Below are 124,760 nucleotides of genomic sequence, written 5' to 3'. Positions count from 1 at the left end.
TGGAGTGTATCAAACGTATAATTCATTTCAGGTCACATGTAATACAAAAAAAGCAGGAACTGGAAAAGATTGCAGTCTTTTCCAAGATAAACAATCAAGCATGCTGTCAAAATAAGATGTTATTAACTTTGTGGTATATCTCTTTCTTTCAGATCAGTTTCCATGCCTGAGAGTTAATAAAAGGATTCAAAGAACCAACCCCCCCCCCCATCTCTCACTAAGATACATGAAAAAATGCATTGGAAATAAGGTTTATAAATGGGACCATATGCCATCTGCATTTCTGTGGCTCTGGAATTTGCCTGTTGCAAAGGTTCCTGTGGTAAACTGTTTTCCTGCTCTGCCCAGATCCCACAGTTCAGTGTTCTGCTTACTTTGCCTAGATTCTCAGAGAGAAGAGCACTGTTACCTGCTACAAGATTTGACTATAATGGAGGCCATTGGGCTGTTTCTCCTGCCAGACTTCACAAGGGGCTGGTGGAGAACCTTCTTTCTGCAGCCACAGGGAGGAGGCTAGAACTCTCACATACCTTTCTTAGAGTCAGGAAGAGGTGGAAGGCATAAGGCCATATACTCTGTGCATATCAGACCTACAATTTCTGGCAAGGGTCCTGATTTATTCAATGCAGTAGGGCTATTTTCCTTGGTAAACTGGGAATTGTGCAACATTGTGAAATATTCAGGAAAATACTGAAGTATAGTATTTTTATTGAATTATATGTTAATGCCTCTGTTCCTATCGATTTTAATAGTCAGCAGAAATCTCGCATTTTAACGTCTTTTACACTGCTTTAGAATTTCCAGGTTGCCACATAAATCAGGGGTCCTTCCTATATAGGTTTGTTGTGTCATAAAACCTATAGGGCTTTCATAATGAATGGCATGTTTCTATCCCTCCATCTTTGTTGTCCATTCAGGTGTTCCTGTAACAAGTCAATGTACAAGCTATTTATATAATTTGAGAAGTGGATCCTAAAATTTCTGTTATTTGAACCTCACAATAAGAAATGAGTAGTAATCAGAATTTAATCGTATGATTGATATTTGGCTGAAATATGTATGGATTTTGATCTTGCCATAGGCATTTACCCATCTCTTTCTTCTAAATAGCCACTGTGATAGCCCTTCCTTTGAGATCTGTGCAAGGGGAAGGGGAAGATCAACTGTAATTAAAACTAATTAATTAAGAATAAGATAGTTCTTTTTCACCCTGTCAGTTAGTTTATACAAACTCTTTAACATAATGTTATGTTTAGAAAAGCTTTTAATTCAGAATTGTTCTTGACCATTATTCAAGATGACAAAGAATGGTGTGAGCTCCGGTGTTCCTGCAGACAGTTACTACAGGACGTATCTTTACTCCCACACCTATTTCTACTAATGTAATAGGACTAGACATGAGCGTAAAGACACATAGAGTAATGAACTGTTTATAGAATGAAGCCCAAAGTGAGGAAAGAGTGGCAGCAAATAATTATTTGCTTTAATCTTCCTTTCTATACATAGTGATTAAGTTAATTAAAATTTACAATATAATTCGTAATTTCAAAGCTGAAACTAAGAGCTCATTGAATAAAAAGTACAAGCCTTTTAACATTTCATTAGGGAAGATGAATTTCAAAGTAAATGTGTCAGCAAGATTTTTAGAGAAACCATATAAACACGTAAAACAGCTGGAAGTGAGAAAAACAATATGATATGTTTTCTCTGATTGTTTCAAGTTAGTTTATGCTTACTGGCTTCCTATCCCTGCCATGCAATAAACATGCAGGAACCCCAGTGAAATTGCTGATTTTTTTTTTGTTATGCATTGAGGACAAGTCTTCCCTTCTGTCATGAGCTATCTGCCAGTTTCTCTCTGCCTTGCCTGAATTAGCAGCAAGAATTCTTCTTCTTGTCTCCTAATTCCCCTAAAATAGTCTTGTTTTACCCTAGCACTTTTTTTCCAGTTAGAAGCTGGAAACTCAGAAAAGGCAAAGAAACAAATCTTAAAATGCAAGTTTAGAGCCAGCCAAGCAAAAGTGGGAAGCTGTAGGAAGCCAGTAAAAAAAAAAAAAGAAAAAGAAAGAAAAAATAAAAATAGGCGAAACATGTTAATTGAAGGGAAAACAGACACAGAAAGAGATTGAGGGATAAGGGAAAGGCAGATGCAGATGAAAGGCTTTTTCTGCACCACATGTAGACATACTGGGTTCTCATGCTCATTTAGAAACAAGCCTCTCAAGTTTCCCATCTACATTGTACTGTGCTTTTCTTGCTCCTCAGGAAAAAAAAATATTTTATATAATAATCTGGCACCAAACTCCTTTTGATTAAAAGATGAAGTAACTTGGCATGCTTTCCTCATTTTTGTTTTTCCTCTCTTTTCCTCTCTGCTTTTCTCAGGTTTCATAGTCTTTTTTCAGTCTGTTTTCCCCTGAATTAACTTATCTCCACTTTCGCTCTCCATTTTTCTTCTCTATTCTTTCCTTTTTTTCTTACTGCCCTCCTTACTTTTGCTCCCCATGAGCTTGGTTTTCTCCAGCTCATATTTTCTCTCACCTTTCCTGCTTTTTCTATCTTCCTTGCTGTCCCTCATTCTCCTTTTTCTCTCTCTCCAAGCTCCTTCAGTTTTTTCCTCTCAGGGCCAGAGTGAAGAGATCACCTAGTATGCTCCTCTCTGTAGTTATAGTGATCTCTCTTACTGCCAGGCAAGGAAGCAGGCAAGCACTGGCTTTCTGAAGAAGTGATAGATGGTCATCAGTTAACTGGAAAGAGTGGTTTGAAAAGCTCAGCAACACTCCTAGTCTGTACAAAATATGGTGAAGGCTCTGGGCCTGCTCAGTGCCTTCACCTTTGATGGGCCTGTAGAAAAGCTCATCGTATGCCAAGACAATATCGTTGGTGACATATTGAGTCTGTTGCTTACAGAGCTTGCAGCATTTTTAGTGGCCTCACATGTTCTCAGCCTTTTAGCTTTCTTCTGGATTTGGCAATCCCCTTCCTCTTCAGCAAGGCTCCTTTCATTAATATCTCTGTGAATCTGTAGTAGAGCTTTGAGTGGTCCCAGGCTATGAGATAGGAAGTGAGGGCCATGGCAGCTGCAGCAGAGTAGGAGGCTCTGGCTCTCCTCCTCAAACACCAGCTGGTGAATCCATCCCCTTGGCCCAGCTTCTCATGAGGAGCCAATTTTAAAAGTTTAGACTCCCACTGTCCTTTCAGAGGAGGTTGTGGTTCCCATGAGACTTCCTGTAATATGGTCCAGTGACCTTACTCAGCATTCCCCCTCTAGGGAGAACAGAGCTTCCAGGACAAGCTTCCTTCCGCTGCAGTTCTATGGGATGGCTTTACCGGTCTCAGCACTCCAGTTTTTCCTTCTGCTGCAGGGAAGAGCAGTCTTCAGAAGATCCTCCTGTGCTGAACCCTTACAATACCACAGCTTTCCAAAATTCCTCCTCCAGGCAGGTCATCTGAGAGTTTTCCTCCCTGAGGCTGGGGAGGAGGGGACTGCCATAATTTTCAGTGCCCCAGTTCCCTGTCTCCATCCTCTTAACAGTTGAGAAAAATGACCCTTTCTGCTCCAGCCATTTTTAACAATGTAGTTTTGTAACATGCTGGCTAAGGCCATGTCTACACTACAAAATTGTCAACATAGAGCCAGCCACCGCAGTTATTAAATTGCATGTGTGCACATGCTTGGCTTCTTATGTTAGTGGTGCACATCCTTAGCGGGAGCACTTCATTGTATTGTCAGTGTGGGGCATAGTGGGATGGCTCCTGAAAGCCAGTAACAATGCAGTGTTTACACTGGCACTGTGTTGAACTGACTACATTGACTGACTACGTTGCTCAAAGATCTAGTGTTGCTAAATCAGCACCAAGAAGCACTTATTTTAGCAAGAAACAAATTTAAGTGAAGGCTGCTTATGTTGACATAACGGTGGGGTGTAGCCTGAGCCTCACTGTGTTGTGCCTCTCTCTAGTACCTAGTCTTCAGAGGCTCCTGTAACCAGTGAACAGACTTGCTTCACTACCTCCCATGGTAAAGGCCGTTGACGGTCCTGAGTAGAAAGTTCCTGTAGGGGATGCATCGCTGAACAGACCTGCCTTAGCTTTATGCAAAGCTGCTCTTGCAGAAAATCAACATGCTGCACAGAAAGTGATTATTCTGGATACAACTGACAGCCTGTCTCTGACTGTCCTCTGTGCTAGAGTGTGCTACCCAGCCTTACAGAGGACAGGAGTAGTTCTCGTGATTAAGGGCTGGGATGAGAAATGGTTAATTTCCTCTGGAATTTGTACATTTCTCACGGTGCTGTTGACGTGCGGCTCTGTACGTCTGTCTGATGCACCTGTCATGGGCCGCTGCCAGCTCCCAGGGAGAGAAGACACGTGGGGAGAGGGGTTGGTTTTGGGGTGAGGGTTACGTAGATTCTCCCTCCAGCCCCTGCTTTTGCGGGGTGGGAGGAACGGAAGTGTGTGAGGGTCCGCCTGGAAGGCGCCTGTCCGCCCCTGGCCCGGGGGCAGAGCACTTGTCTGAGCAGCTGACGCAGGGATGTGTTTTCCCTGGTGTGATTTCCGTTTCTCGGAAGTGAAGAGCAGAGCAGCCGGCGACCGAGGGCGGATAGGGGCAGACCCTGCCCTGTCTGCGCTCAGCTCCCCGGCAGAATGGCCCCAGAACTACATTTCCCAGAGTGCCGCGGGCCGGGCCGGTGTGGATCGCGCGCTGGAATTGTCCCCGCCAGGCCCCGGTAGCAGCCGGCGGGGGCGTCCTGTCAGGCGGTGAGGGCGGGCGGGCGCGCCCAGGTTGTTGCTGCTGCCGGGACGCGGCGGCTGCGGGCGGCGGCTCCGGCCATGGACGAGCAGGCGGGGCCCGGCGTTTTCTTCAGCAACAACAACAACAACAACGCGGTGCTGCTGCCGCCGGGCGGGGCCGGGCCGGGGCTGGAGCCGGGGGAGGCCGCCGCGGGGGGCTCCTTGGCGGCGGCCGCCCCGGCCCCGGTGTCCGCGGCCCGGGCTCAGTACAGCGTCCCCGGGATCCTGCATTTCCTGCAGCACGAGTGGGGCCGCTTCGAGGCGGAGCGCGCCGAGTGGGAGGCGGAGCGGGCGGAGCTGCAGGTAACGTCGACCCTCCCCTCCCCTTCTCCCTAGCCCGGCACCGGTGGCCCCGGGGCCTGGGCCCGGCCCGTGACTGTGAGGTCCGGCCGCTGTTTGGGGGAGGCAGAGACGCAGCTTGGAGCCCCTCGGACATCGGCCGTCCCCTCTGGCGCCTGCGCTGCCCCGCATCGCACCCCCCGGGGAAGGGCGGCGCTGGCAGCTCCGCCCCGGCCGCGCAGCGTGTGGGGGGCGTGACACCCGCGTCCCCTCAGCCCGGTGCACGCGGTGACAGGACGCTGAGCCTTATGTGTCCCAGGGCTTGGCAGCCGGGGGCACCCAGGTCACGGTGTTGTCCTCAGTCTCTGTCATGTTCTCTGTCAGTTTCACCTGTGCGTTGGGGCTGTTCTGCAGATCCTTGCTGCGCTGGGGCTTAGGGTGTCTGGTCCCACCCGTCTCTTGTTTCTCCCATTTTATCTTCCCTTGTTTCTTTGAATGGCTCCAGTTTCTTCGTGTCTCTTTCTTAACGTGAAGAGGAGTGATGCCATGTACTCTTCTGCTCTCCCTATGTGTCGAAATCTTTTGTGCTGAGAGAGGCTGAATCTGGGCCCTGTCCATCCTAGAATAACTGGGACCTTTAATTCTCCAGCAGTGGTAGCAATAGTAGGAGGTGTAGTGGAGAAAAGACCTTGGCATCTTTATTTTCTACATTACAATTGTTGTCGTTCCTGACCGAAGATGACACTGACAACAGTTTTATGTCTTGTGAGTATGGCTGTGGCTAAAAAGACTGATGCGAGAGTGCCAATCCTTGCTACATGAAGCGCATAGGTAGCTGGATGCTGAGGAAGAGATTACCATCGATGTCTGCTGCTGGTTACGACTCAGCCTCTGTGCCTCAAGATCGATAGGGTTACCCAATACGAGATTAACCACCATATCATTGACTACTGCTTATATTACTATTGTAATGCTATTGTAGTATTGCCTATACTACACTACAGCTTCTGCTGTTGATGCTTCCCAGAGTAGTTGCATAGTGAAGAAAGCATCCTGATTTTCCTGTCTAGACAAGGCCCAGAGCCTGTTAGCCTTCAGTTGGTCAGAGCAAGTTGCTAGATAGAGAACTCTCATCCTCCCATCCCTTCATAGGCTAAGGAGTTAGAGCTCTAGTCATTCACAAACTATCTAGAGCCACTTCTCGCAGGCCATGTCTACACTAGCGAGCTTACAGCGGCACAGCTATACTAATGCAGCTGTGCCGCTGTAAGATCGCTCATGTAGCTGCTCTATGCCCACGAGCAGCTTTCCCCCCATACAAAATGCTGTCCACACCAGCACTTCTGTTGGTGTAACTTATGTCAGTCTAAGGGGTGTTTTTTCACACCTCTAAGTGACATAGGTTACACTGACAAAAGTGCTAGTGTAGACATAGCCTTAGTTATTAGTATGCTGTAAGAATTGTAATAGGAGAGGGGGTTTTCCAACCATTTACAGGTGAGTTGCAAGAATGAATCTGCTGTAGATCACATCTCTATCTGTGCTCCTAATAACTAACTACTTGGTTCTCAAAGTGACCATGTTTGAGACTAAGAACCTACCACCCATTCCTCTTCTCTAGGTTTCCCTTTTTGTTTTTCGCTTCCTATCCCTTTGTCCTCTTTTCTCTTCATATCCCTTCCCCAGCATGCCACAATGCAGGCTGCTTCCCTGTTTTTTTATAGACAGGAGAATCTCCTGATTTTGTCAAAATCTCTGTTCCTCTGGGATTATCAGGCAGGTCTGCTGAACAGGACTGCAGGTGTGATGTTCTTCTATGGTGATTCCCTTGCACAGGTTTAAAGACGTGCTTGTGAGGACAAGGGAAAGAGAAGAGAAAGATGGATGTGATTGAGTCTGAGCTGAACTGATTGACCTTCACTGCAAAATTTGTAATTTAGTAATTGATTCATTATCTATTTGTGTCTAACAGAAACGTGTTGAATATAACCTCTGTATCTGGACAGATATAATGAGCATCAGGCAGGCCATATGTATAGTGGAATCCCATAAATAAGGTTTGATTTGGGCAAACTTTATTTTGATAATCATATGATATGTATGTATTCACATTACAGTGTGCATCACAAATAAAATGGGCATGAGAGAAAAATGTCCATCTTGCAAGGACCTAATCGTGCTAAACTTTTTACTACTACTACTACTACTTTGCACTTATGTAGCATGCTTCATCAAAGGATCTCAAGATACTTTAAAAAGGTTGGTAAAGATGATTCTCCATTTTGTACACTAGGTGGAAAAACTGAAGTACAGAGGTTAAACTACTTGCTATCTTGTCAACGGCAGAATTGGTAATATAACTAGGGCTGTCAAGTGATTAAAAAAATTAATTGTGTGATTAAACAATAGAATACCATTTATTTAAAGATTGGTGGATGTTTTCTACATTTTCAAATATATTGATTCCATTTTCAACACAGAATAGAAAGTGTGCAGTGCTCACTTTATATTTATTTTTGATTACAAGTATCTGAAGTGTAAAAAACCAAAAATGTAGTATTTTTCAATTCACCTAATACAAGTACTGTAGTGCAATTGCTTTATCATGAAAGTTGAACTTACAAATGTAGACTTATGTATAGAAAATAATTGCATTCAAAAATAAAACAACGTAAAACTTCAGAGCCTGCAAGTCCACTCTGTCTTACTTTTTGTTCAGCCAATCACTCAGACAAACAAGTTTGTTTACATTTGCAGGAGATAATGCTGCCCACTTCTTGTTTACAATGTCACCTGAAAATGAGAACAGACATTCTCGTGGCACTGTTATAGCCAGCGTCGCAAGATATTTACATGCCAGATGCGCTAAAGATTCATATGTCCCTTTATGCTTCAACCACCATTCCAGCGGACATACGTCCATGTGATGATGGGTTCTGATTGATAACAATCCAAAGCAGTGCAGACCAATGCATGTTCATTTTCATTATCTGAGTCAGATGCCACCAGCCGAAGGTTGATTTTCTTTTTTGGTGCTTTGGGTTTTGTAGTTTCTTTATTGGAGTCTTGCTCTTTTAAGATTTTTTGAAAGCATGGTCCATACCTCATCCCTCGTTGATTTTGGAAGGCACTTCAGATCCTTATACTTTGGTTCTAGTGCTGTAGCTATCTTTAGAAATCTCACATTGGTACCTTCTTTGCATTTTGTCAAATCTGCAGTGAAAGTATTCTTAAAATGAACAACATCCAAGACTGCTATAACATGAAATATATGGCAGAATGCGGGTAAAACAGAGCAGGGGACATGAAATTCTTCCCCAAAGAGTTCAATCACAAATTTAATTAACACATATTCTTTTAATAAGCATCATCAGCATGGAAGCATGTCCTCTGGAATGATGGCAGAAGCATGAAGGGGCATACAAATGTTTAGCATATCTGGCACGTAAATACCTTGCAATGCCGACTACAAAGTGCCATGCGAATGCATGTTCTCACTTTCTGGTGACATTGTAAATAAGAGGGTAGCATTATCTCCTGGAAATGTAAACAAACTTGTTTGTCTTAGTGATTGGCTGAACAAGAAGTAGGATCATGTTGACTTGTAGGTTCTGAAGTTTTACACTGTTTTGTTTTTGAGTGCAGTTATGTAACAAAAAAAACTACAGTACTTATATGAGGTGAATTGAAAAATACTATTTCTTATGTTTACAGATATTTTCACAGTGAAAGATAATCAAGAATAATATAAACTTTGATTTCAACTAAAACACAGAATACAATATATATATGTAAATGTAGAAAAATGTCCAAAGTATTTAAAACATTTCAATTGGTATTCTGTTGTTGTATTCTATTAATCGTGATGAATTATTTTTAGTTAATTGCGCTAGTTAACTGCGATTAATCAACAGCCCTAAATATAACCTATTTTTTCTGACTATAAGTTATCTGCTTCATCCCTTGGGCCTGCTGCCTCTGTGCCAAAGCATCTCAATAAGGTTATAATTAGCTTTGATTGGCACTGCCACAAGCTGTAAAAACATTTATCTGCTAGAAAGAGATACTCAAAAAGGTGTGAAATTCTTTGCAACCTTTGTAAAACTCAAAGAAATTATTTCCTATCTGACAATTTACAAATGATTGCTCTCTGATCTGTATTTTGTGCTACTGAGAAATGGCTTTTGGAAATTAATTGATCCACATAGCTGAATTATAAGCAGTGTTAATTAAAACCAAATTCCATTGACTTCTGAAGCCTTCCAGCTGGCCTGTACATACGTACGCGTGTGTGTGTGTGTATATATATATGTATATGTATATGTATATATATGTATATGTGTATGTATATGTATATGTATGTATATGTATGTATATATGGAAATGTTTAATAGAAGTTTGAGGTCATATAATTTATCCTTCTCTGGATGCTAAATTGTTCCATATTATACAATTACTGGTTTTTCATCTAGCCTAGTTTAAATGTTAAATTATCACTTTTCTTGGGATACTGTTTTGTGCTCCTGATAGTACATGATTTTTTTCTCATTTTGCATGGGCTTCTTGTGCTAGTCTGTCTAACTCCTCACATACTATGGTATTTACACCCTTCAGATAGTCCAGGAGTGGCCAACCTGAACCTAAGAGAGAGCCTGAATCTACCAATGTACATTGCCAAAGAGCCACAGCAATACATCAGCAGCCCCCCATCAGCTTGCCTGCTCCCAGCGCCTCCCACCTGCCGACAGCCCCGCCAATCAGTGCTGCCTCCTCCCTCCCCGCACTCCTGATCAGCTTTTTTGTGCCCTGCAGGAGGCTCGGGGTGGGGGAGGAACGAGGGCATGGTAGGCTCAGAGGAGGGGGTGGGGAGTGGGGACAGAGCCTTTGGCAGAGCCAGGGGTTGAGCAGTGAGCACCCCATGGCACATTGGAAAATTGGTGCCCATAGCTCCAGCCCCAGAATCTGTGCCTATACAAGGAGCTACATATTAACTTGTGAAGAGCCGCATGTGGCTCCGGAACCACAGGTTGGCCACCCCTGAGATAGTGTATACTGTTACCATGTTTTCCTTTGCCTTCCCTTCTATAATCATAGCATAGCCAAGTTACGCTTATTTAGGTTTTTTTTAATCTCCTCATAAATCAATTCCACTATGATCCCTGTTCACTTGTGGGTGTATTCTCCAAACTTCATCTGATTTGCTAATACTTCCTTTGTAATGAAATTCCCAGAATTAAATGCAGCATTCCATATCCACTCACACCAAAGTCAAACAGAAAGATTGTTACCTTTCTATTGCATCTGTTCCCTTGCACATCTTTAAAAAAGAAATGCTTGTGGGGACAAAGGAAACAGATAGGACGTGATTCTAAACTGGAGTGATTGACCTTAATTGCAGAATTTGTCATTTAGTAACTGATTCAATATCTATTTGTATCAAGTTAACAGAAACAACTCTTAAAAATAACCCATGTATTTGGCACAGATATAATGTGCGCATTAGGCAAGCGACATACAGTGGAATCCCATAAATAGATTGATTTGGCAAACTTTGTCTTGATATTCGTATGTGTGTATTCATGATTAGGACCCTACCAAATTCATGACCATGAAAAATGTGTCACGAATTGTGAAATCTGGTCTCCCTCAGTGAAATAGGTCTTTTGTGTGCTTTTACCCTGTACTATACAGGTTTTATGGGGGAGACTAGTGTTTCTCAAATTGGGGGTCTTGACCCAAATGAGAATTGCAAGGGGGTCATGGTATTGCCACGCTTACTTCTGTGCTGCTTTCGGAGCTGGGTGACCAGAGAGCGACGGCTGTTGGCCAGGTGCCCAGTTCTGAAGGCAGCATCCCGCCACCAGCAGCACAGAAGTATGATTGGCAATACCATACCATGCCACCCATACTTCTGCACTGCTGCCTTACAAGCTGGGCAGCTAGAGAGTAGGGACTGTGGACCGAGGGCCCAGCTTTGCAGGCAGCAGCACAGAAGTAGAGGTGACAATACAATACCATGCCATCCTCACTTCTGCGCTGCTGCTGTCAACGGCTCTGCCTGCACAGCTGGGCCCCCTGCCAGCAGCTACTGCTCTCCAGCTGCCCAGCTCTAAAGGTAGGGTCACTGCCAGCAGCAGCACAAAAGCACCGCAACCCCACTAGTTGTAACCATCTCACAGCTCCTTTTTGGGTCAGGATCCCTAGAATTACAACATTGTGAAATTTCAGGTTTAAATAGCTGAAATCATGAAATTGATTATTTTAAAAATCCTACGACTGTGAAATTGACCAAAATGGCTCATGAATTTGGTAGGGCCCTATTCATGATACAGTGTACCTCACAAATAAAATATGCATAAGAGAAAAAAATTCCATCTTGCATGATGGGATGTTTTTGCTAATTTCTCATGCTTTCATTTGAGGTTTCTAACATCTTGCATAGCAAACTCGTTTCTAATTTGCTTTTCACCTGTTGGATTTTCTCAGTATTAGTTTTTCCCAAGTTTATCCTTCCCATCAAGAATCCCCCAAAAATGTACTAGCTCACATTTTTCAAGTTCAGTTTTATTTTATGATCTGCCTCATTGTCATCTTTCTTGTGTCATTTCTCTCTTTGCTGGGGTTCTTAACATTGGTACATTAATATCACTTGCAAATTTAATTAATATGCTGTTTCTTCCATCTTCTGATGAAGATGTTCAGTAAGATCAGAACTAACACATTCATGCGTGATGCCAATAATGCATGTCCCCCAATTATATACTTTGCAATTATACTGTTGCCATTTGCTTACAAGTATTTACAGTAGAACCTCAGTTATGAAGACCTCAGGATTGGAGGTTGTTCGTAACTCTGAAATGTTCATAACTCTGAACAAAACATTATGGTTGTTCTTTCAAAAGTTTACAACTGAACATAGACTTAATACAGTTTTGAACTTTACTATGTAAAAGAAGAATGCTGCTTTTAACCATCTTAATTTAAATGAAACAAGCTCCTTACGTTGTCAATATTTTTGAATTTTCCTGTATTTTTTTTTAGTAGTTTACATTTAACACAGTACTGTATTTGTTTTTTGTTTTGTCTCTGCTGCTGCCTGATTGTGTACTTCCGGTTCCAAATATATGGTTGACCAGTCACTTTGTAACTCTAGTGTTCAGAATTCTGGGGTTCTGCTGTAGTGAGTTTTCAGTGCACATGAGTATTCATGTCTGAGCTGATATAAACTAATGCAAAGAGTAAAATGTTGAGAGACACTGTCAAATATTTTGTGAAATTAAGTGTTAATCAGCTTCATTCCCTTCATCTTGTTTTGTTTTTTGATAATATTACAAAATGAAATTTGTGATTATAGCTTATTCTATTATTTTCTAGTTTGGTGATTTATTATTATTGGAAATGGAAGCTAGATTTATAGAGCAGAAATTGACACAATTGCACATCAATTTTTGAAAATCAGTGCTAACTTTTCTTAGATTCTTCTGGGGTAACTCCTCAATTCTCAAAAATAATTATTCATTGTGATTGTGTTTTTACTTAAATTAAATTTTACTTAGATTAGGTTTTTACTATTAAAATTTACACTATTTACAAGAGACAACTCCTTTTTATAAAAAGAAAACAGTCAGACATTTGGGAGTAGTGGAACCTATTAGGGACAGTGCTCTCTTATTAAAAAGAACAGGAGTACTTGTGGCACTTTACAGACTAACAGATTTGTTTCAGCATGAGTTTTTGTGAGCTACAGCTCACTTCTTCGGATGCATAGAATGGAACACACAGACAGGAGATATTTATACATACAGAGAACATGAAAAGGTGGAAGTATGCATACCAAGAGGAAGAGTCTAATCAATTGAGATGAACTATCAGCAGCAGGAGAAAAAAACTTTCGAAGTGATAATGAAGATGACCCATAGAAGGTGTGAGGAGAACTTAACATAGGGAAATAGATTCATTTAGTGTAATGAAGCAAATGCTCACCAGCAACCGCACACCCTACAACATAAGCACTAACCCAGGAACCTATCCTTGCAACAAAGCCCGATGCCAGCTCTGTCCACATATCTATTAAAGTGACCCCATCATAGGACCTAATCACATCAGCCACGCCATCAGGGGCTTGTTCACCTGCACATCTACCAATGTGATATATGCCATCGTGTGCCAGCAATGCCCCGCTGCCATGTACATTGGCCAAACCGGACAGTCTCTTCGTAAAAGAATAAATGAACACAAATCTGACATTAGGAATCATAACATTCAAAAACCAGTGGGAGAACACTTCAGCCTCTCTAACCACTCAGTGACAGACTTGAAGGTGGCAATTTTGCAACAAAAGAACTTCAAAAACAGACTCCAAAGAGAGACTGCTGAACTCGAATTAATATGCAAATTAGATACAATTAACTCAGGCCTAAAAGGAGACTGGGAATGATTGGGTCATTACACTAATTTAATCTATTTCCCTATGTTAAGTTCTCCTCACGCCTTCTATGGGTCATCTTAATTATCACTTCAAAAGTGTTTTTTTTTCTCCTGCTGATCATAACTCATCTCAATTGATTAGACTCTTCCTGTTGGTATGCATAAATATCTCCTGTCTGTGTGTTCCATTCTATGCATCCGAAGAAGCGAGCTGTAGCTCACGAAAGCTCATGCTGAAATAAATTTGTTAGTCTCTATGTTGCCACAAGTACTCCTGTTCTTTTTGCGGATACAGACTAACATGGCTGCTACTCTGAAATCTGCTTTCTTATCGTTTGTCCATAAGTAACCTGTTCTTTGGAAAATGTTAATCAAATAGATAAAGGTGACCAGGTGGACATAATCTACTTGGATTTTCAGAAAGACCATATGTAAGATATTAATGAGTAAAAAACCTAAAAAGATGAGCTTCGTCAGATTAAAATGGTGTGAAGTGGTAACAAACAGCTGGTGTGAAAGGATACTGTTTGAATTGGAGAGAAGTGGTAGAGGCGTATCTTGGAGGTTAGTATTGGGGTCAATGTTCTTGTCTCTAGGGGTTGGGGAGAAACACTGATGGTTGGAATTGTGACAGAGAGAGCTCCTCTCTGTTTCCCTCTTCTGCTATAAAACAGAAGCAGTGTCTAGTGGGTGGTAAGATTGGGCCATCCGAGGCAACTGAGTTACAGTAGTCAGGAGAGGGGGTAGTCAAATGGACGAGCATGGCTATTTATATTTTTGAGAACAGTATTTGTCTTTAAAAAAATAAATAAATTGTACATATACTGTTCCCTGACATTATTTATTTATAAATAAACTACTACAGAATGACAGTCTTTTATTGCAAATATAATTCAGTCAAACTTTGAAAAAGTAAAACTATTAATCTTGAAATGGATAGTGAGTTGATGAAGTTGAATTTATTTAGTTTTTTCAAAAGTGTAAAATTTCAGATGAATTTAAGTAATTTTGGAGTTTGAACATAATAATGGAAGACAAAATTAATATGTGCAGAAATCAGATATTACATAATATAACCCTCTCGCCTCCTCCCCCCAACCAAAACAATAAAAACAAACCCCAAACTTTGGGGAAGGTGATTTGGCAAAAGTCTTGCATAACTCATTGAAGATGTTTGCTGATTAAGAAGCAATTGCTTAAAAAGGCAAATAATGGTTGGGTTTATAGTTTTTTGAAGGATAAAAATATGGAAGATTATGACAATGTCCATTTTTTTAATTTAAGCACAGTGAAGACTAAAGTGCTCCAAAGAAGTTAAAAGAAGATAGAGAATATTGGAAAATGACAAGAGGTTGCAAGAGCTAAATTTATTTAGTCTGGAAAGATGCTAAATGGACCTTAAAGTAATTGAAAAATTATTATCAGTGAAGGGAAATCTGCCAGTTGCAGATCTTGTAATTAGAGCATTCACCTGAAGCAGAGGAGGAAAGGTTATTTTATTACCAGTATGTCATTGGTTTGGTTTTTTTGTTGATCAGTTACCACAAATGAGCACTTACACTCATTAGTAGCCTCATTTAAGACAAGGGACTACTTGTGCAAGTAACTGTTCACCAGTGTGAGTAAGGAGTAAAATGTGCAGGCTTGATTGTTAGGTGCAGAGGAAAATTTAAGAACTAAATCACTTCTGAATATAATTTGAAGGGATTTTCAAGGCCCTTCATATCTCTGCCCCTTATTATATATTCTTTTCTTTTATTGCATCAGTACCCAATAACTGTCCACTTTTCTCATCACCATCTTTGCACCTTCTCCCATGGTTGGGCCCAGGATCTGTTAAGCTTACGATTTAAAGACACGTATGAACCCTTTAATAGTGCAAAATTATGTATTTAGGGAATAACAAGAATCGTTGCTATAAGCTGGGGATTTATCAGTTGGAAGCAACAGAGGATGAGAAAGACCTGGATGTATTGGTTGATCACAGGATTAATAGGAGCTGTCAATGTAATGTGGCTGTAAAAAAGACTAATGCAGTCCTAGATTTCCAGTAGGGACAGGGAAATTTTAGTACCATTATACAAGGCACTGATGAGACCTCATCTGGAATACTGTGTGCAGTACTGGTCTCTCATTAAGAAAGATGAATTCAAACTTGAATGCAGAAGGGCTCCTCGGATGATCTAAGGAACGGAAAACCTACATTATAAGAGGAGACTCAAAGAGCTCTGCTTGCTTAGCCTCACCAAAAGAAGGCTGAGGGGAGATTTGATTGCTCTACATAAATATATCAGAGGGATAAATACCAGGGAGGGAGAAAAGTTATTTAAGTTAAGCACCTATGTGGACACAAGAGCAAATGGATATGAGCCAACCGTCAACAAGTTTAGGCTTGAAATTAGGCAAAGCTTTCTAACCATCAGAGGAATGAAGTTCTGGAAAAGCCTTCCAAGGGAAGCAGTGAGGGCAAAAAACCTAACTGGTTTCAAGACTTAGCTTGATAAGTTTATGGAGGGAATGGTATGACAGGACTGCCTACAATGGCCCAATGGCAACTGCTAGTAGCAAAAATCCCCAGTGTCTGGAGATGGACAGTATATGGGAAGAGCTCTGAGCTACTACAGAGAATTCTTTCCTAGGTATCTGCTTGATGGGTCTTGCCCACATGCCCAGGGTCTAACTGATTGCCATGTATGGGGTCGGGAAGGGATTTTCCCCCAGGTCAGATTGGCAGAGACCAGGAGGTCAGACTAGATCAGGGGTCTCAAACTCAAATGACCACGAGGGCCGCATGAGGGCTAGTTCACTGGCCCGAGGGCCTCATCACTGATACACACACTCCTCGCTGACCCTGGCCCTGCCCCCACTCCACCCCTTCCATGAGGCCCCACCTCTTCCCTGCTCCCATTCCAAGCCCTTCCCTGAAGTCCCCACCCGAGCTCCGCCCCCTCCGTGCCCCCAGAGGGTGTATGAGTGGTGTGGCAGGGGCTCAGGCAGGAAGTTGAGGTGCAGCAGGGGGTTGGGGTGCAGTTTGCTCAGGGTGCAGAAGGGGTGTGGGATGCAGCAGGGGGCTCAGGGCAGGGGGTTAGGGTGTGGGGTGCAGCAGGGGATCAGGGCAGGGAGCTGGGATACAGGAGGGATGTGGGATGTGGCAGGGGGTTTGGGTGCAGCAGGGGGTTGAGGTTCAGGCAGGGGACTCAGAGCAGGAAGTTGGGGTGTGCGGGTGCTCAAGGAAGGGAGTTGAGGAGCTGCAGGGGGTTGGGGTGCAGGCAGGGGGCTCAGGGCAGGGGATTAGGGTGCAGAAGGGGTGTGGGATGCAGACAGGGGGCTCAGGGCAGGGGGTTGAGGTGCAGGCAGGGGGCTCAGGGCAGGGGATTGGGCTGTGCAATGGGTGGGGGATGCAATGGGGGCTCAAAGTATGGAGTTGGGGGATGGGGTGCAGGAGGGCTGCGGGCTGGCAGCAGTGCACACCGAGGCCAGGACAGGCTACTGGCCCCACTCCACTCCAGGAAGTAGCTGGAACCATGTCCCTGCGGCCCCTGGGGGAGGGGGATGCAGGGCTCTGTGCGCTGCTTGCCGCGCCTCCAGAAACCTCCCCCAAAGCTTCCATTGGCCATGGTTCCCCATTCCCAGCCAATGGGAGCTGCGGGGTGGTGGTGCCTAGAAGCCAGGGCAACACATGGACGGAGCCCTCTGCTTCTTCCCCCCTCCCCGGCCGCAGGAACATGATGTTAGCTGCAGGGAGCTGCGCGGGGCTCGGGGGCAATCCTGCAGCTGTAGTTTGCCCACCCCTTGCCTGGAGGTAGGCTGCGGGGGCGGACATGGGCTGCTTGGCGAGCCGCAGGAAATAGCCCCACTGGCCGCGTGTTTGAGATCCCTGGACTAGATGATCACGATGGTCCCTTCTCACCTTGAAGTCTGAGTCTGTTTTTATTGTTCAAACTGTTTCTTACGGAAATGACTCTACAGAGTAATTAACATTGTGAATATGGTTTTGTAGCTTTTTTTAATGTATATTAAGGATCACAAATTTAGTGTCTCCCTGAACTGTTGTACAAGTCATAAATGTTATTTTCAGTGTTGTAAATATTCCTTTAAAATATTGTCAAATTTTCATGATTTTGGTACAGGATGCACTGTTGACTATTATAGACATGCCCATGGAATATATTTTGTACCTTATAAGTAAAGATAAAAACTGATATGTACACTCGGTACATATTTCAAAGTGCTAAGTGTGTATTTGTAGTCTGTGCATTGATACATAAGCTTTTCATTGATATCTTACATACAAAGTCTGTTCTTCTCAGTAGTCATTTTACATTGTCTGCACCAACTGGAGCTATAACATGACACTTGCATTGTGGGATAGATCCTTTTTGCCTATGTCATCTGACCAAGAAATTCTAATTATAGGTAGGCTCCAGAAGCACATATTCATTACATCTCTTTTGAGACTGAAGTTTTATTTACTACTTCTAGGATGGACTGTGTGAAATTCCCAAGACCACAAAATTCTTGTAAATTTCTCTTGCATCTTGATTCAATATTAAAAGCAAACAATATGTGAGTGTCTAGTCTTTAATCTATATGCATGCAGACTTATATGGGAGAGATGAGAAATCAGAAAGCCACCTACTCACATTGTTAGCATAATGACTCAGGCCCTCATGGCCTGTAAGGCTGTCCATTTTATTTTGCCTGTCAATCCTTCATTCCCACCTTTCTCAGTGAGTTCTAGACATCCTTTGGCTTGGAAGGAGGAAAGAAAGATTATGATTGTTTCTATGTTTAAATACTTGTGAGATGCTCAGATACTAAAGTAATCCAATGGAGTTACTTTATCTCCAATATCTAGGCTTCCTAAAAGGTTTTGGATTCTTTCAAAGTGAAAAGATGACTCCTTTTCCATTCTGACATTGTTTCATTAACATAATTACTCAGTGTTTATACATGTGTAGTTTCTTGGGTAGCAAGATAAGTCACTTTCTCCCACCTCAGTCCCTTAATTAAACCCTTAATTACGTGTTCAGATTTAATTCATTGTTGCAAGGACTTGTTTGTTCTTATGTGATTACTGCATTCTATAGGCTTCTATGGGGGTACTCATTTTTTGTGGGGAAAATACATAGTTTGGACTCAAATTCTATTGAATATATCTGCCTTTCCCCTGCACAATGGTTCTCTCCTGCTGACGCTAGGCCATTGTGAGTATGTCTACACAACGTTTTGGAATGAACAGGACTGGGTCAACAAGACTTGGAATAGTGAATCACATTAGTGCTCTAAAAATGCTGTGTAGAAGAAAAAAGTTCAGATTTCATGGCCACAAAATTATTGTTCGGCATTGACAAAATTCTTGGCACTCTGCAGGTCAACAATTAGAGACCCCAAAGTCCTGTTTCTGAAATTTGACATTGGAAAGCACAGAGAAGGATTGAGCTATTAAGGTAGAATGCTTCTAGTCAGTGTATAGTGTGTAATAAGACAGTTATTTTAGCCAAGGTACTATGCATTGGACCTGTGCACTTAAATGATGTTAAAGTACAAGGAAGCATGAGAAGTCTACATTAAAATAGTAATAAATAATAAACAAGAAATGCTACAATTTTTGGATGGGTTTCCTGTAGTAAATACCTAAAAATCAATTAGGTTTGAAATGTTTTAATGTGTTAGTAGTATAGTTTTTTTTTTTTTTTTACAACTATTTATTAGCATTGGTCTAGATCAACTTACACTTCTAATTAGACTTCAAAAATGTTATACAGACAAATTTAGCTTTCATGTGTTTGGTGCCCCCCTCCATCTGTCTCTCTAGTCCATTCACACTGCTCCAATTTTGAGAGTCGTGTATTATGCTGAGGACCAGGAACAATACTCTATATTTCAAAAATATTACAGTTTTTAAAACAGGTCTGTGAGAAGAGTCCCAGTCTAGACTAAAGTTATTTTTTGTTACTAGAATAACCTGTTTCTTGGAGAAGATTTTAGTGTTGATGATGCAACATTTTTAACCGGTAAAGGGGGAAAAGAAGAGAGGAGAGAGAACCTTCTTCATTTTTGGAGGAGGTGAGGAGGACTGAAAATTCTAAGATTTTTGTATGCTTTTTCATATTCTAAATATGTGCTGGATGTGATACAGGACTGAATATTCAGTGATTTAGTCTAGAATAATCTGTTGATCTTTGCTGTTTAAACAGTTTTAGCAAGATTATTCTCAAAACATGGAGGGTTCTTTTTCCAGTCAAGGTCATTGTAGAATTTGGAGTGGGTAAATAATCCAACTGCAAATTAGAAATTAATATTTTTTTTTGCTAGACAGCACCTTCATCTTGCTTCTTGACTGTAACTCACTGTGTCGTTTTGCTTTTCATCAGCTGCTGTAAAATTACAGGACCTGTACTGGGTGTAAACCTAAAACAGGCTGTTGGGAATTTGTTGCAGGCCAGTTGGAGTACTTGGGGGATCATTCTTAACGGACTGAACACAGGAATGGGAGCCAGGGACCTCCAGGTTATAATTCTGATTTGTCCCAATTACCGTTGACCTCAATGTCCTTAACTACTCTCTCCTTCAGTTTTTTTTCCAAAACCTTGCATACTACAGATGTCAAACTAAAAGGCCTATAGTTACTAGGATCACTTTTTTTCCTTTCTTAAAAATAGGAACTATGTTAGCAATTCTCCAGTCATACAGTACAACCCCTGAGTTTACAGATTCATTAAACATTCTTGCTAATGGGCTTGCAGTTTCATGTGCCAGTTCCTTTAATATTCTTGGATGAAGATTATCTGGGCCCCCCGATTTAGTCCCATTAGGCTGTTTGAGTTTGGCTTTTACCTCGGATGTGGTAATATCTACCTGCATATCCTCATTCCCATTTGTCATCCTACCATTATCCCTAAACTCCTCATTAGTCTCATTAAAGATTGAGGCAAAGTATTTGTTTAGATATTGGACCATGCCTAGATTATCCTTAACCTCCACTCCATCCTCAGCTTTTAGCGGTCCCACGTCTTTCTTTGTTTTCTTCTTATTTATATGGCTGTAGAACCTTTTACTATTGGTGTGACTTCTGTGTGTACCTGTCTATGAAATGGGGATAACTACTACTTCACAAACGTATTGCAGAGAGAATTAATTAATGGTTGAACAGCTCTTCAATAAATGAAAAGATTTATATAATTATGGAATATTACTAATAATGGAACATCTCTTTTTAAGTTGGAGCAATTCCAGAAACATCCCTTAAAGCCATATGTGGATGGATGAAATTGATACCAAACATAAATAATTTGTGTGCGTAGAAACTAATAGCCCAAATATAGCTTCCTTGCCTCTTCTTGAATATCCCATATTAAAGGGAAACTCCAGATAGTTTTCTTTTTTGCTCTTCTATGATATCAAGGGATTTGTTAACAGCATCTTTTTTTTTTTTAACTTAAATCTGTGGAGGAGGATGAGAATTTTAGATCCTGTGAATTTTAGAGTTTTTGTTAATATAAAGTTTCATGCAAATTCTAAGCTTTAATTTAAAAAGATATTACATTTTTAATCTTTATGTAGCCATAAAATGCAAGATGATGTGCTGTTGCCCTCCTAATACAACTTTGTAAAAAATATTTTTTTGTAGCAAAATAGTACCAAAAGTGTGACCTTATCCCTGGCCACTCCAGTCAGTTTCAATGTAGTGTGAACTTTAAAGCATATTGGACCATTTTACAATAGCATACAAAAAACTTGACAAAGGTTAGATTGCTGATGTGCTGAGACCACCACTTGTCGTGCTGATTAATACTCTTTCCTTGTACTCTCCGTCCGTGTGTATCTGTCTTATACTCAGGACTGGCGCTAGGGGTTTTAATGCCCTAGGCACATGGCAATTTTGCCGCCCCGTGCCCTGGTCCTGCGGCTCCGGTGTAGCTGCCGCAGTGGTGCCTGCGGAGGGTCCACTGGTCCGCGGCTCTGGTGGAGCTGCCGCAGTGGAGCCTGCGGCAGCTCCACCGGAGCCGTGGGAGCAGCCGACCATCTGCAGGCACGACTGCGCCAGCTCCACCGGAGCCGTGGACCAGTAGACCCTCCGCAGGCACGACTGCAGCAGCGCCACCAAAGCCGTGGACCAGTAGACCCTCCGCAGGCACGACTGCAGCAGCTCCACCGGAGCCGCCTGCTGCCCCCTCCGGCAAAATGCCGCCCACCAATAATCCTGGCACCCTAGGCGATTGCCTAGGCCGCCTAAATGGAAGCGCCGGCTCTGCTTATACTTAGATTGTAAGTTTTCTGGGTCAGCAGCTATCTTTTTGTTCTGCTTGTTCCGTGCCTAGTGCAATTAAATCCTGGTCTGGACTGGATATCCTAGGAACTATGGTAAAACAAATAATAATTAAGCATGACAGTTTTTCCCTCCATTAAAATAAAGGTAAAATGTTCTTGTTCCCTGAGATTTTCATCCTCCTGAACAGCACGGAAGTGCGGGGGATGGGATCATACTCTTGTGGCCTGGAAAGTCTCATCTGTGTACCTGTCTGTCTCCCTTAGTTCCCCCAGTTCAGCCACTCTGATCTTAAAGCCTGTACTCGGTATCTGAGGGCCATGATTTGCTTGCACCTGCCCACAAGGCAGGTAATCATACATGCTGCATTCAGTGCAATAAACTGCATAGCCCCCATTCTGCTGCTGGACTTCTGCCTGCATTATTTTTACTCTTGCAGGGGTTCTGTTTGTTTGTTGAAAGGGTATTTAGCCTAAGTTTAGACTGCTTTTTAGGTGTTTCTGTCTCTCTCATTCCCTCTCTAAGGGTATGTCCACACCCTGACCCACGTAACAATGGTGATACAACTCCCAGCGTGGAAGCAGCTATATTGATGTAACTGTGTTTCCGTCAATGTAGCTAACATACTTCGGGTAGGTGGTGTTCCTACACAAACAGAAAAACCTCTTCTGTCAGTTTATACTACGTTTATGATACGGGTCTATGATGGTGTAGCTATCCTGGTATAGTCACTTTAGTGTAGACACACCTTGACTCCACCTTGAGTCTTCATTGCTGAGCCAGCAGGAACTCAGAGTGCTATGGTAAGAGAGTTCTCCACTCATAGTGAAAGAAGCATTACATGTCTCTGCATCAACCCTTCAGGCCACTTCAGAATTGGTGATGACTAGCCTAGAAGTTTGCTTGACACAGCCCTCCTTGGCTAGAAGGTCAGTTACTGCAAAAACCTGTTTATGGGGCGTGTGTGTGAATCCCTTGAGATTTTGACATGCTTTCTTGGGAGTGGCCAGGGTACAATGCTAACGTTATGACATAGCATGTTCACAACAAAGGTATTCTTTCCTTAATTTACAGTACAGTAAAATAATTTAGATTCAAAATTTGATACACATTAAAACTGTCATATTGGGAAATACATTGTTGCTTCCAAATAATCATCAAAAAAAATCTGGTTGCAGAGGAAATTTAAAGAAAAATCTGATTGTGCATTTGTGAGTGTGAGAGAGAAAACAAAGCAACCTAATCTGGGTTTTCTCAAACTCTTCCATATTATGTACCTCAGATATTGTCTTGTGAACCACTTCCCCTTCAACTTGCAATGCTGCAGATCATCTCCCCTCCCATTTGCAGTCATATCCCTGTGGCAACTTCAGAAAAGTAATATTAAATAAGTACTTTTTTAGATTCCTTTTCCTGCAGTTTAGCAGTTGGATATGAAGAGCCACCAGCACCATAGAGTTACAGGATTTGTGAGTGTATATTGTGGCTGAAAGTAGAAATGAATTTTGTAGGGAGGCACAGACCCTCATCAGTATGGTATGCACGTTAAATAAGGTGTCTTTGATACTAGCAGTGAAACGTTTAAATTTTTGGTAGTGGGGTAGATGTTACAGAATATTTCATATTGCTTCCAGACATTCTGTGAATCTTTCAGTCTTCTAATTGCCTTTTACCATCTTATCTCATTGATCACCTACATTCGGCATTACTCCTTGAAGCATGTTTGTTTACATATTTCACTTGGATATTGGCCATTTATTTTGATCAGAAGGGAAATATAAATTTCTTAGCATAGAGACTTTGATTAAATATGGCATATTTCCATTTGAAGTTGTAGAAATATACAGCAATAAATGTTCTTGACTTGCACCTCGTGATATTTTTATTTCCTATTGTTTTCTCCTGACTGGATGAAGGTGCAGGTAGCTGTCATTGTTAAATAAATATTAAGTAATATTGCGTACAGATACTGTTAAGAAAACATTATAGTTGCATGTTTAAGTATTCAAGTCAGGAAATACCAGTGATAAGACTTGATGTGTAACCTCAATGTTGTCTCTTCTGCATATGCATTAGTGTTTTTTAAATTTAATTTTACTTATGCTTTAAATTTCTCAAGTATAGTATCACATAGCTTTTTTCTGTAAGCTTAGATACATATCTTGCAATAGTTTTTCACTGTACAGTAAGGTGACTTCATTGTAATTGTCTAGTATATATTTATCAATTGAATACAAAAAATTAGGGTCACTAAAGCCTTGGAAATAACAATAATAAAGAATTGGAGATCTTACCGTGTTCCTCCAGTGTACCCTATGAAAATGACCAAATGAGATACTAACATTTCCAGTTTGGGAATTGCACAGAAATATTGTATATTCTGCATGGAAGGATGTTGTAAGAAGTAGGTGGAGGGGCATGAACAAATTATGCCAGAAACTATTAGTCTTAAGAAAGAGAGGCCATAAATTTTTCGTGGTCCCTAAAGTGGGCTTGACTGTTACCGATCAAGTGAATGGGCAGTCACTCTGAAGAATCCTGATAAGCTTCAATGCACGGAAATAAGACTTAAGTTTGCAGCCTTGGCCTGCCTGGTGATTTTCAGGGTCTGTCTTTTCAGGGCTTAGACCTGGGGTAAGCTGCAAAGATCTAAACCCAAGGGCTTGAAAAAACTGAAAGCTGGTCAAAAGCCTATCAACCTTTGTATCATTCTCCTGACCTCTGTTGCTACATCCCATTCTTCATCTCTGTTTTGTGTTTACCACCACAAAGTCTGAGTGGCAGACGTCATTTCTTGATCTTATCTAGTTCAGTCTCTCTTTGGCAGCCTTACACTTCTTGCAGAAGCACTGGACACAGTGATTTAAGAGTCCCATGACTTGATCAAGCTCAAGCTGTTGCAGAACAAGTAGTGTTTTCAGTCAAATATTTAAACAGACTGGAGACTTGAGCTCTTGTTCCCGCAAGCACCCCTTTTACTCCTTGTTTGACAAATCCAGGAGCTATTCAGAAGCCTGGAAACAAGAAAAAGCTACAATATAGTAGTAATTTTACTAACTTGGGCCAGTACTTCTCAAGACATATGGATAGAAACCATCTGCAGAGTCTGTTCTTCAAAACTTTCCTCCAATATACATGCTTCCCTCCTCTCCCCCAACACCAAAATTTCAGGGGACACAATGAAATGAGAAACAATACTTTCCTACATTCCACATCTTTGAATGTGGGCATTCCTCATCAGGATCAGCCACATTCTTCTGTGGGCCTAAGAAGCACTCGAGCCGTTTTCACTCTTTTGCCCTCAATTGGCCAGTCATGTAGTCCACACTTAGAACAAAGAACCAGCTGTCTCTCCTGATATAGAAAACATCAAAAGGCAGTACCTTCATTTTACCTCAATGCTTTCTGCAGCCACTATTTCCCTTTCCCAAAATAAGCAAACAGAAAATAACAAACCTTCTTCTCCCTTTATAGTCCCATTAACCTTTGAAAAGCATCTCTCTCAAAGTTTATTGACCTTCCTTCATCAGATAGGATAACCTCATGCTGTTCTTCCCTTCCTGTCATCTTCCCATCCCCCTTCTGATGTCTATGTAAATTGGGCTTCTGTTGTTTTTTTTGTCACACGTTGTTTAATTTCTTTGGAGACAGGTAGATAGCAGTGATGTTTCCTCCTGCCTGGGAGGGAAACTGTTTCTCTCTGTTTGGTCATAGGCTTTAAAGCATAATATCATTAAATGTATATAATTTCCTCATATATACATTAATCACCAGTGTGTCATTAGCTTTTAAAAAAGACCTCTCTATACACTTCGTATACAATATTACTATATTATAAAAAATGTTGATTCAGTTACTTGATGCCTTGAGGTTCAGCCGCCCTGTCTTTAGTGACCAGTAAAGCTTTGAAATGGATTTTTCTCAGGTTTACCCCTGTAAGTAAAGCTTATTTAAGCTTTGAGGAAGGCAACATAGAGTCTGGTGGTAATGGAAGCTCCATGCTCTTTCTTCCTCCACTGGTGTTTGCTAAAATGCAAATTTTCTGTTTCTGCAATCTCGTGCCTTGTTTGATGACTCTGTTGCTTATATATAAATTGAGGTAAGCCCATATTCTTTTGTTTAATACAGACTGTGCTTATACGTTGCTTGCCAAACACATTGTAAGGATGATTCTAGCACATATTCATAACTTATTGTATACATCCTGTGCATATATCATACAGGAATATTAATGATCAGTGAGTTACTAGTTTTCCAATAATATCTTACATGTCGCCTTTGAGATACCGATTATGACAATAGTGTGTGAGGCGTAGTCAGTATGTCAGGCCTGATCAACTGCTGCCAGAGTAGAGCACCACAAATTGGCCTTTGTGTCATAATCATGATGGGATTAATTTGGAGGAAGAGTTTACCGATCTATAGGCAAAACCCTTCATATTACAGAGTATTAGCCTGCCATCTTGCTTGATTCTCCTCCCTGAAAAAATATGGCAGGAGCTTCAGCAGCTTATTCACGAGGATATAAATATGGCCTGACATTGGGTATGGGCAGCCTAGGATATGGGTTAAACTGTGGTCAGGGCTAGTACCGTGGAGTGGATGCCTGTAAATATGCTTGGCTTCAAACATCTAAGTTAGACTTAGAGTTTAAGTTCAGAAGGGACCATTATGATCATCTAGTCTGACTTCCTGCACAATGCAGGCCACAGAATCTCACCCACCTACTCCTGTAACAAACCCCTAACCTATGTCTGAGTTATTGAAGTCCTCAAATCATGGTTTAAAGACCTCAAGGTGCAGAGAATCCTTCAGCAAGTGACCCATGCCCCACGCTGCAGAGGAAGGCGAAAAACCTCCAGGGCCTCTGCCAATCTTCCCTGGAGGAAAATTCCTTCCCGACCGCAAATATGGCGATCAGCTAAACCCTGAGCATGTGGGTAAGATTCACCAGCCAGCACCCAGGAAAGAATTCTCTGTAGTAACTCAGATCCCAACCCACCTAACATCCCTTTACAGACCATTGGGCATATTTACCTGCTAATAATCAAAGATCAATTAATTGCCAAAATTAGACTATCCCATCATACAATCCCCTCCAGAAACTTATCAAGCTTAGTCTTGAAGCCAGATATGTCTTTTGCCCCCACTACTCCCTTTGGAAAGCTGTTGCAGAACTTCACTCCTCTGATGATTAGAAACTTGTCTAATTTCAAGTCTAAACTTCCTAGTGTCCAGTTTATATCCGTTTGTTCTTGTGTCCACATTGGTACTAAGCTTAAATAATTCCTCTCCTTCCCTGGTATTTATTCCTCCCATATATTTGTAGAGAGCAATCATATCACCCCTCAGCCTTCTTTTGGTTAGGCTAAACAAGCCAAGTTCTTGGAGTCTCCTTTCATAAGACAGGTTTTCCATTTCTTGGATCATCCTAGTATTCTTTCTCTGTACCTGTTCCAGTTTGAATTCATCCTTCTTAAACATGGGAGACCAGAACTGCACACAATATTCCAGATGAGGTCTCACCAGTGCCTTGTATAACAGTACTAACACCTCCTTGTCTTTACTGGAGATACCTCGCCTGATGCATCCCAAGACCGCATTAACTTTTTTAACAGCCATATTACATTGGTGGCTCATAGTCATCCTGTGATCAACCAATACTCCGAGGTCCTTCTCCTCCTCTGTTACTTCCAACTGATGCATCCCCAGCTTATAACAGTAATTCTTGTTCTTAATCCCTAAATGCATGACTTTGCACTGTTCACTATTGAATTTCATCCTATTACTATTACTCTAGTTTACAAGGGTCATCTAGATCTTCCTGTATGATATCCTGGTCCTTTTCTGTGTTAGCAATACCTCCCAGCTTTGTGTGATCTACAAACTTTATTAGCATATTCTCACTTTTTGTGCCAAGATCAATAAAAAGATTGGTCCCAAAACTGTTCCCTGAGGAACTCCACTGGTAACCTTCTTCCAGCCTGACAGTTCACTTTTCAGTATGACCAGTTGTAGTCTCCCCTTTAACCAGTTCCATATCCACCTTCAATTTTCATATTGATCTCCATCTTTTCCATTTTAACTAATAATTCCCCATGTGGAACTGTATCAAATGTCTTACTGAAATTGAGGTAAGTTAGATCCACTGCATTTCCTTTGTCTAAAAAATCTGTTTCCTTCTCAAAGAAGGAGATCAGGTTGGTTTGGCATGACCTACCTTTTTGTAAAACCATGTTGTATTTTGTCCCAATTACCATTGACCTCAATGTCCTTAACTACTTTCTCCTTTGAAATTTTTTCCAAAATCTTGCATACTACAGATGTCAAACTAACAGGCCTATAGTTACTCAAATCACTTTTTTTTCCTTTCTTAAAAATAGGAACTATGTTAGCAATTCTCCAGTCATACGGTACAACTCCTGAGTTTACTGATTTATTAACAATTCTTGCTAATGGGCTTGCAATTTCGTGTGCCATTTCCTTGATTATTCTTGGATAAAGATTATCTGGGCCCCTCGATTTAGTCCCATTAAGCTATTTGAGTTTGGCTTCTACCTCGGATGTGGTAATATCTGCTTCCATATCCTCATTCTCATTTGTCATCCTACAATTATCCCTAAACTCCTCATTAGCTTCATTAAAGACTGAGGCAAAGTATTTGTTTAGATATTGGACCATGCCTAGGTTATCTTTAACCTCCACTCCATCCTCAGTGTTTAGCGGTCCCACTTCTTATTTATATGGCTATAGAACCTTTTATTATTGGTTTTAATTCCCTTTGCAAGGTCCAACTCTGCATGGTTTTTGGCCTTTCTCACTTTATCTCTACATGTTCTGACCTCAACAAGGTAACTTTCCTTGCTAATCCCTCCCATCTTCCACTCCTTGTAGGCTTTCTGCTTTTTCTTAATCACCTCTCTGAGATGCTTGCTCATTTAGCTTGGTCTACAACTCCTGCCTATGAATTTTTCCCCTTTCTTGGGATGCAGGCTTCTGATAGTTTCTGCAACTTTGACTTGAAGTAATTCCAAGCCTCCTCCACCTTTAGATCCACAAGTTCTTCAGTCCAATCCACTTCCTTAACTAATTTCCTTAATTCTTTAAAGTTAGCCATTTTGAAATAAAAAACCTTAGTCTCAGATCTATTTTTGTTTTAGCCTTCCATCTAGTTTGAACTGAATTAGCTCATTATCGCTCGAACCAAGGTTGTCCCCTACAACCATTTCTTCTATGAGGTCCTCAGTACTCACCAAAACCAAATCTAAAATGGTATCTCCTCTTGTTGGTTCTTCAGCTTCTTGGTGAAGGAATCCATCAGCTATCACATCCAGGAAAATCTGAGCCCTATTATTATTACTAGCACTTGTCCTCCAGTCTATATCTGTGAAGTTAGTCTCCCGTGATCACACAATTTCTAATAGTGTTTATTTCATTAAAAACATTAAGGCAGTCTCTATCCATATCTGAATCGGATCCCGACGGTCTGTAGCACACCCCAAGCACTATCTCAGGGGAGGCTCTAGTAACTTTCTTTCCCAATGTGATTTTTGCCCAGACAGACTCTGTCTTATCCATTTAATCCCTCCTTATTTCTTTAGTCTACCTCATCACTGATATACAATGCTACTCCACCACCTTTTTCTTTCCTAAACATCGCATAGCCTTCAATACCTGTACTCCAGTCATGACTACTATTCCATCATGTTTCTGTTATTCCTATAATATCTGGTTTCACTTCCTGCACAAGTGGCTCTAGTTCCTCCATTTTGTTACCTGGGCTCCTTGCATTAGTGTACAAATATCTTAATTTTTGCCATTAGGCTTCACTGATATTCTTTACCCGATTAGGCATAGACATTCTACCACCAGTATCACCTATTGGACTGGTATCTACACTACCCTTCCTCTTTACGTCCATTCTCCTACTCACGGCTGTATCCTTTCTTACTTTGTTTTCTTCCCTCTCAATGTTAAATTCCGGCATGGAGATTACTTGGGCATCTCCCAACCATCTCCCCCAAATTCCTAGTTTTAAGCTCTCTTAATCAGTTGTGCCAGCCTCCATCCTAGAAGTCTATTTCCCTCCTTACTCAGGTGAAGTCCATCTAGAGAGAATATGAATGCTTCGCAGTGGCCATACATCCCAAAGCCCTCCTTATAGCACCACTGCCTGAGCCATCTCTTGATCGCCATAATCTTGTCACACCTTTGTTGCCCTTCTCTAGAAACAGGCAGAATCCCACTGAAGATCACCTGAGCCTCGATTTCCTTAAGCATCTTCCCCAGCCTGGCATAGTCTCCCTTGATACGTTCCAGTGAGAATCTAGCTGTATCATTTGTTCCCATATGAATGACAATCAACAGATTCTTTCCCGCTCCCATTAGGATCCTTTTCGGCCTCAGGGCCACATCCCGTATCTTAGCCCCTGGCAGACAGCACACCCTTCTTTTCTCCGGATCAGCTCTAGTTACAGGCCTGTTCATTCTTCTCAGTAAGAGAAGTTCCATGAGTTGGTTTAGAAAGAGCTCAGGGACCTGGTTTGTACCCAAGAGAACTCTTTTGGGCACCAGTTGGCCTTTTTGCATGATTGGTCATGAACATCCTCTATTACAATTTTATATATAAAGGAGATTTTTTAAAGTAGTTAAGTGCTAATTTCCATTCGGAGACAATGAGAATTAGGCACCTAACTGCCATTTGTGTCTTTAAATCTCTCACCTCCCTCCAGAAACCTTTTTTATTAGTTCAACTGACATTTCTTATAAACAATGTTTCTGAATAAACTTCATAGTCTATTTTTCCCAACATTTAAATAAAGGCTCAGCCTTTAAGTTTTCCTTTTCCTTTCATGAACTTTAAAGAAATCCCTTGACCTGCAATATAGATATCTACGAAATGTTTAACCTATTTACATGCTACTTCAGTTATTATTCAGCTTAAGACATTTTTCTCTTACATGTTGTTTGTGTCTTTCTGCCTAAGTTTTTTTGGATGCTTCTTATCTGTTTTTTATATTTGCTTGAATGTTTAGCCCTTAGACCAAATTTAATTGCTATGTGAGGCAATTAAATATTACTATATTTCTTTAACTCCCGTTTATTATTTTGGAGTCTTTAATGAGGTCATGGTTTAAAGGGTTTGTCAGTGCAAACTATGGGTAGTTTTATAACAGACTTAATAATAATAATTTACAGTACAAACACAGATCAGAAAGACTGCTCCTGGCCCAAGGAGCTTACAGTCTTAGTATAAGACAAGAAATGGCAGATTGAGGTAATGTTTGTTAGCATGATAGTCACTGGTCTCTGAATAGTAGCAACCTAATATCGTGATGCCTACAAAAGAAACTTAACAAAGGAGATATTTTGAGGAGGGATTTGAAGATGGATAAGATGATGATTTTGTGGATTTTTACAGAGAATACTTCAGCTGAAGTGCATGGGGCAGCATAAAAGAATGCCCAAAGATTCTTGTTTTGAAAATGTAACATGGGCAGTGAAGGCTGGCATCATGGGCTAATTGGAGATGAGCACTGGTAGCTTGCTTGTGAATTAAAGATTACAGATATGCTGGGGACTGACTGTGAAGGGTCTTGAAAGTGAAGACGAGCTGCTTATGTTTGAGGCAATAGAGAAGGGGGAGCCAGTGGAGGAATTCAAAGAGAGTTGATATGGTCAAAATAATAGTTTTCAGTAGCCAAACTTCATTTAAACATGTTAAATGGAGTCAGTTGTGAAATGATTCAGAAGGGGTTGGGAGTGGATGGCACCCTTAATATATCTGTCATGCAAATATATTAGGGGAACAACTTGCCTTTTTTAAAACTTTTCTAAGTAGAGTTTTGTCTTTTCCAGGCCCAGATTGCCTTTCTTCAAGGGGAAAGGAAAGGACAAGAAAATCTGAAGAAGGATCTAGTGCGGAGAATCAAAATGCTGGAATATGCTCTTAAACAGGAAAGGTACATCACCTTTAAGATACTAGAGAATTTTGTTTAAAAAATCTCTTACTAATATTTGTCTTTTAATATTTGATCTCATTTGACTCAGAGGAAAAATATTTTTTTGTAGATCTGAATCTTGAATTGGTAATTATGAACGTAAGAATTGTTAGACTGAATCAGTCTATCTCATCCAGAATCCTGTCATCAATAGTGTCCACTATTCAGATGCTTCAGAAAAAGGTTTTAAAAAACCCTGCATTAGTCAATTACAGTATAACATCTCTCAGGGCAAGTTTCTTTCTAACTCACAGAAGACATTGTTTTATATCATGAAATTTTTTTTTCTCTTCCAAAGCTCTTGTTTGTTAATAAACTAAATAAAAATTCTTGTTATCCACATAAATATCTGTATTTATGGATCTTGAAAGAGTTATCAAAATTTTAGTGTTCTACACATGTCTATCGCAACATGTGGTGTATCGCACCCAGTGCACTAAATGCCTCAATAACAACTATGTGGTTGAAACCAGACAATCGCTATGCTCTCAAATGAATTCACATAAAAAAAATGATAATGGACAAAAACACCAAATCACCTGTGGGTGAACACTCTTCACAGAGGTCTGACAGAAGTCCTCATCCTTAAAGAAAATCTGCAGAACACCTTTAAAAGACAAGCCTGGGAGTTTAAATTCATAACTTGCTAGACACTAAAAATCATGGACTTAATAAAGATACTGGATTTATAACAACCTATAACCCAGTAAATCGCTCCTTCCAGCTTTTTTTCCCCTCTCCAGTCAAAGGGGAAAAGGAGAAGTGTTAACTGACCACTTCACCTTAAATGGTCCCTTGAGATGTGTTAACTATTTGTGCTAAACAATCTGATCCTTGAATTTAGCTTTGATACTGAGTACATTTCCCAGATTTGAAGAAATCTTGTGTGAGCTCAAAAGCTTATCTCTCTCACCAGCAGAGGTTGGTCTGATAAAAGAGATTACCTCACCCATTTTGTCTCTCTAGGGCTATGTCTACATTAGAGACCTTAAAGTGGTACAGATGCAGCTGCGCCATTGTAAGATATCCCATGTAGACATTCTATGCCAATGTCAACATAATTAAATCACCTCCAACAAGCAGCAGTAGCTATGTCGGTAGGAGAGCATCTCCTGCCGACATAGCACTGTCCACACCAGTGCTTCTGTCGGTCAGGGATGTTTGTTTTTTTTCAAACTCCTGAGTGACAAGTTTTACTGACAAAAGTGCTAGTGTAAACATAGCCTTAGACCCACGGGAAGGAGACTCTGGAAAAATTCCACCATGATTTCAACAGCTTCCACCCTACCATCAACCTCTGGACCAGTCTACACAGGAGGTCCACTTCCTAGACACCACCGTGCAAATAAGTGATGGTCACATTAACCCCACCCTATGCCGAAAACCTACCGACCGCTATGCCTACCTTCATGCCTCCAGCTTCCATCCCGGGCACACCACACAATCCATTGTCTACAGCCAAGCACTGAGGTACAACCGCATCTGCTCCAACCCCTCAGACAGCGACCAACACCTACAAAATCTTCACCAAGCATTCTCAAAACTACAATACCCGCACGAGGAAATAAGGAAACAGATCAACAAAGCCAGACTTGTACCCAGAAGCCTCCTACTGCAAGACACACCCAAGAAAGAAACCAACAGGACTGCACTGGCCATCACATACAGTCCCCAGCTAAAAACTGGCCAACGCATCATCAGGGATCTACAACCCATCCAGACAATGATCCCTCACTTTCACAGGCCTTGGGTGGCATGGCAGTCCTCGCCCACAGACAACCTGCCAACCTGAAGCATATTCTCACCAGTAACTGCACACGGCACCATAGTAACTCTAACTCAGGAACCAATCCATGCAACAAACCTTGATGCTAACTCTGCCCACATATCTACACCAGCGACACCATCACAGGACCTAACCAGATCAGCCACACCATCGCCAGTTCATTCAGCTGCACGTCCACCAATGTAATATACGCCATCATATACCAACAATGCCCCTCTGCTATGTACATTGGCCAAACAGTCCCTACGGAAAAGGATAAATGGACCCAAATCAGATATTAGGAATGGCAATATGCAAAAACCTGTAGGAGAACACTTCAGCCTCCGTGGCCACACAATAGCAGATCTAAAGGTAGCCATTCTGCAGCACAAAAACTTCAGGACCAGACTTCAAAGAGAAACTGCTGAGCTTCAGTTCATCTGCAAATTTGACACCATCAGCTCAGGATTAAACAAAGACTGAATGGCTTGCCACCTACAAAACCAGTTTCTCCTCCTTGGTTTTCACACCTCAACTGCTAGAAGAGGGCCTCATCCTCCCTGATTGAACTAACCTCGTTATCTCTAGCCTGCTACTGGCTGGCATATAAACACATATACACACCTGCCCCTGGAAATTTCCACTACATGCATCCGACGAAGTGAGTATTCACCCACAAAAGCTCATGCTCCAATACGTCTGTTAGTCTGTAAGGTGCCACAGGACTCTTCACTGCTTTTAGAAATGTACTAGGGGCATTTCATTCCTTATGCTTTAGGGCATAAAATGACCACTAAATAGCTTAGGGAAAAACCACCACTTTCCCTCTATGGGCACAGTTTCATGTTTATCCATTAATAATTAGTCTTGCACCTTTCTCAGAAGTGTGTGATATTAGACATCGTCAGTCAGGATATCAAACTAGATGGTCAACTAATCTGATCTGGCATGACAGTTCCTTTCTTCCTCTGTTTTTAACCATTTTTAAAGCAAATTCAATGTTTCTGAATGGGTTAGGCTGACAGCTATTTATAGCAATCTGTGATATAAAACAGCAATCTTCACTTTCAAGAAACAATCTCCTATTTGTTCTGGGAAGGTCTCTAAGCAGAAATTTTGTTTGGTACTTAGAGGCAGGGCAGCATACTGAGCACAAGAAGCCCTGCTGTGTGTCACAACAGTATTTTCCTAAAACAGTTCACAACCTGGGTTAGCCAACATTCAGTGAAGAGCTTATGTTGATTGTTCCCACTGAGCATCTGGGAGTCACAAAAAGGACAATCTGCAGGAGAGGAGCAGAACTTTTCTCTTGGTCAATTGTGATGAGGGCAGGGGAAAGCAAGACTCGGGAGAGGAGGAGAAAAAAAATCAGGTAATTAAGAGATAAAGGGAAGATTACATGGCTCCTGCCGTGCCCTCCAAATTTACCAAATCTTTATCAAGCAAATAACCATACCTATTAGTCATGAGCCAGTGTGTAAAATGCTGATCCATACTATGGCCCATTGGCAGCATGTCATGACAAGTGGGAATGGCACTGGTTTCTCAACAATATGCTGCCTCTCCAGCCTCTGTATACTGAGTATTCAGCATATTTTTTCAGTCGCTGAAAATGATTAACTTGATTTCTGATCTATGTCACTGTTCTGTAATTAAGCACTATAAAATCATGCAAGACTCATTACTTATAGTGTAAAAATTTTCCACTATGGAGCAAGGTGTTTTTGGTTCTATTCCCTAGCAAAGAGATTTGGTCAACTTTAATACATAATGATTTCTGTCAAGGATTCTTTAATACGTTATATGCAAAAGTCATTTAAAAAGAAGAGGGATAATCAATAATTAATTTGAACTCTTTCATACATTTGCTGGTTCAAAGCAATTCTGCTGTAATTTTGCTACCATCCAGAAGATTGCAGTGTAAGACTTTTGTTCACACTTCGTTATTTTATTACTTTTTTGGTAGTAATGTTGCTCAGTTACCAGTTACTTGTTTAAATTATTATCCCTGGATTTTCAGGAGCTAACTAAAAACATGCTAATCTGTTTTAAGCATATGTCCAACAACTAATAATCCATCTGTTACTCATTTGCTTTTCCAGAGTATTTTAACCAAACAGAATTCTTAGGCCACTTTTCTAGAAATACTTTTGTTATTTTTTAAAATGGTGTGTCTGGTCAGAGTAAGACTGGCGCCTTCTCCCCTGACCAGGATATCTCCCAATGCTGTTCCTGGCAGTCTGTCTTGTTTACGTATATTGGTCTGGCGGCTCCTCTTAGTGCTTCTATGGATGTTTGGCAGACACTCTCAGCACAGCTGGATTGGATGCTTCAGGTCTGCACACTGAAATATTTCCAAGAAATAGCCGCATTTCTTGATTAGAAATCAAACTGGTTTCTTTCTATGAATTGGTCTGTGAGCAATGAAAGTCTTTGATCCTAGGGCATTTAAATTGAGAGAGTTTAAAACTTTAAAATTAAACTAAGTTTCTTGTTCTCAATTATTGAGATGTTGGGGCAGCCATATTGAATAGCAAATATAGATTACTTGCACAGCGGTTCATGAAGAGGAAAAGAATGAAGCAGAGCAATGAATAAGCTAATGAAGTGAGAAATCAAAAGCAGTTGTAGTGATCCTCCTTATCTTAGTAACTAAGCAGATCTATTTAGTAACAAAGTTTTGCAGTCTAAAAATATCTTCCTTCCAAATGACTTTCAAAGCTGGTTGCAGTTGGAAAATAACTTCTGTGACAAAGTTCCTCCTCTACCCTGGTGGGTCCTGTGTTTATTGGTGGATTTGATCGCCTCAGAGATTCACCATGTGGGTCAGGAAAGAGCCCAGAGACCTTCCCCTCTCATAGAAGCCACAGTCAAGGTCAATTACTCATGTATCTGATTAGGAGTTGGGAGGTTTGGGGGGAATCCAGGCCCACCCTCTATTCCAGGTTCCAGCCCAGGGCCCTGTGGATTGCAGCTGTCTAGAGTGCCTCCTGATACAGCTGCGCGACAGCAACAACTCCCTGGGCTACTTCCCCATGGCCTCCTCCAAACACCTTCTTTATCCTCACCACAGGACCTTTTTCCTGGTGTCTGATAATGCTTGTACTCCTCAGTCTTCCAGCAATATGTCTTCTCACTCTCAGCTCCTAGTGCCTCTTGCTTCCAGCTCCTTGCATGCACACTACAAACTGAAGTGACGTCCTTTTTAACTCAGGTGCCCTGATTAGCCAACCTGTCCTAATTGATTCTAGCAGTTTCTTCTTAATTGGCTCCAGGCGTCCTAATTAGCCTGCCTGCCTTAGTTGGTTCCTGCTTCTTCTGGAACTGCCTGTTACCTTACCCAGGGAAAAGGGATCTACTTAATTAATCTGGGACTAATATCTGCCTTCTAACACTCTCCTGTATCCATCTGGCCTGACCCTGTAACACTTTGGTAACATGATGTCTGTTCAAGCCAATTATTTTCATATCATTTTACTTTTCAGTCTCTGCATACTGTTGTTCCTACAAATTATTCGTTTCAGAAATTAATGTAGAAGTTAATAGTTCAATGACTTACATCTCATCTAAACCATAGTTTTCATGTGAGGATAATGTATATCTTTAAGTTTAATTTCTTATCCTCCAAACTTTAGGGTATTCTTTTTGGGTATTCCATATTGTCATAATGATCATATGGGAAACTAAATTTCTCCATTTATCTGCTGCACAAACACAAGTATAGTTAGCTGCAATGTACAATTCTCCATATATGTTAATATAGCTGGCCTCTATTCTGGAGCAGCCAGTTTTAGTGTTAAAAATGTAGTTCAGTTGGAGCTAGTCAGAGTTGGACTACAATTTGAGGGAATTTAGTGAACGTATAATGAGAGAAAGTATTAAAATCCATTGGTGTAGAAGGAGTGTTGGGAAAAGTAAAAGACTAAAGTGCAACAAACTATAGTCCCTCTGAAAATGGAAAATGCAAAGAAAACCAACTGGTTGTGGTGGATCAGTAAGTATCTACTCAAACTTCTGGGATTGAAAAGAAACTCCGCTGGGATTGAAGAAGGGGAGAGGAAACAAAACTAGATAGAAGGAGTTTAACACACAAGATAAAAAGTGAGAGCCATGAAGAAAATGAATTAATTACCTTGATGTGAAAGGAATCAGAAGGGCTTTCAAAAGTATATTGAGGTGGGAGGAAAAACCTGCCTAAGTTAGTAGGTCCATTTATAAATGAAGATGTGAAAGTGAGAACAGGCATTCGCATGGCACTGTTGCAGCTGGCGTTGCAAGATATTTACATGCCAGATGCACCAAAGAGTCATATGTCCCTTCATGCTTCATCTACCATTCCAGAGGACATGCATCCAGGCTGATGACACGTTCTGCTCGATAACAATCCAAAGCAGCGCAGACTGATGAATGTTCGTTTTCATTGTCTGAAAGAAGGTTGTTTTGGTTTTTTTAAATTTTTTTTTTGGTAGTTCGGGTTCTGTAGTTTCTGTATCAGAGTGTTACTCCTTTTAAGATTTCTGAAAGCATGCTCCACACCTTATCCCTCTCAGATTTTGGAAGGCACTTCAGATTCTTAAACCTTGGGTCGAGTGCTGTAGCTATCTTTAAAAATCTCACATTGGTACCTTCTTTGCGTTTTGTCAAATCTGCAACGAAAGTGTTCTTAAAATGAACATGTGCTGAGTCATCGTACGAGACTATTATAACATGAAATACATGGCAGAATGCCGGTAAAACAGGGCCGAAGATATATAATTCTCCCCCAAGAAGTTCAGTCACAAATTTAATTAACACATTATTTTTTTAACGAGCATCATCAGCATGGAATCATGTCCTCTGGAATGGCAGCTGAAGCATGAAAGGGCATACGAATATTTAGCATATCTAGCACATAAATACCTTGCAATGCTGGCTACAAAAGTGCCATGTGAACGCCTGTTCTCACTTTCTGGTGACATTGTATATAAGAAGTGGGCAACATTATCTTCTGTAAATGTAAACGAACGTGTTTGTCTTAGCGATTGGCTGAACAAAAAGTAGGACTGAGTGGACTTGTAGGCTCTAAAGTTGTACATTGTTGTGTTTCCGAGTGCATAAGATCATAGACTATTAGGGTTGGAAGAGACCTCAGGAGATCATCTAGTCCAATCCCCTGCTCAAAGCGGGACCAATTCCCAACTAAATCATCCCAGCCAGGGCTTTGTCAAGCCAGGCCTTAAAAACCTCTAAGCATGGATATTGCACCACCACCCTAGGTAACCCATTCCAGTGCTTCACCACCCTCCTAGTGAAATAGTGTTTCCTAATATCCAACCTAGACCTCCCCCACTGCAACTTGAGACCACTGCTGCTGCTTCTGTCATCCGTCACCACTGAGAAAAGCCTAGCTCCATCCTCTTTGGATGCCCCTTTGGGTAGTTGAAGGCTGCTATCAAATCCCCCCTCACTCCTCTCTTCTGCAGACTAAATAATTCCAGTTCCTTCAGCCTCCTCTTCTTAAATCATGTGCCCTAGCCCCATAATAATTTCTGTTGCTCTCTGCTGGACTCTCTCCAGTTTGTCCACATTCCTTCTGTACTGTGGGGACCAAAACTGGACACAATACTCCAGGTATGGCCTCACCAGTACTGAATAGAGGGGAATAATTACTTCCCTCGATCTGCTCGCAGTGCTCCTACTAATACAGCCCAATATGCCGTTGGTCTTGTTGACAACAAGGATACACTGCTAACTCATATCCAGCTTCTTGTCCACTGTAATCCCCAGGTCCTTTTCTGCAGAACTGCTGCTTAGCCAGTTGGTCCCCAGCCTGTAGTGGTGCATAAGATTCTTCCTTCCTAAGTATTGAACTTCATCAGATTTCTTTTGGTCCAATCCTCCAGTTTGTCTAGGTCACTCTGGACACTATCCCTACCCTCCAGTATATCTACCCTCCCCCCAGCTTAGTGTCATCTGCAAACTTGCTGAAGGTGCAATTCATCTCATCATCCAGATCATTAGTAAAGATTTTGAACAAAACCAGCCCCAAGACCAACCCCTGGGGCACTCCGCTTGATACCGGCTGCCAGCTAGACATTGAGCCATTGATCACTACCTGTTGAGCCCAACAGTCTAGCCAGATTTCTCTCCACCTTATAGTCCATTCATTCAGTTAATACTACTTTTTTTTCTTGCTGGCAAGAATACTGTGGGAGACCGTATCAAATCTTTGCTAAAGTCAAGATATATCACATCCACCACTTTCCCCATATACACAGAGCCAGTTCTCATCATAGAAGGCAATCAGGTTGGTCAGGCACAATTTGCCCTTGGTGAATCCATGTTGACTGTTCTTGATCACCTTCCTCTCCTCCAAGTGCTTCATAACTGTGCCAAGTGCAATTATGTAACCAAAAAAAATATAAAAATAAAAATCTACATTTGCAAGTTGCATTTTCATGATAAAGAGATTGCACTACAATACTTGTCTGAGGTGAACTGAAAAAATACTGTTTCTTTTATCATTTTTACAGGGCAAATATTTATAATAAAAAATAATATAAATTGAGCAGTGTACACTTTGTATTCTGTGTTGTAATTGAAATCAATACATTTGAAAATGTAGAAGAACATCCAAAATATTTAACAAATTTCACCTGGTATTCTATGGTTTAGCAGTGCGATTAAAATTGCGATTACTCGCGATTAATTTTTTTGTTAATTGCGTCAGTTAACTGCAATTAATTAGCAGCCCTAATTAACTTCATTTAGATCAGTTTATTAGACTTTTGTAAATTGCTTGCCTAATAGCACATCAAATGGAATTCTCTTACAGTTTCTCTCTCAATGGGGATTATTGTAAAAAAACTTAAAACTTCTTGTCTGTTCACTCCTTTAACCAGTATAAAGTAGACAAAAATATATATCTTTGACTTGCCAAGAAGTGCAGCCTAAAGATTGGACAAATTTTGTCTGGAACATAAGGCTTAGTATTTTAAATAGACCTCTGATCTCTTTTGTCATTGTAAAACAATGTTTGACTTCAGTGATCCATGTATTGACTGTAATCTTATATTCTGTGGAAGAATCTCTCAATATCAGTAATTACTTCTTTTCATGAACATTGTTGAATTCTATTAGTTTTATAAATCTGCGCTATTACATTTAAAAATAAATAATAAGAGGAGGGAGGTAATGAAAGGAAGTAAGGAACAAGAATATTCAACTGCCAGGAAAATACTAGCCCATTTTAAATTAAGGATGTTAAGCAGGAACACGTGTTATCTTGTAAACTTGGGTCAGAGGAACCTGGGTCAACACTGGACGACTCACTTTTTAGAAGAATTGTGATACTTGCTACGAGTGTGTGCATGGTAAGGGAAAAGGGAACCCCTCCTTTGCCTCTCATGGAGCTTCCCTCCTGAGACACTGCTCTGCCTTATCAGTCACCATCTGATTTTAGCATAATGTGAGTAGGTGAGTGGATTTGCTAGTTGATGTTTGCATCATCTGAAGTGTAGTAATTTGCCTCTATGTGACGAAACATGGTCTGGTGTTTTTGAAGTACAGGACTCAGAATAATGAGATCTGAATTGTGCCATTGTGACAAAGTTTCTCCTCTACCTTGGTGGGTCCTGCGCTTATTGGCAGATTTGCTTGCCTCACAGATTCACCCTGTAGGTTGGGAAATAGCCCAGAGACCTTCCCCTATGGTAGAAGCCACAGTCCAGGTCAGTTTCTCCTGTGTTTGATCAGGAGTTGGGAGGTTTGGGGGGAACCCGGGCCTGCCCTCTACTCCGGGTTCCAGCCCAGGGCCCTGTGGACTGCAGCTGTCTAGAGTGCCTCCTGGTACAGTTGTGCGACAGCTACAACTCCCTGAGCTACTTCCCCACGGCCTCCTCCCAACACCTTCTTTGTTCTCACCACCAGACCTTCCTCCTGATGTCTGATAATGCTTGTACTCCTCAGTCTTCCAGCAGTATGACTACTCACTCACAGCTTCTTGCTCCCAGTTCCTCGCGCACACTTCCTCTCCTCTGGCTCCCTTTGGCCTGACTAGAGTGAGTCCATTTATAGCAAAAGAGGGGCCTTAATTAGAGTCAGGTGCTTAACAGCCTCACCTGACTCTTAGCAGGTTAATTGGAGTCAGGTGTTCTCATTAGTCTGGAGCAGCCCCTGCTGTGGCAATGCTTTAATGATGGTTCTTTGCCACTTCAGTGCTTTAACGTTCCTTTGTGCGCCCACCCTCCAACCCCCGGTTGGTGAGGGGTGCAGCAATGTTAAAGCACTGCCACGGCAAAGGGCCCTGCAGCACTTTAATGTCACTGCTCCATTGCCCCCTCGGCCCCCCGCAGCCTCCGACGGGCAGGGGATGAAGGGAGCAGTTGCCCTAGGGGCTGGCGATCTAAAAGGGCCCAGAGCTCCAGAGCAGCGGCATCCAGAGACCTGGGCCCTTCAAATCAATATGGGAGCCCTGGGCAGCACAAGCCAGGCAACCTGAAAGGGCTGGTTGGGGGATACTCACCCCCCCCCCAGCCCTGCCCCTTCCAGGGGCCAGAGCCTGCCTGCCCGCCCCCCGGCCTATACCAGTAAGTGGCCTTACTTTCACCCCTGCTTTTAGTTCTGCTGAAATAAATTGGACGGAAGTTATTTTGGGGGGGGGGAGGTTTGGAGCAGGCAGAATGGAAAAATATCTTTCTAAAACGGACCTATGGTATCTGTGCATCTACAAGCATCCTTTAAATGAGTTAATAGAGTTCCTTTTGCCTTTTCTTTTTCAGAGCTAAATACCACAAATTAAAATACGGAACAGAATTGAATCAGGGAGATATGAAGCCTCCAAACTATGATTCGGGTAAGAATTTAAGAGTGAGGGAAATATGGTATAAAGTTCTCCTGGAATTTTAGCTACAGTTTGTTGAACAACTTAGTGGACACAAAGAAGATAGTAAAGATTGCTTAATGTTGCAAAAGACAAATGTTAGCCAGTGCAGTTTGTTACACTGATATTATAGGTACAGTTTGTTTCTTAAGTATCTGTAATTAGGCCATCAAATGAGTTGAAGTAAAAAACTGGATGCTGCAGAATATATCTATTCTCCCCTCTTCAGATCAAAATTCAAGAAAGTTCTGGAGTCACAGAAAGGTGGGGAAAACATATCTGGAGAATCTTGTATTGGAGGAATAGAAGAATTGTTGTGAATTAACAATAGCAGTGTAATGCAACAGCAATGAATTCAAAATGCTTAGTGCACCTCTACCCCAATATAACGCTGTCCTTTGGATCCAAAAAATCTTACCACATTATAGGTGAAACTGCGTTATATCAAACTTTCTTCGATCTGCTGGAGTGCGCAACCCCCACCCCATGCCCCTGGATCACTGCTTTACCATGTTATATTTGAATTCATGTTATATCAGGTCATGTTATATCAGGGTAGAGGTGTACATCATTTCCTGATTCATGATCTTGGTTGGAGTCCAGAAAAGTTTAAACAAACGTATTAGAGGTAAACTAAAGTTGAAGGTACATACTATAGAATTTTATAAAATTTCAATGACAACTGGAAAATAAATATATAACAAATGGTGAATTCAAGTTTGGAACAGAACAATTTTTCCCTGTATTTATGGATAGCTTTCTTGGGTTATCCCTCGAGAAGATGAATCATCTACTCCTCATAAAGAAATGGAGTGACTATGAGCCACAAAAGAGGAGGAATTGGAATTCCTTTTGTTCTGATCAGTAAAATAAACATTACCAAGTGGACTTTTTCTCCCAGGATCCAGATTATGCAACAAGTCCTTGAGAGGAAGAAGGAATAAGCAGAAATTATTCCACAGCTTTATTCTCCCATATAGCCAATAAAAAAAACTTACATGAAAGTCATTTCTGCACACATCACCCCTGCCATTCACTGGAAGGAGACTTTCCTGGTTAACTGAGTCCGGCAAATCCCTATTTTACTGAGTGCTGAAGATGGTCTAAAAACACTTACCTGTCAAATTCTTGACAACACTTTCCCTTCCAAACTGCGGAAAATACAATGAAGCACAAACTGAGGCATCTTATTTTTCATCTCTTACAGAATAGTGCCATTCAGCTCTTGTACCCAGACTGGAAGAATACTCAATTCTGTTACATTCTACATGTAGCTGCTTAAAAGAATGGAGGTTCTTGCACCATATGGGATCTAAAGCTGGTTTTTCATATGCTTTCAGGATGGAGATGTTTCTGTTATTTCTAGTCCATGCGAGTTGTACTTGCTTTACTGCACATAGATCCACGCACATCTACATGCTTCTCTTAGACCAAGTCAGAAAAAATATTGAGGCTTATTTCCAGTGATACATCCTGCATGTCCCCTCTGTGGTACCTTAAAGTTTCTAATAATTCTGGTTATAATTCTCCTAATCAAGGGATTCAGCTCTAATCTGTATTTTGGTGACATTCTTAAAGAGCTCTTCTGTGCCATTTGGCAAGCAGTCCAAGTTCTTTCAGTCTCCTTCCTGAAGAATAATGGATCTGTCTTCAATTTTTGGGAGGGAAGCAGAGATCTCTCTGAGATGTCTTTACTTCAACCTTAATATAGGCAACCTCTAGGTTTCCTATCCGAAGAGGAGTTAGCGTGAATTTACTTCAGTCTTGATGCATAAAAGTCTCTTGGCTTTATCTAGAGCAGGTTTTGATAATTGTATGATGGATCCAGATGTGTTCAGCTGTCTTCAGAAAATCAATATCTAAATGACTGATTATTTCTCATTGCTATTCCTGAGCAAGCTTGTAGATTTAAAGTCATAATAGTACTTAACATTCATATGGCACTTTTATATGTGTTTATTTTTAAGACTGAGCTGACAGGGCAGCAGCACGTTTGTTTATGCCATAATAGTTTTATCTGGGTTAAAGGAAAAACTTAGTTGTGGTTTTAAATAAAAGATTATTTTCAGGTAAAAATTTGATGAAAATATATTGAACAACTATTAAAATAACCATGGCTGGAAGAAAACTGCCTATTGTCTAAACAAAAACAGCTTCCCCACACACATCATTGAAATATGGCTGAACTTTTAAGTTATCTGTAAGGAGGCCTGACTGAGAGATGTCTCCATGACCAAATCTTAGACATTGGTTGGGTAAACTTTAAGGATTGATATTGTGTCAAATGCAGTGGGAACCAATATGTTTTTTTTATAATGATTTTCTTCATTTTATAAGAATCTAATTAACCTTAAAATATGTGATCGCTACAGAAAACAGTAGTGCATATTTCCAGATATATGCATATGACCGCATCCTTGTGAAGAAAAGGAGTTGGAACCAGTGAGATGATGGGTTTTATACTGGGAAATAATGGTAATATGAAGGCGCTGATGATAAGTATGACTTGTTCTCAGAATACAGTAGTATGCTGATGGCAGTCTTTATAGTGTTCTCTCATAGGTAATACTGCAGAGCTGCACTTATTTTAAGAGCTTAAAAAAATAAGACTGAAAAAAACTGATTTTAATGAAATCTTTTCCAGATGAAGGGAATGAAACAGAGGTTCAGCCCCAACAAAATAGTCAACTAATCTGGAAACAAGGGCGACAGCTGCTGAGACAGTAAGTGTCAAAGTTCAGACAAGGGAGCTAGATACAAACAAGCTTGGAAATTGAATGTGTCACTGGGCTTTTCTTACAGATTTCCGTTAGACTTTTCTCTTTCATGAAAAGAGTAGCAGAGTTGGGTTAACTTTTTCTTTTGTCACTAACTTTTCCAAAGTTTGAGAAGTTTTGACAAGTTGCAGAATAGAAAAAGTAAAAAGTCAGAGGGGGGCAAAGTACTTGCCACTTTTCATATGCTTTCAGTGGCAAAAAGGGAAAAAATGGAGAAAAGTAGTGGGAGGGGGATTAAAATTTGGTTTAAGAAAATTGACAACAATCTAATGAACAATATAAAATCTTTTTCACAATTTTTTTTTCAATTTTTGAATGGAAACACACGATAATTTTGCCTCAAGGAGCTTCCAATCCAAAAGGACTAGAACACCACCATCTGTGTTGTAGTTTTCAGTTCTTGACATATTTAACTCTCTCTAGAGCAAGAGTTGGCTCCATATAATAAACTTCCTGCTATTTATTGTGATTATTGCAATAAATTGAAAATAATAGCAGTGAGTACATACAATAGTAATCTACAGTGATTTTGAAATGCTGTAATGGAAGGTGCATGCACTTTGATGAAACGGAGTCAAAATTTATATATTTTATCCAAGTGTCTGTCCCCCTAACTATGAAATATCACAGCAGTTAACAGTCCCTTGCTTTAAATGGTCTGGTTCTTGTTGCAAGGCAATGTCAGTGTAAGGTCCTCTATTGTGTAACCCAGTCTGTCCCCACATAAACCCTATACCCTATTCTGTCAGAGTGAGGCTCCGGTGATTTTCATGCTGCAAAGCTTACCTGTGTTTCCATACTTTTTTGTTGGGGAGGGCTGAGTGGGTAGGAGAAAAGTCTGGGTTTTGTTTAGTATCAGAGGGTAGCCGTGTTAGTCTGGATCTGTAAAAGCAGCAAAGAGTCCTGTGGCACCTTATAGACTAACAGACATGCATCTGAGGAAGTGGGTATTCACCCACGAAAGCTCATGCTCCAAAACATCTGTTAGTCTATAAGGTGCCACAGGACTCTTTGCTGGGTTTTGTTTGTTTGTTTGTTTGTTTGTTTGTTTTCCTGAAAGGCCTTAACTTTTGGCACTGGACCAGTTTTTTTGTTGAATGGATTATTATTTAATGTATGTATATCCATAGTTTGATGGGCACATTTTAAATAAATATTTTCTTGGCTGTGACTCAGTGGTTTGAGGACAGGTCTCCCTCTCTGAATCTTAAAGAAGATTGTGCTGTTTTATACATGATTCAGCATCATATATTATAAAATTGATGCTTAAATTAAATACAGACTTAATTTTGCATAATTAATTTATGGGGCTGCCAGAAATTCAGCACTGACTCTTTCTCCCACCAGACTGGTGGCAATGAGGATGTAATTGTTGTTGTTAATGCAAGGAGTGGCTTGTATTAATAGGAGAAAAACAAATGCCCTAGTTTGTCATAGTGTGTTCCTAAAATGGTGTAATACATAACACTTACATCCTCAGAGACCTTTACAGTATTGACCAATTAATCCTCATAACACCCCATGAGGTCAGTAACATTAGCTCTATTTTTACAGATGAGGAAAGAGACTGAAAGATTGACTCACCCAGCACCATGCAGTATATTACTGGTAGAGCCAGTTTTAGAACTCATGCATCCCAATCCCACTCTCAGTTTACTAGGTTGCACTTTCACTTCTTACGCACGTGAGCCAAATGCACGTTCTGCAGGAATATTTAAGATTAATAAAATAATTAAGTAAGACTAGATCTGTACAAAATACATTACATTGTAAAATCATATGTTGGTCCTATTATAGCGACAGTAACAGAATGGGAAGTTGACACAATAGGTGTTTAGAGGCTTTGTCTAATGGTCATCTAAGGGACAGAATTTAAGCTTTACTTTTTTTAAAGTTTGGTTTAGATTTCCATGAACTTCTCTTGATAAATAAAATGGTTGTGGTATGTTGTATGTAACTGACATTTTTATGAATAAATTGCAGATATTTTAAGTTAAAGTCCTTTTCCATCTATTTTGGTAAATGTAATGAATAACGTATTGTATAAACACTGACTGCTAGCCTCTTTGATTTTCTCAGTGACTGTAGAGACTGGTACTGCAAGAGACAATCCCCTCTGCAGCTGGTACAAGACAATTTCGTAGCATGTTTCATTAGTGCAGTACCATGCTTTGCTAAGCATGGTACTGCAGATGAGTTTAGGGAGACGCTTACAATTATTTAAATCAATAAATAACAGTATATTATTGAGATCTGCATGAAAGACTAGCATGAGTTCTGTTCTTACAGGTATCTGCAGGAGGTGGGTTACACTGACACTATACTGGATGTGAAGTCAAAACGAGTGCGAGCTTTGTTGGGCATCTCAAGTGATGCATCAGACAGGGAAAATGGCAAAAATCAAGAATCAATGGTAAATGGTACAGAGGCTGAGGTTAAAGAAAACGCAATGATTGGGTAAGTGCCTAGGATAACAAACGTTATCTTTGTGTATAAGTGCAAATTATTATTATAATTGTAGTTTATGTTCATTTGAAAACTTATACTTTTTAGTCTTCAAACTGACAATATTTATAGCCAATTCTATTTTAAAATTTTAAAGGATGAATATGGAAGCCACACTTCTCTACGTAAGTGTATTGCTTCTTTATGAGAATCTTAATTTTATTTCCGTTGGAAGGTCCCATTAGGAAATCAAACCTTCTGATTTGTGATACATCTGTTGTTAAATGCTTAAGAGAAAATACCAACTGTCAGGGTCAGCTTTTTCTTTAGTTTATTAGAAACCTTAATATAGATTAGAGGCCTCTGCATTCTGGTAGATAGTGCTTACTGTTATAACAGTATAATCTCTAGTAAGCAGAGGATTTTATTTGTAGTATCTGAAAACATTTTGAACATGGATAAGTTTTAACTGTTATAACTCTCCAGCTTTTTCACTAGTGTTTACATGAATAAATATGTGAAATTCTGGGTATACTCTAAGTGTAGCTTCCATATGCTCATGCCAATCCTTTTTTGATATATTTCTAATACTGTTGCAAATGTGGTACAATGAGTCAAATTGCGCAGAGTTCAATGCTTAGGCTTAGGCTTTGCCAAACTTAATTATTTTTAAATTTGATGGATAATACTGATTGATATTTAAGTATTGATTTTAATTTTTATTGATTTAAATTTTCACAGGTTTGGGAAATTATGGTGTGTTAGGCATTGTGTGTGTGAGAGAGAGGAGGACAATTAATGACAGTTGACATTGAGACTCAAAGTTAGTTTTATAACCATTAAAACACAGACTGTCAAGATTTTAGACTTAGATCAAACTTTAAGTTCTCAAGCACAATTTTTCTTTCTTTGCCTATTTGTAAATTTCAATTATGCAGGAAAATATTTTTTCACTGGTTAGTGTGTGTACAGTGAAATTGATTTCAACATTTACCAATAAAAATCTAATTCTTTCTTTCAAGCTGACTTCTGTTTTGTTTACACAATAATATTTTGCTAAAAGTATTGTAAATAAACTTTTAAATCTTTTTCTTGCCACACTTACTACCATGAATATCTGAAGCTCACTTTAGGTGTTCAGCAAAATTATTCCTTGGTTCTTGATTGAAATACTGTAGCTTGGAAGAGCTTAAACTAATAAAAAGGATGTTGAGTCATTTTGATTGAAAATGTGTGACTGAGCTCTGTACTCCCATAGGTAGTATTACCACCAACAAGCAGTAGACCCTTGTTTGTCTAGAATTGGCCTCTTGTTTCACAAGCAGGTGTGGTTTAAATGTAGCATAGGTAGTGCCCTTTTCTTCTGAAGTATAACTGCTTTATGTGGCACCTAATCTCCAAAGGGAGTTCACAATAATCCCAGCCAGTAGATAATTGTACTGGCATCAAGCATGTGTGGAGAGAAGTTACTTACTTAACTCATTTTCATTCTGTAATTAAAATTATTCTGTTAAATGAGGAATTAGGGCATATGAGGGGACCACAACTGTTAAATTATTTTGTACTTCTAAATAGTTAGTAAGCCTTGCCCTGAGGAGGACATCCTCTGGTTGGCAAGGGCTGCTGCTGCTGAGTCAGCCTTGCTGCTCTGAGGTAGTAACCTAATGGAATTGACTATTTGTTGTAGAAAACTATTTTTCTATAGATACATTATTTTCCCTTTCCATATTTATCCTCTTTCTCTCCCACTCCTCCTATGATAGTTTTTCATTTTTGTTCCAGCCTTGAAGAATAGTGAGTTCTGACTACGTATGTAGCTTTCAATTTGGGAGATGTGAATGATTTGTTTCAGGTAAAGTGGGAGTTAAGCTCTCTCTCCCTCCTTTTGTTTTACTTGAGATTAGTGGAGTGTCATTTTCTATTAGTTTGAATGGAAGAGAGCTCCAAATAGGGAGATATATAATGGGTAAATTGGATTGAATGATGGAGCTGAGCTAGTATATTTAAAGATACTTGTTAGGAAGATACTCATTAGAGGACATAGGCCTTGGAGTTGGTGGCATCAGGTACTTAGTTTTGCCTCCTTCAGCAACTCAGTTGTCCTTTTTGAGAACTATGCATGTAGTGGGGGGTGTAACTGTTCCTTCAGATTTCTTCTCCATAAGCTTTGATCTTACAGAGCTAGGTCTGTTTTGAATAAGGATAGAGAGACAAGGTGGGTGATTTAATATCTTTTATTAGACCAACTTCTGTTGGTAGAAGAGACAAGCTTTCCAGGTCACGCAGAGTAGCTCTGTGTGGCTCCAACCTCTTTCACCAACAGAGGTTGTGTCTCTAATACCTGGGACCTGCACGGCTACAACAAAAACTTGAATAAGGTTAACATTTGCAAGCTATTTCTGGCTGTGTGTGTTCAGTGATCCACCAATTATCTGTCGTTCTAGAAGACTTGCAGTTGCAGGATTATGGTATTCCATGCACAACCTGAGAAACTGCTATGTTCTCCTCACTTGTAATTCACAGGGTCACTAACTGCTGAGAAGAGTTGAGTTGAGCATCTGGGTGTGTGGAACATGACAGATGTTTATGGTTCAGTGCGCGTATAGACCCTCAGCTATATGATTATTTCATGGTGGAATACTCTGAGCTTGTTTTTGCATTCTTCAAATGACTGTGTTTGCAAATGTCAGCTCAGACCTCTGGTTTGCTTAGTCTTAGAAGTGAAGGATGTCAGGGTTGAGAAGAACTCTTGCAGGGCAGAGTGTATAACTAGCCACCTGTGAATATTTTGGATTGTAGAGTACATGTGCATAGGAGATCAACCATCATATCATATATTTCAGTGCAGGAGGTATTCCATGCTTCTCTCCCTTTATTTCAGTCCTGATGGGCTGCACAGCCTGTCTGCTTCCTCAATCTCTTGAAGAGCACCAGTGCTGAGTACGTGATTGATATTAAGGGCAAGCAGGATGAACCACGTCCTAGTCAGAATATTTGTTCAGCCTTCAGAGACCTGAGACTGTCAATCCCTATACCCAAGCAAATCTGCCTCTCAGAGTATTTCTACACTGCAATTAAAAACCTGCTGCTGGCCTGTGCCAGCTGACTTGGGCTAAGGGGCTTGGGCTCAAGGGCTGTCTAATTTTGTGTAGATCTTTAGGCTTGGGCTGGAGCATGGGTTCTAGGACCCTGAGAGCTGGGAGGGTCCCAAACTCAAACACTGCAGTTAAATAGCCCCTTAGCTCGAGTCAGCTGGGACAGGCCAGCTGCGAGTGTGTAATTGCGGTGTCGACATACCCTCAGAAACACTTCTGCCTAAATTGTGGGAAGAATTGGGGCAAAGTTTAGATGGCCCAGCCCACTCTTCAGTGGCCCAGAGGAAAAAGTACCCAGAGTGAGGCACCCCATTCGTCCCAGACAGCTTACTTCCTCGAGGGGGAAAGAATAGGGGACTTCAATCAACTGCACCTCCTCCCCACATCCATGGTGTATAGAGAGCTGATGGAAGGTTTTGAAGCCAGAATAAGCTTGTGACTGGGGGCAGGAGGGAGACAATGCCTGAAGGCATATGAGGTGCTGGTGGTGGTAGTAGAGAAATAAGTGATTGGTGGGTGCTGTGATAGAGGGTATGTGGAAGAAGAGCAAAAGGAAATGACAGAGAAGAAGAAAAGAGAAAAATCGATGGGAACTCTGAGACAAATTGAGAAGGGGTGGAAAAGAACATGAGTGAAGGAAGTAAAGACCACAAACTAGGGGAAAAGAGGGGCTTTGAAAGGCACAGAAGGAAAGAGAGGGAACATGCTACAGTTTGAGGGGAAATGCCCAGATCTCAGAGTAAAAGAAGGGAAAAGCACAGAGGACACACTAAGTTATAATGTTTTAAAGATTTTTTTTTTTTAATATAACAGTATAGAAATTTACAGAAAGAGCAGATTGGCCGAAGTGACTACCATACAAAGAGAATGTTGAGAGGAAATCTCAAGAGTTAAACACTTAAAGCTACAGTATGGTCATTACTTAGGGTATGTCTACACTACGGGATTATTCCAATTTTACATAAACCGGTTTTGTAAAACAGATTGTATAAAGTCGAGTGCACGCGGCCACACTAAGCACTTTAATTCAATGGTGTGCTTCCATGTACTGAGGCTAGCGTCGATTTCCAGAGTGTTGCACTGTGGGTAACTATCCCGTAGCTATCCCATAGTTCCCGCAGTCTCCCCCACCCCTTGGAATTCTGGGTTGAGATCCCAATGCCTGATGGGGCAAAAAACATTGTCGCAGGTGGTTCTGGGTACAGCCTCACCCCTCCCTCCGTGAAAGCAGCAGACAACCGTTACGCGCCTTTTTTCCTGGGTGAACTGTGCAAACGCCATAGCACAGCAAGCATGGACCCTGCTCAGATCAAGACCGCAATCGTGGACCTTGTAAATGCCTCGCGCATTCTCTTGCAGTTTATGCTGAACCAGGACCTGCAAAACCAGGCGAGGAGGAGGCGGCTACAGCAGAGCGGCCACGAGAGTGATGAGGACATGTACACAGAATTCTCTCAAACCGTGGGCCCTTGCACTTTGGAGATCCTGCTGGTAATGGGGCAGGTTCTAGCCATTGAACGCCGATTTTGGGCCCGGGAAACAAGCACAGACTGGTGGGACCGCATAGTTTTGCAGGTTTGGGACGATTCGCAGTGGCTGCAAAACTTTTGCATGCGTAAGGGCACTTTCATGGAACTTTGTGACTTGCTTTCCCCTGCCCTGAAACGCCATAATACCAAGATGAGAGCAGCCCTCACAGTTGAGAAGTGAGTGGCAATAGCCCTCTGGAAGCTTGCAATGCCTGACAGCTACCGGTCAGTCGGGAATCAGTTTGGAGTGGGAAAATCTACTGTGGGGGCTGCTGTGATGCAAGTAGCCAAAGCAGTCATTAAGCTGCTGCTACGAAAGGTTGTGACTCTGGGAAACGTGCAGGTCATAGTGGATGGCTTTGCTGCAATTGGATTCCCTAACTGTGGTGGGGCAATAGATGGAACCCATATCCCTATCTTGGCACCGGAGCACCAGGGCACCCAGTACATAAACCGCAAGGGGTACTTTTCGATGGTGCTGCAAGCACTGGTGGATCACAAGGGACGTTTCACCAACATCCACGTGGGATGGCCAGGAAGGGTTCATGACACTCGCGTCTTCAGGAACTCTATTCTGTTTAAATGGCTGCAGCAAGGGAATTACTTCCCAGACCAGAAAATAACAGTTGGAGATGTTGAAATGCCTGTAGTTATCCTGGGTGACCCAGCCTAGCCCTTGTTGCCATGGCTCATGAAGCCATACACAGGCAGCCTGGACAGTAGTCAGGAGCTGTTCAACTACAGGCTGAGCAAGTGCAGAATGGTGGTAGAATGTGCATTGGGCCGTTTAAAGGCACGCTGGCGCACATTACTCACTCGCTCAGACCTCAGCCAAACCAATGTCCCCATTGTTATTGCTGCTTGCTGTGTTCTCCACAATCTGTGTGAGAGTAATGGGGAGACCTTTATGGCGGGGTGGGAGGCTGAGGCAAATCAGCTGGCCGCTGATTATGCGCAGCCAGATACCAGGGCAATTAGAAGAGCACACCATGAAGCGGTGCGCATCAGAGAAGCCTTGAAAACGAGTTTCATCACGGGCCAGGGTACGGTGTGACTGTTGTGTTTTTTTCCCCTTGATGAACCCCCACCTTGATTGACTCCTTCCCTGTAAGCAACCCACCCTCCCCCTTCGATTACAGCTTTCTTAAGGAAATAAAGTCACTATCGTTTAAAAATCATGTATTCTTTATTTAAAAGTCTTTATAATAAGAGGGAGAGAACTGACAAGGTATCCCAGGTGTGGTTTGGGAGGAGGATAGGAGGGAAGGAAAAGGGCACTAAAAATATTTCAAAGTAATGACAGCCCAACCAAAAGGCTGTCCACGGGGGTGGAGTGAGCGGGTGCACCAAGCCTTCCCCCACGCGTTCTTACACATCTGGGTAAGGAAGATATGGAATATGGTGAGTGGTGAGGGTGGTTACACAGGGGCTGCAGCGGCACTCTGTGACCCTGCTGCTGTTCCTGAAGCTCCACCAGACGTTGGAGGATGTCAGTTTGATCACGCAGCAGCCCTAGCATTGCATCCTGCCACCGCATATCTTCCTGCCTACATCTCTGATCTTCCTGCCGCCACCTCTCATCTCGAGTGTCTCTCCTCTCCTCACATTCACTGTAATTTGGTACCACATCCTTCCACTCATTCAGATGAGCTCTTTCATTGTGGGTCACTTCCATGCTTTCTGAGAACATTTTGTCTCGCGTCTTGTTTTTCCTCCACCTTATCTGAGAGAGCCTTCGGGATGGAGTAGGGAGGCTTGAAAAATTTGCAGCTGCATGAGGGAGGTAAAAAAGGGAGAAAAGCATTTAAAAAGATACATTTCACAGAACAATGGTTATACTCTTTCACAGTGAACAACACTATTCACCTTACATAGCACTTGTGATTTCACTACAAGGTTGCATTTTGCATCTTAATATTGAGTGCCTGCGGCTCTGGTGTTACAGAGTTCACAGACACAGGTCCAGGCAGCAGAATTCAGCTTGCATGCGGCCATGGTAAGCCATTGTCTTTCGGCTTCTGCAGCCTTCATATACACAGTGTCGTCCTTTCCCAAATACCAAGCAAAGCCCGTTCAGTGCTGCTTCTTTCCTGTTAACATGTAGCAGCAGAAACCACCCACCCATCCAATTCTCTGGGATGATCACTTTACCCCTCCTCCCACTGCGTGGCTGGTATCATGGAAGATCACTGCTAATCACTCCCCTTCCCCCCCCACCGCGTGGCTGGTAGCAGGGAAGATCCCTGCTAGCCAAAGGCAAAAAAGCTCAGCATCATTACCCCCCCCTCCCCTCTCCCTGCTTGGCTACTTGCAAGGAAGGATTTCTTTTAAACCACAGGCAAACAGCCCAGTAGGAATGGCCATCTCTGTCCCCTTAATTAAATTCCTGAATTTCAACCAGGTTACCATGAACAATATCACTCTCCTGAGGATAACACAGCTAGATAAAGAACGGATGTTGCTTGAATGCCAGCAATCACTGGGACCATACGCAGCTAGGCTTTGTCATGCAATGATACCAGATTACTTGCTACATGCATGGCATGGTCAAGTGTCCTACCATGGTGGACGGAATAAGGCTGCCTTGCCCAGAAACCTTCTGCAAAGGCTTTTGGAGTACCTCCAGGAGAGCTTCATGGAGATGTCCCTGGAGGATTTCCGCTCCATCCCCAGACATGCTAACAAACTTTTCCAATAACTGTACTGACCGCGAATGTATCCCAAGCCCTCAGGGCAAATCAATCATTAAAGAACACTTGCTTTTAAACCATGTTTTATATTTACAAAGGTACACTCACCAGAGGTCGCTTCCATGGCTTCACTGTCTGGGCTAGTGGCTTGGGAGGGCTGGGATGATAATTCTATCTGGGTGAGAAAAAGCTCTTGCCTGTTGGGGAGAACTGAGTGGTGTGTGCTATCTGCAAGCTCGTCCTCCTCTTCCTCCTCCTCATCTTCCCCGTCCGCAGAATCCTCAGGCATGGCTGAGATTACCAGTCCCACCTCGGAATCCACGGACAGGGGTGGGGTTGTGGTGGTGGACCTCCCTAGAATTGCATGCAGCTCAGCGTAGAAGCGGCATGTTTTCGGCCCTGCCCCAGACCTTCCGTTTGCTTCTTTGGTTTTCTGGTAGGCTTGTCTGAGCTCCTTAACTTTCATTCTGCACTGCACTGCACTGAGTCCCTAGTGTGGCCTATCTCCATCATAGCCTTGGAAATTTTTTCAAATGTTTTTTCATTTTGTCTTTTGGAACGGAGTTCTGTTAGCACAGAATCCTCTCCCCATGTAGCGATCAGATCCAGTACCTCCCTGTGCGGTCCATGCTGGAGCTCTTTTTCGATTCTCAGGAGACTGCATTGTTAGCTGTGTTGATGAGCTCTGCGTGGTCATCTGTGCTGGTGAGCTCTCCACGCTGGCCAAACAGGAAATGAAATTCAAAAGTTCGCTGGGCTTTTCCTGTCTACTTGGCCAGTGCCTCCGAGTTCAGATTGCTGTCCAGAGCGGTCACAGTGGTGCACTGTGGGATACCACCCGGAGGCCAATGCTGTCGATTTGCAGCCACACTAACCCTAATCCGATATGGTAATACCGATTTCAGCGCTACTCCTCTCGTTGGGGAGGAGTACAGAAACCGGTTTAAAGAGCCCTTTATATTGATATAAAGGGCCTCGTTGTGTGGACAGGTGCAGAGTTAAATTGGTTTAACGCTGCTAAAATCGGTATAAATGCGTAGTGTAGACCAAGCCCTAGATTTAAAAAAAATGAAAAATGTGTTTTTTATTATTATTGAAATGTAAGTTGTTAGTAATAAGCTAATACTATTTTAGTTTGTATCAAATGAATACAGTAGGAAAAGTAGTACAAAAACTGAAGGACGCTAAGTGAAGACCTGTTAGCAGTGAAATGTAGACCTTCAATACAGTAAAATAAGATGTGATGCTGTTATAACCTTATTCCCAGATTCTGGACCTTAGCGTCCAAAATATGGGGGTTAGCATGAAAACCTCCAAGCTTAGTTACCAGCTTGGACCTGGTACTGCTGCCACCACCCAAAAAATTAGAGTGTTTTGGGGCACTCTGGTCCCACTGAAAAACCTTCCCTGGGGACCCAAGACCCAAATCCCTTGAGTCTCACAACAAAGGGAAATAATCCTTTTTCCCTTCCCCCCTCCAGATGCTCCTGGAGAGATACCCAGACACAAGCTCTGTGAAACTACGCAGAGTGATTCCCCCTCTCCGTTCCCAATCCTGGAACAAAAGCACTTTCCTCTTCACCCAGAGGAAATGCCAAATCAGACTAGCAATCCAACACACAGCTCTCCCCTTGATTTCTTCCTCCCACCAATCCCCTGGTGAGTACAGACTTAATTTTCCTGAAGTAAAGAAAAACTCCAACAGGTCTTAAAAGAAAACTTTATATAAAAAAGAAAAAATACAAATGTTCTCTCTGTATTAAGATGATACAACACAGGGTCAATTGCTTAAAAGAATATTGAATAAACAGCCTTATTCAAAAAGAATACAAATCAAAGCATTCCAGCACTTATATTCATGCAAATACCAAAGAAAAGAAACCATAGAACTTACTATCTGATCTCTTTGTCCTTACACTTAGAAACAGAAGACTAGAAAGTAGAAAGTACTTCTCCAAAGCTCAGAGGAGCAGGCAGACAGACAAAAGACTCAGAGACACACTTCCCTCCACCCAAGGTTGAAAAAATCCGGTTTCCTGATTGGTTCTTTGGTCAGGTGTTTCAGGTGAAAGAGACATTAACCCTTAGCTATCTGTTTATGACACGCCCCCCAAATTGCAGACAGTGGGGAAGCTCACTGGCGGCAATTTCCTTCTAGAACTTGAAAATAAACAGATTAATACAACACATGCACCTTTACATATACTACTAAGTATATAACTAACAGACTTTTACATGTTAAGAACACTTTTTAACTACTGGATTCTGGGAAACTCTCACGGGAGAGTGCATCAGCAACTTTGTTAGAAGCTCCTGTGATGTGTTGAATGTCAAAATCAAAATCTTGGAGAGCTAAACTCCAACGAAGAAGTTTCTTGTTGTTCCCCTTGGCAGTATGAAGCCACTTGAGTGCAGCATGGTCAGTTTGTAGTTTGAACCGCCGTCCCCAAACATATGGGCGTAGCTTTTCCAGGGCGTACACAATGGCATAGCATTCCTTTTCACTGACTGACCAGTGACTTTCCCTCTCAGACAGTTTGTTGCTGAGAAACACGACAGGATGGAAGTTGTGATCTGTTGCTTCCTGCATGAGCACTGCTCCTATACCACGCTCAGATGCATCTGTGGTTACTAGGAATGGCTTGTCAAAGTCCGGGGCCCTGAGCACAGGGTCAGACATGAGCATCGCCTTAAGCTGGGTAAAGGCCTTTTGACGCTCATTAGTCCACTTAACGGCATTTGGCTGGGTCTTTTTGGTTAGGTCGGTCAATGGGGCAGCGATTTGGCTGTAGTGTGGTACAAATCGCCTGTAGTATCCGGCCAAGCCTAAGAAGGATTGGACCTGTTTCTTTGACCTTGGGACAGGCCACTTTTGGATAGCATCCACCTTGGCCTGTAGGGGGTTTATGGTTCCTCGACCCACCTGGTGCCCCAGGTAAGTCACTCTGTTTTGGCCTATTTGACACTTTTTGGCCTTAACAGTTAGTCCTGCCTGCCTGATGTGCTCAAAGACCTTTTCCAGGTGTAGTAGGTGTTCGGGCCAGGAGTCTGAAAAAATGGCCACATCATCGAGGTAGGCAACTGCAAATTCTCCCAGTCCAGCTAGTAGACCGTCTACCAGCCTCTGGAAGGTGGCGGGTGCATTTCGAAGGCCGAAAGGAAGGACATTGAATTCATACACCCCCGCATGGGTGACGAATGCTGACCTCTCCTTGGCAGGTTCATCTAGCGGTACTTGCCAGTACCCCTTGGTTAAGTCTATTGTAGAGATGAACTGGGCACGTCCCAACTTTTCCAATAACTCATCGGTACGTGGCATTGGATAGTTGTCCGGACGAGTTACAGCATTTAGCTTACGGTAGTCCACGCAAAAGCGTATTTCCCCATCTGGTTTGGGTACCAGAACCACTGGAGATGCCCATGCACTGGTAGATGAGCGGATTATACCCATCTGTAGCATGTTCTGGATCTCCCGTTCTATAGCAGCTTGGGCATGAGGAGACACCCGGTAGGGTGGGGTTCTGATTGGGTGAGCATTACCTGTATCAATGGAGTGGTATGCCCGTTCAGTCCGTCCTGGGGTGGCTGAGAACAATGGGGCGAAGCTAGTGCACAGCTCCTTGATTTGTTGCCGCTGCAGACGTTCCAGGGTGGTTGAGAGGTTCACCTCTTCCACGCCACCGTCTTTTTTTCCATCGTAGTAGACACCGTCAGGCCACTCAGCATCATCTCCCTGGACTGTAAACTGACAAACCTGTAAGTCTCTGGAATAGAAAGGCTTGAGAGAATTAACATGGTACACTTTAGGCTTTAGTGAGGAATTGGGAAATGCTATGAGGTAGTTTACAGCTCCCAGGCGCTCTTGGACCGTGAATGGCCCTTCCCATGATGCTTCCATCTTATGGGCCTGTTGCGCCTTCAAGACCATAACCTGGTCTCCTACCTTGAAGGAACGTTCTCTGGCATGTCTGTCATACCAGGCCTTTTGCTCTTCTTGAGCATCCTTTAGGTTCTCTCTAGCAAGGGCTAAAGAGTGTCGGAGGGTGCTTTGTAGGTTGCTTACAAAGTCCAGAATGTTAGTTCCTGGAGAAGGCGTAAACCCCTCCCATTGCTGCTTCACCAACTGTAATGGCCCCTTAACCTCGTGACCATACACAAGTTCAAATGGTGAAAACCCTAAACTGGGATGTGGTACAGCCCTGTAGGCAAACAGCAACTGCTGCAACACTAGGTCCCAATTATTGGAGAATTCGTTGATGAATTTTCTTATCATGGCCCCCAAAGTTCCATTGAACCTTTCCACCAGGCCATTGGTTTGATGGTGGTACGGGGTGGCAACCAAGTGATTCACCCCATGAGTTTCCCACAGTTTTTCCATGGTCCCTGCCAGGAAATTAGACCCTGAATCTGTAAGGATGTCAGAGGGCCAACCTACCCTGGCAAAGATGTCTGTTAGGGCCAGGCACACAGTGTTAGCCCTGGTGTTGCCTAGAGCTACTGCTTCTGGCCATCGGGTAGCAAAGTCCACTAAAGTCAGTACGTACTGCTTTCCTCTGGGCGTCTTTTTTGGGAAAGGGCCCAGAATATCCACAGCTACTCGCTGAAATGGGACCTCAATTATGGGGAGTGGCTGGAGAGGGGCCTTGACCTGGTCTTGAGGCTTACCTACTCTTTGGCATACCTCACAAGACCGGACATACTTGGCAACATCCTTGCCCATCCCCTCCCAGTGGAAGGACTTCCCCAACCGGTCCTTGGTTCTGTTCACCCCAGCATGGCCACTGGGATGATCATGGGCTAAGCTTAAGAGCTTCTCCCGGTACTTAGTTGGAACCACCAACTGTTTTTGCGGCTGCCATTCTTCCCGGTGTCCACCAGAAAGAATTTCCTTGTATAAAAGTCCTTGGTCTATAACAAACCGGGATCGATTAGAAGAGCTGAGAGGCGGTGGGGTGCTCCGTGCCGCCGCCCACGCTTTCTGAAGGCTGTCATCTGCTTCCTGCTCAGCCTGGAACTGTTCCCTTGAGGCTGGGGTCACCAGTTCCTCCTCAGACTGTGGACTTGGGCTTGGTCCCTCTGGAAGCGATGTAGGTGATGGGGTTGTTTCCGTTGCTGGTGAACCGCTCTCCGCTGGTGCACCTGAGGGTATTTCAGGCTCTGGCTGAGCCTTTTGGGTATGGCTGTCGTGTGCTTCTGCCAGTTTTGGCTCGCTGGCGCCCTCTGGCGTTGAGTTTGAAGATGTGGTTGCACTTGCTGGTGCTGGTTGCTGTTCCAGTTCCGGGCCTGGTACTGGAGATGCTGTGGCTGTTTCAGTGGTAGGCATGGAATCCGGGTCCACTACCTCTGTCTGGGTCTCTGGTAACACAGACGGGGCTTCTGTGGACGGCTCAGGAACAGGAATGGGTCTGGAAGCTTGCCTGGTTTGGCTACGGGTAACCATTCCCACTCTCTTGGCCCGCTTCACTTGGTTGGCCAAGTCTTCCCCCAGTAGCATGGGGATAGGATAATTGTCATAGACTGCAAAAGTCCACATTCCTGACCAGCCTTTGTACTGGACAGGCAGTTGAGCTGTAGGCAAGTCTACAGCTTGTGACATGAAGGGGTAAATGGTAACTTTGGCCTTTGGGTTGATGAATTTGGGGTCAACGAAGGATTGGTGGATAGCTGACACTTGTGCCCCCGTGTCTCTCCACGCAGTAACCTTCTTTCCGCCCACTCTCAAATTTTCCCTTCGCTCCAAGGGTATTTGAGAGGCATCTGGGCCTGGGGATCTTTGGTGTGATGGAGGTGTAATGAATTGCACTCGCATGGTGTTCTTGGGACAGTTGGCCTTGATATGTCCCAGTTCATTACACTTAAAGCATCTTCCATCTGATGGGTCACTGGGCCGAGGTGAGTTACTGGAGATTGGTGAGGTTGAAGAGTAGGGTATCTGTGGCTTTACTTGGGTGGTATGGAGGGTCTTTGGCTGTCCTCGGTTGTAGGGTTTATGGTCTGTGTGCCCCCTGGGGTAATCGTTCCCCTTGATAGTAGCTTTTTTGCTTTCTGCCAGTTCCATCCATTTGGCTCCAATCTCCCCCGCCTCAGCGATAGTTTTGGGATTTCTATCTTGTATGTACCGTGTGATGTCTTCAGGAACACCATCCAAGAACTGCTCCATTTGTATGAGGAGGTTCACTTCTTCCAAGGTTTGAATGTTGTTTCCTGTTAACCAGGCCTCATAGTTTTTTGCAATGTAGTAGGCGTGTTTGGGAAATGACACCTCTGGTTTCCATTTTTGGGTTCTGAAGCGCCGACGGGCATGATCTGGGGTTATCCCCATCCTGTATCTGGCCTTGGTTTGAAAAAGTTTATAGTCATTCATTTGCGGCTTGGGCATTTCAGCTGCCACCTCTGCTAAAGGTCCACTGAGGTGTGGCCTTAATTCTACCATGTACTGGTCTTCGGGGATGCTGTACCCAAGACAGGCTCTTTCAAAATTTTCCAAGAAGGCCTCGGTGTCATCACCTGCCTTGTAGGTGGGAAATTTCCTGTGCTGGGGAGCAATAATTGGCGCCGGGTTGTTAGGGTTGGCTGGCACATGCAGCCCAGCTTTTGCCATCACCAGTTCATGTTTTCTCTGTTTTTCCTTCTCTTCATTCTCTTTTTGTTGTTTTTCCATTTCTTTTTGGTGCTTTTCCATTTCTTTTTGGTGCTTTTCCATTTCTTTTTGGTGCTTTTCCATTTCTCGGCGGTGGGCCACCTCTTCTTCTTCTAGTTTTCTTTTGTGTGCTGCCTCTTGGGCTGCCTGTTCTCTTTGGAAGGCTGCCAGTTTGAGGCTTTCTTCCTTTTCTTTCATCTCCATCTGTCGCCTGTGTTCAGCGTCTTTGATTTGTTCTTCGGCGTCAATCCTTGCCTTAGAAGTCATGGTTCCTGTTTTCTTGTGTTGGGGTGCCCTCCGATGTTTATCTTCTGAACTGCAGGCTCTCTGTTGCCTCCTGAAGTCTGCCTAGCAACAGTGCTTTTTTCCTTTTCTCTCTCTAGCTAATGTTCAATTAAGGGAAACCAGAAAAACCACTTTATCTGCATGCATATAAGTGCTGGTACTTGCCTCCTAATGGGAGGGCTATTGCATGACAAAAGACCCTTAACAGTCTTCTCGCTTAATATGCAAACCACAAACTGCTAGAGAGCAGAAAAAAAAAATTCTCTCTGGTTCCCTTTTAAAACCAAACTGTTTCTCTCTGCTAAAAAGCCCTTAGCAGAGAAAAGAAAAATATAATATTCCTACTGGCTTCTGGATTCTGTCTATATCCCGTCGCTGCTACACCATGTTATAACCTTATTCCCAGATTCTGGACCTTAGCGTCCAAAATATGGGGGTTAGCATGAAAACCTCCAAGCTTAGTTACCAGCTTGGACCTGGTACTGCTGCCACCACCCAAAAAATTAGAGTGTTTTGGGGCACTCTGGTCCCACTGAAAAACCTTCCCTGGGGACCCAAGACCCAAATCCCTTGAGTCTCACAACAAAGGGAAATAATCCTTTTTCCCTTCCCCCCTCCAGATGCTCCTGGAGAGATACCCAGACACAAGCTCTGTGAAACTACGCAGAGTGATTCCCCCTCTCCGTTCCCAATCCTGGAACAAAAGCACTTTCCTCTTCACCCAGAGGAAATGCCAAATCAGGCTAGCAATCCAACACACAGCTCTCCCCTTGATTTCTTCCTCCCACCAATCCCCTGGTGAGTACAGACTTAATTTTCCTGAAGTAAAGAAAAACTCCAACAGGTCTTAAAAGAAAACTTTATATAAAAAAGAAAAAATACAAATGTTCTCTCTGTATTAAGATGATACAACACAGGGTCAATTGCTTAAAAGAATATTGAATAAACAGCCTTATTCAAAAAGAATACAAATCAAAGCATTCCAGCACTTATATTCATGCAAATACCAAAGAAAAGAAACCATAGAACTTACTATCTGATCTCTTTGTCCTTACACTTAGAAACAGAAGACTAGAAAGTAGAAAGTACTTCTCCAAAGCTCAGAGGAGCAGGCAGACAGACAAAAGACTCAGAGACACACTTCCCTCCACCCAAGGTTGAAAAAATCCGGTTTCCTGATTGGTTCTCTGGTCAGGTGTTTCAGGTGAAAGAGACATTAACCCTTAGCTATCTGTTTATGACAGATGCTAAAGGGACTTCTGTAATGTGATAACTTATAACTTTTCTCAGGACTTGAACAGGTCTAGGGTACCTTCCTATTACGTAATAATGTTACAGTAAAAGTACACAAATAATTGATTTGTAATCAAGGTGGATAAAAATCCATTTTTTATGAAAAGAGAATTTAAAAAAAATTCTATCTTTTTTTAAAATAAATCTGCTTAAAGGAAATCTGAATTTAATACAGAATATGTTGAGGCCAAAACTTGCTATATTCTCTTAAAACATCTATATAAAAAATAAATGTGCTGAATCCATGAGCCTCTATCAAAAACTGAATTAAAAACTACTTTTCTATATAAAGAAAGATGTTGTCCCCCTGTTTCTAGATTTTGAGGTCAAGCTTTATCAATATGGCACAATAAGTCAGCCTAAGTAACTCATTTTGAAGAGTCTTAGGCAAGTAGCAACTTATGTTCCAGTCATTTTCACTTAAGCATATTTGAAAATTTTCCCAGGCTGACCTGAAATAATCAGTTTAATTCACTGATTGCAGTTAGTCTATCTGTTTTAATTTATCATTTAAATGTAAATGTGAAATGGGTTAAATGTATATATCCAAAACATTTAAGGTTGTTCTGGTAATAAAAATAAATTTTATGTGCTGTTTTGTGTGTTTAAATTCTAATTATCATCCTAATACAGCTTGACACAAATCATGACCTAAAAGTTAATTATCTGGTAAAGGAAAAGAACAGCTTGGTTAAACGCCTGTCAGGGATAGTCTAGGTTTACTTGGTCCTGCCTCAGCACAGGCAGCTGGACGTGGTGACCTCTCAGGGTCTCTTCTAGCTCTACATTTCTGTGAGTCTGCATCTTTAAATAAGCAATATATCACTCAACATTTTCTAACATACTGAAAATGTACAATTAATATGAATCTGAAAATATTAATCTATATAATTGCTTAAGAAAATATATATATAAATAAAAACATACCTCCTAGATAGCAAAATTGTGTATCAAATCTACCGTAAAGGCTCTATTATTGTATGTTTATGTATTTTAATGGTTTTTTCAGCCAATGAGAGTGCACCTTTCTTGGAAAATAACAAGTACAATTTGATTTAAAATGGATTATTTAAATATAGGCTTTCCACTTGATGCTTTTAAATCATGATTTAAATCAATCCACCATGGTGGCAGTCAATGTTTAATAAAAGGACTTGCCTACATGCCAATGGTGAATGAATTTGTCTGACAAATGCCGATCAAATTTTGCACTTGGGGATCCCCAGGAAGAGGATCAGATGTGATGCTTTTAATACTGCCTGCTTCTAGCACAGTGTCTTGCATAAGACCATTGCACCAAGTGCAGCAATTGCTGTTGCTCCCTCAGCCTCCATCAGCTCTACTAGCTCACTGCCTTCCACCATACAGACAGACATCTCTTATTTCCCTCCTGTCCTCTACCAAATGTCTCTTACTGTTGTACAGATAAACCCTGTCGTCTTCCCCTGTCCCTGCATGTAATCCCAATGTCCAGATGTCAGGTTTCTGGAGGAAACAAGGATACTCTTCTCCTCTCAACAATGTAATCACTTTATTTTGTAGAGTTTTTTGTTTTGTTTTGTTTTTTTAAAAGAGGGGAAAATTCTTGTGCCTGGTGTGCATGCATCCATTATACCATATCTCATCTGACCTATGTTCATGGCCAGCATTTACTCCTGGGGGAATTCTGTGCTACTGCATACGTGCAGAAGTCATGACCCTCGCAGATTTCTTTGCTTGCCCACAGAAAATGGTGGGAAAGCAAAGGGAAGCCGCAGTGCAGGCACATTGGTTGGGATGCCCGGAGCAGCCAGCAGAGATAAATCTCCATGTGGGGGCTGGGGATGCTCCACCAGGTGGCTCTTATCCTGTGTTGAGCTCGGCTACTAGTCTGAGCTGGGCTGGGGGCGGGGAAGGATGAGACTTGTTCTTCCCCTGCTAGGAGTGGTTGGGGCAAGGTCAGACCCACCCCCAGAATCCTCCCTGACTGCAGGAAGCTCCACATGCTTTCCCACATCCCACTTCCTGCCCCCATTGCTCCTCAGCTGGGGTGTAGGGGGAGGTCACTGTTTGGGGAACTGCCCCCCATTTGCCCATCCCCCAAGCATCCAGACCCCCCCCATACCCAAACCTCTCTGCCAAATCTCACCCCCCTGCCCCAGACCCCCTCTCAAGTCCTGGCTCCCTCACCAATCCCCACCCTCTCTGCATCTGGAACTCCATCTCTGCACCAAGACCATCCCCATTGAGCCCTCCCATACTTCAACCCCCACCCTGATGAGTCCCTCAACCCTACTGCCCCAACCAACTGCACCCGGACCTCCACCCCACCAAGCCCCACTCCCCCAGAACCCAGACCCCCTGCTGAACCCCCAACCACCTTTGTGCAGCCAGTAGCCTGTGCTTCCCACTGCTGTCCTGGAACTTCTACATCTATTTATTAACAAATACAATTTTCAGAATTTTGCAGAATTTTAAAATATTGTGCTCCAGAATTATTATTTTTTGGCTCAGAATTTTTAATTTTTTAGTGCAGAATTTTGTAAGAAGTACCAGTATTCTAACGTTCAGTGCTGTAGTGTTGGCTATAAATGCTACATCTCTGTAAGAATGGGAAAATTTCCATGAAGAAGCTGGGAATGCTTGGGGTGACTGTGGTAGGAGGCTGCTTTTATTCATCTCAATGTTCCTGTGTGGGGAGGAGGAGGGTAGCAGTAGGCAGAGCTGCTGCTGCAGTAGTACTGTGAAGACTGTCACTTTCTTTTCTAATAGACTGAAATGCTTATTTGAAGATCTGTGAGTTTCTAACTACTTCAGAAAATTGTTTTAAGTCTGGACAGTCTCAACTTTTCACATGTTGGTGTTGGATTTCCAGTAGACTTGCTGGACAGTATTTTTGGAGCACCATGCTCAACTTACTCCAACTGTCTGAAAATCACTTAAGTAGGAGCTGAAGTTTTTCCTGCTCATCGTATAGTATATCAGTAGTCACTAGACATATGGCTGAATATTTGTCTTTTTACACATTTCTGTATATCTGCTAATATACAGATCCTCATGAACACTTTAACACTCAAGAACATCATGTGGATTTGGGATGCTTCCTGGAAGATTTTGATTCCATTTATGAAAACATTATTTTGATAGCCTGACATTGATAATCCTGTTCCCATATGTTTCATGGCATTTAAAAGGGGAGCTATGTTCACTTTCTTCAGATCAACCCACTTGCATTACGGAAGATAAGTACAACGTCTCAGCATGAATGAACTCAAACAGATACTAAAAATAACTTTCTATTAACATTTGAAATTTCCAGTGCCTGCAGTGAGCAGAATGAGAGTTTTTCCCACATCAGAGTTTTATGTCATTAAACCAAACAAATGGAAACTGCCTCACTAAAATGTCATATGTAGCCTTGTACAACATGAAAGTATTTAAGTATCTTTAGCTTATTCCTTAAATCTCATAATTAATCAAGTTAATTCACCTTAACTGAATCCTAGGTAGTCCAAATTAATTTCTTTTTGAGAATATATTTTTATTATTGACAGAAGAATAAACGTCATAGAATAAAATTGATTAAATGGAATAAAGGAATAAAATATCTAATAATAAAATAGATAATTTATGATGCTGAGGACTTGATAAAGGGGCTCAAAGATGAGAAACTGCATTGAAATGGCCAATCGAAACTTATTCCAAGAGGTCGAACATTTGTTAGAAAAACACTTTTTTAAAGGTTACGGCTGATTGGGCTATACTCTCTCTCTAACCTCAAACTGGATTTGCACCTTTTTATTTTAATAAGGCTGGTTTCTGTTTCACATCTTACACATGAGCAAAATTAACTCAAGTCAGCACTGTCATGGAATCTGCTCCCTAACATCAGGAGAATAATTAAGCATTTTCCCATGACCCTGATTTATTTTCTGGAGTAAAATAAACCATTCCCACCAGGACTTAAGCAGCTAAATGTCTTTCTACTCCAAAAGACAGACGACCGAGTAATTCCTGCATCCATAAATCCTCTTAGCACTTACACATTTAATCAACCTGCTCTTTGTGTACTGGCTGATGAACATACATAGTGTGTGTTAGCATGCTTATAAAATGGTTTATTGAAAAAAAAATTAAACCTCTGAATTTAATTGGAGGAAGGAAATAATGCCAAAATAGTGTGTGAAGTAGACACGAATAGTAAATAAAAACAATTATAACATTGAAAAACTATTTTATTTTTAAAAATCACTTTTTATTTCCCCTCCTTTCCTCTGTTCCTGTCTCCCTCTTGCTTTGACATGAGTGGGGCTTCAAAAACAGCTGTTTTTGCCGCACCCAGACACACACACCAGATGAGCTTAAACAGGGCTTCTGAAGGAAAACTACTGGGCCAGTTGGCTTTAGTGGATTATTAGGAGTAATGCTTCAAACAACAAGCAACACCTTACTGTGTTCTTTGAAGTCACACTCTTACTGATCCAATGAAGACATTCGGGCCAGTGACAACAGCTTCACTTTAGAAGCGTCTCTCGTTCCACTGCCACACATCTGTGACCAGGACTGGTCCCTTGTTCTTGGAAACCTAATACAAGGCACTTATGGTGTGAAGAGGAAGAGACAAAAAAAGTTAAGAAATAAAGGAGAGGGAAGGAGAGGGATGAATAGGGAAGTAACTTTTAAAAGTTGCCCCAATTATTTTTTACAAAAATTGTTTGTGGTGTGGTCTGGCTAGTCAAGTGGTCGTATCTTTTCGTGTACATTTGTAGGGACATAATTATATGGGCTGAAAGCTTCTTCAGTCAGTAAACTTGCAGTTTACATCCAAACCATTTTGTAAGTATTACTTCCTACTTTTATTTAGTTTTGCATTGTTTCTTATATAGTGTATGTTAATTCATTAGAACTTTCAAAGAGATTGTGACAGATTGTCTAGCCTGTCGTCAATTTATACACAAGGTAAAAATTATATTAAAGCGGTTCTACAGTTTTATTTGGTGACGTATTTCCTTATTTTTAGTTATGCTGCATTATAAAGGGCCTGGCTCTCTGCATGGTAATGAAAATTCTTCAAAGTGTTTGGAGTCACTAGTCATAGAAAAGAATAAGCTAATTGATATGTATGCATGTGTTTTCTGTACTCAGTCTGAGACACAGCTTAACTAAGATTTTGGCAGGCTTAAAAGAACTTTCATACCATGAGAAGGGAGTTTTTAAAGATACTATGGCCTCAAATTTGAACAGATTTTGTTGGTAGGAAGAGATAAGGAGTCAACAAAAAATAGCTTAGGAAAGTGATGTAACATATATTTGAGGCCCAAAGCAGGCCTTGGGGAGAACAAAAAGCTGTATTTTCTGTAAGGGGAGAGGGGATTTTGCTAAAAGACACTCTCCCACCCCTCTCTCTACCCTAGGTCATGTAAAACCTTTCTGGTACTCTAGATTAGGCCTTTGAAACTGGGGGTCAGACAGACTTTTTCTTTATTGGCCTGCTTAAACATTTTTTAGTCTAAGGAGAGCCTGTATTTAACTGTTTTATTTTGTGAATTTCCTCTGGTTCTGTAATTTACCAATAAAGTCTGTTTTGATTTAAGACAGTCTGTCTTCAGTCTTTGATACTGTTAGTCACTGACAAGAGTCTCTGAGAAGAAACTAACCTCTTCCCTTGTGGAAGGGAGGGCATAGCAACTGAAAGATTCAAGGTGGGAGGTAATTAAGATCTCAGGTATCATTACAAAGACAATAACTGTCTGTAATATAATATTACATTTAATTTTAAATTATAAAATATTATGGGTCATGTTAGAAGCAGCAAAGAAAATTCAATATGCTCTTAGTGCCATCATCATACAAAAAAGTGAGTTAAACTTTAGTGTCCTGTGTTTTATAGTTTACTGTGTTTAAACCAGCTCCTAAATTAGACCTTGAAAGCCAGATGGACATTATATGTTTTGGACTAGTATCTTATGTTTTAAGGTTTTGACCAACTGGCTCCCAAGCCAAAATTTTTGCTGGAAAAACAGTTCAAGGCAGGAATTGAAGTTGGTTGCTGGTATGGTGAGACCAGTCATATCAGAGAGAGCTTTAAATGATATCTATGGAGTATTTCTAAAAGAACAGAATTGGGGGCAGAGGTGTATGCTCTACATTATCTCAAAGAGGATTGGGAGTTCTGTGAGGATAGTTATGGTCTCTATTCCAAAAGGGAGTCAGTTCAGATATTTCCCAAATCTGAAATCATTAAAAAAGCATATTGTACTGCCTGGTCCTCTTACCCTCAGTGTGTGTGCAAGGAATTTCCCCTGCACAGTTATGAGTCCATAAAGGTGCTATAGGGAGAGGTGCCCTCAGCTGAGTCCTGTTTTTCCCCCCTCTCATTTAATGCAGCAGTTCCTACTTCATCTGCTTTTGTCGGTATCCTGCTGTTCAGCCTTTTGTCATTATCACGATTACACTTCACACATCAACCAACTTTCAAACACAGGTTTCACTTTCAACTATTTAAAACATTTTCTTCTGGTATTCTCGTATAATTGGTAATGTAAAGTTGAAATCTATTTCATTTTTTTATCTGAGTTAAAAGTAATTTCAGTTACTACCCTTATCCTTGAGCAGTCCTGCCAATTTTCTTCACATACTCGTAATTTTTAATGATTTTCACTCTCCTGTTGCTGTGTGAAGGCCCATACGAACAGTAAAGGAAGCTGACTAAAGAAGGGTAAATCTTGAAACTGACTTTACACAAAGTGCTGTTGAATGCACAATGTAAAACAAACTAAAAAATAGATAAGATTCCTCTCGTATTTTTCAGTTAACAGCATTTTTAGACATCACTTGTAATAGTCAGTAAAAAATTAGATATTCATGTGATTTGCCAAATGGCAAGAATACCACAAGTAAAAGCATTAGGTGCTAATGCAATTAGATTGCCAAATTTCCCAGAGCACAAGGCAGAGACAATATGTCTGCAAGGTGAAGCTTCATTTCTCCGTATACCTCTAGGGGTTGGAGATTTTTCCACTTGTTTCCATCTTTATTTAGCTGTCCTACCAGAATCTTTGTTCAGAGTTCTGTCCCAGTGCGAATAGTGTTAGACTGATTTGGTTTTATGGATTCTTGTTCATCGTAGGAGTCTGAAGAACTGATTCACTAATTGTGTTTAATCTTAGGATCTCTTTTACTGTACTGCATGTTCATCAACATTACTTTGATTAATGGTCACAGGCTCTAGCTTGGATTCTTTCTCTTAACAGTTGTTGACATAGCAACCCTTCCTGTTCCAGAGACATTTTCTGGATTTTTGCCAGAATTGACAAAAGTAAGGTTAGCAAAATTATATTTTGTTGAATGTTAACTGCTCTTTAGAGCCCCTACTACATACTTGAGTCTTAAACAGATTTTTTTTCATTGAACTGTTTTACAGTAGCAAATTTAGTGCTCATCAAAGGTTTGTGATTGATGGGTCTGGAGCCTTCTGTTTCCCAGCAAGAGGGAGGCATCACAGGAAGCAGTGAAGTCATATTTTGCTCCGCCACATTACTGTGCCCCTCTGAATGCATGGCTGTCTTGGCTCATTCAATCCTTGTGCTTCCTACTGCAGCTTCCAAGAAGGGTGCCAGTTGTGCTGGTGGTTTGTGATGTGGGTCCAGCTGGAAACTGTTCTAAAATACTTCAAAAAATTGAAGCAGCCAAGTGGGGAATTGCAACGGAGTAAGAAATAATTACAAAGTGTAAAAAAAATAAAATAAAATAAAAGACATCATTAATATTATATTGTTTGCCCACAAATATAATTACATATAATCATTGTCCAGTTTTACCAACTGACTTATTTTTATCTTGCAGAGTACTGGTCATTACAGAACAAAACAACCAGATTGGTGAATGCAATTTTTTTTTGTTTTTGCTCTTCTTTATTCAAAATATGTTTTTTGTCCAGGAAACCAGAATTGACAGACTCTGCCTCTCTGCTAGAGACCTTCAAATTTCTTGAAAATGCAGCTGCAGATTTCAGTGATGAAGATGAGGATGAAGATATTGAAAGAGAGAAAACAATGATTGATACCTCAACGGTGGGTCAAAAAAACCTCATTGTTGAAAAACTTGTGGTGAACAGAAAAGTAAAAGGAAAGTGTGAGGTTAAGAAAACGTAAACAGGTTGATTCTCTGTTACTTATACATATGCATCTGCATGTGCCCCATGCAAATTATTGAATGTACCCCATATATGACTAAATGTAAATCTGCCTAGTTGGGTGTGCAAGATTGGAAGCGTGAGATACGCGCTTCTGAGTGTGTGTGCACAAAGTAAGCATGCCTACTTGGAGCTTGAAAATGATCCCCAAATGTTACTTTTTACTCTTCTTTGGTCTATTCTGTTAACTTTATATATATATAATTAAAAAAAACAAAAACCTCTTGCTCTATTTGAATCCAGAAGTTTGTGAACCTAATTATTTTTAATGAACATCTGATCAATTTTATTTTTTAGGAACCACACACCTTCTAATTCAATCTTCCTTCTTTTGATGTTGAGAAGTATAATCTGTAATGCTAAATCAGAAATCCATTTGATGCGAAATATTTGCTTATATTGGCTTAAAACTTTTAAACTAATTTGAGGAAAATGCTTTTTGCAGTTTCCCAAAACGTATTACATTTCATTTTTAGCAGCTTGTAGAGAATCTTAAAGTAAATGTACCTGTAATATATGAATAAACCCAACCCTATTATTTAACCCAATCCCTTTTTGTTTTGTCAAATTGTTATGATTATAAGAAGCACACAGAATCTTTTTCAGGGGAAAAGGCAATACACCATGTTTATTGAAGATACAACAATTAGCATATGCATTCAATCACACCACACACAGACACACACTGTCCTGCCAAGCAGTGTTATAGTTATCAGTCCAGAGTCCAGATCAATCTAGTGGCCACCTAGGTTGATCACCGGTAGGGAGCAGCTGGGTTCCATCGGTCGCGACACGATGCTCTGGGGAAGTCTTGGCAGGACGAACCCAGTGTTTCATGAACAAGGCACCCTGTTTATATAGTGATTTTCCTGCATTGGGACCAATGAATTTTGCACCGTCATGCTGTAATCAATTGTTGTTTGACAAGTGCTTGGTTTTTTAAATGGTTTTTTTTTATTTTTTTATTTTTTTTTAAGTTTCTCAGGGAGTTATCCCATGCTGGTTGTAATTACAGCTTTCTTGTCGCCATTGATAGGTGCCTGTCTCATTTTTAGAGTCTTTAATATGTCCTTCTCTGACATTTTAATACGGGCATGTTGCAGCCTCTTGGCGCCCTTGTGTCTGTCTCCAGTTCCTCCCTAGACCATCTGGTTAAGCAATGGTCTTTACACTTATCTCGTAACACACACATTCCTCATTCACACACAACACAATTAATTTATACAGAATATTTTGAACAGGAACATCAAGTTGCAATGCAAAAGAAAGCAATTAGACATTCTTTTACTTATTTTAAAATGCTAAACCTACAACAAATTGGTGACCCTCAAAGGTCTGTCACTGCCTTGAAATCAGCACAGACACAGATTCTGGCTGATGTATCTGTACCAGTGGCCCATTAGGTCATTTCTTTCTGTTATTCAAAAAGAGTAGGCTGGCAGGATATGATCAAATCATACACCAATACATTTAATACATGTTACATTATTTTTCTTTCTTTCATTCTAAATTATATAAAATACAAACAGTACTACTACAAAATGACTAAACTTCTTTTTGAGTATACAATGTATGGAAAGATTACAATTGATCAAATGAAAATGTCTGAAAATTTTGTCCTAATAAATCATGTTTGTCTAATCAGTTAGTGGTATTTAAATATAATTTTAAAATAATGGACCAATTAGTAGTTTGATGGTACAATGGTGATTGATTGTGGAAGTACAAATAAATGTCCTTTCTTTCTCTGTCATCAAGGGACTGCCATCTGTAACAAACAAATTTACTTTCTGCAGATCTAAAAATTTTGTTTCAATAAGTCTTTTACCTTTGCAAAAATTATCTCTCCTGGGTGTGTTTCTAATCATATGAAGCACAAAAATTCTTCCTTGAAAATTTCACCATCATAAAATCTAAAAAACAGTGATAGCTGGGCAGTGTCATTAAATCGCTTGATTCAACCTCTTTAAGAGATGTGTATTTGGCATTTTTAAAACCATAAAGCAGTGCTGACAGACAATCCTTGTAATTTATCTCCAGTCTTCACACTGCCATAGAATTAGGCAGGGAAACTTGCTTCACATGGTTCACAATGTCATCTTTTCCTATTTGACGGAGATAAAAACAGTCATAGGCAAATAGTAGGCTCTAAAGTTCTACATTGTTTTAATTATAAACATTTTTTTAAGGGGAGCTGGTGGACCACACAGGAAGCCTTGATGGAACACATTTGGCTCCGAGGCTGCCTATTGAGTATCGCTGCACTACTGCTTAGATCGGCTTAACTATGCCACTCAGTGGTATGGATTTTTCATGTAGTTATGTCAACCTAATTTTTAGTATAGATCAAGCCTAAGTGAAATAAGTACTGCTCAAAAGCAGTTTTTTCTTTGAAATAGAGGCCATTAAAATTGACAATATATAACAACTGATATCTATAAATAATAAACCTAAGTCACTGGTTAATTAAATGACTTTAACGTAGACAGTCCACTTTTGTTGTAGGAAAAATACATTTTGTTTGACCAGTATATTATGAATTAGTGTAGCTTAGAACTTTTTGTTTTTTAATAAATTACTGAGATGGTGTTAATGACCAAAGAAAATCCAACTTACGAGTGATAAAAGCATAGATGGTGATGGTAAAATGTGCAACAAATAGGCAAGGTCATCAGCACCATTTTGCCCAGCAAAGATGAATCTGAACAAATCAGAAGACAGCAGCTACTCAACAGACTCTCACCTCTATGTTTTTGTGTGTATCTATAAGGTGGGGAACATCAAAGACAAATCTGGACATCAAAAACTGTGATTTCAGAAAAGTAGAGCCTATCTGACCACTGATACTTGCTTTTCTTGATGCTTTTGTGAAGTCCTGCATGCACTTTTGTCCTCTTGTAAAAAAACAACCACTGTGCATTTATTTTGGACTAAAATCCTTTCATGTATGTTTATACACAAGCTACTTGTTGTGACATTACCCGTGGTACAGTCTGGATAGGTGGATAGCTGTCCCCCCTCAATTCTCAAACCTGGAGTGCCTCTTACACTGCTATGCTGTGAGAGCAACCACTCCGTTTGCTCACACACAAACTCCAGCTATATTGTATGAATGCTATAGCTAGCCACTCCTGAATTACACTGCAGGACAAAACCAGTCCCAGACTTTCCCCCCAAAATATACGTCTTGTACTGCCCAAATGAAGTTTCCCAAATATTTCATTCCAAAAACACATTGTTTAGATAAAACAAGTTTATTAACTAAAGAAAGATAAATTTTAAGTGATTACAAGAAATGAGTCATATAGGTCAGAATTGGTTACAAGTAAATAAAAGGTAAAACGCATCGAATACTGAACTTAAGCTAAATGAATTCAAAGCAGTCTCAGTAATGTTATACAGTAGACTCTTATAACTTTACATACAATGTTGCCACACATATTTTACCAGGACAATAATAATCAGCACATTATGAGTTTTCAAAGGATACCTCATAAGCCATACTTTGTACTAAATCCATTATAGTTTTTTAAAAAGGGTGAACATAGGAATACAGACTGTCAACACTTGTAGACTGTATCCCTGGTAAATTACCAGTATAGCCCTTAATGTGCTCTGGTTGTGTATTGACTGCTTTAAGGTGTGAAAAATTGTTGTTTTAGACAGGACTTTCCTTTAGTTTTGCAGTTTGAATAAATCAAATGTGTTTACTTTGTCCTGTTTCCCCCCTGCCCCTGCTGCTAAAATACAGGTACCCTATGTTGTTGTTGTTTTTTCCTGCCTCTGTTCTAACTTTATTAGTTCCACATGTGAAAGCAAATAGTACTGGTAGATACAAAGTTGTATTTTTAGTTTAATTTAGCTTTTTTCTTTTTATTTAGATGGTGAGGAGAAGAGTGGTGTCTGATAGCAGTGAAGACAGAGATACAGAAGAAGCTTTGAAAGAATTTGACTTCTTGGTTGGATCAGATGATGGAGATGGAGAATCTAGAAGTTCAGGAGATGGAACTGACTGGGGTAAGAGAGCTTAGGGGATCACACCATAAAAACAGAAAATGAGTCAAGCATAAAAATTGAACAATATTTTGCCAAGATCGCAACATCTTTAAAGGAGCTCTACTGTAAATCTTTGGGTGGTAGCCTGAGATATTTTTACTTTTCTGTATGCAGCTTTATGTACAGTTTTTTAAGATATTCATATTTTTGTTCAGTTGTCTCTATTAAGTAATAATGCAAATAAATATAGTTTAAATAATCTTTATAGAGTGCCAATACCTTTTCTATCTATCCAAACTATAGAAGCCCTATAAAAAGTTGTTTTGTCAGATTGTAAACGTGAATATGAGAGGTTTTTAATATTCTTCCCTTCCTCCCACTTTAATACAGAAAACAATGTGAGTCATAAAGATTTAATTTATTTTTTTTCCATTCAAATGGCAGCAATTTGAGCAGTTTGATCTATTCTGTTGCTCAAATTCCTTTGAAAAGATAGCAGGCATATATTTAAATCCTACTTAGTTAGAAAGAGAATTTCATAAACTATTGTCTAGTAATATTTGGTTCAAGTTAATATCTTGCAGCCAGGTTATCAGAACCCAGTTTACTTTGAAGAATTGATTACTTAAGCCCCAGCACACTACGTAGACTAGCTGCATGCCAAGCTGATAGATTCTGAGGATATCTGGCCCAGTATGTAAAAGGTTGAGAGGCTGCAGTTAACTCTGATGGTGGGAGGACGTGAGCTCCCCAAGCTCCCCTCATAGCCCAGTGCATATCTCTAACTCTCTCACCATTCATTAACTGGTTACAAGGAAGAAGAAAGCTTTACTTGAGCTTTAGGCTTGCAGTAACCCTAAATGTACTGAAATCACTGGGCCTTGGATTGGACTGGAAATAGTTACTTTAAATACAGCTACAAGAATTCCCTTAAGTAATTAAAAGGATATGATTCTTCCCAAAAAATAGTTCTTGAAAGACATACTGGTATTTGCTTTTTTTATAATTAAACCTTCATCTTTTCTGCTTTCTGAGCATACTGTATCTATCACTTGTGCCACTGAAATGTGAATAGGTTGAGTTTGTCAGTTATCAGTCCTATTTAATTTAAGGTGTTAAATAAATTCTTAACATTGACAGCTCAGTACAGATTTGCAAAACATTTACTCTTCCAAACCCCCCCCCGGGCCCCAAAAAATGTTTGTTATGGAAAGTTATTATTTCCTTTATAGTAGTATGTTTTCAATCCTTGTAAAATTGGATCCAAAGGAGGTTTTCAGTTCTTTATATCACAGCTTGTAATTACAGTTATAATAGTCTGTCTGCATAAGCTGCCGCAATGTCATTATAAATCCTTTATCAACTCATTTAAGACACTTATTTGATTTAAATGAAATGAAAAATTAAAGGTAATAATGTCTTATAACTTAATATATTGAAAATAGGGGGAAAACAGATGGTAAAGTTGTTTAAAAATTGCTTTCTAGTTTTGAACAGTACATTTTTTGCAACAAAAATTTCCTGAACATTTTTAATAGTAATTTATTAAACAGGTACAATAGAATGCCATAACTGACTACTTCTGAGAGTCTTTAGAGTTGATCAGATCTGTTATTTCTAAACTAGAAAGCATTTACATACTAGTTCAAAATCCACTTTGTAAGATGGATTAAATATGATGTATGGTACATGTAGGAAGTATGTAAGTGTGTATTATTATCATAGGCATGCCATAGAATATTAACATCTGAAGTAGTTTGCTGACAACTCTGCCATCTATGTCTTGCATATTTCTAAACATTTTTTGCCAAAGAAGAGCAGAAATTCCATGTCAAATCTGGGGAAGAAAAGCATGATCAGCTAAAACTTCTCTCCTGATTTCAGAAATGATGGCCTGCTGTCCACAAACAAAACTGCCCTGCCCTGCCATTAAATGTAATGCTGCTTATATTTCATGATCCATTTTTATTCTACCTCTGTATTACACTTCTGGGAATGACTCCAGTGCTGATGTGGGGAATATTTCTTAACTTCTACCCCCAGCAAATCACCAGACTTGCGGAGACTGGGGAAAAATCTGCGGTGAAGAAACTGATACACTCTCCTTTTCCCTTCCCTCACAATATATGTGGAAAAGATCCACACATAGAGTAGACCTTCTGTACATTGGTCAAAAGGACTTAGCCCATCGATGGCCCGTAATAGTTTAGCCTCTTCTCTAAGAACTTGTTTAACTATTGATATTTCTCCATTTTCAAAGGTGTTCCAAAAATAATTAATTCTTAGCTCAACTATTTGTTTCCTTAATTAATTAATCTATCACCCATCGACGTAACTCATCTTTGATTGCTGTTTTTTGTATCGTAATTCTATCAAAATCCAATGTGTTAGTCTCTTCCAGTTTATTAGAATTTATAAATACTTCCTCCATGGATGTGTTAATGTCTTCACCTCAATATGAGGTGAAGAAACCATTTATATCAGTGGCTCTCAACCAGGGGTACATATACCCCTGAGGGTATGCAGAGGTCTTCCAGGTGCTACATCAACTCATCTAGATAGTTGCCTTGTTTTACAATGGGCTAAAAGCACTACCAAAATCAGTACAAACTAAAATTTCATAAAGACAATTACTTTTTTATGCTACTCTATATATTATATCAGTGTTTCTCAACGGGGAGGTGTCATGATTTATTTTATAATTATATTGTAAAAATGAGAAAGTAAGCAATTTTTCAGTAATATTGTGCTGACACACTTTTGTATTCTTATTAGGGCTGTTGATTAATCACAGTTAACTTGCAATTAACTGGAAAAAAACTAACTACTATTAAAAAATTAATCTCGATTAATCGAAGTTTTAATCACACCATTAAACAATAGACTGCCAATTTAAATGTATTAAATATTTTGGATGTTTTTCTACATTTTCAAATATATTGATTTCAATTACAACACAGAATACAAAAGTGTACCGTGCTCACTTTACATTATTTTTCTTACAAATATTTGCACTGTAAAAATAACAAAAAATAGTATTTTTCAATTCACCTCATACAAGTACCATTGTGCAATCTCTTTATCATGAAAGTGAAACTTACAAATGTAGATTTTTTTTGATAACATAACTGTACTCCATAACAAAACAATGTAGAACTTTAGAGCCTACAAGTCCACTCAGTCCTACTTCTTGTGCAGCCAATCACTAAGAGAAGCAAGTTTGTTTACATTTATGAGAGATAATGCTGCCCGCTTCTTATTTACAATGTCACCCAAAAGTGAGAACAGAAGTTTGCAATGCTGCTACAAAAGTGCCATGCAAGGTATTTGTCTCAGGGATGCTAAACATTCGTATACCCCTTCATGCTTTGGCCACCATTCCAAAAGACATGCTTCCATGCTGATGACACTCGTTTAAAAAAAAATGCGTTAATTAAATTTCTGACTGAACTCCTTGGGGGAGAATTGTATGTCTCCTGCTCTGTGTTTTACCTGCATTCTGCCATATATTTCATGTTATAGCAGTCTCTGATGATGACCCATCATGTGGTTCGTTTTAAGAACCCTTTCACTGCAGATTTGGCAAAACGCAAAGACGGAACCAATATGAGATTTCTAAAGATAGCTACAGCACTCGACCCAAGATTTAAAAATCTGAAGTGCCTTCCAAAATCTGAGAGGGATGAGGTGTGGAGCATGCTTTCAGAAGTCTTAAAAGAGCAAAAAGAACAGGAGTACTTGTGGCACCTTAGAGATTAACAAATTTATTTGAGCATAAGCTTTCATGGGCTACAGCCCCACTTCATGAGATGCATGTAGTGGAAAATACAGTAGGAAGATTATAAGTATAATTATACACACACACAAAGAACATGAAACAATGGGTGTTACCATACACACTATAAGGAGAGTGATCAGTTAAGGTGAGCTACTATCAGCAGGAGAGAAAAACTGTTTGTAGTGGTAATGAAAATGGCCCATTTCCAGCAATTGACAAGGAGATGTAAGGAACTGGCAGAGGGGCATATACCATCATCTGCCAGCAATGCCCCTCTGCCATGTACATTGGCCAAACCGGACAGGTTCTACGTAAAAGAATAAATGGACACAAATCAGATGTCAAGAATTATAACATTCATATTGGAGAACACTTCAGTCTCCCTGGCCACTCGATTACAGACCTAAAAGTCGCAATATTACAACAAAAAAACTTCAAAAACAGACTTCAACGAGAGTCTGCTGAATTGGAATTAATTTGCAAATTGAACACCATCAAACTAGGCTTGAATAAAGACTGGGAGTGGATGGTCCATTACACAAAGTAAAACTATTCACCCATGCTTATTCTCCCCCCACACACACACACACAAACACACTGGAATGGTGGTTGAAGCATGAAAAGGACATATGAATCTTTAGCAAATCTGGCACATAAATATCTTGCAATGCTGGCTACCATGGTGCCATGCGAATGCCTGTTGTCACTTTCAGGTGACATTGCCAGCAAGAAGCAAGCAGCATTATCTCCAGCAAATGTAAACAAACTTGTTTGTTTGAGCAATTGGCTGAATAAGAAGTAGGACCGAATGGACTTGTAGAATCTAAAATTTTACATTGTTTTATTTTTGAATGCAGTTATTTTTTGTACATAACTCCACATTTGTAAGTTTAACTTTCATGATAAAGAGATTGCACTACAGTACTTGTATTAAGTTAATTGAAAAATACTATTTATTTTATTTTTATAGTGCAAATATTTATAATGAAAAATAAATTTAAGTGAGTACTGTACACTTCGTGTTTTGTATTGTAATGGAAATCAATATATTAGAAAATGTGAAGAACATCCAAAAATATTTATATAAATGGCATTCTATATTGTTTAAACGCGTGATTAATTGCGATTGATTTTGTTTAATTGCTTGACAGCCATAATTCTTATGTCTCATTTTGTAAGCAAGTAGTATTTCATTGAAGTGGAACTTGAGATACACAAGACAAATCCGATTCCTGAAAGGGGTACAGTAGCACAGTTACTAGCTCTTGCATGGTAAATAAGTACCCCAAATTTCACAAGAAGCCAAAAATCAAGCTAATCCCATTTCAAAGCAAGGCCAAAACAAGCCAGTCGCTAAGAACCCCAACACTATGTGACTAGATCCCCCCGGCATGCAGTCTGGGACTGGGGTGGTCCTGCTGTGCACCCCTGACTCTCTCCTCACCCCTTGCCCCTGCTTGCTGGCAGCTGGTCAAAAAAAAAGATGCAACAAACTACAGGCCAAACAAGCAACATGCTACAAGCCAAAAACTAGTCAACAAGCCACTCACAAACCAATTAAGTCAAAAACAAGCCCAATTTCTGCATTATTTCACGGGTTTGGCATGTCTGTACAGTAGCCTGGAAATGTGGAGAGCCACTGATTTAGATTATCAGCCTCAGACATTGCTTACCTTCATGTCGTATTGTGCCTATCATTTTGTTGGCCAGGGAGAGCTGAATACCGCTATCAGCGTCACTTCTGAATAGCCTGTAGTGGTGTCAGAAGAATATAGAATACACTTTCCAAAGGAGTGAGCAACCATTTATTTTCTTTCAGTAATCATTCATTCCTTACATTACTTCCCTGTTAATGGCCTTACTGTTTTTTTTGTCATGCTTCTAATATTTTAATAATACACCATAAACTATAATGGCCATCAATTAGGTAATATGGTTAATAAAAAAAATTAAATCAGAAAATGCTACATGGACAAACTTTTTTAATAGTTTGTTTTAACTGACAAAATCTGAGATTAATTTTCTAACTTTGGGGTGTGCTTCTTTCATTTCACACTGGGGAAAAAACTGCCACTTAACTTTTGAGTAGTTTGGCTTTTGTTAGTTGAATCTAGATCTTTGAGGAAATACAGTTTTGTGTTTTATTATAGCTGTAGATGAGGTGGTCTGCATTCAGTTGGAAATCCTGCTTTCCACAGTTTTGTACTAAGATGGGCATAAACGTATTGACTGAATCATAGCATGAAAGGTCTTGAGTGTTTTTATTCATTTAAATGTTAGATTTTGAAACTAGATAAGTTATCACTGTGTACACAAGAAAATACTTTTCATATGGGTTTTGAACATGCACATTAGTCCCTGAAGAGCCCTTTAAATGACAGTTCAATCATAGCCAAATGATCTGTTCTGAACCATCAGGAGAATAATACACAACTTTTTAAATTTTTTAAAAGGAAGGAACACTTTACCAATTTTAGGCTTAAGGAATAAACTTTGTATTAAATATTAATGAAACATGATAAATTTGAATGAGGAAAATAAAGCCTTAATTTAATACATTTTTTTAAAAGAAAACCCACAGTTGTGATGTAAAAATACATAAATGATAAATGGTTTTTTTCAGTTCTGAGTTGTCTGTTATAATAAACTGCCTAAATACAGTCTTCTGGTATGCTGTTTAAATGTTTTTAATATTCGTACCTACATATCACCTTTCATTGGAGGATCTCAAAAGAGTTTACAAGTGTGGGTAAGTGTTATTTTCCCTGTTGTACAACAGGGGAAACTGAGAATCAGTGACTTAACTGCAGGTATGGCAGAAGTTCAGTTGAGTTTAGGTATAAAATGCAGGCTTCCGACACTAGACGTGCTGCTTCCTTTGTCTGATTGTGATATCTCAAATTTTTCCAGTCTCTTGTTAAATTGAATGCTCTTTTAATGTCTAAAATTATTTGTAAAAACCCTGGTGAAATGTAAAGTAAACTGTTACAAGAACCACTTTAATTTAAACATACTTTTTTTGTATAAATTATAGGGTCAGACTAAGTAAACTCTAGACATACTGCACCCATGCTGTAAATGCTAGGTTAGGTTAGTGATGTAATGTGTATTTGTGGATATAATTATTTCTCTGGAAAAATAATTAAAGCAGTAAAAGTATTACCTGCTTGTTAGAAGAGGAAAAACAAAACAAAAAATGAAAGCAAAAACACTGTTCTATGAACAATCACTTATTGGGTTCAGAGATGAAGCATTTGAAATTTCATCACAAAATGATTTTTTAAGAAATTCTGAGCAAGTGAAAATAGGGGTGAGAATACAGTCTCGCAGAATTTGCAACCATAGTGCTACTTGTGTATTTTAAATACAAGGTATAAATAAGATTCACAACAGCTGCTACCTCTTTCAGTGAAAACTGTTTAGTGACATATTTAAAAAGGATGTTTCATTTGTTTTACTTTATTTAGAAAAGGAAGATCAGTGTCTCATGCCTGAAGCCTGGAATGTGGACCAGGGAGTAATAACCAAACTCAAGGAACAATACAAAAAGGAGCGCAAGGGAAAAAAGGGAGTGAAGAGTAAGTGGAAAACATTGCACCTTAAAATCATAAATCCCACCTCTTTCACACCCCTAATTCTATCTTTCTTTCAATGTTTTCCTAAAACTACTTACTCTTTTACTTTGTCACTCCTGACTGCTTTCCTGTTCACCAGTGCTCAGGGGTTGAAATTAATGATAGTCAGTCCAGTTGCCTGAGAAAGTAGGAAGATGCTGACTGGGATATAACTTTTACCAGTTTAGTGTTGGATAAATTCAAAGTGATTATGCTGGACATGGACTATGTAGCAATCAGTGGTGCTATATAGACATATGAAGTTTAAATGCATTGTTTTGATACTTTATTTAACTGTATATTTCAACTGAGAAAATGTCAGAACTCTTAGTTGAAAACATGCCAGTTTTATAAGACCTGTTTTAGAGTTTAATAAATAAAACAAACAACTCTTTAGTATCTGTTAGCTGATAGAGAGAGAAACAAGTTAATTTCTACCCCGTTTGTACTTATTAGTCACAACATGCAAGTCATGCTGTCCTCATAATTCCTTGTGCAGGGCTCGAAATGGAAAAAAATCTTATTGACAACCTCTAAATCAATTCTTATTTATCAAATACCATTATACCTGTGGAATTTATATTTGTCATAGGTGTTATTTGGATTCCAAGCAAACAGCTGTGATAGGGATCTGAAATACAATTTCGAGCCCTGTTCGTCATACCTTTCTCTGTTACATCTCCTGAAACAGAAATCCATTATGTTAAACCTTTGTTGTTAAATAAAATAAGTATTATACACCTTTCAGAGTTAAGTTAAATGTTTAACATGGAAATCATAACTATTTCAAACATAAAGCTGTGTTGAGAACTCTTGTGGGAATAATTAAAATTGAAAAATAATGCACCTAATTCAGGGGAAAATGTGAAGGATATGTTTCATTACTCCTCCCTTTGTGGGAGGATGCTTATTCATTTTAAGGGAACTGTCACTTCCAGCATGTTTACAAAATCCTACAAAAAGATGCCGTGTCCTCTACGTTATTGTTTCAAGGCTGCCTCATTTTGTTACTTTATGCATTTAGTAGATTCTAAATGTGATTGGTTGCAGGTCAGTAAATATTAGCTTTGAGATCATAGCAGCAAATATAGCATGTAGAGATTAAACCTACATTATTACTTTCTCTAAGCAAATCATATGTACTTTAGATTCCTATGCTGATATGAATGACATTTGAAAGAATTCTGTGTTCTTTGGTTGCAGTTATTTGAGGTGCCATTGAGATACCTGAAAAAATGCAAGCATAACAAGAAGTTGAGCTTCCCCTACAAAAAGTTATTGTTTTACCAAATAAATTCTGAATTTCTTCGTAATTAAAATAGAGATTCTCATGCAATGGGAATATACAGAAAATTATTTTAATAATTTTTTGTCTACATATACAATGTCATAGTACATGTATATAATATACAGTTCCAGGGCCAAAGTTTTAATGAGCTAACTTGCTAGAAACATTTAAATTAAGAAATAAATAGAAACGAGTGCATTTCTCAGTTAGATATTGGGTGTGTAGATCCTGATTATCAAATTGTAGTAATTAATGATTAATTTAGGCACAACTATCATTGGAACTTTGTTTTATATGTTTAATGAGCAAAGTGCCTGATGCAAGACTGCAGTTTGGCACCTTGCACTACTTCACAAGGGTATTGTAGTTAAATGTACAGTAACATGTTTTTGGATGGAGTTTTGATCTGGGGGAGACTAAGAATTGCAGACATTAAGTATCTTTCCATGGACAAACCATCATTGGAAGGGCATCAGTGCAGAAAAATCGGGAGGAGTCGCACCTGTTATTTATCACCTGTTCATGATCTTAGAGAAGAAAGGAGTGAGGAAAGAAATGGAGGTGGGAAGGGGATTAAACACTTTAATATTGAGATGTATGAAGTCTGTTTATAACTTTAATCTCATCATAGATGAGTATTCAGAGATAAAACTGTTCAGTACAATGTTGTTTTTCTATAAAATCAGATACTGTATTAAAACAATCTTGCAAAATCCTATTCACTCTTAGCCTGACTCAAGTAACATTTTGTAATAGACAACTAAAATACTATTTAGTTTCCTCATTATTGTGATGAGGGTGGGAAAAATAGAACTTGTACCTGGGCTAATACATTTATAATGATTTTGCAAGGCTGTAGTAAAAATTCCTGTGAAGTAGCGTAATAAGATCAGACATATATTAGAATACACCTCTGTGTTAACGCTACGTAAAAATAGCTGTATTATTTACTGGTTTAGGAAAAACCATAATGGACTATGGGTAAGATATTTTCCCATTCTTAATTAAACTTACAACAGGAAAAACTACCGAAGATATGTTTCAGCCTCAATCCTATATAAAACAGTCAAAACAGGGATGTGGGAAAATGATGGCGCAAAGCACAGGTAAGTGTCAAGAAGGGCATGGGTCTTCACCACATGTAGCTTCAGGAAGTAAGCCAGCGAATCCAATTTGATTTATATGTTTAATATAACAATTGTGTAAATTATGTAGCATCACAAATATACACTCCTGCACAAATAATTGTAAAATATTCACAAATTTATTTAAAGAATATACTGCACAAAGCATCTGCACAGATTTTTAAAATAATTCACAAATGTTTGCAATTGTTCTTGGAAAGCAAGAAAATATTTTGTTCATTTTGTTGCGATGAGTCAATTGAAGGTATTTAACTTTTTCATGCAAATAGCAGTGTGAGTTCATAAAAGTGGGAGAAAAAATTCTCAGTTGCTTCCATCACTTTCTTTTTCAAAATGTTCATTTCATGCTGAAAGGTTAGTTACTGCTGGAAGTAGGCGCTCATTGCTGATGTTTATTAGGAAATGTCTTATCAAAGATGGGATCCATTGTTGCTTGTCTTGCTGTAACATATTTGCTGTAATAAATTGCATTGCTGTGAATTATGTTTACATAAGCCATTTCACTTTTGTTTTTCCCGGTTAGGGCCCAACAGGTCAAAGCTGCAAGACATGCTTGCAAACTTGAGAGACGTTGATGATCTACCTTCATTACAGCCATCTGTCACATCCCCTTCTAGGCCGAGTAGCTCAAGGCTTATTGAACATGAGATAAACAGGACAGATGAAGGCAAGTATTTAAATCTGCATATGTTTATATAAATTTGTATATGTTTGTATATTTATAGTAATAATTATTACCTAACATTTTACATCTGATACTTTAGAGCGCTTTGCAGATATTCATTTAGCCTCATCATACCCCTGAGGTAGATAAGCACCCCTTATCCCCTTCCTCCATCACCCGGGGGAATTCAGGGAGAGATTTAAATTCCTGATCTGAAATTTTTTGAGGTCAGTGGAAAGACTGCAATGAGCTTCGTGTCAGGCCCTAAGTCATTTGCCAATGTTCACCCTAGAAAACTGGCAGAGGCAGGTATAGAACACAGATCTCCCAGACCTTAACCACAAAACCATCCTTTGTCCATGTATGTTTGTACAGAAGATGTGTAGCATTTTATAATATTTGAGCGCAGTGATAAGGAACAAACTCTGCAGCTAAATTAAAGGGTGTGTCTAACATGGAAACACGCAGTGACTGAGTCCAGAATCATAGAGGAAAGACAGACTGCAATTTTTGCTCAGGTTGGTTGCCCATTTCTTAAATTTTATGGTGGAAAGTCCTAATATGCTGTGCACGGTCTCTGATTCGGTATGTAACACTTACCTTCACAAACACTACACCTATAAATTGTTGTTTGCAGTGTTCTAGCTTCAGTATTTCAATTATTTTAATGATATACAGAATAATCAAATAATCAAAAAGTGCCTTTTCTGAGGTGTTGTATGAGGCATACTGTGATTTATGCCCAAAAGATTGCTAAATATGACCAGAAAAATGAGCAAAACATGGTTTTGGCTAATAATCCATATCTCTTCCTGAAACAGTAAGAAATTAGATTGACAAAATTACAAAACAAATGAAGATGAAAAAGAGTTCCATATGGGTTAACTGCTACAGAGCACAATAGTTCAACCTCCCACATGCTTAGAGAGGTTTTTTTTTAAAAAAATGGTAACTTAGCAACAATTTGAAATGTAGCAGAATTATTTGTGTGTGTTGAGCATTTCCTGTCATCGCACAAGTGCCTCACTGGTGGCAAAAAACATGAGAGCTTTCCACATTCATTTTCTTTCAAAATATATATATTGTAATTGAGAGCATCTGACTAGCTTATGAACAAGGCAAAACCAAAACACGTCAATCACTTCATTTTTCATTGGTGAAAATTTATTATTAAAAATATAGCAGTTTAATATCCATTTTAAAAAAAATTACATATAAAGAAGTATTAAGTAAGTTAAGAATGCAAGTGAGAGAAAGGAAGCTGGTAATTCATGCATCAGTTCCTTAGTAGAGCAAAGAAGAAGAGATGTTCATGAATAAAAAGCAGAAATTTGGGTAGAGTTAAATTTATGCAGTCTTCAAGCAGAGTACAAAAAGCTTGAATCTGACTAGAATAAGGTAGAAAAGAGAATGCCATAGGGAGATTCAGAGAAATACATGAATGGTGAGAAGAAATGATCTTACTATATTCTGGATGGACTGGAGAGGATTAAGATGAGATCAGATCTGAAGAAGGCATAAAGATAAATTGGGCAGAAATTACATGTCAGTAGGAATAATCTGCATGTCTGCATACTCAGAAGGATGTTAGCATGTTTTTCTGTATTAGAAAGGTCTAACATCAAAAAGGGTTAGAAACTTTTTTTTTAATTCAAGCTTAGATTCTAGAACAGTGGTTCTCAAACTTTTGTACTGGTGACTCCTTTCATGTAGCAAGCCTCTGAGTTCAACACCTCCTTATAAATTAAAAGCACTTTTTATATAGTTGACACTATTATAAATTCTGTAGGAAAAGCAGGGTTTCGGGTGGAGGCTGACAGTTGGCGACACCTCCCTCCCCCCCCCCCCCCGGAATAACCTCGCTGTGACAGTGTACCCCATAAGGTTTTATGGGGTGGTGCTCTCAAATGTATGTATGATATAACTGGAATAGGGTTTTGCTACATATGCCATGTGTCATAACCTAGTCCCAGATTTGGACCTTAGCGTCCAAAATATGGGGATTAGCATGAAAACCTCCAAGCTTAGTTACCAGCTTGGACCTGGTAAAGCTGCCATCACCCAAAAAATTAGAGTGTTTTGGGGCACTCTGGTCCCCCCAAAAACCTTCCCTGGGGACCCCAAGACCCAAATTCCTTGAGTCTCACAACAAAGGGGAATAAACCATTTCCCTTCCCTTCTCCCTTCCAGGTATTCCCTCCCTGGGTTCCTGGAGAGATAAACAGAAGCAAACTCCATGAATCTAAACAGAGGGATTCCACTCTCCCCGTTTCCAGCCTTGGAAAACAGAAGTACCAAGAGCTAATCTCTCTTCCCCCCTCACCCAGAGGGAATGCAAAGTCAGGCTAGTAAATCTAACACACACAGATTTCCCCCTGACTTCTTCCTCCCACCAATTCCCTGGTGAGCACAGACTCAATTCCCTGGAGTTCCCCACTAAAGAAAAACTCCAACAGGTCTTAAAAAGAAAGCTTTATATAAAAAGAAAGAAAAAATACATAAAAATGGTCTCTCTGTATTAAGGTGACAAATACAGGGTCAATTCCTTAAAAGAAATATGAATAAACAGCCTTATTCAAAAAGAATACAATTCAAAGCACTCCAGCAACTATACCATGTAAATACAAAAGAAAAAAACAATAACCCCTATTGTATTATGATCTCTGTACTCACAACTTGGAAACAGAAGATTAGAAAGCAGGAAATAGAAAAATCCTTCCCATAGCCGAGAGGGACAGGCAGAAGACAAAAAACTCAGACACAAACTTCCCTCCACCCAGACCTGAAAAAGTCTGGTTTCCTGATTGGTCCTCTGGTCAGGTGTTTCAGGTTACTTTTTTTCAGGTGAAAGAGACATTAACCCGTAGCTATCTGTTTATGACACCATGTAACATATCTGTGTAAAGGTTATGATCTACTGGTTATGTTCATCCTAGTTGTATGCAGGCACCATTTGTGTGTTCAAAGTTATGAACTTTGGCTGTATAATGGCTTGATTTCTAAGTAGCCTTAATTAGAACATTTGGTCACTTCTTGGGAAAGGAATGTGCAAGTTAAGTGCTCAGTCAGGAAGCACTTAACAGACAAAAGAACTTGGAAGACTCCAATCCACATAAGAAGTCTACCTGAGGATGTTCAAGATAGCATGTGGGTAATGGCTTCTACCTGCAAGCCCTGAGTCATGCATGGGCATGTGACTTGCCCATGTGATTCCGAATCTCCATTTTGTTACTGGATTCTACGCAGGGTGAGGAGGGGATCTTCACCCACAAGAGAGAGTATTTTTAAAGCCCTGGGAGACCCCTCCATTTTGTCTTCAACTGGCTAAAGAAGGAGCCTCTCCACCCCTCACTCTCCCCCCAGAATACTTGAAGGAAACTGGAACAAAGAACAGTAACTACAGGGGTGTGAGTGATTGCTGGACCCAGGCTAAAAGGAAATTAGTCTGTAAAAGGGAGCATTCTGAAACTGGTGAGGATCTTATCCGTATTTAGTTTGATTAGACCTAGATTTGTGCATTTTATTTTTTTTGTGTGACTTTGTTCTGTCTGTTATTACTTTGGTAACACTTAAATCCTACTTTCTGTATTTAATAAAATCACTTTTTATTTATTAATTAACTCAGAGTATGTATTAATACCTGGGGGAGCAAACAACTGTGTATATCTCTCTATTAGTGTTATAGAGGGCGAACAATTTGTTTACCTTGCATAAACTTTATACAGGGTAAAATGGGTTTATTTAGGTTTAGACCCCATTGGGAGTTGGGCATCTGAGTGCTAAAGACAAGCAGTTCTGTGAGCTGTTTTCAGGTAAACCTGCAGCTTTGGGGCAGGTAATTCAGACCCTGGGTCTTTGTTGGAGCAGACTGGAGTGTCAGCAACACAGGGTGCTGGAGTCCTGAGCTGGCAGGGAAAACAGGAACAGAGGTAGTCTTAGCACATCAATTGGCAGCTCCCAGGGGGGGTTCTGTGATCCAACCCGTCACAGTCACGACCCCCTGAGGGGTCCCAGCCCCCAGTTTGAGATCCCCTGTTCTAAAAGGTGGTAGGTCTTAGACATTTCCTCCACAGCTTCCCATTCTCAGTCTACATGTCACTCAAACAACAAAGGCCATTAGTATATGGTGGAGGGCAGAATATATGCAAACGTGTCTCAATACCAGGGGTGTATGGTTCCCTCCTATTCCTTCAGTTCATATTTTCTTCTGCCTATCAACAGAGCTTTCAGTCACGAAGCGCTGTTCAGACATTGGTTTTCTATGTCTCATTTTCTTTCAGAACTCATTATTTAGTGAATTTTCTCTAATAACTTATTTTTTTATGTCCTATGGGTGCTCAATTTAAGGTGCACATGCCCCCATGTGCCTTTGATAAGAGACTTGGTAGCAGTGCCTTGCAATCTACCCATGAGCGCTGTCATTCCCCATACTGAGGGTATAGAAGCAGTATCAGATGAACAGCCTTCAGTTCCTTCTCAGCTGCCTAGGCCTGAGTTGAAGCATTTTGTCTATGTCATAGTTACCGTTGTCATAGGGAATAGATTCTAGTTTTTGCTTTATTGTTTAGAGCTTACTTTAGTCCCCCTTTTTAGTTTTTACCAGTTGTATAAGGTAGGTAGGTGGGGGGGGTGTGTGTATGTGTGTTAGGAAACTTCTTTGAGACTCCTCGTTGCTCCCCCTCCCACCGGGGGGGGGGATGAGTGGGTGGGTGCAGGCTTTCCTTCTTTGAAGGATGTTATCTTTGTGTTAAGCTTAAATCCTCTGGATTGAAACATTGTCTCACTTGATGGAATCCTGTGTCTGTTATTGATGGTCACTCACTGTGTCTGCAGCTTAGAGGACATCCATTTCCCATCTAAGTGTAAAAGTTGTTCAGGGTTTAAGAGTAGGCCTAGAAAAAACATGGAAATTAAGTTTAGGCTTCTCATGGTGGTGCACTCCCTTCGCCTTGCTCAGACCCAGGTCCAGATACCCCCTCTTCTGCCAGCTATAGCGGTCTCCCTGTTTGTACAGCGCCCCATCAACTTCTGCAGCCCACTCACCCACTGGGGAGAGAACCACAGAGGATGGCACCAAGACTTCAAGAAAGAGGAGCTCCAAATCACCTCAAAAAGAAGATGGTGCCAGGAAACCAAGGTCACCACAGAGACCCACTGCTTTAGAGACCTCGCATCCCAGAAAGGATACCACTGAGGCTCCTGAGAACTCCTAATACTGAGGGCCCTTCAGTTCAGGCTTCAGGAACTTACAAGTCCTGTGGTACCCTGCTTCCAAGTTTCCTGCAGTATCCAAGTTGACATTAATAGCACTGATTGATCAGTTTGCAAAGTCAGTCATCCACAGAGCATCATCAGAGTTCTGCACACTCTCACCTGGTACCACAGGAGTTTAGATTTTCCAGGACTTGTTTGTCTTGGATGAACTGGAATCCCCTCTATTGATGGATATGGAAAGACTCTTAGTACCAGGGCCTCATCTGTCGCCATCTATTCTGCAGACTAACATTTCTTCCTAATGAGGCAGTGATGCTGCCACCTCCATCACGTGTGGATGATCTTAAGCACTTCCAAATGCTCACAAAGACAATTCCTGACTCCCTCCAGAATCCCCACAGAAGACATTCAGGAGACCCAGAACAAATTCTTGGATGTTCTCTATATTGCCACTTCTGGTCTAGTAGTCTTACCTACAAACAGAGCCCTGCTTGAACCTGCCAAAACAATTTTGGGAAACCCCAGCTCCCGGACCTCCAACCTGTAAGAGGACAGAAAAAAGAAAAAAGAATGTTCCTGCTAAAGATTCCAAGTTTTTGTTCACACACCTAGCCCTCAATTCCTTGGTGCTGGATGCTGTGAATAAACAAAGTAGACAATACCATTAAAGGCTATTCCACATTCTAAGGACCTAGATCTCTTTTTGGCCAAAAAAGGTGGTCCTCTGCTTTGTTACAATTTAAAATTGCCAATTATCAAGTGCTGATTACAAAATATAACTACACCCATTATGAGAAATTTAGTTTTTATTGATCATCTGCCTCAGGAATAATGAGAGCAATATCAGGTATTCATTGTGGAAAGTCATTTATTAACCAGGACTTTGTTACTCTAGATGTGGCTGACATGGCAGCTGACTCTTTCTGCAGTGGTCATATGTCATGACTTCTGGCTGCAATCCTCAGGTCTCCCTAGGAAAAACACTGTGAGGTTCAAGCTCTTTAGTGAGTTCACCAGGGGACTCTTACATTCTTGCAGGGATTTGAGGGCTACTATCTGCTCCCTCAGTATCTACGTGCTTGCAAATAAAAGAGATTCAGCAGGTCATAGATGGTGCACAGATTCCACCAAGCCCAATTCCTTGTTTATCACAGGCCTTTGCAACCACTTAAGAAGAAACCTAATTTCCACGATAGAGAACCGTCCTCCACCACAAGAACAAACACTACTCAGCTTTCCTCATCTCAGTGTCAATGTTGATGTTTTGGCCAAAGGTTTTGCTCTCTTCCATTATTTGGGTATCATCTCTCCTATTTTCGATCTTCGTAGGAGAAGATTACTTCTGACAGATGGATTTTGGAGGTTGTAACATGAGGTTATTCCATCCATTTCACCTCCATTTCCCCACCCTATCCTCCTTCCTCATCCTTTTTCAGGGACTCCATCTGCTGAAACAGGAAGTCCTGTTCCTTCTCCATATAGTAGTCCACAGTTCCAGTTCCTGCCAAACACAGAGAGAAAGGGGTTCTATTCCAAGTAATTTCTGGTTCCCCAAAATAAGAGTATATGGAGACGAATCTTAGATTTCAGATGGTCGAACATTTTCGGAAGTTCAGAATGGCGACACTCATAGCTATAAATACCATCTCTAGATCTGGGGGATGGGTCTGCAGTCCTTGACCTTCATGGTCAGCCAGGAGCACTTCCAAGATCACGTTCTCCCATCCAGGCTCTCTACTGCCCCCGGAGTCTTTATGAAGTCCCTTGAGAAGCCACTCAACTCCAACGATCAGGAATAATTGATTTCTGCTATCTCGATGATTTGGCTTCTCAAGGGCCATTTGTACAACAAAGTTCTTTCCACAGTGAGGAAAACTATGACCCTATTCAACCAGTTAGGACTTGAGCCCAACAAAGACCAGTCCACATTGAGACCAGTTCAGTGAATAGAGTTTATAAGGAGCCACCTAACATGCCACAAATATCCAGAGTTTACCTACCAACTGACAGGTTTTTGACACTATATGATCTGATCGTGCAGGTTCAGGTAAGTCTGCAAAGAGCCACAATTTGTCTGCAGCTCCTAGATCATATGGTAGCCTGCACATTTGTCACGCTTCATGTCAGATTGCACCTACACTGCTCTCAAGGATGATTGAGAACTGATTACACCCCCAACAAGCACAGTCTGAACAAATTACTGTCAATTCCTCATCAGGTTCTACAGTTGGTGGAAAGACCTGGACAATGTCTGTGTTGGCATTCCTTTCATTCTGCCTCTCAACGACTGCCACCATTGTATGATGCATTTCTTATAGGTTTCTCATAGGGTGGCAGTTGGGTGTATAATATCGTCAAACACATAACATTCAAGGCAAATGGATTGCCCAAGAGTCCACTTTCCACAGTAACCTCCTGGAACTCAGATCAGTTAGATTTGCCTGCAAACGTTTCCTTCCCATGATCAAGGGCTAATCTATCGACAGACAACAGAACCAGCATTCATTATATAAATTGTCAAGGAGGAGCAAGATTCCTTTCCCTTTGTGCAGAAGCAGTAAAATGGTAGAAGTGGCACATAGCACGTCGGATTTTCTTCTCAGCATCATACTTACTGAGTCTTTAGAACACTATATCCAATGGCTCAAGCAGACACTTCTGCTAGGACTAGGAGTGGGAATCAAATACCTAATTCTTGAGCATATATTCCGCACCTGGGGTTTTCCAGAAACAGACCTCTTCACCAATGTCCTCAGCAGAGGGTGTCGGATGTTCGGATCAAGAGGGTCTAGATCATCAATCTCAGGGAGAAGCCTTCGTCATCTTCTGGTCAAGATATCTCCTCTGTACCTATCCACTAGCACTGCTGCTCCTCAGAGTACTAAACAAAATCAATCAGGACAGAGCTAAAGTCATCCTGGTTGCACTGATTTGGCCAAGGCAAATATGGTTCCCCTGCCTGATTCACCTTGCATCTCACTACAGCTTCCAACCATTCCTGACCTGCTGACTCAAGAACTGATCTCAGCTCGAACGTGCAGTAGCTCAAGGCTTGGTTTCTAGATGGTTCTCTGGGGTAGAGGTCTCCTGTTGAAGAGAGGTACAGGAGGTTTTGTTGAATAGCAGAAAAGCAGCAACTAGAAAAATTTACCTGCAGAAATGAAAGAGATTCCACCATTATTGTATCCCCTGCTGAGTCTTCCCTTTTGGATGTCTTAGATTACCTGTCGAGTTTGAAGAATTCATGCCTCTCTCTGAGTTCTGTTATAGCTGCTAAATGAACTTTCACAGTTTTCTGTTGCCCTGTTGATTGGCTTTTAGTGTTGCTCACCCCATCACTTCCAGATTCACCAGAGGATTGGCTGACCTTTTTCCACATGTCAAAGAACCCACTCCTATGTAGAACTTGAATTTGGGCCTCAACTTTATAGACTCATAGACTTTAAAGTCAGAAGGGATCATTATGATCATCTAGTCTGACCTCCTGCACAATTCAGGCCACAGAATCTCACCCACCCACTCCTGTAACAACCCCCTAACCTATGTCTGAGTTATTGAAGTCTTGAAATTGTAGTTTGAAGACCTCAAGCTGCAGAGAATCCTCCAGCAAGTGACCCGTGCCTCATGCTGCAGAGGAAGGCAAAAAACCTCCAGGACCTCTGCCAATCTGCCCCGGAGGAAAATTCCTTCCCAACCGCAAATATGGCCATCAGTTAAACCCTGAGCATGTGGGCAAGACTCACCAACCAGTAAAGCCTCCATTTTTAGCCACTAGCTAAGTGTGTCCTTCTACACTTGTCTGTGAAGACTGCATTTTTAGTGGCCATCACCTCCACTAGGAGAATTGGTGAGCTTTGTGCCTTAATGATTGGTCCCTTTCTACACAGTTTTCTATAAAGAAAAGGTATGTCTTTGGCCACATCTCCCATTTTTTACCCAATGTAACCTCAGACTTTAATATCAGTCAGGTCATCGGCTGCCAGTGTTACATCCTAAACCTCATCTGACTAGGGAGGAAGCTGTCCTATGCACCTTATACAACAAGAGGGTATTGGCTTTTTATTTGGAAAGGACTAAACCCTTCAGAGTCTCTCCCAGGCTGTTTCTCTTTCGTGGACAGAATTAAAGTCCCTCTTTCTTCTTGAAGACTCTCTAAGTGGGTTTCCATTTGTTTCATCTTCCACTATGAGGCTGCTAATGCTAAACCTCCTTTCAGGGTTGTAGCCCATTCCACCAGATCTCAGTCTATTTCCATAGCTCTGTTGAAGAATGTATCCATTGGTGAAATATGCAAAGCTGCTGTGGACTTTCATCTACACCTTGTCAGAACACTATGCCTTAGTACATGCCTCTAGGGCAGATGCTGCCTTTGGGACTGCAGTTCTGCGAACTGTTAAACTACACTCCTAAGCACCCACCTCCTTCAGAAAGTACTGCTGAGGAGTCGCCTGAAGTGGAGCATAGGGACCTTACTGACAGAGAAGGAAAGGTTACTTACCCTCTGTGGTAACTGGAGTTCAAGATGTTTGACCCTATAGGTGCTTCACTACCTGCCTTCTTCCTCTCTACCTCAGAATCTTTGTGTTGTAGGACTTTGTAGTAGAGAAGGAACTGAGGGCAGTTCATCTGACACTTCCTGCATACCCTCAGTCTGGGGCACGAATATGCTAGGATGCATGTGTGGACCAAATGGGCACACTGCTATCAAAAGCCTCTGATCAAAGTGCATGGAGTTCATGTGCACCTAAGTGTAACACCCAACAAATATCTTGAAGAATTCCAGTTACTGTACAGGGTAAGTAACATCTTCTTTTGTATGCCTGTCACTTTTTAGCATTACAAAGATTAAATGTAACATCTAAACTACCCACAATGGACAACACAAATATCCATTCTTTGTATCTTTGTAATGTGTTAACATTTGAGAAATGTTTTAAAAGTATATCTATTTAACAGTACCATTCCAGTCATAACCCAGTGATTGTCATAGCTGAGCAAATGCTTTATCATAAAGATGTGTCTCATCCCACACTCTGAAAATCTTTGGAATCGATTTCTGGTGACACACCTGAAAGAGCAAGATACAATGGCAGTGACCTTCCACTGAAAGCATCCTACATTAAATCCCTAAAATGTCTAACTTGACACTGGTGGCAAAAGTATCTAATCAACAGTTGCAGTGCTGAAGACACTAAGGCAGCTATTTCCAAGCTACTTATGGGTTTTTGCAGTAAATTAGAACCAATATATTGAATTACATCTGGAAACAAATGGGAAGCCAGTGGAGTGGAGTTAGCATAGGCATAATTAGCGCTCGCTGACCCATTTTTGTAAGCAATAGGCTGCAACTTAGGGCACTATAGGTGAAGATTCCAGGTAGTCCTCAAGAGGGCACAGCAACAGCCTAACCTGAAGACAGCAGAAGCATGAATGACTAGTCAAGTTTGCACCTTCCAGGAAAGGCTGCAACCTATATATAATATGTATAAATATAATAATATATGAGCCACAACTTCGGAAATTCAAGAGCAATGAAGAAACTGAAGATTTGTGGCAAAACTGATCTCTTATTTTCATTGCATCTGATCCCTCTCCTTGCTGGTTTTCTTTTCTAAACTTCAGTTCTCCTGGAGCAGCTGTATAGTTCAAGTTGAATGTGATGCATAGGCTAGAATTTCTGTAAGTCATCCAGGCTCCTTCAAGTTTGTTGGTGTGAGCTCCACAGGGAAATTAGTTAGGGTATAGATGGTATCCACATTTAATTGTTCTGTTTTCATTCCTGTTAACTCAAAGATAAGTATCAGGTGACCTGAAGGCTAATTCCACCAGTATTATGATACCATTTCTGTTGAATCTACAACACATAATCACCTCTGAAATTTGAAGACTTCTCCGTTTTTATTTTTACCTAACGTTGCTCTCAGTTGAAAGGCTAGGTCAGATGCTCCTTATGAGAGAATGCTTGAACACTCCCTTTTTAAATACCCAGTGCTCCTCTGGGTACGTATACCTATAATTTCCAAGATAGCTGTGGAAGCAGTGTATAGAAGGAAAAACCTAGGTTTTTAATACCTGAATTTCTCCAAATATGTTGCCTCAACCAGCCCCTGTTTCCATTCTTCCCTTCCCTGCATCTTTGAAGCATCTGTGTATTCTGTATAAAATTGAAGAAGTGGCTGTGCACCTCTTTATTACTTTGGCATTAGAAAGAGCTGAAAGGGACATAAACAATTGCTTTTAGCAGTCCTGAGGCACATGGACTCCAAGGGTGTGGATCTGTGAAAGCAGCGTATTCAAAGACCTCCATTACTGGAAAGTGCCTTGGATATCTTTTGGAATATGTGTCTTTTCTGCATGCGTGAATGTCTATTGCTCTTTTGTCCTTGGTTACTAATTGAGGTAATTTAATATATACTATTTTACAGGGAAAATGAACAAATATTTTTACATGAAAACCCACAGAATTGTATGTGTATAGCTATGACTTTTTGCGTGTTTTTCATTTCTTGCAGTGGAAGCTTTAACGTTCCCTCCTACATCAGGGAAGTCATTCATTATGGGAGCAGATGAAGCCCTTGAAAGTGAACTGGGTCTTGGAGAATTGGCAGGCCTTACAGTTGCCAACGAGGCAGATTCACTGACTTACGATGTAAGTGGTAGTTTAAAATAAGCCATTTAAGGTTCTGCCGTCTATATGTGTGTGAAGATCTTAGTGAAGTCTGTAACCATGTAAAGCTTCTGACTACAGGAGGAACCCCACATGTGCAATATATAGAATAAAGAAAAGTGTTTGCAAAATATCCATCATTTGCAAAATGAAGGATAATTCTCTTTATTAAAAGAGAAAAAAGTTAAGTGACCTTTTAAGGGTCTTCTGCTGTCTTAACTCAAAATAGCTGTTCTTCATGTATAGTAATTGCTCCTCAGATCCCCACCCTTGGGGTACATCTCCACTGCAATAAAACTCCTGTGGCTGGTCTGTGTCAGCTGACTCTGGCAGGCTGCAGGGGTATAAAATTACAATATAGCTGTCTGGGCTAGGGGACCATAAGAGGTGGGAGCGTCCCAGAGCCCAGACTCTAGCCTGAGCCTGGATGTCTACACTGCAATTTTAGAGCTCCGTGAGCCCGACTTGGGCCTGCTGCATGTGTTTAATTGCAGTGTAAGGCATATCCTTGGAGTCTGTGTGCCATGCCACAGACCTTAGAACTATTGAAAGTCAAATAGCCTTAATAGGTGATAGCACTGTGCACATATAGCTCCTCGCTAAGATTTTAAGATGCATGACTCCCTCCTTTGTTTCTTCTGTATAGCCTGTTAATGAATGTCTCAACTGCTTATTTGGAGCCAGATGTCAGATTTTTCATATTTTTAAAAGCTTTTACTTTCTAGCAAAGTGTATTTTAGCTATTATTTACTTTAGCCATCTGTCCCTGTGTTCTTACCTTGGTGATCTGGCAACTACAGATCAATCCCAGTACAGTGCTCTTTTGCAGATGTACAGGAATTGCAAACAGTAGCAAATGGAAGCTTTCAGGAGCTTTAGTTTTCATCCGACCTGACCATACATGTAGTAAATTACCATAGGTGTTATGGCTATGTGATTTTTTTTTTTTTTTAATAAACTCTGGAATAAAATCATCCCCGGCATTTCAAATTCCAGAAATTAACAAGCAGACCTTTAAAGGCATATACACCCAGACACAGATGTTACACAGGTGACTGCAGTTTATTCAAAGACATTGAGTAATGCTGCAGCAGCAGCCATCGCTATATTCTGCAAAGTATTCAATTTGTCTTTTGTGAGTCATGATTTGTTTAGCAACAAGAGAGGACATTCCTGTTTAGGTACATTGGATCTGGTAGCATGATCTCCTAGCTTTAGCTCAGGGCTGCCTCTGTTTCCACTAAAGTATGCATGATTTTCTTTCAAGAAGGGAGGGACGCTGTTACATTCTGATCCCCCCACTTCCCTTCATTTGGTAGTATAGATTCTTGACTCTTAACTGCTGAAATCTCGAGTTTAAGATATTTGTCAAGTGGTGTTGGAGTCCTCTAATCTATTCATATGAAAGAGCTTTCACATTGTCTGTTTGCTTCTTTGTTCAGGCTTCCATGTGGATTCTGGTGTCTCTTATTTGTTTGTTCAGTACTTTACATCTTGGAGTAGCAGATTTCATTGCTGAAACCTATCATTCCTGTCTCTAACCTGAAAGTTCATATGGCAGTTGCTTTTGCATATTACTGCCTTCCTGTGAAAGGGCATTCATTTTTGTTCATTCACTTACAATGTGATTTCTTAAGAGCCTTCTACAATTCTGTCTTGTGATCCAGAAATCAACTCTTTCATGGTTCTCATTGACCTCACTTGACTGAAGGCTTAGGCTGCAAGTAGTCTGATCAGATACTAATTTTGGACGAACTGTCTTCCAGTCCTTAAATCAAATTACTCTTAAGCTACCCTCTGTGGTTGATTTCCAAGAGTAGAACCCATCTTGGTAATTTAAAGAGGGAGAAAAGTAGGTTACTTATTAGTAACTGAAGTTCTTAGAGTATGCTGCCGCTGTAGACCCATTTTTCTACCTTTCTGCCTTCTTCAGAGATGCTAGGATGTCCAGAAGGGTGAAAAGGAATTGAAGTAGTTTTACCTGATAGATGGAGCTCTAGACTGGAACTCAGGTGTTCTGAGTTCTGTTTCTGGTTCTGTTACTAGCCTACTGGCTTACCTTAGGCAGGTCACTTCATCTTCTCTGTGCCTCAGTTTCACCATATGTAAAATGAGGATAATGATATTTATCTCCTATGTAAAGTGTTTCTAAAATCTGCAGATGAAAACTGCAGTCTAAGAAGTAGATGATAGTACTGTTATCTGTATTGGCACCACGCAGTGCATGCCAAGTAGCATGTGGTCCCCTCCTAAGACTGTTTTCTGTTCCTGTTAATAATTTAGTACCTCTGCGGGTCACTAATTTCAAACACATAGGTCCTCAGCATTGTTTAGTGAGGGCTTTAGAGTAAGATTGGGGAAAGTTCTCAATATTGTGTTCTTTGAACAAACATTCCAATTCAGGAGAATCAAAGTACTATAAAATCCAGTTCTTCCTGTGAAGAAAATTGTATAAACGCATTTCCTCTGGTAGAAACAAGTTTTTTCAGATACCTCAATCAATTTGAGACAAAAATACGTTTGAGTGCTCTGTCTAGGAGTAGTTCCTCCTTGATAGGAATAGGAAATCACTTATGTGATCTAGAGAAAAGTACCTTTCTCCTTAATTAAAATTTCTTTTAGTTTGACATTGGTACCATGTGACTTTACAAAATGTGTCTCAATCCTAAGTACATAATTAGCAAGTAATACAATGAGACTAAGTTTCATGGCTGCTATAAATCTGTGTAAGAGACCCTAAAAGGGCTCTGAGATCTCAGTAGTCATTAATCACACAGATTTTTTGATTTAATCTCTGTGACAGACTCCTTTTAAGAAGTTCTGATCTGACAGAATGTTACTGCCATCTGAAATTCAACAGGGATTACCAAATCTCAATTGTCCAAGTGAGTGAAAACAAACATGTCTAATCTGTAGTAGGAATCTCATGTGAGGTGGTGCCATTCTGGGGAAACTTGGTGTGAAAACTCCAGATAAGTGTCGTACAAGTGAAGGTATACATTTATTGTGGACTCTTGTCCCATAATCTGTTTTTACTTAAAGAGCAAGTTGGCCATTAGGAGTTCTTGTGGCACCTTAGAGACTAACACATTTTATTTGAGCATAAACTTTCGTGGGCTAGAACCCACTGCATCAGATGCATAGAATGAAAAATACAGTAGGCAGGCTCACTCGATGCATCTGATGTAGTGGGTTATTGCCCACGAAAGCTTATGCCCAAATAAATGTGTTAGTCTCTTAGGTGCCACAAGGTGTCCTTGTTGTTTTTGCTGATACAGACTAACATGGCTACCCCTCTGAAAGCTGGCCATTATCATTTTAAATCCACCAGCAAGAAAGAACAGAATTTTTATACCTGGTTTGGGAAGCCCTCTAGATGGGAAAATGTGAACTGTTCCAGCAAATATTTCACATAAGTAGAACTGGGAAAGGAAAACACACTTGCAGATAGGCTCATCCAATCAATGGTGTCTGGTTGACCTGTCAGTCCGTAACTCTGGTGTTCGTATCTTTGAGGTTCTGCTGCTTTCTCCATTCCGTCTAACAACATGAATTCTATCCAGGCTCAGTCTAGACAATGATTACACAATATTGATAACCCTTAGTGGTAAACTTGCTTCCCACTTGTTGGAGGAGGTGATTGCTAAATCATCAAATTATGTTTGAATTCTTAAAAACTTGGAATCTTGCTAAATGTTAACCTACAATTTCTGTCTCTTTTGGAGAGAATTTTTGATAATATGAAGTCAGCAAGAAAGGCTTATTGTTTTTCATATGATGGAGGCCTGTGTCCTTTAAGTATCATGTTCCACACCAATTGTTTGATTACCTTCTGCACTCTTCATTTGAATTACAAACATCTTTCTTCAGTCACCATTCTGTTTAGTGCTTCATAAATTCACAAAGGGCTTAGATTTTTCTTCCTGGTTTTTAATAATAAATACTGAACTACAGTAGCATCTTGAATTCAGACATATCAAAGTATTTTACGAACATTAATTAAGTCTCTCAGTTCTCCAATAAAGCAAGTATTCATTACATCCATTTTACAGGTAGGTAAACTGAAACATGCAGGGTAAAATCCTGGTCCCATTGAAGTCAATGGCAAAATCCCATTAACAACAGTGTGATCAGGATTTCACCCAGACACCTTAAGTGAATTTCATAAAGTCCCATAGCATAAATAGCAGATCCAGAATGAAGCTTGGGAGTCCTGACTTTGTCATTGTCAGGCCCTGAGAGAATCCTTCTCTGTTGGGTGTTTATTAAAAATTAGCATCTGGAGTACAAATGTGTAAATTAATAATAACTAATAGAAGTGAACATCAATCAGTAGTTAAAATGATTAAATATATATTTATCCAGTAATGTTTTGATGTTCATCAGTCTTAATCTTACATCGTTAAATGTTACATTCTCGTGTAATCTGTCAGAAAATAAAATATAAACCCTCCCTTCCCATCCAAAACCTGTAGCTACTTAAAGTTGTTATATTACTGTGTTAGAACATTAATTACAGTTGTTAACTTTATAGTTATTTAGGAGATATTTCCAAAGTGACACTGAAATCTGTTCTGCCCTGCTCTTTCTGGCCATATCAGTAGAATGGATCCTAAACTTCTCTGAGTTGGAATTCTGTCACCTAATTCCTATATGCCACCTGTTGAAGAAATAATCCGTTACCCGTAAGCCTTCTTTTTAACAAACTGGAGCTGACAAATGTTGTCTCCCTTAAAGGGATGCTATTAATTTGAAATTGTCAGTTTAAAAAAATGACTTGAAAGTATTTTATATCACTGCACCTGCCTCTGACTCCACCTGCCAATTTACTATGGCATTTGCTTTCATCCCCAGTACTTTTTCTCTGAAATTAGGCCCCACTCATTTCCCAGCAATAAAGGAAGAGTCTCGAGGATCTGCAGTCTTTTTTTAACTGAAAAGGAGCATTGAATTTAATCTAAAATAATTTGTCACTCCAAGAACCTCATTTATAGATTTAGCAACCACTATTTCTCCTTTAATCCTTATTGAGCCTGATTTTCTAAAGTTTTAGGTTTCTATGCTGTGTGTTCTCGTTATTACTTCAATATTTATTAAACTCTGGGAAACAAGTTTTAAGTCTCTGATACATACTGTTTGAAGATATGCTGGATAGAATGCATAGACTTTTCAATATTGAAATCTCTGAGCTGTATTCTATTAAAGACCAATCTTTCAAAGGGGCATCAGTCCTCTCTGCCTGCAATTAATTATAGACACAAATGTTGGGATCTATATGAAATGTGCTTCACAACAAATATTATGATACTGTTAGTCCTGATTTAGTTTTTGTATCAGCATTTTATTAGTGGACTTTATCTGTTATTGCCAAGCAAATGAGTGCAGGGGACTCAACTAGATGATCTCTTGAGATCCACTGCAGTCCTGTGATTCTATGAAACTTAGCGCAAGTAGTGGTTGATGACAAAGCCTAAAAGATCATCCATTGTTTTATTTCAGCCTTTGTCCAAGGGAGCTGTGTTGAAATGACTGCCTTACAGCATTTCTTTTACGTTACTGAGACTGGATTATCATTTGGGTCACTTTTAAAAAGCAGTTATTGTTAAAGAAGTATCTTTGTAAATATAATGAGGAGTCCTTGTGGCACCTTAGAGACTAACAGATTTATTTGGGCATAAGCTTTTGTGAGCTAAAACCCACTTCATGTTGTTTTTGCTGATACAGACTTAACACGGCTACCACTCTGAAACCTTTGTAAATATAATCTTACTCAACTGTTCTGCTTCCTTTTTTTAATTCCAAGTCATCACTGCTTATTTTACTGATAAAAATAAGTTTGTACTGATCCTGTTAGCACAACAACGCCAATACACTCTAAGAAAATAAATTGGATTAAATTAAGATCCACATCCCAATTGCATCCTAACTATTCCTATAATGCACCCTGATTGAGTCAAGGCCGCTGTTTAATATGTGAACCAGAAAGAACGCAGCTGAACTTCCAGATCCTAGGCTGAGTTGGCAGTACTGGTTGTTAGGAAGGATATCATTTGACTTGTAAACTGAGAAACTTTGAGTCACTGAGCGATGATAAATGTGACTCACAGAGCATTTCATGTTTGCACAGAGGCATATCCATATGGGAAGACTTCCATCCTCTGTTTTTATGGGATCTTCTCTTTATCATTTTAAAAAAGTAATCCAATTGATGTTATTTATGATCTTATTTTTTAATTCTTGTCATAAACTATGGCTACTTTTTAAAATATGAAAGTGAGGAAGAAAAGTAAGGTGCAAATAATCTGACTTTTGTATATACTACCTGTATATGTAAATATGAGTTTTCTCATGCTTGGCAAATAGAGTGCTGGTTAGTTTAAAGACATGGAGATATGAAAATGAAGTAACAATTTGAAGTAATCCATAAATGCTAGATTAAAATTCTGATTTCTCCTTTTGTTGTAAGTCCACCAAACTAAGTACAAATTTTGGGTATTTTTTCCAAATAGATAGCAAACAATAAGGATGCACTGAGGAAGACCTGGAATCCTAAATTCACATTAAGAAGTCATTTTGATGGAATAAGAGGTCTGGCTTTCCATCCAGTTGAACCAGTCTTAATAACTGCATCCGAGGACCATACGTTAAAAATGTGGAATTTACAAAAAACAGCGCCAGCAAAAAAGTAAGGCTGTTCTTATTTAAGTGTTTATGTGAAACCATTTTAACTAATTATTTAGAGAAACATTAACAACAAAGAAAAGATAATTTGGGGCTTGATCCAACTGCAGGTGGAGTCAATGGGAGTCCTCCCTTTTCACTTCATTGCGAGGGGGAATGAGGCTGTTGTAAGATACAGACTTTAAAATAATGCCAGGCTGAAGCCATGTAATTTTGTTAATCTCTTCTTTTCTTTTTACTGTACTTCCATATAGATACTGTTATATTATTTTACTAGGAAAACTTATTTAAAGGTGGTGACTTATTTAATTATATATCACTTACATGTGTGTGTATATATATTTACTGATAAAAATATGGACAGACATGAGATCAGATTCTCTGGTCCACTCTGCAGTTTGTACGCTGCTGAATCTGGATGCATCTCCTCTGCTGGAGATTTCTTGAATAGCCAGTAACTATGCCGCCCTCCTAGAGTTATCAGAATGATTGGTGGGGAGAGACTTGGCCAGAGCATGGTGTACTCCTGCAGTCCCCAACGTGCAGTTCCTTAGGGACAGTTACCAGCTGGCAGTCTAGAGCATGTTCTTTAGCTGCTGTAAATTCACTTGGGGTTTTGGCATAACCGACCTTAGAATCAGTGAACTGTAATCCACTCTCTACCTCTCTCTTGTGGCTGAGCACAGTATAAAATGTGGCCCACAGAATATATGTGATCTATTCAAAGTTTATTCCCTCTTTTTGGTTTGATTGTTGTAGGATTGCTCATGACTAGACTGCTTCCTCTTTTTTTTTTTTTTTTGGGCTGCTTTACAAAAAAAATATCTTTCCAGTATTGCTTTTTGGAGAGGGAAGATGGTTAGGGAAAACTTTAATATGAGTTTACAGCAGTTGGACAAGATAGCTGTTTCAGCATTCTGTTTTCAAAAAATATTTCAGGGAACACTTGTGTATTATAACAAACTCTGAAATTGCTCTCCTGTGCTTTTGTTTAGGAGTGCCTCTCTTGATGTAGAACCTATATATACATTCAGAGCACACAGGTATGTACATGCCTTTGCGCATATAGAAACACTACTGTGCTCTGAGAAATAGTTTTCGTATGTTTAAAGTAGTTTTCAAGTATTAATTTCTACCATGTATGAAAAATCAGCTAGTCTTTTTATTAATTTAGTTTTCATATTATTCATTTTAAATATTTGTATGTGTGTTTGGTTCTATTATGAATGTCTTTATTCTAGTTGGAGCTTGTTAAAGCTACCATTTTAAAAAGACAAATGTAAATATAAATATTGCAAAATAGGGAACTTTTGTGCTTGTTACTGCAGTACAGAATTTTTTTTTCCCAGTATGTTTGCAGGCAAAATAGTTGTTGAATTATATTTTAAAACTGATAGGAACAGACTCATCGTTTGTGCTTCTTTTGTACTTCATACAATTGATTTAATCATTAATTTGGTCTGACTTTAATAATATGACTGGACATTGGGGAGCCTATTTTGTCAAAGTCAAAAGCACTGTATCACATACCACCTGAAATGTGCAGTATTTTTGTTGCCATGTTTCCATCTAGCGAGTCTCAGTTAAGAGTTCACAAGACCAAATGTTTTCTTTGAACATAGACTTAACAGTTATTTTTCTTACATGTAATCAGTGAGAAGAGTTGAAATGATGATTTGGTTTCTGTGGATTTTTTCCAGTGGCCCAGTGCTCTGTGTGGTAATGAGCAGTAATGGTGAGCAGTGTTACAGTGGAGGAACTGATGGCCTCATCCAGGCCTGGAATACAACAAACCCAAATATTGACCCCTATGATTCTTATGGTATGTTTCTGTCACACTTGGCACATTTTTGTCACAGACACTTAGCGAGTGAAAATGAGGTATCTAGTGAAAACCTGAACTTTTGCTGGTTTAGCAGCGCCGTGAACTGTTTTGCATAGTGATATTCAGAACTTGAAAGAAAAAGGTAACTATTGGCTTTAGTATCTAAGGGCTTGACTACATGAGAAGTTAGTACATGCAAGCCATAGTGTGAATCTACAGCACACCAATTTGCTGTGCACTAACTTGCCATGTAGACAAATCATAAGTAAACTGCTGCTTTAGTTCTTGGATTGACTCATTATTACGGGCTGGCAAAAGGGTGAAACCTGCCAGTTTAACGATGAACAAGGACTATGTCAAGAGACTTCTTAACATGATGTTTCATATATGGTTTGTATGAAAGTTGGCTTTTGAGAAATAAGCTGACATGCTATTAATGACATTTTAATCTTAACTTATGTTTAACTTCTTGAATGCTAATTTCTCCCTCATGTAGCATAATTGCAGCAACTTTTTTTTCTGTTGCTTCTGTTGATATTATACATGAACACTTTCAGATTGGAAAAGGCTAGGAATACATGGAATTATCCTTTCATTTCTCATCCTCTGTACACATTGTCCGAGACAGATGCAGGTTCGAATAAGGATTTAATTGAGAGAGGAAAATTAAAATGTGACAGATTGAAATTTCAAACCACGTGGCCGTTTATTAACGGGGATAAGTTACAACTTGGGCCGGCAAGAGGCGATTTATCAACTAGAAATACTATCAGAGTAAAACCAAACACAACTTGAAACAGTCTATTTACATCCGACAACAAGAAACCAAACGATTTATAATCAACTACTCACTAAAATCCAGAGCAGATATACAAAACTAAATAAACTGTACACATGTTAACCAAATATTGTAAAATACACCAACCAATCACAATAGCAATCAATACAACAATTTGACTTTCATATACTGTATACACAACTTTGTCCCAAGTAAGAGTGAGAAAGAAAGGAAAAAAGAAGGAAGAGGCTGAGCGAACAGAATATTTATAGAAAATAAAATGCACATACCACACTCCAAACGCAGCTGACCAGCAGTACAGACACCAAGGGCATGACGAATTGGTGAGAAATAATCCAAAAGAAAAATTGACACGACACGAGCCGGCAAAATCTGGAGGAGACCCTGGCTGAAAGGGTGATCAGGCCTTTCAGCTAACACGCAGATACTCCTGCTGTTTTTGGCGTGAGACATGGTTTTATTTGAAGACTCTTACTCGTGTCAGCGTCTGATTGGTCCCTAGCTCCTTCACCTTCCAGGTTCCGAGCTGGTGCCCTCTACGTCAATAGGAAGTGCATCTGGCACACTACTTTTTGCACACAGCCCTTGTCATAACAGATAGCTAAGGGTTAATGTCTCTTTCCCCTATAAAAGGGTTAACAAACAGTAACCTGAAACACCTGACCAGAGGACCAATCAGGAAACAAGACTTTTTCAAATCTGGGTGGAGGGAAGTTTTGGGTGTGAGTTCGTTGTTCTTTGTTTTGGGTCTGTGCCCTCTCCTCTCTGAGAATGATCTATCTATCTTCAACCTTATAATCTTCTGTTTTTAAATGTAAGTACAAGGATAGTAAGACAATAGGTTTATATTGTTTTTTTTGTATTTACATGTGTGTAGTTGCTGGAATGTGTTAAATTGTATTCTTTTTGGATAAGGCTGTTTATTCATTTTTTTTTCCTTTAAGCAATTGACCCTATGTATTGTCACCTTAATACAGAGACCATTTTACGTCCTTTTTCTTTCTTTTTATATAAAGCTTTCTTTTTAAGACCTGTTTGAGCGTTTTTCACTGGTTAAGGCTAAGAAACGAAGGGAGGGGGAAAGTCTCTTTGTGTTAGATTTACTAAGCCTGACTTTGCATACCCTCTGGGTGAGGGGGGAGAGAGGTTAGATCTCTCGGTACTTGTGTTTCAAGGACTTGAAGCAGGGAGGGTGGAATCCCTTTGTTTAGATTCACGGAGCTTGAATCTGTATATCTCTTCAGGAACCCAGGGAGGGAACACCTGGAGGGGAAGAGAGAGAAGGGAAGTGGGTTATTTCCCTTTGTGGTGAGACTCAAGGAATCTGGGTCTTGGGGTCCCCTGGGAAGGTTTTGGGGAGACCACAGTGAGCTAGGCACTGTATAATTCCTGGCTGGTGGCAGCGATACCAGGTCCAAGCTGGTAACTAAGCTTGGAGGTTTTCATGCTAACACCCATATTTTGGACGCTAAGGTCAAGATCTGGGAAGAAATATTATGACAGCCCTAGAGTGTAGCACACGGCACTAACTTGACCTTTTGACCAGACAGAACGTTCAAAAATAGGCACACAGCACTATAAGGTGGCACACTGCACCATAGGGTAGCACACGGCACTATGGTGTTGCACACAGTATCAATGTGACCTTTTGACCGACAATTGGCCATACAGACGCCATGTTTGAGCTTTGGTTTAGGGTTGTGACACACATCATAAAGATATCTGAATATTTCTCCCTTTCTAAGTGCTTCTTCTTATTTTTATAATACCATTGGGGTGAACAGCTTTGTAGAAAAATGTAGGAAGACAAGAGCTGTGCTGAGGAACTTTAAGTGTAAATTAGAGAATTTAATAAATAACAGTAGTGGTCATGGAAAACGGGGACAAAAGAAAAACATTGGAAAGGAAATACAGTTTTGGAAGACTATGGGTTTGCAAAAAAACCAAATCATACCTGTTTTTCATTTATGTGTTAGTTTCTGGTAAGTTTTGGCGGTTTTAGGATTACGTTATAAATTAAAGGTAGTGTACTAGTGGAAAGAAACAAATCTGAAGAGGATCAAGATTGCTTGGCCTACACATAAAGAGTCTGTTCTAAGAATTGGTAGCAATGTGGTGAAAAGTATAGAGCTGCAAATGAGAAAAGGAAACAGCTGGGGAACACTAAAGAGAAGAGTGCACATAAGGAGCAAAAGGAGGCAGAAGATACTTTAAATATAGGCAGGGTCTGAGCTGTGTGTATAGGGCCTTATGATGAGGCAGAGGGGTTTGGCCTTGATTTAGAAAGAGATTTTAACCCACTAAAGAGACTCAAGTAGCAGGGAGACAGGGAAAGCACCAGGAAAGGAAGGTGCTTTACGCCCTATGGTATTTTGAATATACTGAACGGGTAGGAAAGAAGCACAGGCCAGAACAAAGGAGGTGGCAGTAGTCAGTACAAGATAGTTAAGAGTTTTAGTGGTAGTGGTATAGAGGAAGTGGATTTTTAGAGATGTTGTAAAACCCAATTTTACTGTTTAAAAATACAAATTAAATAACTGAAATCCAGATACCCTAGTGAAATCTGAGTACCGTTACACTGAATAAGCTAAACTTCTTCAGTGATAGCCCAGCCAAATTCTCTGTTTTTAATATTTGATTCTATATACAGCCAAAGGAATTACTTCTAATTCAGTGGTTTCTCTTTATTTAAAATTTGTTTCAAAACGTTTATCCCCTATCACTTTTTTCACAGATCCGTCTGTTCTAAGAGGTGCATTTGTAGGCCACACAGATGCAGTATGGGGCTTGGTTTATAGTGGAGCACACCAGCATTTACTATCCTGTTCAGCAGATGGCACCATACGTTTATGGAAAGCTTCAGAAATTGCTCCAGCTCTTAATATATTTAATGATAATCAAGGTACAGAATAATTTCCTACTTAAATGCTTATAGCTTAGCTGTTTAAACTCATAATTTCTGTTATTGTCCCACACACTCCTCCATCCTGCTCTTGAAGACTCCATCTTAGTTTTAATAGTAATTTTTAAACAACTGCAACTTTTTTGTAAGTATTTTTACCCTTTAAGTTACTTGTGTCCTCTAACTTTGTACTATAGATGTTTTTCTCTGGGAATTAGTCTTAGAGCTCCATGCAAGAAAAGATTTCTTTCCCATGAACAGACTTCAAAGTAGAAATGGCTCTCCTATCCCATCCCAAGCTCTTAAATAAAGTATCTTAATAAAAAATATTCTCTGAGGTAGTATATCCACCAAATAGGATTAAGTTGGTGACCATATTAGACTATATGGGCATAGATTCTGAGTCCTTACTCTCTCTAGATAATAAAATCTGTTTTAAACCAATGAACCACTGTAGAGTATCACTTCAAATAATGACTTGTATTCATTATATTATCAAGTGCAAGATGGCAGTCAGTGTTTCAATTGATAAGTAATGTTTGAAAATTATATAGTTTTAGACAGCATTAATAACTTTTTCCTTACGTCATAATGAAACTATATAATTTTTTATACCAAAATGGTTTCTTGCTTTTACCAACTAATTCATTTCTAAAAAATGTTCTGCTTTTCTGTAGAAATGGGAATCCCTTCTTCTGTGGACCTTGTGAGCAGTGACCCAAGTCACATGGTAGCATCATTTAACAGTGGGCACACTTGCATTTTTAACATAGAGACACGGCAACGAATTCTTACCTTGGAATCCAACACAGATACCAGTATGTATCCAAAATGAAAACATTTTCTTCTCGAGAGCGGTTGATATTTTTATTGTTGAAAGCTTGTATTATTTTACTCAAAATGAGAGTATGTTCACAAAAAATAGGGAAGTTGGGTGAGAGGTGAAATTATAGAGTGAAATGCAGTTGCTGGCTTTTAAGCAGTGACGGATAATGTTACAGCTAATCTTCTAGACCTCATGCAGGGCTCCAGCAACACAGTGAACCACATATCTCTGATGAAAGGTCAGAAGAAATGCATATTTTGAACACGCATTGTGTGACTCATAATTCTATTGGGATATTTTTAAGCAGTTACTGTAATAGTAAAAATTAAAGCAGAGGAAATAGGTTGGGGGAATCCATAGTGAAACCCCTCCTCTGTGTGTCCCTATGCATTAATTCACTTATATGTAAGTGAATTAATGTTAGGTAGTGTGTCTGAGTGACAGTGAGTGTGCATGTGTGTCACTTCTAAAGTGCTTTGGAATGATTTAGGATAAAAGGCACTATATAAAAATAAGGTATTACTTGAGAGAGCTTCCATTACAGACACATGGTAAATTTAATGCCTGTGAAGAATTTTTAGCCCAAAACTTGTTACTGATTTTATTCTTTCAAAGGAATGTGTGCTGGAGTTTGCAATCATTAGAGATTCACTATATTTTTTTTTCATAGCCGCTAACTCTTCCTGCCAGATCAACAGAGTTGTCAGCCATCCAACGCTTCCTATTAGTATCACTGCCCATGAAGACAGGCACATCAAATTCTATGACAACAATACAGGTAAGTGTTCTTTCACCAGACACTGTCCAGAATAGCACTGTAAAACAAAACAAACATACTCTCATAGTAATTTGTTGGCAGTCTCATGAGAAAGGTCAAGGATTGACCTTTGACATGAAACTATCAACCCAGACTTCATCTGTAGAAAGCTCATACAATTGGCACATTGAGAGGCAATGTCAGGAAACTGCAGTCTGCAGTTTCTGGTTTTAAATGTCTCACATGGTAGTGATTTCCCCATTTCCCCTGTGAGGGCTATTGCACAGACCTAGTGGAAACTCATTCTTGGGAAACTTCCCCTCAGGTTAGTCTAAAATTTTCATTTGCTGATTTTTCATCTTTTTTTTTTTTTTTTCCTAATTCTGCCTGCTTGGATCCTCATAAGCACTTAAAAGCAGCCTAGGCATCTCTGTAGGATTGCTGAGCACTGGGTCTGCCCTGGCCTATTTGGGGAAGCAGTAGTTTCCTTTTGAAGTTCTACTAATGACATTGCTCCAGACTCAGTGGGAGCGCTACTCCAGTAATGTTGCTTCAAAGAAAATGGCCTCTTCTCCAGGAATGACTGGACAGTTTTTAATTCGGTTTAAGTGTGGACGGGGAGCTGAATTAACATTCCCAGTTCAGTTTTAAGGGAAGCAATTACCTGCACAGAGGTGCTGTGGGATTCAATTACAGTAGTACACCAATCTTTTCCCAGCAGTCTGTGGCCCTCTTGCTATTGCCAATTCGCTTTCTTCCTTAAAAGTTGTGTTGCACACAATTCAGTATTCCCAGTGTTGTTTTTACAGTAAAACACGGGAGTTTAAAGTGTTATGTGAGCTCATGGCAAGGGATAGTAGAAGCTGGGGGAAAAGATGAAAATAAATCTATTTATTAAAAGTTGAACAAGTAGACAAAAAGCCTTAACCTTTTTCCTGTTTTCTTACCCTTTGTGTGTTAATTTCCTTCCACAACAGAAGAATATATTCCATAGATAAACGCACAAGTGTTTTGTATGTTTTTAAATGAAGGAGCTGCTATAATAGCAATAAGTCATGCAAGGCTCAACAGTAGTAAAGGACTGATTCCATTTTGGAATTGTTGAAGGCAGTCAACTGTATTTACCCAAAATGTGGATGATTGCCTACCAGTGCACACATTGTTGTGGCTTATTGCTGAATAACTGACCGCTAAGTCAGTCAGGAAGCAGATACTTGTATATGCACTCTGGCTGCAGCGTTAGTTCAGGAAAAACTATTGATTGTTCCAGTCCACAAGGCATATGTTGTATACACAGTACAATGGATTAACACAGTTGTTGACTTCAGAACTGTTGATCACTTAAGCAAATGAACAATATAAAATGACTTGATACATAACCATACTCGCTCAGTCATGAGAGAGTATTTTTCTTTAATATGATATAAAACATGAAAGCTCTACTCAGTGAGAAAAATCAATGGACAGAATTAAAATGTTCATTCTCTTTCAGATTCAGTGGGGCCATACAAAGTAAATTGCCATAATATGTTGAATTACAAAAATTAACTGTAGAAAAATAACAGGGATAATCTTTTCTTTCAAAGGAAAACTGATCCACGCAATGGTAGCCCACTTAGATGCTGTCACAAGTTTAGCTGTTGATCCTAATGGCTTGTATTTGATGTCTGGCAGTAAGTAAATCAAATGTTAACCTCTTCCTTTATCATAATAACTTTAATGTTTTTTACAATTAAGAAAACATGTTTCCCTCTTTCTCTGTGTAGGTCATGACTGTTCAATTCGCTTATGGAACCTTGAAAGCAAAACCTGTATTCAAGAATTTACTGCTCATCGCAAAAAATTTGATGAGTCTATTCATGATGTGGCATTTCACCCATCCAAGTGTTATATTGCCAGTGCAGGAGCAGATGCTTTGGCTAAGGTCTTTGTATGACACAGTGCTTCCCTTTCAACTCTAGCTCTTGTACATTTAACCAGATGCACAAAAGAGAGGGAGACATGAACAAGAATCTTCATTTCCTAACCTGAAATTAAGAGAACGTTTGTAATGGTTTAGTTTTTGCAGGGTGCTCTTTTCTAAATTAAGGTTTCTTCAGGTTTCTGCGAACTCAGCTGGTGCTGAGAGCTTGGAAACTCTGTTTCAAATGTCAACAAAAGAACTGCTTTTATTTCTGAGGGTGTGAATATTCGTCCAGACAGGCCTTGGGCGAAACTAGGTATCTGTATTCTCTGCTAATAAAATTGGACACTATAGAGGGATGGTCAAGTAAATAGGTGGCCTGATTACTGCAGGGAGAGGGGAAGGGAACTTCCAAGTGTTTCTCATCAAGGAATCTTATAAACTGAATACTTAAATTAAATGACCTAAAAAGGTGACCATTCACATGTCCATTGGGCTACCATGTGAATGTCACTTGTTCATCCCTTTGGTATTAATGACTAGATGGTGTTTAGAGGAAAGTAGCTGATAGTTAATCTCAGCCCACTTTGCTGCTAGCATAAGGTAAATTTGGATAAAAGGAAAAAAATACTAAATTTTAAAAAATATTAATGCAGTAATGTTTTGTTAAATCTATTATGTTATACAGCAAATATTTAGTTGCAGAAAACGTATACATTTTATTAATTTTGTGAAAGAATGTGATAGCAAGTGGCTTGAAGTTTAGGCCATAGTCTAATCTCAATTAAGGAGACAGGCTGAAATAGTCTGTATATACTGTAATAAGGGATTTAATTTATTCAAATTTATAATACTGTTTGTTGTTGGTCAGGCACAAGAAATTATAATAAAACTTCCTACAGCAATCTCTAGCAGAGTTTAGGCAACACATCTTCATTTTTTCCCTTTCCTACAAAAAAGGGTGCCACTGTGGATGAAAATCATGATTTCATTTTAAGAATAAACGTGGATTCATAGTGCTCTGTCTGAGCCTCGCAATCAGATTAATGCAGTAGTTGCCTTTACAAAGTTCCACCAGTTTGAAAGATTCTGCTAGTTCTAGAGAGACCCCCTAATTTTCAAACTGTTGGAACTTTTGAAATGTTCCCCCTGTATGGGGCATGCTGTGCCATTGATCTTTCAAGTGTGGTTATGTGAAAAGTGACCGTTTAAAAACGGCACCTTTTTACTCAGCAGATCTGGTCCCTCGCTATATTCAGAGTATATCTGTTTACTTTAGTGACAGAAAAAAGTTTGCTGGTTTATAGTCCTGTTGTCCCTGCAGGGTGTATTGCAGGTGAGAAAGAGTAAGGTGGATTCTATTCTGCTGGGCACCATCAGACTTGGTTACCTTTCTGTTAATCCATTTAAGGCAGTGGTGTCCTCAGTTCCACTTGTGGAATGTAATTAGTTCTGCAGATTCTTTATTACTGGTGATGATGTGAGAAAGAAAGAACCCCGCCTGACTCTCAAATCCCAGGTTGAGTTTGACTAGAAGTAAATAAAGAAATCTTTTCTTTTAAACTGGCACATTGGAAATAGGAATCATTGAAACACAGTAAACATAGGACACAATGCTATTTTTAGAGTGATTTTTTCAGAGCAGAACCCTCCATTGATTACAATAGGGAGTTTAGATTAGCATTCAGTGTCACTCTATTGCTTTATGATAAAAAGTTGCCCCAAACTGTTTGAGGCTGCAGTGTACTATATTTAATGCTAAATACCCTGGAATATCTTTTACTGCTCAGCATATTCAGATATTTCAGTTTGTGATATTGATGTACAATATATTTCCATTAAATAACATTAGAATTTTATCACTAAACAGATTACTATAATAACTCAAATTATTTAGTTTTATATGATAAAAAAGGGGAAAATCTGACTGCAAAACTGAGCATTCAACTTTGTGAAAAATCATTTGTGTACTTGACTTGTTCTTTCAGTGTCATTATTTTATTTCTGGAAAGGAAATTACAAAGATTTATTTGAAAAATTCTAAAAGTTATGTATATTATAGATGTGTATATATATATTGTAAACATGTATTAAATCTGTCTTGTAAGGGAAGACTTCATTGGTGCATTTTAATGTTTTAGTATTAAGAATTCTTCTCAGTTTGTGTATACAAAGGATAATGATAAGTATGAAATGAATGTTGTGCTGTTTGCTTACAAAATATAATATGTAGTTACAGGTGTTTAGATTGCTGTACATAAAATTAATAGGCCAGCATGCTTGTTTTTAAAGACTGTCGTTCTAACTGATTAAAAGTTGAATGTAAGAAAAAGCGGCTAATCAAATGTGAATTGAAATATGTTCCATTCTTACTGTTGAGTTCTTGCTCAAACTGAAAAGTGAATCTTTTAAAGCTGGCAATAGCTGGAAGATGAGGTGCCTTTAAAAAAACAAATGTAGCCTTACAAAGAGGTTGTGGAGTATATATTTTTGTGCTGGTCTTCATAATTGATGTTAATGTCTTTTTTACTGTATCTGCTCATGTACTTGTGGGATTGCAGGATACTGTGCATGAGCCTGTCAGCTCTTCTGAACGTCATCATAGAAGTTAGGAATGGAAAAGACTGCTTAGGCAGTTTAGTTCATCAGCCTGACAAAGTAGGATTGTTACCTTATTGTGCATTTTGGTAGTGTTTTGACCAGTGAGGTTTTATATATGTCCCAAAAGATTAGGCTTTTATTGCTTCCCTTGGAAGACTACCCCAACGCTTAGATATTTTTCACTGTTGGAAAGTTTTACCTGATATTCTGTCTAAATATTTCTTTTCTTAATTTCATCACATTATTCCAAATTAGTCCTTTGTACTGAATAGTTCCTCTCCATGCTTGGTATTTACACCCTGAAGGTATATGTAGACTCTTATCATATCCCTTTCTTAATGGTCTCTTAGGCAAGCTATACATGTTAGCTCTTTACATTTTTTCCTCACAAGTCAACTTTCTACAACCCCTGATCATTTCAGCCTTTTCAGTTTGTCAGTTTATTTCTTCATAACTTGCCGTCCAAAATAGTGCACACACCATTCCAGATGCAGTGCCATCAGCACTAGTATAGACAGGGTCTGTTAACCTCTGTGTTCTGTGATGTGATGCTTCTGCTCACGCAGCCCAAAATGTTATTGGCCTTTTTGCTGCTGTGTCAGATCACAAACTCAAATCCCAGTTGTATCTGCCATCTTCTTTAGACAATTTTCAGCATTATTGCTTCCAAGGTTGTTGTTTCTTCTTTAGTTATGTGCAACTCCTCCCAATTCAGTATAGTCTGTAAATTTCATTAATGTGTATTGGCCAATAATGAAAATAGTCACAGGATTGGACCCAACTCTGTTCTTTGCGGTATCTCCACTAAAAATTTCCATACCCATGATGCATTACATTCTGCCATTATGCTATTTCCACATCAAGTTCACATGGCAATTTTGTAGTTATTTCATAGAAATTTCAGTGTAGGTTAACCTGTGTTATTAATCTTTGTTTTTCGTAAAGTCCAGTTGAAAGGAGAAATTGCAACCCCTTTATCTGGTGAAAATGATCTAATGGGCTTAAACATCCTCCTTTTCACTTCCAATTTACAAGGATAAACCATATGCTGTTTTTGTATGTTTATGGTTCAGCTAACTAAAATACTTTCTTGTGCAGAAGGATTAGACTAGTTTGGGACACACCTTTGATTAAGTATTATGGGAAATATTTCCTTCACTATTATAGTGTCTTAAGTCAGTGCATTTTTTTATTTGTTTTTTGAGTACCTTAAAGACACACCTCTGTGACATGCCAAGTAAAATCCTAATCAGAGTGTTCAAATGTCTCTTTCATTTATATTGTTTATAAAAGTCACCTAGGAGTACCATGGTATTCAGATCACATTTAAGTTTTTCATTTAATAAAAATTTTCTTTAGAAAGAGCTCTTTAAAACAAACCTCATTTCCTATAGTGGTTTTTTTTTTTTTAGGGTGCAGTGTGTGATTAAAGTAATGTTACAGGTTAAGTATTCCCAAGCGTAATACGGTTCAGTTACTAAGTGTATAATTGTTCAGTATTCAGCTTTGTAATTAAATCATAACTATAGATGTAGAAGCTGCAAATTCCAAACAAATAAAAACTTGTCCTTTTCAATAAATAAAATCTAAAGTAACTAAACACACACTTTTTTAAATACATCAATCTGAACTCATCCCAAATTTTTCTAATTCTCAGCTGCTTTAACCATTTGTTATAGGGAGTTCCACAAACTATGCATTAATGTAAAATACATACATCATTTTTTGACAGGAACACTGGATTCCAAGCATATTATCCATCCTAAAGGAAACAAAAAATACATTAGGAAGCATAAACATCATATCTTGCATCGTTTTCAAACACTTCTAAAGACTTTTCTATAATGAATGTCAACTTCTGTGAAGTCTGCCCACCGTGGGTTGCAGGATATCTTAAGACCCAATCTTAAATTCTAAATTTTGCCCTTTTGTGCCAAAGTAGAAAGTATAGTTTGGTGAAATAGTAAAATATACCACTAGAGAAGGAGTAGCAAGAGATTTGTGGTATCCTGTAACAAAATTTTTGAAAATAAAATGGTGTTTTGTTAATTTATTTTTCAAATATAAGGTCCAGTCTAACTTGGACACATACTCCTCAGAGATTCCAGTGTGACCACACATGAGCTTCAAATTAAGCACATGTGTAAGAATTTGCAGTATCTCAGGCCATAAAAAAGTTAATAGGTGACTTGTTCTCATGTACTGTGATAGTATTAGAACTTAATCACAACAGAGGAAGTGCAGGACCAGTTTTCAGCCTTATTTCTGAATGCCCCTGATTTTTTGGATTTAGATCATGACCTCTATGTTATATAAATGATTATAGTATTTTTGCATTTAATTAATTATAAACAATCCATTCCATACAAATAAATGCACAGTCAATGCCATTCTAAGCTTAGCTTTGGAAACATTGCTTTATATCCAGTGTGATACACAAATGTTTTAGCCATTTTACTATGTTACTAAATGATGCTACAGCTTTTTATTTTTATTTTGACATGCAAATGAGCTATGGATGAGTAAAGTTCAAGGATATTTCAGAGTCAGTTTATGAACATGTATATATTTCAGATAGGTGAAATGGAACTCTTCATTAGATTGGGAAAATACAAAGTGGAAAAAACTGTGGAAACTCTAAGTACCCTAAGTACAATACAACATTTAAAAATACATTCTGAAATTTGAGGCTGCTAAATGGAAAATTATTTGGCCACAACTACTAAAAAGGGAAAAATCAGACCATGACATTGACAAATGAACATACGGTATTGTTAGGAAAATTTATAATGTGTAACATAGTTAATTTGTTACCTCTTAGACCTTTCCTGATGGTGAGCTTCAAAGCTACAGTCAAATTAACTATTTCACTCTTGAGTGGCATAGAGTAACTCTGTAGTAAGGTTTTAGTTTTGTTTTTGTTTTTGTTTTTTGAAATCTATTGCTCTTCCCTGAGGCAAATATTTCAGGTAGTACCCTTGTCCCATAAGGAGTTGAGAATTTACCATTTACTTTGACTTATGTTGTGTTTTTTGTGGAGTAGGCTACACTGAAAAGTGACATAACTTGACTTCTGTGGTATAAATGGATTTAGGTTTATAGAAGAACACTGGTAACTATAAATTGCACGTAATCTGCTAATCAAACCCCTTGCAATGTCAAGTACTACTCAGCATGACTAAGGGTAACAATAGTAAGGTGGTAGACAACATTTTGCCCATCAGGCTGTCTGTGGGGTATGTCTACAAACCAGAAAAATTGTAGTTGGAGGGAAACTGAATTTTGAAGGGTGGCCTGACGTGAAATGGAACAAAATGAGGAAATCTTAAGATGGTGAAAAATTTAAGGTATGAGCCCGATCAAGCTCCTATGTTTAAGTGATCCTTACTCAGGCAAGTACTCCTTTTCATTCAATGAGTCTGCTTCTGTTAGTGAAAATCTTACAAAATCAACCTCTTCGGTTGTGTATGATGACTTTTTCTTGTTTACTAACAACTATTTGCTGAGTAGCCACCTTTTTCATGGTCTTGTTTGTTGTTACCATTTGAATCTCTTCCATAAACTATACATTCACAGAGCCTTAAAATCCCATCTGTTTTTGACTTCCTGCTTTGGAGGGTGAATTGCATTGATTAACAGTGACTTCCTGTTTAGACACTTTTTCTGAAGGACAGCTGGGACTTCATGTCTCTAGGATTACAGCAGCTGAGTTTTCATTATTTAGCACAAAAAATTTGGACCTACTTATTTTTAATTTTAGTTTCTGATTCTAGTGAATTTTCTTATTTTTTTATCCTACCTGCTGACTTAATTTTGTTGCTTGAAGTCTGTTTGAAACCTGAGAAGTATTGTACAACATAAGACCTTGCTTTAAGATTCTGTTCTCGGTATAAATCCCTTTTAACGGTGCAACAAGGGTTCTAATCTGGTGTTTGCAGTGTTGTTGTAGCCGTGTTGGTCCCAGGATAGAAAGACAAAGTAGATAACGTAATATCTTTTACTGGACCAGAATCTGTTGGTGAAAGAGACATTTTTTTCTTTTCTACTTTTTCCTCAGGTCCTGATGACGTGCTCTGGGTAGCTTGAAAGCTTTTCTCTTTCACCAACAGAAGTTGGTCCATTAAAAGATATTACCTCGCCCACCTGGTTTTAATCTTGCTCATTTTCAGTAAAGATACTTTGGTTTGTCCATGGTGACAATCTATACAGTAGCTAGATTAAAAAATATATTTTAATGCAGGTCTCTACATGAGCTAGTGTGATATTTTTTTAAACCATTTTGACCCTGTCTACACTGCCAAGACTTGTTATGACACAGTAAGACCACAACCATGTTTACACCATGCTTAAGCATGTTTTTTAAACTGTTTAAAGCCCCGTGCTGACAAAGCCTAAAAGTCCTGTTTGGTTGCATTCATTCACCTTGAATTGCAGGCTCCCCAAATTACTTGCTCAGAGTCTGAGAAATCTTTGGTCCTAGCACCAAAGTCTTAAGCTGAAAGGTTAAAAAAAGACTTACAGAGCTGGATTTGTACTTTTCTAAAAGGGAAGGAATAATTTCTTGCCAAACCAAATAGATTCATGACTTTTGTGGCTTGCTTACTAAAAGCAGCCAAAAATATTGTATAAAGGATAAACGATGGACTTCAGGCTGACACTTATCCATTAAGAATTATTTTTTTTATTCTATCTTTCATTGAAATTGTGATCTTTACATGTAGCTTGTTTTTTCAAATGTAGAGCTCCCAAAATGGTTGTTTCATCTCAGTCAAGCATTTACAACAAACACACAAACAGATTTCAGGGGTATCACTTGAGCATTAGCAATCTGGAGCAACTTACTTTTGTAAATACAAAAAGAGTATGTTAACCAACAACATTTTGTAGCTTTGGAACCTGAGTGGATTGACAGGGAGTCTTGTACTACATGAAGTGGTTTCCTTAAATCACACATCTCAGCAACTTGTAGAAAAATACAGGAAAATAAAACTATTATTCAGTGTAATATTTTCTAATAATTATAGGTGTAATAACGTCTTAACATGGATATTCATCAGTATACCCACTGTTTGCAGTGTGTTTTGCATGAATATCTCAATTGGTTTCTTAAAGAGACACTCAAGTTAAAACAGTCTTTCAAAGAAATTTCTTTGCCTGTGGAACTAATACTACCCGTAGTTAAAACTGAAGTAATTTTAAATGTTTCACTATTAATGTAGTTTGTTTCTTGTTTTGATTCCTGTACATCATTTTTTTCCCTAAAACCAAAAACTGTATTTGGGACCAAAGCTGTCTGGTAATGCCCCTTTTAAAATATAGATAGGGTTGCCAATTTTGGTTGAACATATTCCTGGAAGTTTCCTCACATGACATAATCCTGAATTCAAGTTTAATCTTTAATGTCTGGAGACTCCAGGTCAATCCTGGAGGGCTGGTAACCCATTTTGCAGGTGGTGACTACAAAATATTAGTGACTATAGCTGCCACATTCCTAAGTCTGAACTTTGTGCTGCTCCAATGAAAGTTGAAGTGAAAGGGTGCCAGTTGCTAAGAGTAATGTGGGAAACGCATCCTTGAAAACAATTAACAAGGATAAAGATTGAGCGTGCATGTTACTTTGGAGTTCTTATGTTGCACACTCTGAATGACTACTTTGGTGTAACAGTATCAGACTGCAAGTACTTTGTGAAATGGTGGCTCAGATGGAAAATATCTATTTGTTGAGTAATTCTGTCGGCTTGTCAATTTGTCTCTGTGGTTTAGTATGAGATTATGTAAAAGTTATAAACATGCTAATTTGGTGGTATATGCTACACTTTTGTACACAGTGAATTAATTATTTTAAAAGTGATATATCAGTTTTTTAAATTTGCAAAGTAACTAATTTTCCCAATAATAAGAATCCATAAATTGCAAATGTTCTATAATTTCAAAAGGATTTTGCATTCATTGGGGAAAATCTAACTGCTTGTGTTAATCCCTACAATTTTGAGATGCGTTTACCATCAAACAGATCAGAAGTTTTTTGTATTAGAATGAAAGCATTGTATTATCAGTTAAAAGTTTAATATTGTGTCAGAACTTCAGAATTCATTTTCAGAATCCTAGACATACATACAAAACTGCAAAATTTAAAAAGTTACAGGGCAGTCGTTTAACACTTATTTGCATATTTTGGGAAATCTCAATAGGAGTTCTGTAAGTTTTCTGTTTTTATGAACTGCAATGAAACTATTGGTTGTGGAACATATTGGGTCAATTGTGTTTTAAAGTTATGTTTGCTTGTCTGATAAGCCAAGTATGTCATTAAAATTATATAGATCTGCTTACGTTGATGTGCAATTTAAAATGAGATAACATTGAGGTAATCATGTAGGTATTTATATTGCTATGGCAGTAGTGAAGTGAGATATCTGTATACTGTACCCACATTCTGGCCTGAGCAAAATCACATGGACTTCCAGAAATAAGCAATGGTTTTTAAAAACAGCTTTATTTAATGTTGCAGGAGCAAGTAAATGTTATTTGTACCATATACTTGTACATGTAAATTGGGTGCTAATAAATACTATTTTTCAACATTTTGTAGTGTGTCCATATTTTTGCCTTATAAGAAATATATAAGCCTATAGAGTGTGGGGACACCCCAAAAGAGCCCTACAGATGTATATTACACATTCCATTGTGGGCCATGTTAGTATCATCTGAATTTTCCTTTTAAATTTGACTTTTACAAAAGCAGTTCTTCTGTTCCTGCGCCAAATATTATCTCCCTTTCCATTCTTTGTGCTTGGTCTACGTTTCCATGTGCTGTTGATTATGACTATCCCATCTTGACATCAGTGGTACCTTACAACTTATGCAGTCTTTATGCACAAAGGTCTTAGTATCTTCACTGGGAGTTAGAGGTACATTATTCCAATAGAGTAAATGCCTTTATGTAGGGAGTTGATCATCACAGAGTGATGCAGCGATCTTGGGAAGAACACAATGTGCTTCAATCTTACTTTCTCTAACATAAGCAGACAGTAGCATGTACATTTAAAAAAAGCGTACACACAATTCTCCCCATGTGGAGAGGATGATAGAGAATGAACCACACATGACAGAGGTCAGTCGTGTTGCTTAATGCACTATTGGCAGATGCTCAGTGAAGAGCATGGTATAAAAATCTGTATCGAATTGAACAGAAAAACTTGTTAGCAAACTCATCCTGTTTCCTCTGAGTTCAGAGTAGGGTAGAGAAGAGCCCCAGCCTCCTTTCAGTGGCTGGCAGAATATTCACTTTTCCCAATTCCCTCTACTGTAGGAAAACAGGAATTGCTAGAACAGAACAAAGGTTTATCTAGTCCAGTATCCTGTCTCCAGCAATGGCCAGTAGCCGATGTTTCAGTGAAAAGTGTAAAATGCTCTTATGTACAATTTATCAGTAAGCTGCCCACATGGGGAGGTTTCTTCCAAAGCCAACTACAAACTGTCAGGGCATTATGAACTGAAGCATAAAGATGTATATCCCTTATTGTAATAGGTGCATAGTCTTATTGGCCATGAAAACAAAAAATGCCATTAATGTTAAGGTTGATAGTAAATATGTGTATATAATGGAAAGTTTAAAAATATGGAAGTGAGCAAAAATTATCTTAGTCTTCTTAATAATTGCAGGATTAAAAGTTAACCTAGACAACGTTTAGTAAACCCCAGAAAGAGGGGTGAACTGCTGTAGAAGCAGGAAGAGCATACCCACCTACCCTACCCTTCAGTTGACTAGAGCTAGATGTAAACAATGTGGCTGAGATATTGCTAAATCTGTAATGTCCCCCAAGGCTCAGTCCTGTCACTTGTTCTGTTTAACAAGTAGGTACAGCTGCATGGGGCTAATGAGACTTCATTGGCTATCAATAATGCCATCGGCATGTAGATGACTCATCAAGCATGGATAGTTTTGTACCGCTGCTGTCCCACTGCCTTGTACATTTAAGAACCTGAATGAAAAATAGCTGGTTCAAGTTCTGTCCAGAAATGAGGGAGTTGTTTAAGGAGCTAGCAGTTACTGTGATCTTTCTCTTGAGAGAGAGAGTCCATTTTACAGTTTAAGCGGGGGCAGGGGGGACGGAAGTCCCCTGCTACTCGGGGTGCCCAGATAGCAGCAGTAATGAGGAATGCTTTCTTTCCACTTAGGCTGGGCAGGAGACTGTGTGGATGTGGATCTGGCTATGGTTATCCATGCTTCAGTGACATGAAGAAAGGACATTTTCATGGCCCCCTATTGGGCTAGCTACTTCCAAAAGCTTCCCTAATCACTGGGAATATATTACCTCAATATTGCATACAATGCAAGAGCTGCAATGAGCACAGAGAAGGGAAAACTGGTTTGTGCGTCTCATATAGGAGCAGCAGCCTCGGGGATCTCTTCCCCGGGGCTTCCCAAATATGAAAGCAGTGAATAGGGAATACGAAGGCCCCATCTGAAAGCTTACCGCCAGCCCTGGTAGCTGAATCCCCACAGAGCAACAGCAGTATGGGATCTCCCCATGCCAGCCACCAAGTGATCACAGCAGGGCAGTGGGCCACTGGCCAAAAGGGCAGGGAGGAGTCCCAGCCCATCCAATATCTCCAACCCCACTTCCTGGCCTGTGTGGAAGGCGGTTATGGATCACCATCATTCCCCTCCTCACAAAGCCCAAGGGAAGCAGTAAGGAATCTGAACTTCTGGCCCAGCAGTGGCTGCTCCACCCAGCCTGCATGCTACAGGAACTGAAAGGAAGGGGTATTTTG

At 39.8% G+C, this 124,760-nt stretch overlaps 1 protein-coding gene across 2 annotated transcripts; it reads left to right on the top strand.

Moving 5' to 3' along the window:
* The first annotated feature begins 4,800 nt into the window (after positions 1 to 4,800).
* Positions 4,801 to 122,569, top strand: STRN (striatin). 2 transcript variants are annotated; one of them, XM_030557103.1, is made up of 19 exons: positions 4,801 to 5,097; positions 31,631 to 31,734; positions 42,298 to 42,371; positions 45,043 to 45,121; positions 47,465 to 47,632; positions 71,071 to 71,203; positions 75,207 to 75,342; positions 82,567 to 82,677; positions 85,021 to 85,107; positions 85,670 to 85,813; positions 97,537 to 97,673; positions 104,201 to 104,376; positions 105,368 to 105,415; positions 106,073 to 106,194; positions 109,731 to 109,898; positions 110,576 to 110,716; positions 111,395 to 111,502; positions 113,068 to 113,154; positions 113,248 to 122,569. In XM_030557103.1, exons 1-19 carry the CDS (start codon positions 4,834 to 4,836, stop codon positions 113,415 to 113,417), a joined length of 2,457 nt encoding a protein of 818 aa, XP_030412963.1. In that variant the 5' UTR covers positions 4,801 to 4,833; the 3' UTR covers positions 113,418 to 122,569. The 2 variants fall into 2 exon arrangements, with proteins under 2 accessions (XP_030412963.1, XP_030412964.1); XM_030557104.1 differs by lacking the exon at positions 85,021 to 85,107 and having other exon boundaries at positions 4,802 to 5,097.
* The last annotated feature ends 2,191 nt before the right edge of the window (positions 122,570 to 124,760 follow it).

Source organism: Gopherus evgoodei, chromosome 3 (assembly GCF_007399415.2).
Source record: "Gopherus evgoodei ecotype Sinaloan lineage chromosome 3, rGopEvg1_v1.p, whole genome shotgun sequence".
Taxonomy (NCBI): domain Eukaryota; kingdom Metazoa; phylum Chordata; order Testudines; family Testudinidae; genus Gopherus; species Gopherus evgoodei.
Note: the sequence above shows the minus strand (reverse complement) of the source record. Positions and strands in the feature narration are given on the sequence as shown.

What these genes read in the sequence shown, in the direction of transcription:
- STRN (XM_030557103.1), top strand. Translation starts at nt 4,834, where the DNA reads ATGGACGAGCAGGCGGGGCCCGGCGTTTTCTTCAGCAACAACAACAAC. An exon ending in AATGATGGCGCAAAGCACAG is followed by an intron (nt 85,108 to 85,669) that starts GTAAGTGTCAAG and finishes TTTCCCGGTTAG; the next exon opens with GGCCCAACAGGTCAAAGCTG. An exon ending in AAAACAGCGCCAGCAAAAAA is followed by an intron (nt 104,377 to 105,367) that starts GTAAGGCTGTTC and finishes GCTTTTGTTTAG; the next exon opens with GAGTGCCTCTCTTGATGTAG.